This window comes from Vombatus ursinus, unplaced genomic scaffold (assembly GCF_900497805.2).
Source record: "Vombatus ursinus unplaced genomic scaffold, bare-nosed wombat genome assembly UNPS02007284.1, whole genome shotgun sequence".
NCBI classification, from domain to species: Eukaryota; Metazoa; Chordata; class Mammalia; order Diprotodontia; family Vombatidae; genus Vombatus; species Vombatus ursinus.
The window spans coordinates 9,506,892-9,651,070 of NW_020947062.1; the positions used below are offsets into that span (position 1 = coordinate 9,506,892).

The 144,179-nt window shown below is 39.5% G+C and overlaps 1 protein-coding gene across 1 annotated transcript; it reads left to right on the forward strand.

Annotated features, from left to right (window-relative positions):
- The first annotated feature begins 9,624 nt into the window (after positions 1-9,624).
- Positions 9,625-107,793, forward strand: DYNC1H1 (dynein cytoplasmic 1 heavy chain 1). The gene is made up of 78 exons (XM_027849135.1): positions 9,625-9,880; positions 20,709-20,796; positions 25,802-25,975; positions 26,137-26,392; positions 28,217-28,403; positions 29,005-29,276; positions 29,369-29,596; positions 31,020-32,096; positions 33,036-33,215; positions 34,669-34,818; positions 36,175-36,321; positions 39,861-40,001; positions 40,890-41,066; positions 41,191-41,301; positions 41,382-41,501; positions 41,978-42,217; positions 47,256-47,411; positions 47,498-47,611; positions 47,893-48,003; positions 48,085-48,294; positions 48,780-48,926; positions 49,174-49,340; positions 49,457-49,630; positions 53,533-53,698; positions 53,782-53,970; positions 54,068-54,268; positions 55,545-55,827; positions 56,125-56,225; positions 56,848-57,007; positions 57,911-58,154; positions 58,347-58,530; positions 60,394-60,606; positions 61,125-61,363; positions 61,723-61,879; positions 62,913-63,140; positions 63,751-63,981; positions 64,171-64,311; positions 64,755-64,988; positions 65,096-65,302; positions 66,562-66,683; positions 67,350-67,515; positions 67,899-68,062; positions 68,915-69,044; positions 70,100-70,233; positions 70,507-70,621; positions 70,974-71,135; positions 71,214-71,428; positions 71,539-71,743; positions 73,133-73,306; positions 73,423-73,542; positions 73,698-73,818; positions 75,690-75,885; positions 76,585-76,702; positions 76,817-77,032; positions 77,372-77,584; positions 77,727-77,854; positions 80,025-80,178; positions 80,918-81,064; positions 81,156-81,306; positions 83,470-83,723; positions 88,117-88,251; positions 88,384-88,478; positions 88,830-89,004; positions 89,210-89,285; positions 92,632-92,792; positions 93,890-94,001; positions 94,095-94,155; positions 94,258-94,381; positions 94,559-94,672; positions 97,812-97,982; positions 98,217-98,434; positions 98,651-98,754; positions 102,693-102,904; positions 103,918-104,071; positions 105,812-105,954; positions 106,292-106,460; positions 106,750-106,877; positions 107,445-107,793. Exons 1-78 carry the CDS (start codon positions 9,625-9,627, stop codon positions 107,571-107,573), a joined length of 13,947 nt encoding a protein of 4,648 aa, XP_027704936.1. The 3' UTR covers positions 107,574-107,793.
- The last annotated feature ends 36,386 nt before the right edge of the window (positions 107,794-144,179 follow it).

Below are 144,179 nucleotides of genomic sequence, written 5' to 3' on the forward strand. Positions count from 1 at the left end.
CTCATTTGATCTTTCCATCCCTGCCAGCCATAATCCTATATTTCTTCTGCCTTTTGTAGCTAAACACTTCAGCAAAAGCATGTATGATAAATGCCTCCACTTTCTGTCCTCTCACTCTTTTCTTTATGCCCCTTATAATCCAGCTTCTGACATTATTATTCCACCAAAAATATTCGCTTCAAAGTTACCAATGATCTCTTAGTGGCCAAATCTAATTGCCTGTTCTCAGTCCTCACTTTCCTTAACCTCTCTGTAGCCTTCTCCTCCTTCATATTTTCTTCTCTCTAGGTTTTCAGGACACAACTCTCATCTGGTTCTCCTGCCTATCAGACTAATCTTTTTTAGTCTCCTTTATTGGATTCTCATCCAGACCACATCCTATAATTGTAGATGTCCCTCAGGGTTCTGTCCTGGGCCCTCTATTCTTCTCTTCTCTTCTCTTCTCCCTCTATACTACTTCACTTGGGGACCTTGGGGATCAGCTGCCACGGATTTAATTACCACCTCTATGCTGACAGTTGTCATATCTACCTATCTTGCTACCTTGTTGTTTGTGGTTTGTTTTTGAAGAAGACTAGTGACATCATGGTAAGTGATGTCTTGACTTGCCCAGGGAATTGGATTTAAGAGAGACAGAGTTGCACAAAATCCAGCTTCATTCTCTCTTCCAGAGTCATTGAAATCCAGTGGCAGGACAGAAGTCAGGAGGACTGGAGATGGTTCAGAATGCAGTGGATGACCTTGGCATCTTCAATGTCTTACCAAGCTCGAATCACTTCACAGTGCCTGCTTCAGCCGCATTCATGGTTGTTGGAACAATTTGTTCTCATCTCATACTTGGGGTACACATTTTCTAGATCAAGGTTTCGTAAACTTTTTCCACTCAACCCATTTTTCTGTTTTGGCAGCATTCATTGGTATTGCATGGTGTGATGGCACGCACAGCGCAAAGTGTGCATGCTGTGTGTTCAGAGCCAAACTGCTCGGTGCAGCAGGAGGCAAGCACTGCCAAAAACACCTCGGATTCATTAGTTTGATTTTTAACTAATTTTTGGTCGTTGCACGTTCAGAAACCTTTCACTGTTGCCAAATTTTTCATGACCCCCATATTCAGACCCATATGGGGTCATGACCCACAGTTTAAGAAGCACTGCCTTAGATCACCAACAGGTGATTCTTCTGTTGTATTCTCTAGAAAAAAGAAAGCTCCTTGAGGGCAGGGGCTATTTTTTAAGTTAGTTTTTGTATTTTTGTATTTTTGTATTGCTAGTACCCAGAAAAGTATTTTGCACATAAGCAGATGTTTAGTTAATAGGTTGTTGAATTGGATTAAATTGAATTGGATTTAGAGCTTGAAAGGATTTTAGTGGTTGTTTAGTTCAATCCCCTCATTTTTTAGATGAAAATACTCAGGCCCAGAGAAGTCAAATGACTTTCATCCTTCTCCTTCTCTTTCTTTTCCTCCTCCTTGTCATCATAGCTAGCGTATGTATGGTGCTCACTATGTGCCAGGCACTGTGCTAAACACTTTACAAATATTATCTCATTTGATTCTCTCAACAACCCTGGAAGGTGACCACTATTATTAGCCCCATTCTACAGTTGAGGAAACTTGAAGGTAACAGAGGTTAGTTAAGTGACTTGCCCAGGATCACACAACTAGTGATTGTCTGAAGCCAGATTCGAATTCCTATCTGTCTACTGACCTCCAATCTCTTATTTCCAATTGCCTTTCAGATATCTCACACAGCAGACATCTTAAATTCAACATGTCCAAAAAGGAGTTATCCTGGACTCCTCACTGTCTCTTGCCCCCACATCCCATCTGTTGCCAAGGTCTGACAATTTTACTTCTGCAATATCTCTTGAATATGCCCTTCTCTCCTCTTTCTTCATTTTTTTTTTTTTTTGGTGAGGCAATTAGGGTTAAGTGATTGGGGTTAAGTGACTTGCCCAGGGTCACACAGCTAGTAAGTGTCAAGTGTCTAGTCTGAGACGGGATTTGAACTCAGGTCCTCCTGACTCCAGGGTCAGTGCCTAGCTGCCCACCCCACCCCTTCTCTCCTTTGATGCTGCCACCACCACCCCGGTGAGGTCTCTCTTTGCTTATGCATGGACTATTTTTTTTTTTTTTGGTGAGGCAATTGGAGTTAAGTGACTTGCCCAGAATCACACAGCTAGTAAGTGTTATACGTCTGAGAGCAGATTTGAACTCAGGTCCTCCTGACTCTAGGGCTGGTGCTCTAACCACTGCGCCACATAGCTTCCCCCTTGCTTGGATTATTTGTAAGAGCCTACTGGTAGGTTTGCTGGCCTCAAGTGTCCCACTCCAATCCATTCTCGATTCAACCAGCAAAGTGATTTTTCTAAAGAGCAGATCTGACCTTGTCAACCTCCCTAGTCAATAAACTCCAGTATCTTCCTATTACCTTCAGGATTAAAAACAAAATCTTCTGTTTGAGGTTTAAAACCCTCACCCACCTTTCTAGTCTCCTTATACCCACTGTAGTCTCCAACACAGACTCTTCCATCCAGTGACACTGGACTCCTTGCTGTTCCAGGAAAAGACACTCCCATCTCTTGACTCAGGGTGTTTTCTCTGGCTTTCTCTCATGCCAGGAATATTCTCCCTTCTCATTTCTGCTTCCTGGCTCCCCTGGCTTCCTTCAAGTCCCAGCTAAAATCTCATCTTCTATAGGAAGCCTTCCACTTTACTCTTAATTCTAGTGCTTTCCTTCTGTTAATTATTTCCTATTTATCCTGTATAGAGCTTGTTTGTACACATTTATTTGTTTTTTTTTTTTTTTTGCCTCCCTCATTAGATTGTGAGCTCTCTGAGGACAGGGACTGTCTTTTGCCTCTTTCTGTATCCTCAGCATATGGTCCTGGCACATAGTAGGTGCTTAATAAATGTTTGACATACTGATGGAGGTCTGAGGTAAATGTGAAATATCTGTTCAGCAGTCCCACAAAGTTGCCTTTACCTTTTTAGGAGAGTGTAATGAGTATAATGGATTATTGTTTAATGTTTTTCTATATTTGTTAATGTGTGCCTTTGAATCATTTGTGTTTTATACATTTTCTGAGACGGAAGGAATTAATAGCTCACCTATACCTCCTACCTATATTTACACTGAATAGCTTTTCTAGGATGGACCAAATTAACGCCTTTGGGAAGACCTTAAACATGAACCTACATCTCCCACACCTATCCCTTTCTCTCTACTAACATGTCTGCCTTCTTAGTTCAGTCCCTTATCACCACTCACCTAGATTATCGCACTGGCCTCCTAATTGGTCTCCCTGCCCCAAGTTTCTCACCACTCCAGGTAATTTCCCTTAGGGTATACACCATGTTAGCCCTCTGCTTAATAAATTCCAGTGGCTTCCCTTTGCCTCTAGGATAAAATGTAATCTTCAATTTAGCTATTAAAGCCTTTCACAAATTGGCCCTAATCTATCTTTTCAACCTCACTGTATATCACTCTCCTCATACTCTTCCATTCAGCCAAACTAGTCTTTCTATTCCTTACATAGGCCCCTTGATTTTTCTTTGCACTAGCCATTTCCCATTCATGGGATGTAAACCATTCTCACCTAGGCTTCATAGGATGCCTCTCTTCCTTCAAGATAGGGTTCAAGTACTACCTTCTATCCTAACCCTTATGATCCCCTTCAACTGTTAGTACCTGCCCCCTTCCTCCAATAGTTTTGTTGTTGAGTTGTTTCAGTCGTATCCAATTCTTTGTGATCCCATTTGGGGTTTACTTTGGCAAAGATACTGGAGTAGTTTGCCATTTTCTTTTCTAGCTGTTATTATAGGTGAGGAACTGAGGCAAACAGGGTTAAGTGACTTGCTTAGGGTCCCACACAGCTAGTAGGTGTCTGAAGCTGGATTTGAACTCGTGAAGAGGATTTTTCCTGATTCTAAGCCTAGTGCTCAATCCACTGCTCCACCTAGCTGACCCTCTCCAATAGTAATAGGTAGTTATTTGGTATTTACTTATATTTACTGTCTTTCTATGTAGTCTGCCTATACTTAGTCTCCCTTGTTATCTTCCTGTTGTAGGAACAATATTCTAAACCTTCCTCCCCATGCAGGTTAGGCTAGTTTTTCCTTAAAAGGTATTGAGATATTCCTCAGGACTTGGTTGGAAAGAGAAGGGAATAAGCATTTATACAGCACCTACTATAGGCCAGGCACACAAGAGGCAGCTAGGTGGCTCAGTGGATGGTGAGCTAGACCTGGAATCAGGAAGATCTGAGTTCAAATACAACCTCAGACACTAGCTGTGTAACCCTGGAGAAGTCATTTAATCTCTGTTTGCCTCAATCTACTGAAGAAGGAAATGGCAAACCATTCTAGTACCTTTTCTGAGAAGACAGTATGGTACAAGTGGTCACAAAGTAGAACAAGATTGAACAACTGAACATTGTGCCAGGCACTGTGCAAAATGCTTTACAAAGATATTATCTCATTTGATTAGTTGGTCAGAATGTTGGTGTTACTTCATCATATCTCCTGAATACAAAGCAGTCAAGAGGAGCCACTCTGGGGGATGAAGCGGGGGACAGGATCCAAATAAGAACTTCTCATCAGTTAAATCAACTCCAGGGGTTCTTGCTCCTACTATGGTGAAGTAAATTACTTTTTAATAATTGTTGAATGATCTGTAGGTGTTTTATTTTATTCCATTATTAAAGCAGTTAGGCCCAGCTCAGACTACTACTCCATTGGTGAATAGGGATTGTTTTTATTATATTTGTATTTCTAGTGCCTAGCAATGCCTGGCACTTAGTAGGTGCTTAATAAATGCTTGTTGATTGATGAGCCATATCTGAAATTTTGTCTTAAAGATAAAGAGCTGGGGTAATGGGAAGCCAGAGAGTGAGAGAGAGAAAGCCTGACGCCCTCCTTTGGGGTAAGCATCACCCCTGAATTGAATGAAAGTCTCAGTGGACCAGACTGGAGCCTCTTTGTGTGGGTGTGTATGTGTGGGGGAGAGGCCCTTTGGCATGGGTTAAAACAACAACAATAATAATAAGGTTTGTAAAACATTTTGGAATCATTGCTTTATTTGATCCTCAAAACAAGCCTGTGAGGTAACTGCTATAGATTCTATTATGTTCATTTTATACCTATGGAAACTGAGTCCCAGGGAAGTCAGAGTGATCTACACTACAAATGGGGTTCAAACCCAATCTTCCCTGACTCAATTTCAGAAATCTCTCTACTTTACCACAATTTCTATGATAAAAAATCAATAATGTTTTTATTTATGTTTTTTAAATAAAGTATTTTGAAGCTAGGTGTGCATTTCTTCTTGTTGCTGACTCATCTAGAACAGTGTGCAGAATCTCTATAAAACCAGCTTTATAGGAACTGTTTTGTTTTTTTTCCACATGGAACTCCTGCCAGACTGAAGCATTTCCTCAGACACTGGAGAGCCTGCTGGTTAAAATGGTTATTGATGACTCATAAAGGGCCTGCAGACATCTTTCTGTCAAGATATTCCCTTACTGGACTTTGGTACTGAAAATGCTTAGTCACCTACAGAGGCAGCAATGCGACATTTCACTGAGCCTGAAATCAGATTTCTCTCTTCACCACTCCACCAGGCCCTTTCTGCTACATTCCAATCCTTTCCTTCACCTCTGATTAACTCTCTATGAAGCTCCCTGCAAAGGCTGGTCCAAACCTCTCTCCTCAAACCCCTCACCTCCCTATGTTGCCTACATACACATTCCTATTTTACCAAGGAAATGGAAGGCCTAAATCATAAGCTCCTATATCTCCCCTACAACATACCCAAACATATGTATGTACAATATACCTACAACATATTGTCACCCATGCAAAAGAATGGTGCTCCAGTTTATTGTTGTTATTTTTGCTTTGCTCCAGTTTCAGAGGATAATATAACCCTTACCAAGGCTAAACTCTCTCCTGAAGCCCCTAATATCTGTCTCCTCTAGGAACTTGCCCTATCAATCTTTTTCTCTCTGTCTCTTATTTTTAATTTTTTTTTGGGGGGGGGAGGGTGAGGCAATTGGGGTTAAGTGACCTACCCAGGGTCACACAGCTAGTAAGTGTCAAGTGTCTGGTCTGAAGCCAAATTTGAACTCAGGTCCTCTTGACTCTAGGCCCAGTGCCTTATCCACTGTGCCACCTAGCTGCCCTTATTTTTAATCTTTTAAAAAAATCTTTCCCTATCTAGTGGTTCCTTTTGTTTTGCCCACAAACATGTTCAGGCCTCCCCACCCCTAAAAAAAAATCTTCACCTATCAACCTTTACACCTATTGTCCTGTATCTTTCCTCCCCTTCACTGATAAATTCTTATAATGAATATGTCTACATTCAGCTGCTATTTTCTTACCATGCGAGCATTCCTCTACCTCTTGTAATGTGGCTTCTGATTCTATAGTTTCTATTGAAACATCCATCTCAAAGATTACCACTGATCACTAATTTCTCAATTCAATGGCCAATTCCCAAGTCTCATCCTCCTTAACATTGTTGCAGCTTTTGAGACAATTGACTGGGTACCCTCTCCTCCTTTGGTTTCCATGATGATGCATTCTGCTGGTTCTCCAACTACCTCTCTGACCAATTCTCTTTCGGTGTCCTTTGCTGGATCATCATGTATCTCCTTAGAGATCCTTAAACTTTCTAACCTAAGTCTTCCCTTTTTATATCCTTTTCTTTAGTAATCTCATCCATTCCCATGAGTTCAACTTTAGTGAAAGGACTGAGGAGAGACTGGAGTGGTTGTTCAGCAACTTGGGGAAAAGTTGTCAAAGAAGCCTGAGGGAGTGGGGAGTTGGGAGAGGCACCAAAGAGCTCAGGCTAAGAAGTAGCAGCTGCATTAGGAGATGCCTAAGGAAGGACTCATAAAGGGCCTGAAGACAGATATTCCCGTACTGGACTTTGGTACCGAAAATGCTTAGTCACCTACAGAGGCAGCAGTGCCTAACAGTGCCTAGTCAGGAAAGAAGATGTAACTCAAATGGTGGTGAGGGCTCAGGTTCAGAAAAAGCAGAGGGAGGAACAGTTACCTAGACAAAGAGTTGAGGAAGCGGGCAGATGGACTTTCAACCAGCATCAGACACTTATGAGACCCACTGGGATTCTGTAGAAGGGAGCATCTGTTCTCCCATCAAACTCCATCAATCAATCAAGTCTATCCCCTTCTCTTCACTCCCACTGGCACCACCAGAGGTCAAGCCTTGACCTGGAATATTGCTATAGTGTCCATGACTCCTGATCATATTTTGGGGATGTTATAAAGAGGTTCATGCGCAGAGATGGTTGGATCCTTCCTATGTTAAAATTCTGTAATTTTCTGATTCTGTAAAAGGGGAATAATACTTGAATTATCTACTTCACAGGCTTGTTCTTTCAGCAAGTAGCCCAGGGCCTGACATATAGCAGATACTTAGTACATACATATGGATTGATTATTGTAAGAAGAGAGGGAACTTCTATTATTTTAATATACTAGGGGACCTTTTATATTTTTATTAGAGTACAACTTGACTGGGGATATGAATGAATTATTAATGTTTCCTCTATAATATGCCAACTTTCAGAAGGCAGGACCTATTTTCCCACTTCTCAAAACTAAAAACTTCCAGACCAGAAAACAGGCGCTATTTCATCAATGCTTAAGAGTAAAGAGTCTTAGGGGTTATAGCATAGCATGGCAGGGCAAACTATAGCATTTTAGAGCTGCAAGGACCCTTAGATATATCGTTTAGTCCAATCCTCTCATTTGAATGATGAGGAAATTGTGGCCAGAGATTTGTCCAAAGTTACAAAGATCACTAGTAGTAATCAATCAATCAATAAACATTTATTAAGTACCTGCTATATGCCAGGCACTATGCAAAGTGCTGGGGATACAAAAAAGAAGCAATAGACAGTCCCTGCCCTCAAGGAACTCACAGTCTGATAAGGGAGACAATATACAAACAAATGTATATTTTGGAAAGTTTGCAAAGCAAACTATATACAAGATAAATAGGAAATAATTAACATAATTCCAGAAGATCCTGGAATTAGGAGGGGTTGGGGAAGGTATCTTGTAAAAGGTAGGATTTTAATTAGACTTAGAGGAAGACAGGGAAGTCAGTAGTCTGAGCAGAGGAGGGAGGGAGAGCTTTCTAGGCATGGGGGACAGCCAAAGAAAATGCCCAGAGACGGAGGATCCCCATGTTGGGGTATAAGGTATAAGAAGACTGGAAAGGTAGGAGGAGCTAGGTTATGAAGGGCTTTGAATGTCAAAAACAACATTTTGTAGAATGTTCCTGGAGGCATTAGGAAGCCGTTGGAGTTTATTAAGTAGGAGGGTGACATGATTGGGCTTTCGTTTTAAGAAAATCACTTTAATGGCTGAATGAAGGATGGATTGGAGTGAGGAGAGGCTTGAGGCAAGCTGACCTACTAGTAGGCTATTGCAATAGTCTGGGCATGAGGTAATGAAAGCTTGGACCTGAGTGATGGCCGTATCAGAGTTGAGAAGGGGGAATACATAAGAAATGCTGAAAAAGCAAAATTTATAGGCCTTGCAATAGCTTGGATATGAGGGATGAGACAGAGAATGAGGAATCCAGGAGGACCCCTAGCTTTCAAGACTGAGGGACTGGGAGGATGGTGTAGCAGGTATTGTTGAAAAAGAAGGAAAAAAATTGTGTACATAGAGTTGGAGGAATCAGACAGCTAGTAAGTGCCTGAGGTAGGCTTGGAAATATAGTTGTCCCAGACTCTAGTCTAGTGGTATACCACCTAGGCAGGCTGATAATTTCATCTTTTCCCAAAGTTTCATTTTCAAGTCTATGCACATGACTATCAGATCGAGGTATCAATTCAAATTAATTTAGCAATGAAGGCCTACTATGTACAAGATACCATGTTTAGTGCTAGGGATACAAAAAGAAATGCTTCTGCCCTCCAATCATCATCCTCTCCCAAGCTCTATCATCAACTGCCTAAGGAGCATCACTTTCAATATATCTAAAATGAAACTATTGAGTCCCTTTGGATGGTCATATGATCTGAGTTCAAATCTGCCTCTATCTTTTACTCCCTGTGGGACTTTGGGCAAGGCACTCAGCCTCTTTGGGCCTCAGTCCACACTGGTAAAATGGGGATCATAATGTCACTTAAGTCCTAGAGTTGTCATGAGGATCAAATAATTCATGTCAAGTCAAAAAACACTTATTAAGTATACGTTCAAGGCACTGAGCATATGCAAAGCTGTTTGTAAACTTTAAAGGACTATCATGACCAGCGTCTTCTTTAATCCCTCCCTATTCTCTTGCCTCTCTTTCTCTCTAGCCGCGCTGGACTACAAGTCCCAGGAGCCAGTGCGGCGGGGCCGCCGGCGCGCGGGTCTCGTGATGGGCGCTACTTAGGGCGGAGCCTTGCCTCCGCGCCCCATCTATCTGTTTCGCTGTCGGCCGGTGGGGTTGTCCACTGGGTCTGAGTCGCTTGGCCAGACCCGTCCCTCTCTTACGGCTCTCGCCAGTTTCCCCGACACCCCCGCGCTCGTCCCTCGGCCACATACGCAGCCTTCTCGCCTTCGCACACGCCCTCCTCTCGCAGCGGCAGCGGCAGCGGCCCCATGTCGGAGCCCGGGGGCGGCGGCGGCGAGGATGGCTCGGCCGGCCTGGAGGTGTCGGCGGTGCAGAACGTGGCGGACGTGGCCGTGCTGCAGAAACACCTGCGCAAGCTAGTGCCGCTGCTGCTGGAAGATGGCGGCGAGGCCCCGGCCGCGCTGGAGGCGGCCCTGGAGGAGAAGAGCGCCCTCGAGCAGATGCGCAAGTTCCTCTCGGACCCGCAGGTCCACACCGTCCTGGTGGAGAGGTCCACGCTCAAAGGTGCCGCTCCCCGCCCGCCCCGCCCCTAACCGGGGGTCTCCCCGATCCGCGCCGCACTCCGCCGGCGCCGCAGGGGGTGCAGGAGCTGGGGATGGCCGGGCGAAGGCTTCCCCCCTTCTTCCTTTCCTTCCCCAAAGCCCCCAGCCCACCAATTCCACCCACCTGCGATAGGGCGGGGCGCTGGGGGGCAGTGCGCGGGGGGGGGGAGGGCGGAGCCCGCATCCCGGGAGGGAGCACCCTGGCCACGCCGTCCGCATCCCCATCCCCATCCCCATCCCCGGGGAGGAAAGCACTCATCAATTTCTGTATCCCGGGTTACCCCGTCTGTCAGTGAGGGGCATTAGACAGGGCGGTCGCCGAGGTCCTTCCAGCCACACTTTGCACGGGTCCAGGATTCCTAAGCTGTGGGATCCGGGCTGACTGGGTGACCTCAGAAGCCATCTAGACCAAAGCCAGTCATTTGATGGAGGGAGGAGACTGGGGTCATTGTCTTTGCTCTAAGCTCTCAAAATGGCCGTGTTGGGTGGAGCCTCTTCTTGTTAGGTTGGAGTTTGGGTCTCAGCCAGCTTTTAGTTTCCCTTTTCCAGTGGGAGTAGGATTAGGAAGCAATCTGAGGATTTTAGGAATTACATTCAATCAGAAGCCTTGAGAGACGAAGAAGAATACTTTACATCCTATGATCCATGGTATTAATTCAATTCAGACATAGTTCACTTCAACCCCTTTACTTTACAGATGGGCAGACTGAGGCTCAAAGAAGGGATCCGCATTGTCCAACCAAGGTCACACAGTTACTGAATGATTCAGAAAGGATTAGAATCAACACATGTTCTCCCTAGCTGCATGGATAGCTGAAAGAGCATTAGGATTTGATTCAGGAGAGACCTGGGTTCCAGAACATCCCCTTTGCTTACTAGTTATGTGACCTTGGCAAATTACATAAATCTTTGACCCCCAATATCTGCTCTGGCAAAATATGAGCCATTTTCCACACGGAGTTGTTAGGATTAGATGAGATATTTGTAAAGAACTTGACCAGCCTTGAACATGTCACCTATTATTTTGACTGAACCAGTTGGCCTCATTTCCATCACTAACTGTTCAGACTTTTATCCCAAAAAAAAAGCAAGACCAAGTTTTCTCAGAGAGTTTAAAGCTTGTGTGATTTCAAGAATTTCATCTTGATGCTTCAAGACTGATCAGTTCTTATTCCTAATTGTTATCATTAATACAAAACCCAAGTTGCAAGTCATACTATGCACCTCCTTTTTCAACAAAGCAGCATATTGGATATTTAGGATGTTAATAATGCATTATTTCCTTTCCCTAAGTATGGGTGTAGAAATCAGTAGGGCTAGTTTTTTTTTTGTTTGGTTTATCACATTCTCTTTCTTATGCATAGTTTTCATAACTTGTGTAATAATAGTGAATTATTATTTTGAAATCACGGTTTCAGACCCAAAGAAATTACTTTATCTACTTCTAAACCAGCCTTTATATTTAAAAAAATGTCCTGTGATTTGTTAATAAATTGCTCTTTATCAACCTAGTTTTCTAAATTCTAACTGCTGTAACATCACAATTACAGCTCCTCATTTGAATTGTGTCCATTGTTTATGATATAGAAACACTGGTTAGAGAGCATTTTTTTCCCCTAAAAATATTTTCTGCATTATTCCTTCTGATACAAATCTAAAATGATCTCCCTGTTCACTTCATTTTCCCCCACTTTCAGGAAAAATGAGCATCCCAACTCTTGTATCAACTCCATAGTGACTTGCAGTTTTCAAAACTGGCTCAGTGTCTCAAATATTTGAAAATGAAATTTACTTTTTTATCTTTAAAAATGATTAAATTTTTGTTATTAACTCATACAGTAGACATAATTTTTTTTTTCACTTATTGAGATCTAAACAAAGATTGAATTTAAGTTGACATTTAGAAACAAAAATACCTTAGTCTTTGTGGTAAACCTATTAGCTCAAATTTCTTCCACAGGACTACTCAGTATCTCATTATGGTGTAACTGACATGATAACCCAGAGAAACAACTTAGAGTAGAGGGAGACCTTTCTTCAAATCTTACCTCTGTTACTTAAGAGCTCTGGGACCGTGGACATGTTTCTTAACCTCTATTGAATCTGGATTTCCTCATCCATGAAAGGAGGATAGTAGTACCTCTAGTATCTGTACCTCATAGGAGTCTGAGACTTAGGAGAGCCTATCATATATGTAAAGCGCTTTGCTCTTATAGCTATAAGTTGCAGAATAGCTGCTGATTCTCAGCGTTAAGAGGAAATTTTCTCTCTGGGAGTTTGCTACAAAGATGAAATCATAGATCCTACAGGTTGTCAATAATTGTTCAGATTCTAGTAAGTAAGTTGGGAGAGGCTTAATAGATCCTAGGCCATTAGGTGATTTTTTTTTTCTAAAGGGGAGACTTAAGGATGACTGTAGCAACTCTTGAAAATGCCCTCTCAAGTATTAGGAGTTGTAGAGGGAAGGAGTGCTTACTTACAGGGATGAAATAATGAATCTTTTGAAGTACTGAAGTAGGCTTAAAGTTACTTGTAGTGTGAGACAATGTGATATTTCAGTATCACTTAAGAGCTTTATTGTTACATTTCTTTTAAGAATTTGTTTTAAAGTTTTTAAATTAGGTTTGAAGTTACCACAGTTACAAAGACCTAGCTCATTGCAATAAAAATCTGAAAATCTAGGTTTCAGTTAGAATAGAAACAAATCCTACTTGTTCAAACCAACTAAAGACTGCCAACATTAATACACTCATGAATATGTTTAAAATTGCTTTTATTTTGTTGAAATGTGTCATTATCAAGTGACAAAAGATTAATGCAATTTTATTTGTATATCTTTTAAGAAGTTAAAAGATTTAAACTGTTTCTTTTGATGAAACAACTGCTTTGATACTTCGAATCTGGGATTTCACAGACTTTTAAGAGCTGGTAGGAAACTCAAGAGGCCATCTAGTACAAGCTGTATCTGAGAGAAATCTCCCTTGTAGTAAAGCTGACCAAATAGTCCTCTAGCAGGCTTCAGCTTGAGAAACTTCAGTGAGGAGAATCCCTTTGCTTCCTCAGATGGTCTGTTCTCCTTTTGGAGACTGCTCTAGTGGTTAGAGCAGTCATCAAGGCTGAAGCCGCCATGCCACCCATTGTATCTTGTTCTAGCCACTAGGACCAAGCAGAACAAGTCAAATCCTTCCACATGAAAATTTTTTTAAGATATTTGAAAACTGTTATCACATCCCTAAGTCTTCTTTAGGCTTAATGACTCCAGTTTTTCAACCAATCCTTGTATGGTATTGTTTCTAATCCTTTCTCAGTCCTGATTGCCCTCTTCTGAATGAACTCTAGCTTGTCCATATTTCATAAAATTGGACCCAGAATTCAGCACAGTGCTTCTGATGCAGTCTGACCATAGCAGAGTACAGTGGAACTGTTAGCTTTCTGTGAATCCTGTACCTTATTTTAATACAGCTCAAGATGAAATTTTTTATTGCCTGTCATGTCACATCATTAGCTTAGTTTGTAGTCTACTAAAAGTCAAAGATAATTTTCATAGAAGTTGTTGTCTAGGCTATGACTCCTCTGTCCTATGCTTGTGAAGATTTTTTTTCAACCCAAATATAGAACTTTGTTTATTTCTTTTAAATTTCCTTGTATTCAGTTCAGTCAATCATTCTAGTCTTTTGAGATCTTCTTAAAGCCTGTCAACTAACTTGTTAGTCATTTTTTCCTACCTTTGTGCCATTTGCACATGTAATAAGTATACCTTTTATAGCTTCATTCAGGAAGTAAGAATTTTGAACAATACATGGCCAAAGATAGTTCCCTTGAGCACTCGACTAGAAAACTCCCTCCAAGTTGACATTGACCTATTCATTGATGACTACTAAATTTCCCTAAATCTATTATGTGTCTTAATTTTTTCTTAAAGATAGTGTGAGAAGTTTTGTAAAATGCTTTGCTAATATCTAAGTATACTAGATGTATAGCATTTTCTGTCCAGTTATCCTGTTGAAAAAGAAAAAGGTTAGTCTGTTCTTTTATTTTTTTAAAAAAAATTTTCTTTTTTACTAAGGTTCTTTGGATGTGCCAGGTCTGGTGGGAGGAGGCCCAAAGCCCAAGAGTGTTGATCTGGAGCAGAACAGGCAGGAAGGCAGGAGAGAATCCAGGAAGGGTTGAGTAAACAGGGATATCTTGGGGCAAATTTGATTTCAGGAGAGCAGTATCCCCAGTGGAGTCAATGATGCCAGTATCAGTAGTGTGTTTCAGTTAACAGGACACTGGTCTGCAAGTTAGATCATCAGGATTCTTAGTCCTGGGTTTTACCGTTAGTTAAAGATCTGACTTTTGGAAATTTGGAATCATTCTAACCTCCTTCTTAGAGACAGCTTGGCATGGAGGTTGAAGCAAGAGTCACAGGCAGACCTGAGTCTGAAATTACTTTCTCTCACCCTCATTTTCTTCATTACTTGGAAGTCATCAGCACTTCAGATTTCACCCTGAAGGTGTCAGAACAACAACGTGTCTTAGATTTCATGTCTGCCTTGGTCATAGATAGAATCCTAATGAAGCAGCTCCCATCCCCAATATTCTGACTTCCTTATGGGCCCCACTGAACAGCAGACATGTCCTGATTTAACCACATAATGTGACTTTAAACACACTTCAGGCCCCCAGACTCAATACAGCCACTGCCCCTAGCTAGCCACTGTCCTCAGATCCAATTTACATATTTAAATAGGTGTGTTCTTATATTCAGCCACAATCCCATCATCCATTTAGCCCAAGACAGGACCACAATACCTTACTATCCATCTTGACCAGACAGGACCACAGTAGCTAGCCAATCAGAAAGCAGCACGACCAGGCTATTTGACCACCAAACCACAAGAAGGGACCCCCTCCCTATTACCTAATCCCTTAACAAACCCTTCCTGCCTTTTTAACATTCATAATTTCTGTTATGTAATCAGCATCAGTACACTGTACATTTGCCTTTTTTGTCTTACTAAGTTGCTGGTTCCTCTTGGAACCTACCCTGCTTCTGAGGGGAGTCAATCCTCAGTAAATGCCTGTACTTGGATTAGAGGGGTCTGACTGTATTCTTTGAGACAGTGCTGCCACAACACACCATGAAACTGAAAGAAGAGGACTCTAGCTTGCTGAAAGATGTAGCCTTAGGGTTGAGGAATTTGGGCTTGTCCTCAAGCATTTCCAACAACTTTTAATGTGCCATCTGTGTGTCTTAGGATCTCATATCTGTTGTTGACTGTGGCCAACCACTCTCCTGCTCATTGTTGGAGACTCAGATTTGAATTTGAAAGGAAAAGCTAGAGGAGTAGCTAGGGAAAGAAGATAAGGAAAACTTCCAAATATCTTAAATAGATTTAAGACGTTCTGTGATAGAGGAAAGTGAATGTTTTGAATTAGTAGAGTTTTGTGAGTATAGGTGGGAAGGAAACTTGGTTTATGGGTAGGAAAAGGTTGGGGATGTGGGAGAAAATAGGAAATAAGTAGGAAATTGGGTGCATAAGGAAATGGGGAAGCTTCTTGGTATAGAGGAAATAACACTGGATTTGAAGTTAGACTTGAGTTCAAATTCCACTTCTGCTGCTTTAAGGCATTAGCCTCAGGGATCTTGAGTAAGATATATCATTTTGCTGGGCCAGCATGGTTGAAAGGAATGCTGTCTCTGATGCTTATTACCTGTGGAACCTTGGACAAGTCGCTTAACCTCTCCAGGCCTCAGTTTCCCCAGCCCCAAAGTTAAGGGGATGATTTAAAATCCCTCTTAACCCTTTAAGTCCTATGATATAACAAGAGTGGCTAGTAGGCAAGGTAAATATATGGAAATCAGGTAAATAGTTCCAATTTGTAATATACTTATAGGTTATTTATTCCTGTTTTAATACCTGTCCTTGCTGGGTAGTAATATAATCCTTTAGGTTACCCACCTTCTTTCTCTTTGTTTCAGTTACCACTTAATGTAGTGGGGGCAGGAATTTACTCTTTTCACATGATAATCTTAGAAATCATAAAACTTTTGGAGTACTTTAAAACAGTCTAATATAGCCTTAGCCTTAACTGATATTTTGCACAATGTCCCTGGAAACTAAATCTCAAAATTTGATAAAAGGAAATTTATGATCATGAGTCATTGTAATACATGATACCAGCTTGACTTTACTGCCTCTGAAGCAAGTCTATAACAGAGCCTTGGACTTGGGAGTTAGGAGGGCTTGGGTCCAAATCCCACCTCAGACCCTTATTAGCTGTGTGACCCTGAGCAAGTGACTTAACTTCTTTGGGCCTCAGTTTCCTTATCTGTAAAATTAGGGGGTGAGACTTGACCTCTAAGATTCCATTAAGCACTAAATAATAATAATAATAGCTATCATCTAGTACTTTTTGAAGATTTGCAAAGTGCTTTACATATACAGGCTGTCTGAAAAGTATTGGTGTAATTTTTTGATATTAAAGCTTAAAACTGCACTAAGACTTTTGAGACACCCTGTTTTATCATACTTGATCCTCTCAACAAACCTGTGAGGTAGGCACTCTTATTACAGATGAGGAAACTGAGGCTGAGAAAAGTGAAGTGACTTTCTCAAGGTCACACAGCTAGTTAGTATCTGACGCAGGTTTTGAACTTAGGTCTCCCTGATTACAAGTCCAGATTTCTAGTGCCTAAAGCCATCTGTCATCCTATGGTTGGCTTGCCATGGAAAAGTGTTACTACTTGAATTCCAGTAGTTTCTAAATGTATCACCAGTCCGGTGGTTTTGGGATGTTCTGACTAATAGGCAACTAGCTATGCCTCAGATGCATCAGATTCAGGGTGTTTAATGAATTTGATTAAATTTTGTATATTGTATTTCTGGATACAGAGAAAACTGGTTGTTTAGGAGACCTGTTAATAGAATGCTTTAGGAATGTGCTAGTATTGAGGTTAATTGTTCTGTTCTTGGGGCAATATTCACTGCCTCTTTGACCATCCCCACCCTGGGAAACTGATTTCTGGGAAAGTAATAACAATAGCTCACACTAATGTTAAAGTTATAAAATGTTTAACATGCATCATGTTCTTTGATCCTCACAGTTATCTCGTGAGGTAAATAAGGTAAGTCTATCTACCATCATGTGAGGAAACTAAGATTCAGAAAGGTTGAATTTGCCCAGGGTCACATATTTGGGGTAAATGGACCCACCCTAATGGTCTAAGCCTCTCAATGAGCGCTCCTACTGCAGTATATCTGTCTCTCCTCGTCTTCCTGCAGTGTTGTCTAATTTGTAAATGTGCTCATCTTCAAAATGGGGGGGGGGGGGGAACCAAACCCAGTCGGGGCTTAGAGTTTGAGAACATTTTAATGAAAATCTGCCGCTGTAAGAAATGTTTAAAATCCCTAATTTCACAATTCATCAACGTTAAAGAATTACTTCTATCCAATATATGTAAAATAACTTGTTATTTTTAATATAGCAAGCTGGTAAAGGCTTTTATAATCGAATAGGTTTAAGAAGTATAATTTAAATGAATAAGGAAATCAGTTTGTGTTGTCTTGGAAGATTATGTCACTGGGTGTATTTTATGCTGCATTGCAGTAGTTTTATTGCGGAAGTGCAAGTATTCCTGATGCTCCAGTGACTCACCACTTCAGTGGGCCTCAGATGTCCTTCTGCTCTTCTTTAAATGCAATGTAGCCAAAAAATCAGGAATCACAGAAATTGAAAGTCTTAGCTAGAGGCAAAGTTTGGGTTGCATGTTTTCTCCGGGTTTTTGTTTATATAGCTAGTCAAAAGGGTTTTTTTAGTTCATTTGGTTTTTTGTTTGTTTTGTTTTGAGGGCACAGTAGGGAAATGCAAAGATAATAGTACTTGAATAATGCCAAATAAAATTTCCTTTTGTAGATAAATTAAAAAAATTTTAACAGATGTGGAGACTGTGGTTATCTTGGTTAGTGGATCTTTTGACATGTAACAGGATCCTATTCTATTTAAAATAGAAAAGTCAGTTTTCTGATTGATCTTTTCAATGTGTTCAGAAACACTGCACTTAGATAAACATCTATGGGCTTGCTCTCATCCTAAGAAAATACTTATTTTATGCTATCTATTCAGAAAACTTAAAAAAAAAATAGTGGCGTATAATTACTTTTTAAAATCGGTCTTCATAGAGTCTAGTAACATTTAAAGAAAGCATTTTATTGTATTTATTTCTGAGGAGAATGCTTTTGACACCAAAAAAGGTAATATATGTTCAATTCTTTTATGTCATGTAGGCTATATTTTTTTTCGTGTTACAGTAGCAAAAACCACAGAAGCTGAAAGAAATCCTCCTTCTTACATATGTTGGAGAACATATGCTTCATTGGTTAGCCATGTTGCATCAGCTTCTTCCTGCATCGTTTATTTTGAGATGATACTGTTTGGCCTATGATATTTCTAAGAGCACAGTGGGGTCCTATATCTATAATTATATTTTTTAATTAAACCTGTTGATTTCATCAGGTAGAGAACTGGTGAGGAATGTCCCCTAGCAAAGCAATCTGTGTGTGCTCTGTGGGTTGGAGAGTTGGCTGGAACACTGAGATGAAGTGACTGGCTTACACAGCCTTACCCTGTCATTGTGTGTCAGTTCTTACTGATTCCAAAGCCAGCTCTCAATCCCTTGGAATGCACTGCTTCTCTGTTACGAAATATCTTGGCGTCTGCATTGAGGATCTCTTTGCATCGGCACTTCTCATACTGAACTATGGAATGTGTGGCGTGACTAGGGGTTCAATGAAAACATCTCCTCCACATCTCCTCCCTCCATTCATTTATTTATTTATGACATTCATTTAAACATTTTTTTGAGTTTTAAATTCTCTGCCTTCTGCCCACTCTTCCCCTCTCCTTGAAAAGGCAAGAAATATGATATCAGTTATATATATCAAGAATGCAAAACATATTTCCATATCAGACATGTTGCATAAAAATAATATAAAAAACAAGAAGCCTAAAGAAAGTGAAAAAAGTATACTTCAATCTTCATTCAGAGTAATGAAAGCATTTCAGTATTAGGAAGTTGTCTAAAAGGGATTGGCCCTTCTCCGAACACAGCATGAGAACCTTTGATCCCAGGGGCACTGTACTATGTCAGCCTGCAGCTCTGACCTCTGCCTTTTGGATTGAGTACACTCAATTTATTTTCTGTTTTGTGTGATCACTCTTGGTAATGTACCCTTTCCCACCCCTCAAGGTAGCCTTGTTCCTTTACCACGGAGCTCTGTGAAAAAAGGGTTGTATTTTTCAGAGATGTCCTCTGGCCAAATCAGTTAAAAAGCACTGCTTTACATGCTTATTGACTGATCAATAACTTTAAAAAATACATACACAGAACAGTAGGTTACACAAAATAGATGGTGCGCTTCTTATCTTCAAATATTTTGTTGTTCTTGTTCGGTCCTATCCAACTCTTCATGATCCCATTTGTGGTTTTCTTGGCAAAGATACTAGAGTGGTTTGTTATTTCCTTCTCCAGCCTATCTTACAGATGAGGAAACTGAGGCCAACAGGGTTAAATGATTTGAGAAGGATCACATAGCTAGTAAGTGTCTGAGGCCAGATTTGAACTTGGGAAGATGAGTGTTTCTGACTCCAGGCCCAGCACTCTATCTACTGCACCACCTAGCTGCCCTTAAATCAAATGAGATCATATCAAATCAGATCCTATTTGTAAAGCCCTTAGCACAGTGCCTGGCACATGGTAGGTGCTTAATAAATGCTTATTTCTTCCTTTATATTTTGTGTGAACTTTCAAAGGTCCTTCAGTGGAATTGTTTTTATGTTAACAAGTATTATTAAAAAGATTTAAAGTTCTAGTATGTACCTTGCCCTTGTTTTATATTAAGATTAATGAAGAAAGTACCTTTCAGATGACATACTTGTGAATTTTGCATATTACTTTAGTTTCCTCATGTGTTAAATGAGGAGGTAGAGCTAGATTTTTAAGATGTCTTACAGTTCAGAAAGACTGTGATTATATAGGTATAGTATAATTGATGGTGAAACCAAAATTATTCATTTGTATGTAGTCCCCTATTAGAAATCTCTATAGATGATTTTTCTTTATATATAGTCACAAAAATAATTTGTTTGTAACTTTAGTTAGCTATCATATTTAGCCTCCATACTGAATTTAACACTAGCTGTGTGACCCCTGGGCAAGTCACTTAACCCTACTTGCCTCAGTTTCCTCATCTGTAAAATGAGCTGGAAAAGGAAATGGCAAACTACTCCAGTATCTTTGCCAAGAAAATCCCAAATGGTCTCACAAAGAGTCAAATACAACTGAAATGACTCAACAATAACAACTGAATTTAAAATTTCTTAGGGTAAGCATTCTTTATTAAGGTCATAAAACTTAGGTCATTTGTATGAGCATTTCTGGCTAATGACTTTTTTTCTTTTTTTTTTAAATAATTAATTTATTTTGATTTATCAACAATCCTTTTCATATGCTTTTGAGTTTAAAATTTTTCTTCCCCTTCCTTCCCACTACCCTCTCTAAGATGGTGCACAATCTGATATAGGCTATATGTATACATTCTTATTAAACATATTTTCAGATTGGTGATGTTGTAAGTAAAAATTAGAACCAATAGGAGGAACCACCAGTATGACTTTTTTTTTCTTTTAAGTATTCCTGGAAACTTAAACTGTAAGCCCCGAATTAATTGTGTCTATAAGTGCTAACAAAAACTGGGGGGAAAAAATCTGATTAGTCTTTTAAAAAAATTTTTTTTGTTGTTTTGTAGAGGATGTTGGTGATGAAGGTGAAGAAGAAAAAGAATTTATTTCCTATAATATCAACATTGACATTCATTATGGACTTAAATCCAATAGGTGAGTAGTAGAAGTTAAAATGGAATTAAAAAGCATTTATTAAGCCTTTACTATGTTTAAAGCACTGTACTAAGCTCTGAGAATACAATTAGAAAACTGAGATAGTCTGTTTTTAAGTCATTTTAGTCACTAAGCATTATTAAGCAACCACTCACTGTGTGCCAGGCACTGTGATTGGTGCTAAGAGTACAAAGAAAGACAAGAGTCAGTCCTTACTCTCAAGGAGGTGACACTCTAATGGGGAGACAACCATGTGCAGGAGCTAATCTCAGAGGGAAGGTAGTAGTATTAAGGGGAATCAGGACAAGCTTCTTATAGCAGGTGGCATTTCAGCTGGGACTTGAAGGAATGCAGGAGATGATGAGGGAGAGTATTCCATGAATGGGGAACAGGCAGTGAAAATGCCTAGAGTCTGGTGATGCGGTGTCTTGTTCAAGCCACAGCGAAGAAACCAATGTTACTGAATCTCAGAGAGAGAGAGAGAGAGAGAGAGAGAGAGTGTGTCTGTGTGTGTGTGTCTGTGTGTGTGTGTGTGTGTCTGTGTGTGTGTGTGGAGTGGGGAGAATAAGATATAAAAAGCTTGGAAATGCAGGAGATTGTAATGAAAATGCCAGAAAGAGGATTTTCTATTTCAACCTGGAGGTGATGAGGAGCCGTTGGAATTTATTGAATAGGGGGTGATGTCAGGTCTGTGCTTTGGGGAAAATTCAGCAGCTGAGTGGAGGATGTACTGGGGTGGTGAGAGACTTGAGGCAAGGACACCCACCAGCAGGTTATTGAGTAATCCAGGTTTGAGGTGAATGAGGGCCTGCACTAGTAATGTCAAAGAAGAGAGACGATATCCAAGAGATGTAGCAAAGGTAAAATGGACAGGACTTGGCAACAGGTTAGGTACAGGAGGGAGTGGGAATGGGGAGAGACAGTGAGGAGTTGAGCATGATGCTTGGGTAGCCAGCCTGAATGACTGGGAGGATGGTAGTGCTCTCAACAGCAGCAGGGAAGTTATGAAGAGGGGAGTGGTTTGTTTTTTTGAGGGGGTGGGAGCATGATGAGTTCAGTTTTGGACATGTTGAGTTTTAGATGTCTACTGGATCTTCGGTTCATAATGTCCAAAAGGCAGTTGGAAGGTGAGACTGGTGGTTAGGAAACAAGTTAGAACTGAATAGACCTCAGAATCATCTGCATAGTTTATAGTTGAATCTATGGGAGCTGATGTGATCACCAGGTGAAATAATATAGTGGGAGAAGAGGGCCAAGAACAAAGCCCTGGGATGTTATCCACCATTAGCAGATGTGACCTGGCTGAAGGTCCAGCAAAGGAGATTGAGAAGGAACAGTCAGACAGGTACCATGAGAACCAGCAGTGACATAGAAACCTAGGGAAAAGAGAGTAGAGGAGAGGGTAATCGACAGTGCCAGAGGCTGCAGATAGGTCAAGAAGGATGAGGATTGAAAAAAGGCCACTGAGATTTGGCAATTAAGAGATTATTGGTAACTTTGGAGAGAGCAGTTTCAGGTGAATGATGAGCTGGGAAACCACCCTACAGAGTTAGAAAGAGAGTGAGAGAAATGGAAATAGAGGCACTGATTGTCCATGGCTTTCTCAAGGAGTTCAAGCCACAGAAGGGAAGGGAGATAGGGGATGATAGCCTTTGGAGATGGACGGATTGAATAAGGGTCTTTTTTTGGGGGGGGGGGGGATTGGGGGTTAATGGTTTCCCCCGGGGCCACAGGCGGGTGGAGTGTGTAGAGCGTGGTCTGAGGTTGGATTTGTACGTAGGTCCTCCTGACTTCAGGGCTGGTGCTCTATCCACTGTGCCACCTAGCTGCTCCCGAATAAGGGTCTTTTGAGGATAGGAAGTCATAGGTATGTTTGTAGGCAGTGAGCAAGCAGCCAGTTGGCAGGGAGAGACTGAAGATAAGTGAAAGAGTGGGGATGTTAGAGAGGGCAATCTGTGTGTGTTGAAGAAGATGAGATAGAATGGTGTTGCTTATGCAGGCAGAGGGGTTTTCCTTGGCAAGGAGGAGGGAGGACCACCTCATTATGTGAAATGAGTGAAAAAGGAGATAATGGTAGAGGGTATCTCAGTGATGTGAGATGAAGAGGAGGGGAAGAGGGAGCCTTGTGAGTGGGTGCAATTTTTAAGTGAAATATGAGATGGAGGTCTTAGCTGAGAGGGTGAGCCATGGGAAGTTTGAAGAGGGATGAGAAGTTTTAGAAGAGCCACAGAAAGTGAATCTGTTATTGAGATGTGTAAAAGGATTGCCTTGCCACAGTGAAGGCCCAATTGAGATATGTGACATAAATTTGCAGTAGACCCAGGTTCTTTCTAATGGAGGAGATAATACATATAGGCTGGAAAAGCCTGGCAACATGTAGCCTGTAGGGGAAAGGAAGATGGTAAAGCTTGGTGGTCTGGATGGCAAATGATACAGTTTGACTCGATATAAAGGAGAGATGTGACTGATAGCTTTAGTGTCATTTCAGTTGCTAAAACTACATCCAGTTCTAATTGAACAACTTAATAGTACCAAAGAATTTGGAGTGAATAATTTTTTCCAGCTCTTTAGTAGCTGTGGCTGCTGAGAAAGTGGAAACAGCGGTGTTGGTAGAAGCATTTGCTGGGGCCACAACTCCCCTGGAGTTGGTCCTCTGGATGACTGTGGGTGGAGTCAGGCTTGTTAAGTATGGCCAATGGCCTTGGGAGGGTGCTGCCACTCATGGGCCTCTGGGATGTGGGGTCTTGGGCTCCTCTGGAATGAGAAGTCTCAGGTAGTGATATTAGAGATGGGCTCTCCTACTTCACTCATGTTACCTCCTTTCTTTTCCTTGGGGTACCTAGTTTGCTCTGGCTTAACTGACTTTTCCACCTGCTGGTTGGTTATAGATGGGATGGTGCTATTTTTCAGTTTAATGCTAAAGGTTCGCTTCACTTAGGGGAGAGAAGGTAGCTATCGATACTCACATTTACACCTTAAGATGAGTACAACCAAGTAATAAGAAGACGACTTTTTGCTGCAAAACTGATTTTCTGTGACTTATTATATAGGTCCTAGCCTAAATGACTATGCATTGACGTAGTATTGAATCCCTTAGAATGAAATGCTGTGTGGTACATGCTGATGTTGGCCTGGGAGTTAAGAAACTCAAATTTCATTCATAGTATTTTCTGGTTGGTTGTGATCTTCAGTGCCTCACTGAAATCAGTATGCTTAATGAAATTGATTCCTTTTACTATAAATTGATGTTAAAGGTTAAATAAAGTGCTTTAAAAGCTAGCGATGATGATAGTAATTATTATAGCAGCATTTATTAAGCATCTACTGTGTGCCAGGCACCATACTAAGCACTTTACAATTATTATCTCATTTTATCCTCCTAACAACCCTGAGAAGTAGGTGCTATTATTATCCCCATTTTACAAATGAGGAAACTGAGGCAAACAGAGGTTAAATGCACAGCTAGTAAATGTCTGAAACTGGATTTAAATTCATGTCTTCCTGACTTTAGGCCCAACACTCTATCCACTGTGCCACCTAGCTGCCTCTCAGAAATTTCAGTAGTGATAGTTTAAGACTCAGATAGTATCATGGGTTCTCTCCACACATGGCAGAGTTAGCACTGTTCTGTTTCATGGCCACATGATAGACCGGTAATCCTGGCCAGAGAGTGCACAAAATGCTTGCTGTTTGTCAAAGAGGGTGGGAGGGAGGAGTTTAATTAAGGAAATCTATCACCTTTTAGTAGAGGAAACACAAAGTACATGCCCTTCTGATGGGATAGATAGCTCAGATTGATCTTTTAGCTGAGTTACATGTTTAAGGTTCTTTTTAACTTTTTTTTTTTATTATAAACTGATAAACATGTAAAAAAGCATGAAATTTCAAAGAAAAGAAAAAATATTGTATTGACTGTTATGGTTTTCTAAATTATATGTAAAATTTAACACAGTTCTATCAACAGTGCCCTTTTTTTGGTTTACCTTTTGAACTTCTCTCTTCTGTGAATTTTTAAGTATTTTGTTAATATTTGTTTCTTATTTTGTTTTTTTTTTCCTTTTTTTGGGTGATGGAGTGGTAAGGCAGTCAAAGTTAAGTGACTTGCCAAGGGTCATAGAGCTAGTAAGTGTCAAGTATCTGAGGTCACATTTGAACTCAGGTCCTCCTGACTCCAAGGCCAGAGCTCTATCCACTGTGCCACCTAGCTGCTCCTTCTTATTTTATTTTTTTGGTATCATTCAGCCATCCTTTATCCTTATAACTCCCTTCCCCTCTTGGCAACAAAAGCCCTCCCTTGTATAAATAAAAATGGTCAAAGAAAACAAACCCACATTCCACATGTTGGCTCTGTCCAAAAATATATGTCTCATTCTGTATCTCTAGTCTACTATATTCCTGCCAAGATGAGGGAAACATGATTCCTCTTCATTCTTCTGGAGTCATATCTGGTCAATATATTGTTCAGAGTTCTTAAGTCTTTAAAAGTTATTTTTCTTTATGATATTGTTGTCGCTGTATAAATTATTCTCCTGGTTCTTCCCTCTTAACTTTGTATCAGTTAATATTTTTATGTGTATGAGTCCTTTCTGCCATTCTTTGATCTCTTAGATATATGCCATCTTGTGGTGTCACTGAGTCAAAGGGTATGTACAGTTGAGTAACTTTTTGGGCGTAGATTCTAATTGCTTTCTGAAATAGTTGGACTACTTTTCAGCCCTGTGAGCAGTGTGTTACTGTGCCTGTCCTCCTACATCCCCTCCAAAAACTGTCAGTTTTCTTTTTTGTTAGGTTTGCTAATCTGATGGGGGTGTGAGTGTGTGTGGTGGGAACCTAAGAGTTTTAATTTGCATTTCTCTTTATAACCAGTGAGTTAGAGCATTTTTTCATGTGGTTGTTAGTAGCTTGTGTTCTTTATTGTGAGAACTGCTTGTTCATATGTTTTGAGCATTTATTTACTGAGATTGGTTGTTATGTTGAAAGTGTTTTTCTTCTTTTTCCTTTTCAGCCTTGCATTCATTAAACGTACTCCAGTGATTGATGCCGACAAACCAGTATCTTCTCAGCTTCGAGTTTTGACACTGAGTGAAGATTCTCCGTATGAGACATTACATTCTTTCATTAGCAATGCAGTGGCTCCATTTTTTAAGTCCTACATCAGAGAATCTGGCAAGGCAGATAGGTAAAAAAAAAAATCTTTGGTTTTGTTTGAAATGTTAAAAGAGTTTGCTGGGATTATTACATGTGAAGTAGTACTACGTTTTGGAAAGAGGCAGAAAACTATATGAGGTACTGATAGACTTTTGACATGTTTTGATTTTAAGACATTTCCTATCTTTTTAGGGATGGTGACAAAATGGCTCCTTCAGTTGAGAAAAAGATTGCAGAACTTGAGATGGGGCTTCTTCATTTGCAGCAGAATATTGAAATTCCAGAAATCAGCTTACCAATTCATCCAATTATTACAAATGTTGCAAAACAGTGTTATGAACGTGGAGAAAAGCCAAAGGTTACAGACTTTGGGGATAAGGTTGAAGATCCAACTTTTCTAAATCAACTGCAGTCTGGAGTCAACCGTTGGATACGAGAAATTCAGAAAGTAAGAAGTCGGGAATGAATACCTAAAATGTTTTCTCTACAAAATGTAGTTTGAGATCTTCATGGGAGAGCAGGCTCATATTTTTCTCCTACCCCTTTCTCCAAAAGAACATATTAATGCTGTTACTGAGAATCACTTTAGTTCTTGGGTGAATTTGATGGCTTACATTTGAAATATTAAGGTAAAAAATTATTTGTTTAGGGTGTTTAGGGATACAGTTGGAAATCTGAAAAAGCAATAACTTTGTAGGGATACATGGAGTCTCAGCGTTGAGAGGGACCTCAGCAGCCATCTGCTTGAACACATATCCAACAGTATCCTTACTTCAACAGGTCAGTCAAAGTGTCACCTAGCCTCTCTTCGACCATTTGACTAGAATGGGAGCCATTTGAGAGCTCCCAGTGAAGAGGAAGCTGCTGCCTCCTGAGGCAGCCCATTCCACTCTTGAATAGCTTTACACACAGTTGTCAGGAAGCTTTTCCTGAGCATCAAATCCATTTTTGCCTCTTTTCCACTTCTGCTTTTGCTCCTGGTTTTCCCCTTCGGAACCAGTAAACAAATCTAATCTTTTTTTCGCATGACAACCTTTAAAATACTTGATGACAGCTATTATACCTCCTTCAAGGCTTCTCATCTTTAGCCTAACCATCCCTAGTTCCTTCAACTAGTCCTGTGGTATGGACACAAGACTCTTTATAATAATAATAATGATAATAGCTAACACATATATCATCTACAATGTTCCAGGTACTGTACCAAATGCTTTACCATTATTATCAGACAATAACCTTAGGAGGTGGGTGCTACTATTATCCCCATTTTACAGATGAAAAAACCGAGAGAAACAGAGTGACTTGCCCAGAATCACACAGCTAATAAATGCTGAGGCTAAATTTGAACTTGGGCCTTGTGCTCTATCCGCTATACTGTCTGCCTCAGTTGCTCTTCTATAGGTGCTTTCCAGCATATTAATGTTCTTTCTAAACTGATACCCAGAATTGAGCACAATATTCCAGATGCAGTCTATTCGGGGTATAGTACAGCTGAACTATAAATCAGCCTCCTTATTTATAGGAGCTGAGAGGTACAAAGGACCTTATTCTTGGAAGCCTTCCATCTCTCCATGATCCACGGACTAGTTTGGCTTCTGTGTCATACTATTGACTTGCCATCTACTGAAACGCTCAGTTTTTTGTGTGTTTGTTTTTTAAGACATACTGCTGCTTAACAAAGACTTTTTTGTCTCATACTGGTAAAGTTGATTTTTTAAAAATCCTATTGTAAGACATCACACTTTTCCCTATTAAATTTCATCTCATTAGAGTCATCCCAGTGTTCAAGCTTGGCAGTATCTTTTTTGAATCTTGACTTTGTCACACACTATGTTAGCTATCCCTCTTAGCCTTGTGTTCTTTGGAAATTTGAATAGTATCCATCCATGTCTTTAACTAAGTAATTAATAAAAATATTAAACAACACAGGGCCAAGCCACAGATACCTTTCATTTCAGTTTTCTTAATTTTTACTTCCAAGTAAAACAACTTTCACTCCTAGTAAAGGAAACCAACTTGAATTATAAGATTGGGTTTTTAATTAGTAGATTTAGGTTTTGATTGTGATGGTATTTTTAAAAACCTTTGCTGTTATATTTTGTTGATGCTTATTTCTTCATATCATCTTCCCTCATAAAATGAACCTCCTACAGGGCAGGAACTATTTGATTTTTGTCTTTGTATCCCTAGGACCTAGAATAGTGCCTGCTAGATATTTATTACATGCTTGGTAAATTTTTTTAATTAATTAATGTAATATTTGTTTTTAAAGGTGACCAAACTAGACCGAGATCCAGCATCAGGAACTGCCTTACAGGAAATAAGTTTTTGGTTAAACTTGGAACGTGCTTTGTACCGTATTCAGGAAAAGCGCGAAAGCCCGGAGGTTCTTTTAACTCTGGATATTTTGAAGCATGGCAAACGTTTTCATGCAACAGTCAGCTTTGACACGGATACAGGTAAAAAAAAGTGCCAAAATCTAACCTGAAGATTATTGACTTGCTTTTTTTTTTAATGTTTTATACTAATCATTATTAGCAAAGCTAATGATGTGTTGTGCTTCCTTGCACACTTTCCCTTCTTTATGCATCTCTTTGGCCATATAGTCTGCTCTTACCATAGCTGCCAGCCAAACGTTTGACAGTCTAGGAATGATAAAAGAGAGATAATAAGGATAAACTTTAGAAAACTCAAGAGAAAAAGAGGTTTCCCTCCTGTTCTCTCCAGTTCCTTTCCCCTCACTACTTCCTGTTTTCTTTCTTCTACCCCCTAACTCAACATCTAAAAACTCCTGATCTTCCATGTCTACAGAGCTATCAAGATAGGTTTGACTTGATAGTGGGCTGTGGCTACTGGGCACCTTCTGAAATTCCAAGACTGATACTATGTGAGAAAAGGCTGACCAAGAGGCCAAGTAAAAGACTTGGCCTAGGGTCATGTAGCTAGTAAATTCAGAATCAGGACTTAAACCCCAATCTTCCAATTGCTGATATAGTGGTGCACAACAGTTATAAGACTTTACATTATTATTTATATTAACTTTTCTCTGTTATACTCTAGGTCTGAAACAGGCTTTGGAAACTGTAAATGACTATAACCCTCTGATGAAAGATTTCCCTCTGAATGATTTGCTATCTGCTACTGAACTTGACAAAATAAGGCAGGCCCTGGTTGCAATTTTTACCCACTTGAGAAAAATCAGAAATACTAAATACCCTATTCAGAGGGCCTTGCGTCTGGTGGAGGCCATTTCAAGAGATCTGAGTTCTCAGCTACTCAAAGTGCTGGGGACAAGAAAACTCATGCATGTGGCATATGAAGAATTTGAAAAGGTAAGTGTTAATGCAGTGAGAAGCAGTACTTCAGGGAGACAGAAAAGAAGCTTGTTTTGAAAATATTTCCACTCTCGTTTATGCCCTGCTAGGTCATGGTTGCATGCTTTGAAGTTTTCCAGACGTGGGATGATGAGTATGAGAAATTGCAGGTGCTTTTGAGAGACATTGTCAAGAGAAAGAGAGAAGAAAACCTGAAGATGGTCTGGAGGATCAACCCCGCACACAGAAAACTTCAGGCCCGCCTTGACCAAATGAGGAAGTTCAGGCGCCAGCATGAGCAGCTGAGAGCTGTCATCGTCCGCGTGCTCAGGCCACAAGTAAGGTTCTAATCCTTGGAGTCACTGGAAGCATTAGTTTTGTGTTTTATCTGCCTAGTATACTCATGACTTGACTATGCTAAATGTGGTTGCTAGAACACTCTTAAACACAGTTAAGGTTTTTTTTATCGATAGCTTCTTTTCATTATAACATCAGTTCCAAATATATTCCTCCTTCCTCTTCTGAAGAGTCCTCTCTTGTAGCAAGGAATAAAAAAAGAGAAGGCAGTTCAGCAAAACCATCCAACCTGTCAATCAAATCTGACAGCATATGCATTGTTTCATATTCGTTGTCATCCATTCTGCAAAGAGGGGAAGAGGAGGTATATTTTCTTGTCTCTTCTGTGTCTTCTTTCTTGCTTCCTTCCCTCTCTTTCTCTCTCCCTCTGCCAAATCACATTTCTTCCACTCATACCAACCTCATCATTCATTACTTCATGGTACAGATAGATCTGTGACCTGCACATCCTTGCCTCCAGGCCTTCTGCATCTATTATTATTTCCTAAAACTCCTGACTGTTTTCCACCAATCCAAAATCTAGTTTAAAACTCACCTGCTAGGAGCACTCCCTGATTGATTTCACTTTCCACTTGTAAGCAGTCAAATAATGCTTAACTAATTGACGTTCTGTTGTTGTAAGTGCTTGCGATTATAATTAGTATGCTTTTTTAAAATTGCTTTATAATGCTAAATAGTGGGTCACATTTTTCAGGTGTTTAGCTGGATCCTATAGAGCAAGGACCACACTATGCTCTTTTGGCATTTACTATAAGGATTAGTACGTAGCAGGTCAGCAAGAAGTTGTTGACTGACAAATGAAGAAAAGAAAGTTTTTTTCTTGACTTGTAGAAATCTGATTTATGTTTTATCAAATTATTTTCACCTGTCAAATTTATGCAAAAATTTGAAAATATCCTTTGCAATTGTGTTTTATGTATTGTAATCAGTTTAACCTTCCCTTAAACTGGTCCGAGTGCGAGTTTTGGTGATAATTTAGTTTTTGTACTGATATAATTGTTAGGTTAAGAAATTGCTATAAAATTCTAGCATTAAAATACTGGAATACTTTTCCCCTAAAGTAACTAGAACCATTTGGAATTGCTCTTGAGCCACGAGACGTGTCTTCAGTGTGTACCTCATAGCTGAATTTTAAAATTCAGATTTACCTAAAGCATAATGAAAAGCTAAATATTGAAAATATAGGTTTGTGCAGTTATCTGGATTGTAAGCAGAGAAATTTTCTATTCATAGTAACCCTTTTTTGTATCCTTTTGTTGTGCTGTGGTAATGACATGCTTGAATTAAGATGAAATATTTCATTGATGTGGTGGGTAAAGTCTTTCTTTGCACTATGTAACATAGTACTATACCCAGTGAAATTCAAACTTTTTAGATGGTTTTTGCTGCATGTTTCCTCTTTAGGTCACTGCTGTTGCCCAGCAGAGTCAAGGAGATGTGCCCGAACCCCCAGATATGAAAGTAGCTGAAGTACTTTTTGATGCTGCTGATGCCAATGCTATTGAAGAAGTGAACCTCGCGTATGAGAATGTCAAGGAAGTGGATGGGTTAGATGTTTCTAAGGAAGGTACAGAAGCTTGGGAGGCAGCAATGAAGAGATATGATGAGAGAATTGACAGGGTAGAAACCCGAATCACTGCTCGCCTTCGGGATCAACTTGGTACAGCCAAGAATGCGAATGAAATGTTCAGAATCTTCTCCAGGTTCAATGCCCTGTTTGTCAGGCCTCACATTCGTGGTGCCATTCGTGAATATCAAACACAGCTAATCCAGCGTGTGAAAGATGACATTGAATCTCTTCATGACAAATTCAAGGTTCAGTACCCTCAAAGTCAAGCCTGCAAGATGAGTCATGTTCGTGATTTGCCTCCCGTGTCTGGGTCCATTATCTGGGCTAAACAGATCGATAGACAGCTTACTGCCTACATGAAACGGGTTGAAGATGTCCTGGGCAAAGGTTGGGAGAACCATGTTGAAGGTCAGAAGCTCAAGCAGGATGGAGACAGTTTCCGCATGAAGCTCAACACTCAGGAAATATTTGATGATTGGGCAAGGAAGGTGCAACAGCGTAACCTTGGCGTTTCTGGTCGTATTTTCACCATTGAAAGCACTCGGGTTAGAGGCCGGAGTGGAAATGTTCTTAAACTCAAAGTTAACTTCCTTCCTGAGATCATTACACTTTCAAAAGAAGTTCGGAATCTCAAGTGGCTTGGTTTCCGAGTTCCATTGGCAATTGTGAACAAGGCTCATCAGGCAAACCAGCTTTATCCATTTGCTATCTCTCTGATCGAAAGTGTCCGAACATATGAGCGGACATGTGAAAAAGTGGAAGAACGCAATACCATCTCCCTTTTGGTGGCTGGTCTAAAGAAAGAGGTGCAAGCACTGATTGGAGAAGGCATCGCCCTTGTGTGGGAATCGTACAAACTTGACCCATATGTTCAGCGGCTGGCAGAGACCGTCTTCAACTTTCAAGAAAAGGTTTATTTTATCTTAAAAATAATTTGGCAAGTGTTTTAAAAATGGACACCAATTGCCATTCCATGAAATCCATAAGATTTCATACATGTTTGTCAGGGGTAGAAGCAGGCAATGTGGCAGTGGGTAGACAGCCACCCTTAGAGCCAGGAAGAGCTGGGTTCAGGTTCAGCCTTTGTCATATACTGGGATGACCCTGGGCAAGTCACTTAACTTCTCCATGCTCTGGGCAACTCGCTAAGACTATAAGTTTCAGAGAAGTTATTGATCTACATTGGTAAGGGAAATTTCCTTACCAAGGAGTCCCAGTACTAATGAGAACACAGTGCATCACTCTTCTTGTTCCTTTATCAAGTATTCTAGGAATGTGTTTGATATTTTTTTTATTTTTGTTTTTTGTTTTTTTGTTTTTGCTAGGCAATGGGGGTAAGTGACTTGCCCAGAGTCACACAGCTAATAAGTGTCAGATGTCTTGTCTGAGACCGAATTTGAACTCATGTCCTTCTGAGTCCAAGGCCAGTGCTCTATCCACTGCACCACCTAGTTGTCTCTAGATATTTTAATAGACAAAATAGTTACAGTGTTTTATAGCTTTGGTACTTAATTTCTGCTGAAGATAAATCCAGAATGTTTTAGGGCTGGTTTTAACCAATACTTAATGCTGAAAGTTGAGCAATGGAAGAAAAATTCTCTTCATTCAGACTGTTTGAGGATACTGTCTTGGTGATAAGAGTTAGAAAGGAATGTGCCTTTACACATGTAGCATTGAAATTGAATGTGTATCATCAGAAATTGAAATTAACCTCCTTTGAGTATTTGGTTCTTTTCTACTCCTATTATAAACCCACCAGTAAAATTAATCGGGTAACCAGGGGATAAGTGAGTAAATTGAGATTGTTGCAGCAAACTAATGGCTTAAATATCATATTTATTGCCCTGTAGGTGGATGATCTGCTTATTATTGAGGAAAAAATTGACCTTGAAGTTCGTTCCTTAGAAACTTGTATGTATGATCACAAGACTTTCTCTGAGATCTTGAATAGAGTCCAGAAAGCTGTGGATGACTTGAATCTTCATTCCTATTCCAATTTACCCATTTGGGTCAACAAACTTGATATGGAGGTAAGAGATGGATGGGAGTCCTTATAAATTGGTCTTTTCACTGAGAAAGGTAGCAGTAATTTTCTGAGGCTAGCATAAGCAGTGCCCAGCTTAGTATTGAGTTATAGTCTAAAATGTAATTTTATCAATTGGAAATTTGGAGCATTGCTTGAAATTGAATACAGACCATCTTTTCCAGTATCTTATAAAGGCAGAAGAAAATGGTAAATTCCAAGGCTAGCTTCAAAATTCTCATTTAACTTGTAACAAAATTAACTAATACTATTTTTGAGTTGCAAGGGCTCATCTTGTACAAGAAGGAAGAGGGTGGGAAAAGCATTTCACCTTTCTTGGGTTTGGGTCAGAACTTCAAAATTAAGGCATTTTATCTGTAGTCCTCTTCTCCTTGCATTTCTATGCCCATTATCGTCCTTAGGGCTCCCGGTCTGTCTGCACCCCAGAGTGGCGCTGCTGCCTAAAGGAATCAATGGTTGGTTATTAGGAAGGAACCTATTTGATGAGCTAATTAATGCAGGGAATGTGAATTAACTCAAAGTCTCATGCAGTGTGTGTGTGTCTGTCTGTCTGTCTGTCTCCGTCCAAGTAGCTCAGTTGGTAGGGCCTAATGGGCAAGGCTGACAACTTCATTCAACAAACATTTATATAGGCACTTCTGGGAGAGTGGAAGAATAGCTTTGCCCCTGACAAAAGTGGGAAATTAAAAAGAAGCTTGGGATTTGGAAGATGAATGATGAATTGTGTTTTAGGCATGTTGTAGTCAAGATGCCTATGGGACACTAAGTTTGAAAGGGTGAATAGGTAGTTGGTAATGTAGGACTAAAGCTCAGGAGAGAGACAAAGGCTGGATATATGGAGCTTGGAGTCTCCACTGACTGACTAACTGATCTGCCTAGAAGATAATTGGTCCCTTGAGAACTGATGTAATTACCAAGGGACAACAAGTATAGAAGAGAGAAGACACAGGACAGAAGCTTAGGGTACCCCCACAGATAGTGGGTCAGGATATAGATGATAACCAGTGGTGGTACAAGTAGGAGGTGAACCAGGAGATAGCTCTGCCATGAAAACTCAGAGAAGACAGAGCATCCAAGATGAGGGGGGGGGGGGGGAGAGGAACAGGGACAGCAGTGTCATATGTTGTGCAGAGAGTTGAAGAAGGATGAAGATTGAAAAAAGGCCTGTGGATATAAAAACTAAGAGATCTTAAGGTACCTTTATGAACAGCCATTTTGGTTGAATGATGAGATGAGAAATCAGTTAAATTGAAGACTGAGGTAGGGAAGAGGAAGTAGAAGCAACTAGTAAAACCAATATAGGCATCCCCTTTCCACACTTTCACAGCTAAAATGCCTAGGTTGTTTTTTGTTTTGTTTTGTTTGGGAAGGTGAGGTGGTGGAAAGGAGGACGTGGGATAAAAAATTGTTCTTGTTTAATAGTATTTCCTTCTCTTTAGATTGAAAGAATACTAGGTGTTCGTTTGCAAGCTGGTCTCAGGGCTTGGACCCAAGTTCTTCTTGGACAGGCTGATGATAAAGCTGAAGTTGACATGGATACAGATGCTCCTCAAGTTAGTCACAAACCGGGTGGCGAGCCAAAGATTAAAGTGAGTATCTCTGGATCAGAGCGGCCTTCTGAGCCCCTTATTGATAAGGCTCATTCAATCTCTTTCTTCATGCATGGCTTCTGACTTGGCAAATAAGCAAATGTTCTTCAAAAATTAACATAAAGGTCTACAAGTAGATGACTCGCCTAGCATTTTTCCAGAGGAATTTTGTCACTGGTTTCGCATTTTTTAAGCCAAAATGATAAATTAAGGATAGAATAGTAGAGGTACCAGAGTTATCTTCTGTCCTTTCTTATCCTACACACCTTCTGCTTCTGGGTAAATATGAATAATTAATGGGGATCACAGCAAAGTATATTGCAAACCTTAGCTTAGTAGGCTTTACCTAGAAAAATAATTCTGCTTAGCTCATCAGAAATGTTCAGCAAGGACTTTGGTCAATGAATCCGCTTCCTTTTTTCCTTACCTGCTAGATTTTTCTGTTTCCAACAGTGTGGGTAGAGGAATGAGAGCTAGATTTGGTCAGGAATGCTAGGTTCAGATCTGGGCTCCAACACTTACTAGTTGTGTTGTCAACATTAACGAGTAATTTAACATTTCTGAACCTTGGTGTTCTCATCTGTATGTTGAGAGTAATAACTTGCATAATCCATTTGGAGTTGTTGTGAAGAAAGTACTTTACAAACATTAAAAGTGAGATATAAATATGAATAGTAGTTAGTCATAATGCTTTCAACATACTTTTTTGAATATCACAGGCATAGTTCAATTTTATCCTTGTTAGGCTGATTAAAAACTTAGAGATCCTACATTTTAGAGATCATAAATAAAGGTCTTTGGAGATCATATTTAGTTAGAGACTGAATTGAAATTAAATCTTAGTTATTGAAATAGTCTTCAGTCAATTTAAAAATCACAGATTTCGAAAGTTGATTTATTAGACTGTCACCAGTACTTTTTGTATGCTGCATGCTTAGTGCTGACCTGCATTACATGCATGTCCAAACTAATTTAATTAGTTCAGTGAAATCCTGTGATTCTTTGCTCTTTCTGTCAGTCAGTATTTACTAAGAGTTATTTATGTACACTCAGTATATACTTATTAAGTATCTTTTATGCAGCCGGCATTGTGCAAGGTATATGCAAGTATATATGGATACATAAGACGGGTGAGTGTCTTTGGCCTTAGGTTATTTTTAATCCTTTCTAGATAAGGGGAAAAAACAAACAACCCAACAGCATGAAAAACTTGGAAAAAAGTAAAATTCTATCTAATAGAGAACAAGTTTTGTTGTTCTGACTCCAAGTGTTATAAAATTTCAGAGAAAGGAGTGATTTATGTATGGATATATAACTTCTTCAAGTTACTTAATTGGCAATTTATTTTTTCTTCAGAATGTTGTTCATGAATTAAGAATAACCAATCAAGTGATTTATTTGAATCCACCAATTGAAGAATGCAGATATAAGCTCTATCAAGAAATGTTTTCCTGGAAGACAATAATACTTTCACTTCCTAGAATTCAGAGTCAGAGGTATCAGGTAAGCATTAAAATAACAATAGTTCCTAAACATTTCATCCTATAACTAACCTTATATGAAATTAAAGGATTCCTGTGATATTTTTCCCTCTCAAAAAAAGGCTCTGCTAGTCAATTCATTCTGTAGATCTGCCCAGATTGTTCAGAACCAGAGCTCTATCCAGTCTTACTCAGCATCCCAGAAGTTTGTTTTTTTTTTTTTTTTTTTTTTTGATGAAGCAGTTGGGGTTAAGTGACTTGCCCAGGGTCACACAGCTAGTAAGTGTCAAGCGTCTGGTCTGAGGCCATATTTGAACTCAGGTCCTCCTGACTCCAGGGCCAGTGTTCTATCCACTGCACCACCTAGCTGCCCAGGGAAAATTTTTTAATTAAAATTTTTGTTTTCCTGAAATTAACAAACATCTATAAGCATGCACATTTCCATATACAAAGAACAAAAAAGGGGATTGCATATGAAACTGGACTCTTTATTGTATTTATCCTGGTTTAAGAAAAAAAAAAGTACACAAGAAATTTTAACACATTAGTTCCAAAGCTGTCCTGCTTCTCTGTGTCTGCCTCTGAACCTCCTTCTGTTCTCTTATGTGCCTTAAAAAAATTGCTCCACTGATGCTCTTGTCTTTCTTTGCTTCTGTTGTTTTGATATTCTATCACTAGCCTTCTTCCCTCCAAATATAAAAATAAAAAATTTAAAAAAAACCTCCCCTTTGTAACACCTAAGCATAGTCAAGCAAAACATCCATGCATTGGCCATGCTTTGAAAACAGGTCTTAATACCTCTAGTTGATCATTTCTCCGTCAAGAGGTAGGAAACATGACCCATTTTTCTGTTTTCTTGATTGGTCATTACATTTATCAGAGTTCTTAAGTCTTTCAAAGTTTGTTTTTTGTTTTTTTTCAGTGTTAAAGTCATTGTATAAATAGTTCTTCTACTTCAACTCACTTCATAAAAGTCTTCCTGGGCTTCTCTGAATCTGTCCTTTTAACGTTTTTGTTTTAAATATGATGAACACCCCAAAAAAGAACATTTCCATATCCAAAGTAAAATAGAAAAATAGGACTACGTGTGAAATTGCAAATGTTATGTACAGAGTACTTTTTTAAGAGCCTATAATAAATGCATTATGTTACTTCCAAACCTTTCCTGCTTGTCTGTTTCCTCCTGAACTTCTTTTTATGTATTCTGTTCTTTTCCGTGTATTTTTCAGGTCTTCAATGACCCTCTTTTCTTTCATTACTGCTTTTTTTCCTGCAGGAATATCAGTAGCTTCTCACCCCCTAAATCCTCTCCTTCAAAAAGAAAGACACAATCATTCTAGCAAATAAGCACATTCAAACAAAACAAATCCGTGTATTTGCCATGTTCAAAAACTTATTTCTCATTTCATACCTTGAATCTATTACTCATCTGCCACAAGGTAGCTAGTATATTTCAAAATTTTTATTTACAATGTTTTTACTATATAAATTGTTATCCTGGTTCTGCTCGCTTCACATTGCATCACTTTATATAAGTTTTCCCAGTTTTCTTCGCAACCTTCCCTTTCTTTATGTCTTATAGCACAGCAATGTTCCATTACTTTCTTATTTTAACATTTTTTCAGCTATTTCACAATTGATGAGTACCCTCTTAATTTCCAGCTCCTTGCTATAATAAAAAGGGCTGCTATGAATATTTTGTGTGTGTGTAGGTCCTTTCTTTATTTGATATCTTTGGACTATAAACTCAATAGTGGCATCACTGTTTCAGAGTATGTACCGTTCAGGGACTTTTTTTTTTTTTTGGTTGGGCAGTGGGGTTAAGTGGCTTGCCTAGGGTCACACAGCTAGTAAGTATTATGTGTCTGAGGCTGGATTTGAACTCAGGTCCTCCTGAATCCAGGGCCGGTGCTCTATCCACTGTACCACTTAGCTGCCCCAAGTTTAGGGACTTTTGAGGCACAATTCTGCATTGCTTTCTAGAATGGCTGGACCAGTTCCTAGTTCTACTGGCAGAGCATTAGCATGCCTTTCTTACTGTAGCCCCTCCAAACAATTACCATTTTCCTTTTTTGTCATCTTTGCCAATATAATGGATGTGAGGTGGAACTTCACAATTTTAATTTGCATTTTTCTTAGTGTTTTGGAGCATGTTTTCATATAGTTGTTGATAGCATGCTTTTTGTCTTTTGAGATGCCTTTATATCTTTTGACCATTTATCAATTGAGGAATAGTTCTTGTTCTTATATATTTGATTCGGTTCCCTATGTAACTTGGGTATACCTTTATCAGAGATATCTGCAAAGATTTTTTCCCTAGTCTTCCTTCCAATTTTAAGTGTTGATTTTGTTTTGCAAAAGCTTTTCAATTCTTATTAATAAAAATTGTCAAATCAACAAACATTAAACTCTTACTATGTGCCAAGCAGTCGATATCCCATGATCTTCTCTCACTTTTATTTGGTGAAGAACTGTTTCCCTGTCTACAGTTGTAAAAGGAATCTCATTCTCTCTGCTCTAATTTATTGGTGATGTGACCATATATATCTATGTCATATATTCATTTGAAGCTTATTGTGATTTATGGTGAGTTGGTCTAAACCTAAATGTTGCTAGTCTGTTTTTGAGTTTTCTCAACAGTTTTTGTTGAATAGTGAGGCATTACCTTTGTAGTTGTCATTATCCCAGCAAATCTTTTAAGACGAGAGGAAAGACTAGAGGAGGAAAGTTAATCCTGCTGGTATACCTTGACATTGTCAAACGCCATCACCAGACAAAGACAAGCATTTCGAGTTGACAGCTTAGCCCTCCCTAGTCTCTTTGGAACTCTGCTACTAATTAGATCCCTGATTTTAATAAACTCAACAGATTATCTCATCCAGTCCCCTGCCCCTGGGCAAAGGATTGTCTCCAGATTTAACTGACAAATTAAGTTTTAAAGATCTCTTTAAAAAAAAAAACCAAACCTAAATTTAGGAGCTCTAAGGCCTATATTTACATATTCTCTTTCTAGTTTAATACATAATAGAGAGCTGAAAAAGTAATTGATAACCAATCTACTTTCAAATGTGGCAATTTTTCAACTAATTATTGCACTATTGATATCTGTCAAGGCACCATGGTAAATATTGGGGATTCAAACACTGTCTGTTGCACCCATGGAACTTAGAGTTTAGGTAGGCAGTCCTACCAGATTCTTTTTTCTTAACTAACGATTGCCCTAATTTGCCAGTCACTTTGTATCATTTTGCCTGAAGTGTTAGCAGAGTTTAACTTGTTTCAACTGTGTGTTCCTAGATAGACAGAAAGTCATTTGTTTTGAATCAGACTTTGAGCGGATCCGTTGTATGCTCGTGTAATACAGTGGACCATGCCGTATTTTCTGAGTTGGTGTTAATCTTGTTAACAAGAGTTAAGTATTATATGGTGATTTGTAGTACTTAAATTTTATCTTCCATTAGTTATTTTCCCAGTTAGTGTGACTTGGATGTATTGTGACTTTGAGGAGATTAACATGGTTTTATACAGACGGCTTGTGTTTAGAGGCTCCTTTTTTATTAGGTGGGCGTACATTATGAACTGTCTGAAGAAGAAAAGTTCTACAGGAATGCTTTAACACGGATGCCTGATGGCCCTGTCGCCCTCGAAGAGGCTTATTCTGCAGTTGTGGGCATTGTGACTGAAGTTGAGCAGTATGTCAAGGTAATAGCCTTCATGTAAAACTCTGGGTTCAATTTACTTGAGCTTTTATAGTATACCCTAAAAACGCATAGGTACGTGGTGGGAATTGGTTCAAAAGTATTTTCATTTTTTAAAAATTCACCCCCACCTACCCTAGGTGGTTGTCTTATAAATATGAAGGTGAACATTTTCAACATGTATAATGATGTATGGTTTATTTAGAAATATTTATATTTAAATTCATAGCCTTAGTAATAGGACCATTTCCTTAGGTTAACTATAAATAATTTAAACTTTGCTTCCCCAAATCTGAACATTCTAAGACTCTGAAGAGTGAAGTCTCCATGTTGTATGTTAAAGATTGATAGATTCATGTGGAATATGGATGGATAGGATCAAGACAGACTTTAACTTGGTTTAAGCTGTGCAGTTACTGCATTTTAAGTATCTGTTGTGTCCCAGAAATCATCTGTATTATAAGAAGTAATTTTCATTCTTGAAAAGCAGAGGTTCTAGTTTCCTTTGTTTTGGTTACACATCACCAATATTGAAGGACAGGATAGCATTCACTGATATCATGCATTGGAAGCACTCTCTATGGAAAGAGAGAATAGAGTTTGGATATTTTTCTCCAAATAGGAATAGGGTCTGGACCTGGTGTAGGGCATTATACCTGGTGAGGACACTGTACCACTGCAGGTTGGCACCATCTTTGCAACTTAGAGTCTTAGAATGTTGTCCTTAGCACTGAGAGATTAAGTGACCAGGGCCATTTAGCTAGAGTCAGTGGGGGAACTTGAACTCGGGTCTTTGTGGTTCCAAGGCCCTCTGGCCCCTATGCTATGCTGCTTCCCTCCAGGTTCTGAACATTTTTAAACAGTATTACTTGGTTATTTTCTGTATTTCCAGGTTTGGCTTCAGTATCAGTGTTTATGGGATATGCAGGCTGAGAACATCTACAATAGACTTGGAGAAGATCTGAATAAATGGCAAGCTCTCTTGGTTCAAATCAGGAAAGCCAGAGGAACTTTTGACAATGCTGAAACTAAGAAAGAGTTTGGACCAGTAGTTATAGATTATGGCAAAGTAAGTTGTATTATTGAAAAACAGGGGACAGGCCACAAAAGATCAAATTTATTTTGGGGTAAAATATAACTCAAGCATAAGCTTCTAAGATATAACTAAATGTTGTGATATTTTTCTCTTACAGGTACAATCTAAGGTGAATTTGAAGTATGATTCTTGGCACAAAGAGGTCCTCAGTAAGTTTGGACAAATGCTGGGGACTAACATGTCAGAATTCCATTCACAGATCTCAAAGGTAAGTGTAATTTTTGTAGTATTGACTAATCTACAAATGTGACTTGTTTTCATACTAAAGTACTGTACTCTCTTTAACAGTCTCGACAAGAATTAGAACAGCATTCTGTGGATACAGCTAGCACATCTGACGCTGTGACGTTTATAACATATGTACAGTCTTTAAAACGGAAGATCAAGCAGTTTGAGAAACAAGTTGAGGTAAGATGGTTCATGGCTACGTGTGAATAGGTTAAATTTTTGTAGGGCAGACCAACATTTACCCTTATTGAAAATGATTTCTGTAACTTATCTCAGCTCAACTTTGAGGATGTGAGTTCTATTTATGCCTTTTCTTAGAATTGGCCATTTTTATTGTAGTTGTTCAAATACAGATATCCTTGAGGCTTAAAATAAGGGGGAGGCCAACGTACAGTTTTCAAATGCCCTCTGACACAGTCCAGGCCATGGAAATGTGTCATCATTTGATCGGGGCCATTAACAGTGGTTGGATGAACTATGGGAATTTGGGCTTTGTCTCCTTAATTTTAGAATGTCAGCTACTAGGACGTAGGATTAACATAGCCTTTGTCATGGTTTAAGCTGTGCAGTTGAATGCATTATAAGTATCTGTTGTGTTCCACAAATCATCTGTACTGCAAGAAGTAATTTTCGTGGTGATTTTTGTTTCTTAAAAGCTTTACCGTAATGGCCAGCGCTTGCTTGAGAAGCAGAGGTTCCAGTTTCCTCCATCTTGGTTATACATTGATAATATCGAAGGAGAGTGGGGAGCATTCAATGATATCATGCGTCGCAAAGACTCTGCCATTCAGCAGCAAGTAGCGAACCTCCAGATGAAGATTGTCCAAGAGGACAGGGCAGTGGAGAGCCGAACAACAGATTTATTGACAGATTGGGAGAAAACGAAACCTGTTACTGTGAGTCTTGTGTGTGTGTGTGTGTGTGTGTGTGTCTCTCTCTCTCTCTCTCTCTCTCTCTCTCTCTCTCTCTCTCTCTCTCTCTCTCTCTCTCTCTGTCTGCTTGTCTTCTGGAGCATTTATTGGCCCACTTATCTCCAGCAGCCATGGTGGGAGGTAGGCTTGCAGTGCATAGCACTAGCTAAAATGCCAAATTTCCCCAGAAATATGTGACTTTATATTTGATAAGGCATACATTCTTTCCTTTTCCAGTCTCCATGACCCCCAAAGTCTCTCCTCCTCTTTCAGTCCCACTCAGTTGTCAAAGACATCTCCTCTCTGTTAAGATTAATCCTCAGTGTATTGTTGGCATAGCCCCGTACATGTCTAATCCACGTGCCCTTATTTTTTCTTCTTCTTTAGCCCTTGCTTCTTCTTCAAGTTAACCACTAGGCTACTAGAACAGAAAATGGTTTGGCGTTTTAACTTCTGCTATTTAAAGTAAACCCACTGAAATTAGTAGTTCAGGTGTTTTCTAAATTTCTGATAAGCATGGGGTAAAATTTCACATTATGATTTGCTAGACCACAGCTGTTCTGTGAAGTTTAGATTTAGTAAAAAGGCTACACTTGAGGACCTAGAGGGCTGCATGTGGCCTCAAGGCCACAGGTTCCCCGTCTCTGCTCTAGACAGTATGGAAAACTTGCTTATCTGAAAGCTACTTTGGGTTCTTAATCTAATTCTACCCCTGGGAAAAACCTGGGGAAATAGGGTGGTCAGTAGACTGTCTGGTTTAGCCCCATTAAGGAATTTGAAAATCAGCTCTTGGATATGCCCTTTACCTCAAATGAAAAGTGTGAGCCCAGCTGGGAAAAGACATAAGAGAAAAGATCACAGGCCTTAGTCTGGCCCTGCTTTTTTGGGTGTGAGAGGATTTCCTTTGTAGCGTCACTAACACACACCCTAACACGTTATTCGCAGGTTCTGTGGTGGCAGCAAAGGAGAGTGAGCCAGAGAGTGTGTTTATGAGTGTGGTATTTTCTCTTGCTGTTGATTCTTGCTTGCTTTAGAACCTCTGGTCCTTATTTCCAGGGGACAGATGGGATCAAGGGGAGTGGAGAAAGTGAGTCCCCTTTTATTGAAGCTTAGAAAAATGATAGCACTGTAGTAGAGCATTAGAGCTGAAAGGAACCTTAGAGGTTGTCCAGTTCAGACTTCACTTTTGATGGCTCTAGCAGTAGGGCTTTACTTGATATTTTCCTAGTCATTACAGTTCAAGTAGTCCAGCAACCAGCATTTCATTCAGTTCAACCTACATTTATTAAGCACCTATTATGTGCAATTTTGTTCAGTTGTTTCAGTCATATCTGACTCCATTTGGGGTTTTCTTGGCAAAGATAATGGAGTATTTGCCATTTCCTCCTCCAGCTCATTTTATAGATGAGCAGACTGAGGCAAACAGGGTTAAGTGATTTGCTCAGGGTAACACAGCTTGTAAGTGTCTGAGGCCAGATTTGAATTTGAGTCTTCCTGATTCCAGGCCTGACACTCTATCCACTGTGCCACCTAGCTGCCTGATTATGTGCAAAGCACTGTGCTAGGCCCTAGTCTGTTGGCAACGAGTCAACAAGCATATATTAAGTGCTTAATAGAGCAAAGACAAAAGTGACAAACAGTCCTCGCCCTCTCAGTCTATGGGGAGAAATGACATGTACATCTACAAATATATGCAAAGTAAATAGAAGATTGGGGGGTGGGTAGAGTGCACTGTCAGTCAAAGGGATCAGGAAAACTTCCTGGAGGAGGAGATGATGCTCGAGATGAGTTTTAAAAGAAAATAAGGGTTTTAAGAGGTTTAATATTAAAGATTTATTATTAATTAATTAAAGATTCTAATAACTCTGGTTGAGGAGAAGATATTTTCCAGGGGGAAAGTGAAAGCACAGTCTACGCAAAGGTGTATTGAGTTGGGAGTTGGAATGGTAAGTGTGAAGCACAGCAAGGCCAGTTTGCCTGGACCAAGAGTACATGGCAAGGAGTAATATACATAGCAAAGTAAGAAAGGTTGGCCAAGACCAGGTTGTTATGAAGGGCTTTCTATGCCAAACTGGAGTTTGGTTTTGGTCCTAGAGGTAATAGGGAACCACTAGAGTTTGAATAAGTTACATGGTCAGGCCTATATTTTAGGAAGATCACGTTGGCAACTATGAAGGATGAATTGGAGAGAGCAGAGATTTGAGGAATGGACACCAATTAAGATCAGTGAATGAATGAAAAACCATTTGTTTAGTGTTTATTATGTGAAATTATTACTATAATAATGAACTATCTAATTTGTCTTAAGTAAGAGGTAAAGAGGACCTGGGCTTGGGGTGATGACTGTGATTGAGGAAAGAAGAGATATAAGAGGGGCAGCTAGGTGGTACAGTGGATAGAGCACCGGCCCTGGAGTCAGGAGGACCTGAGTTCAAATCTGGCCTCAGACAGTTGATACTAGCCGTGTGACCCTAGCCTAGTTACTTAAACCCCAATTGCCTCAACAAAAAAAAAAAGAGAGAGAGAGATAAAAGATGTAGATGTAGAAATGACAAATCTGTGGGGCATGGAGTGTAAGGGAGTATTTTTTAAGGAAAGGGAGTAGGTAGTGAGTATGCTGGTGGACAGTGAAGAAAGAGCCAGTAGTGGAAGAGACATACTTGATATGGGGCAAGTTTGAGGAGAAGAGAAAGGTCTGTGATCAAGGATATATGTGGAATGATTAACCTTGGCAAAGAGAAAAGGCATTTCATCCTCTGAGCCTATAGCAAAGGAGGAAAAATTAGATAATGATGTGGTAGAAATGTTTTCAGACATAGAATTATGGAGATCAAAAATGCCGTAAGAAATGACTTTCATTATTCTAGGAGGTGAAGTCATTTGCTGGTGGGGGTTTGGGAGACGTGTTAAAGGACTGAGGAGAAAGGAGAATATTTATAGTAATTACTTCAAGTACTATGATAATCAACTGGAGAAGAATGAAAAAGCTGTGTTGCAGCACTGAGAACCCAGATGAGATTAGGAAGCAAAGCCAGTCGGTACGGCTTTGTGACTGTTTCTTTCAGGAGCTTGGATGCAGTGCATCCACGTATACCAAGCAAGTGACCAAGAGCTGAAGAGGATTGGCCAAGGCATTAATGAGGCAGAAGGAAAGGCAGTTCAGTGTTAAACTTGCTAGCTTTGGAGTGTCCGCAGGAAAATGTCAGGCAAGAAGAGGAATGATGAATTGGGAGAAAAAGGAAGGATGGACAGGACAAAGTATTCTGTGAAGAGTGAAGGAGAGAAAACATGAGTTTACGATCAGAGAAAGGAATTTCAGACTTCAAAATCATAGAGGTTAGGTAGCTTAAAGTTTAGATGATAAAGTCTAAGATATGACTATCCATGTTGGTGCCTGAGATCAAAGATCAAAGGGGTTTGATGAACTGGAAGTCCAGAGTGTTTGAAAGGATGCCAACCCAAATACTGAAATCCCTAAGATAAATGCAAAAAATGAAGAGGATTGTGCACCTGGTACAAACTCCTTCAGAAAGGCATGATCAGAAGATGGTAGCAAGGATCTAGATAGAGTGATATAACTGGGTAGATTGAACCTGAAAGGAGAAGGATGTTGCATGGTAAGTGGCAGAGGGAAGTGGTGTTGGGCAGTGGAGAGTGGCCAGCCCTAGAGAAGGTGGCAAAGGATGAGGCATCCAAGGATAACCAAGTTGCCATGAGGGCCAGCAGGCACAGAGACCAGTATGAAGGGGAGTTGTTGACAATGGAATTGGTATTTCAGAGGGCACACTGGAATGAAAAGGCAGGGGGAAATAGAGACCCAGAAAGGGTAAGGGTGAGAGTACCTAGAAACCTACTACGGAAAGGAGATTTTTAGTTTCAGCAGGTAGCCATTCAACCACAGGAAGTTAAAGAGGAGGTGGTAGACATTTACTACTCATAGGACTGGGGAAGTACTGTGTATTTGAGTACCAGCTGATCAGAGGCTTGATAGCAGTAGTATCAGGATCTAGTGGTAAAAGAAGCCTCCCAGGCTGGGTAATGTGACGTTATAGTGGATGAGAGACTGAAGTAAGAACTACAGTTTCCATATGACTCGGTGGGGTGGTGGTGGAGAGAGTTAGCAGAAGGTGTGGTCATGGATGTCTATAATTCTGTGCCATCCTGGACATGAGTTTAAAAATATTTTACCTTGCTGTTTGGGGATTTTTAAGATTTACATTTTGAATTAAAAGTTTTGACTTGCTTCATTGGGAAAAATGGGAATGTTTTTATTAATCTTACACAGTCATTTCAAAAAGATGGAAGGGAAGTGTATAGAGTAGATATAGTCATTACAATCTAAAAATGTTATTTCAGGCAAGAAAAATTATTCTTCATCTCATTCCCTCTAATACTTTACTTAATAATCCTTGTGTACAGCGGACTTTGTCATAAGTCCCCCAAATTTAAAAATTTAAAAGGACATTTGAAATAGCCCATCATTCCTGGATAATCTTTTATTTAAATTTTTGTAATTTGATTTATTCTACCTTATCCAGAAAACACGTCATCTGAGTGCTCAAGGTCAGTCTCCTAACTTTTTCCTGCTTCTGTGCGCTGCCTCAAAGGAAGGCCAGTTTAAATGCCACTTAACTCCAGGGAAACTTGCCTGATTTTTTTTTTCCCCTCTACATCCCCTGGACTTCACATGGCACTTTGTTGAACCCACTCATATATTTTGTATTCTTACTATTTGTAAATATATGTGTGTGTGCCATATCCCTCCCACTTGAATGATAAGCTTCATGATGTCAGGTATTGTGTTTTAAATAAGTTTTTTATCTTGCACAAGTAGGCTCTTACAAATAGATGTTTGTTAAGAGTAAAGTAAAGTCTATCTGGACTTTTTCTCACCTGCAGGAGCACGATTTAAAATGATTGGTTGTATTTGCAGCTACTCAAACTTCTAAGCAACAAATATTAACTTTTTCCACGCTGAGCCTCAGCATTACGCTTATTTTCACTTTGGCATGGCTTGTTTTAGGGCAACCTTCGTCCAGAGGAGGCTCTCCAGGCACTTACGATCTACGAAGGGAAGTTTGGGAGGCTGAAGGATGACCGTGAGAAATGCGCCAAGGCCAAAGAAGCTTTGGAGCTCACAGACACAGGCCTGCTCAGTGGCAGCGAAGAACGTGTACAGGTATGAACTTATGTAATTTATCAGCATAAACTGTGGAGAGATTTTTATTTTCTGTCCCTTAAACAGAATTGCTTTCTTCTTAATAGGTAGCTTTGGAAGAGTTACAGGACCTCAAAGGTGTTTGGTCTGAACTTTCTAAAGTCTGGGAGCAAATTGACCAAATGAAGGAGCAACCGTGGGTTTCAGTACAACCTCGAAAGGTGTGTTTCTTTTAACTGTGTATTCCTGTGGAATTTTGTGCAGCAGATTCAACCTAAGACTTTAAGGACTTTGTAAAGATGGATATTTAATGTTAACAAAAAATAATTTACTTTCCATAGACCAGATTTGGTCATGTGGATACTTATTAAATCTAATTTAAAACTGAGAATTCAGTTATAACTACTGTGTAAAAGTTCTAGGGAGAATCACTTCACCTTTACTACATAAAGGAGCCTGTTGATTGGCTAACTAAATAGCAACTTGACTTTTTTTCTTTCAGCTTCGACAAAATTTAGATGCTCTTCTGAACCAGCTCAAAAATTTCCCTGCCCGTTTACGTCAGTATGCTTCCTATGAATTTGTCCAGAGGCTTCTGAAGGGCTACATGAAGGTAGGTAACACCTTAATTTTCTCAGTTACAGTAAATTGTGTTAGAAGCTTATGTTCATGGGTAAATTTATTGTCACCATAGATCAACATGTTGGTGATTGAACTGAAATCAGAGGCACTTAAAGATCGGCATTGGAAGCAATTGATGAAGAGACTTCATGTTAATTGGGTTGTTTCTGAGTTAACCCTTGGCCAGATCTGGGATGTTGACCTGCAGAAAAATGAAGCAGTTGTCAAAGATGTCCTCCTTGTAGCACAAGGGGAAATGGCTTTGGAAGAATTTTTGAAACAGGTAAATATTAAAATTGGAGGGTTTCTGTTCAGTATGATGACAATGTGGGGCTGCGGACGTGGAGCCAGAAGTCCTGGCTTAAAATTTGGTCTCCCACATAGTGGATACGGACCCTAGGCAAATTGCAATCTCTTGGGGCTTGTTTCCTCATCTGTAAGATGGGGGAACATTTGTACTAACCGTCTTACGGAATAGCTAGAATTATGAGGTAATGTATATACAATACTTTGTAAAAAGACACAAAACGCTATTAAATGTAACATTAAGCCTCTGGCAACTGAGTGACATGGTGAATTATAAGTGAGGTTAGAAATATTCAATATATCCTGAATATATCCTCTGTTGGGGATAGTGGAGGGAGGCGTGATTTCAACATTTTCTAACAAATGTCACCAGACAATTATATCTTCTTAAATCTTCCTAACTCTTAATACTCATGATACTGAATGCCCAAATAATGATATACCTTTCTCCCCTAAATTCAGATTAGAGAAGTATGGAATACCTATGAATTAGATTTGGTCAACTACCAGAACAAGTGTCGCCTGATTCGTGGGTGGGATGACCTCTTCAATAAGGTCAAAGAACACATCAACAGTGTCTCTGCCATGAAGTTATCTCCGTATTACAAGGTATATTATCATTGTGACCCAATTATATTATTTCACTGGCCACGTTTTCACATACCCATTGATCTTCATTTGTTTTGAATTGATTAGAGGCTTATTAGATTTGAGTCTGGAATAATGAGTGAGTGGAACTTTGACACTTTAAAATGAATTCTAAATTACCGTGTAACTATCAGAGACACCACTAGATGTGAAAGTAGATAGGATTCTAAAGGTTAGCCATTAATTTTTGCTACTTTTTTACAATCAGGTTTTTGAAGAGGATGCTTTGAGCTGGGAAGACAAGCTCAATCGGATTATGGCTCTCTTTGATGTGTGGATTGATGTTCAGAGACGATGGGTTTACCTTGAAGGCATCTTTACAGGCAGTGCTGATATTAAGCACCTTCTGCCAGTGGAAACCCAAAGGTTCCAAAGGTGTGTCTTGAAATTATAAACCCCCAAAGTGAGAATAAATAGAAATAGTTATCCTTGACTACACTTTAAGCTTTTGTTATTAAAAAACCTAATTCACAATTTCATTGCATTTTTAGCATCAGTACAGAGTTTTTGGCGCTAATGAAAAAGGTATCAAAATCCCCCCTTGTTATGGATGTTCTGAATATCCAGGGTGTGCAAAGGTCTTTGGAGAGGCTGGCAGACTTGCTTGGAAAGATCCAGAAAGCATTAGGAGAATACCTGGAAAGAGAGAGATCATCCTTCCCAAGGTATTTAATTTTGACAAGTGTTGAAATATTGTTTAATTTCAGCTTTGTATCACCTTTTATTGATAGTCATCTAGTGAGTTTGTTTGCCATTTTCTGTACCACATGTTGTTTGATTTAATTTGCTAATTGAATGCTACTAACTGCTGATTAATTCTCAATTACAGCCAGTAATATTAACTAATAACTTCAGATTTTCCTGTTAACTTCATTAAACTCTTGAGCAGTTGCTTAATAGAAGATAATAGGAAACAATCTGGTGAAATGCAGAGTCAGGAAACCTAGGCCTGACTTTGGGCTCTACTTTGACCGTAATCAGCCATTTAATCTCTCTGAGCCCGTTTTTCCATTTACAAAATAAGGTTAATGCTGCTATACTGTCTGCCTGAAGTCTGTGAGCAGAGAGAAACATTATAGAAGTCTGAGCAGGAGAGTGATGGGGAAGAAGCAGACCTGTGAGGTCTTTGGACGGGAAACTTCCACTAGTGTAGTTTGGCATTTTCTCTTAGTTGCCTTCGTCTTAGTTGCCTAGAGCAGGGGTGTCAAACTTGGCACTAGCAAAAAGTCAGAACTAGACTAAAATATATTTGGGAAATGTTTAACAAAACAAATAAAAATACAGTAAAATGTAGGTGGTCAGTATGCAGGGAGCAAGTTTGACTCCACTGGCCTGGAGCACTGAGAGGTTAAAGTGATTACAACCCAAGTCTCCCTGGCTCTGAGACCAGCTCTCCATACATTATGCATCTGAATTCAAGTTGTAATAATAAGAAATGCAAAAGGATTGGGTGGGCCACAACTCAGTGTTCTAGATTATGGGGAGGCTAGTTCTCCAATAAGAGGCAGCCTTTGACCCCTGGGCTAAATCAGTTATCTTTTTATCAAGCAGTCTGGGCATGTGGCTAGCTCCATGGGATATCCCTTTCCAAGAAATAACCACACCCTCTTATCAAGTTGCTTTGCTTTGGCTGAGGGACTCAGACTGATCAGGTGTTCTGGTCATCCCTACCCTACTCTTTACCCAGTTAAATACTTGTTGTCCCAGCAGATCAGACTAGGGTGCTTTTCGTCATGTTGGTCCATATCCCTAATTCTTGTTGGTTCTGTGGGGATCTGGAAAGGACAAAGCACTATCCTCTTAATTGCCTTGCACTAAATCTCAGTAAGATCCACATGCCATAGTTTTTATTAGTCTCTCTCATGCCATGTCCTGAGTCCCAACAAAATCTATGCAGAACAGTTCTTAGGCACTCCCCAAATTGTCAGTCTTTTGTGAGAGCATAGCCCTACTATGCTGGTGGGCCTAGAGATTACATTCATCTCCGAATATTTCATTACATAAATTTAACAGATATTTTACAAAGTTCTCATAGGTTACTTTCACATGTCTTGGTTCTTATAAGGGCCTGTTCTAACCTTCCCCAAAATAGAAAGGAATAAAATTTAAAATAAAACTGACATCTAACAACACCAAGAAATAGATAAAGGGCAAAGGGAAAAAACAAAATCTTTCCCCTCGAAGGAAAAGCCTAGACCAGTTATGCTCCCAAGGCACATGGGGCTCTCTCAACAGGGATCTGGGATGTGGGCTCCATTGGAAGTTACCCTCAAGTAAGAACCTAAACTCTCTTGTAGGGAAATTCCTCCATTGGGTCCTTAAAACACATAGGACAACCTATAAAGTTCCTCAGTGAATCCTTGCAACACATAGGGCAACCATGCGAAGATCCAGTTTTACCTTAAGCTAGAGAAAGTAGGCTACCTCAAAAAAAAAAAACAAACCCACAAACTGAGATGGGCCCCAAAGATATGTAGGGCTCCTGACCAAGAATTAAGCATTTGGGGTAAATGCTTAATTGTAAATCAACCCCTGACATCCTGAATAAATCCACAAGATATCACCCCTGACCCAGGCATCCTAATCCCAAAGGACTTTGGGCTCACACAGACCAATTTGATCCTGGGGAAGTGACACCTCCCCACCAAAGGATTAATTTCCCTCTGATTCTGTACCTATTTCAGGATAAACTTCAGGGAAATCTTTCAAACAAAGCCTAGTACGGTTCAAGGCAAGGACTACCCCATGAGTGGATAGTAGAGACTCCTTCCTCAAAGGAGCTTAACTGTGTACAACATGGGCATTGGGTAGTGGGATAGCTTTTTATTCTATGCCAAAATTATAAGTCTTGATAGAGTAATAGAGGAAAGATATATGTTTACTTTTATGGGTGGCAGTTACACATTTCTTTTTTCATTAAAGGTATTAGCACAAGAGGGATAACTGAGCAGCATATATAAATTTTCTAGAATGGAAAAATGTTTTAACTGCAATTAAAATTAAGAAATTAGGTTTGAGTTTTTCATTTTAATGTCTGCAAAAGACCAGCCAAGAAGAAATCTACCTAAAATAGGACAGGTTGAACATAAACAACATTTTTTTGATTTGATAAAATATCAGCATTCTATTGAAGAACGTTAATGTTATATTGATATCATAATGTGGCCAGATATACTTTAGGTATATCTCAGTCTTTCTGAAAATACTTAAGAAAAGGAAGATTCGTCTGTGTCTCTCCTGAGTAGTTTAGTTATTTACCTGCCTGAGGCAGTGGGGGGAGGGCGAGCAGTGGATCAGACAGTCTGTAGAAGCCTCTTTCTGTTTTGAGTGTCAGTTGGTGCATACCCAGGGTGGGGACTTAATTTACATTTTAAACTGTCTTATTAATATCTTTTGGCTTTATATCTGTCATTTCTGTACACGTGTGCACATTCTCTCTTCCTTCCCTTACCCCTCTACATTCCTAGAATGGAACCCTTCCTTGTAGCAAGGAAAGTAACGGTTAAACTAAAGCAACTGATAGAGTGACTGCGTCTGACAAGCATTCTGTTATTGTGGACTGATTTTAATGGGACTCTTGATCCACAGAAAAATGCAGTCAGCGGGAAAGCATAAGTAAAAAGCTGCAACGCAACTTAGAGCGAACTTTGATCTTTAAAGCTAATTTTTAAAAACTTAAACATTGCTTAATTTTCCCGCTTTTAAAATTAAGTAAAGGAGAAAGTGGTGGGGTGGGGGATGGGGATGAGGTGAGCAGAGGAGAGGTCAGCATTTTTAGCTTCAGGTTCTTCTAGTTCCTACTGAAGAGGTACTGGCTTTTTTTGAGAAACGATGAGTGCTCTGTGACTATCTATTTCTAGCCCAGGAGTGGGGACCCTGCAGCCTTGAGGTCACAAGTGGCCTTCTAGGTCCTCAAGTGTAGCCCTTTGACTGATTCTAAACTTCACAGTTTAATAAAAGCATTAGTTCTGTGAAGTTTGGATTCAGTCAAAGGGCCACACTTGAGGACCTAAAGGTCCACATGTGGTCTCGAGGCCTCAGGTTCCCCACTCCTGTTCTAGCCCTTAATACACTCACCAATCCTGCCAACTTGCTACCTATCACCAGCTCCAGGCAACTTAGGCCTATCTCTGGTAATTTCTAAAAGAGTTCTGAAGTTAAGTGGATGGCCTAACATTCTGTAATCTAAATTCTTCTTACTCGGGGAACCTTCTATATATGTGTATTTGTTACTATTAATACCAGGATTAGGGTTAGTCAATAACTGCATTTTACTTAATTTTAATTTTGTTTTTACATCACCTTTGCTCATTTCTTAATGTCATCTCTTGTATTGAAAAAGAAAAGGGAAAAAGAAAAAAAGAGATACAGATGCTAATTTTAGAAAACTTGCTAGCGGTTAAAAGAAATTAGGCCTAGACTGACTCCAGTTCTGGCTTGAGATTCACTACTCTTGGTCTAGTCTGTCAGGATAATATGCTTAAAATTTAACCATAAATTGAGTCTCTGTGTATTTATACTATAATGTGACTTGAGCAGCTTAAAATAAGTACTTTGTCTTTACTAGGTTTTACTTTGTTGGGGATGAAGATTTGCTTGAGATAATTGGAAACAGCAAGAATGTGGCAAAATTGCAGAAACACTTCAAAAAAATGTTTGCTGGGGTTTCCAGCATCATTTTAAATGAAGATAACTCCATCGTCTTGGGAATTTCGTCACGTGAAGGAGAAGAGGTAGCCAGAAGTTCAGTTTTGTGGTATGGGAAATAATATTTCAAATTTCTGCAGGTCTGAGTTTTTAAATTTAATTATTTCAGGTCATGTTCAAAACTCCTGTGTCAATCACAGAACATCCCAAAATCAATGAATGGCTCACACTGGTGGAAAAAGAAATGAGAGTCACCCTAGCTAAACTTCTTGCGGAGTCTGTTACAGAAGTAGAAATCTTTGGCAAGGCAACTTCAATTGATCCTAACACCTATATCACTTGGATTGACAAGTACCAGGTAACTCGAATTGCAAATTTGTTTAAATATGTATCTCTAAGGAGAGCTGTATTTACTGGTTTTGAAAACTTATCCTTTACAACTAATTGTTTTTCAGGCCCAGCTTGTTGTTTTGTCAGCCCAGATAGCCTGGTCTGAAAATGTAGAATCTGCACTGACCACCATTGGAGGCGAGGGCGGTGAGTCAACAGCTCCTTTGCAGTCGGTGCTGAGCAATGTTGAGGTCACCTTGAATGTTCTAGCAGACTCAGTGCTAATGGAACAGCCCCCATTACGCAGAAGGAAATTGGAACATTTGGTGAGTGTTGTGCCCTGATTGTACATTTGAAGTCATGACTGTAAAGAAAACAAACCTGAAAAGCGTTCGTAATTGTAATTTTAAAAGGTGGGGGACCCAAGAAGGAAAGTTTGTAGGCCATCCACAGTAAAAATTGAGGTCTGAGCCAAGTGAAAGGTAGATGCTGTGTTGGAGGAGTATATGAGTTCTGGGAAGTGCTCTTGGTGAAGTCCTTCCCATCCTTTAAAGTTCAGCTTAAATATCACCTTCATCAATCCTTATCTCATTTTCCTGGTCAATAGTAACTCTCCTTTAGGCCTCTCACAACACTTTGTTTAGCAAGTCTAATCCACATGTCATGTCACGTTTATTATACTATCTCTGTCTATTTCCTCAGTCACTAAGCTCTTTGAAGGGAGGGACCTTGTCTTATTTAAATTTACTGTTTTTTCTGTGCTGTAGCACAGTGCTTATGCACATTGTAGGAGTTTAATAAATGTTTACTGAATGAAGGAATTTTAGGCTACTTGTTCTGCAGTGGTATTTAGAGGGACTGAGAGTTGTTGGGAAGGATTTCTTTAGTCAGAAGAAAGCAAAGGGGGTGTGCATACTTAGAGAATAACTTGCTAGGACTTAACCCGGGGGTGGGGAACCTTTGACCTCAAGGCCCTCTAGGTCCTCAAGTTTGGCCTTTTGACTGAATCCAAACTTCACAGAACAAAGGGGATTTGTGTTCTGTGAAGTTTGGATTCAGTCAAAGGGACCCACCCCTGGCTTAGCTTATCTCGGATATGGGACATAATTGTGGGATATTTACCAGAACTAAAAGTTAACAGGTAGGTTGATAGCCCTTTTATAGAAATTACTGTTTTGCATCTTTAATAGAAAATTCTTAATAATAATAATAACTAGCATTTATATAGCACTTCAGGGTTTGCAAAGTGCTTTACAAATATTACCTCTTTATATCCTCACAACAACCCTAGAGGTAGGTACTATTATTACCATTTTACAGATGAGGAAACGGAGGCAAATAGAAATTAAGTGACTTGCCCAGCTAATTAAATGTCTGAGGTCAAATTTGAACTCCTCTTCCAGACTCCAGGCCCAAAGCTCTGTCCAATGTGCCACCCTGTCATAAAATTTAGTAGTAAGTAGCCCTTCCTGTTGAAATAATCTACATGTCTTTGCAATAGTACTTAAATTAAGACTAACTCATCCCCCCCAAATGTAAATAACACATTGTATTGTTTTAGTTACTGATAAATTGTTTTCTTAATCTACTCTCTTCCTATAGATTACAGAGTTAGTTCATCAGAGAGATGTTACAAGATCCCTACTTAAAAGCAAGATTGACAACTCTAAATCCTTTGAATGGCTTAGCCAGATGAGATTCTACTTTGATCCTAAGCAGACTGATGTGTTGCAACAGCTGTCTATTCAAATGGCTAATGCCAAGTTTAACTATGGTTTTGAGTACCTTGGTGTTCAAGATAAATTGGTCCAAACTCCACTTACTGACCGCTGCTATTTGACAATGACACAAGCCTTGGAGGCAAGACTTGGAGGATCTCCATTTGGTGAGTTGTTATAATTGTGTATCAGTGTTATAGTGATGAGTATATCTTCATGTATAGGTGGTATTTTAAGGTTCACAAAGCACATTCCTCATAGCTCTCTGCTGCCTACTTGTACAAAGGAGGAAATAGACTTAGGAAAGGGAAGCGACTTGCTCTCAGTCACTTAGCTGTTGAAGCTGAGACTCACTCACACACACTCCAGTGCAGAAATATTTCAGCATTTCATGAAAATTGGTGAAGGATGTTGTGGCAGCAATCTGTGTCGGGTCCCTAACCATGTCTCTCTTCAAATGTTAGGTCCTGCTGGCACTGGCAAAACGGAATCTGTCAAAGCTCTTGGACACCAGCTCGGGCGATTTGTTCTTGTTTTTAACTGTGATGAAACATTTGATTTCCAGGTAAAAGACATTTTTTTGTATGATGTAACTACAGTTTGATGCCTGTAGCATTTCATTTGGGAGATTTAATGTTATTAGATTATGCTAAGACCTGATTTCATGAGAAAGATAGAGTGTGTCTGCTGCATGTTGCACCTTGATAGTCATTAGGCATAATTTTAGAAATTATCAACGGATGTGACATACATACTTGGAATTGGCCCCAGGCTCTGAGATTTTCTTGCCTCTTTCGACTTAATAAATGCCCTATTATAAATGCCCGGTCAGCATAACTTTAGAATGGAAGCTCCCTGAAGTTAGAGAGGTGACTCCTTTTGTCTGTATCCTCAGCACCCAGGACTTTGCCTAGAGCAGGTGCTAAATAAATGCTTTGAGTATTGGACAATTGTAGAGCTTGGAGGTTTCAAAAAAATCACGTTTCAGAAAGGCTAAGCAACTATAGCTTAAGGATATCAAGGGTTTGGAATAATGTTTTTAGCTGATTCAGTTTTAGAAGACATTTTCAAAATTAAGCGAAAAAATACTTGCATGGTAGTCGGTGAAGTTTTACAAAGGTGCAAAGAAAGGGAATCCGGGAACATGCACTTTTTTGCTACTCCAATGATTCTTTCCCTTTTTTTAGGCAATGGGGCGTATCTTTGTGGGACTTTGCCAAGTGGGTGCTTGGGGCTGCTTTGATGAGTTCAACAGACTAGAGGAGCGCATGCTCTCGGCTGTGTCCCAGCAGGTTCAGTGCATTCAGGAGGCCCTGCGAGAACATTCGAATCCAAACTATGATAAGAGTAAGAATTTGTTATGGTCCGATTCCTTTTTCCCTTAAATAAATAACGTAAATATAAAATAAATACATATGTATCTATATATGTATGCATACTCACGTGTCTATATATAAGGAGAGGTTTGTTTGTGATAATTTAGCCTTTCAGTGATGATTTATGGCCATCGTTTATATATCAGTGATGCAGGCAGCATCTATTGAAGAAACTAAGAATATTTGCCTCCCAATACTAAAGGGCCCCAGACCATGCTGCTCTCTGGGTTCTTGTGTCTGTTTTTTGGTCTCTTACCACTCTCGGTGTGTTTGACTTCAAGTAGGCCAAGCCCATCTTTTCTATTTTTTAATCTTTCAAAAATGGGCATATCTTGTTCTTAATGTCACATTTGCTTTTTTCATCTATCCTTCTCCCACTCCTCTACTCACTGTGTAGTGAACCATCTCTTATAATAGCAAAGATTTAAAGGTGAAAAAATGTTTAGCAATGTGAATCAACATGTCAGCTGCATACAGTGTGTGCAGTATACTGAGAAATTCATAAGCAAAATACAGTGTGTTAAGTAAGGTTAGAGGAAGGGAGGGAAAGATCATTTCTGACTGGGGAGGTCAAGGAAGGATTTGTGGAAAAGGTGATATTTGAACTGGAAGTTTGGGTGGGGTTTTACCATACAGATGTGGCAGCAGTAAGGGCATGAGGATGCCATCACAGCGTAGGGAATGAGAAGTGAAGGCACAGATACAGGAGAGCATTGGGAGGGAAGGGGCCCCGTCAGAATTATCCCATTCCTGTTACTGTTTGAAGTTTAACTTTTCTTTGGGGATTTCATGCTTTGGATTTAAGAAACTACTGAAGAGGGGTCTTTTTTCTAGGAATCTACTGAAAAAATTAAGTTTTAATGTTAAATTTTAGCTTCTGCACCCATTACTTGTGAATTGTTGAACAAACAAGTCAAAGTGAGCCCTGATATGGCTATCTTCATCACCATGAATCCTGGCTACGCGGGCAGATCAAATCTTCCAGACAATTTAAAGAAGTTATTCCGAAGCTTGGCAATGACGAAGCCAGATCGCCAATTGATCGCCCAGGTCATGTTGTATTCCCAAGGCTTTCGCACTGCTGAAGTACTTGCCAACAAGATTGTACCATTCTTTAAGTGAGTAACAGTCATTCACAATCACTCTGTCAGACAAAAGTGTTTGTTTTTTGTGTTGTGTTTTTTTTTTTTTTTTTACATTTTCAACTTAAAATTTTTTTATTTGTAATTATCATGGCTGGCATTTTTTTTTAACTCAGTGCTTAAAATAATCTGTTTAGTTAAAAGAGAAATTTTTTCCCCACTTTTTAGACTATGTGATGAACAGCTTTCCTCTCAAAGTCATTATGATTTTGGTCTTCGAGCTTTAAAGAGTGTTTTGGTAAGTGCAGGTAATGTGAAGAGGGAGAGAATTCAGAAGATCAAAAGAGAAAAGGAAGAACGTGGTGAAGTAGTTGATGAAGGGGAAATTGCTGAAAATCTACCAGAGCAAGAGGTATGTACAAATATTTATTCAGTTCTTATAGAGATACTGACAATATCATTTAAGCATTTGTCTTGACTTATGTGATGTGTTACTCAGGGTTATTTTCTCAGTCTTCATCTCTTTTTTTGTTTTTCTATATTGTCTCCTTTCATGATTTCATGCACTCTCATAGTACTTTTCTGTAGCTCAGCCTCTCTTATTAAACCCCAGACTCTACTCCAGTTGCCTGTTATACATCTCTTTCTGAATGTTCTGTAGCCCCAGCACCTCCAAAATGAAATTCTTTTGTTTTTGTCCCTAAAATAAAAGCTCTTTATTCATCCTGACCTCACTCTTTCTGTTAGTGATACCGCCATCTTTACCATCATCCATTCAGAACAGTTGAGCTCAAAAACTCACTGTTACATTGAACTCTTTGCTTTGTCACTTCTAATCAGCATAGTCTTTATGTCCCATCAGTCATTTTTCTTTTCTCCATTCTTAATGCTTCCACCCTGGTTCGTGCCCTCATAATCAGAACAGCAATAATAATTGACAAAGTGCTATCCAACACTCTAAGGTTTGCAGAGCCCTTTGTAGCCATTGGCTCATTTGATCCTCAAAACCCCTTGTTAGATGTTATTATTGTCCTTATTTTAAAAAATTTATCTCATTACATCTTGCTTTTACTCTTGTAGTTTCTTGCCTAATGTTTCTGCTCGTCTCTTGCTCTCATTCCATCCTCCCTGGTTTTCTTCCAGGTTGCTTTTCCCCAGTCATAGCTTTGATTGTCTTCAGACTAATACAACATCAGAAGTAGCTCCTAATTTCCTGCAGGTGAAAGTCCAGTCTATGTTACCTGGTATTCAACACCCTCAATGCTTTGGTCCCAGCCCAAGAAGGAATCCCAGCCTTCTCTTGTACCACTCACCTTTATTTCCAAACTAGACTGGGGTCAATATAGGTATCTTTTACCCTCATTCTAATCCAGATCTCCCTTTCTATTTTCTACCCATAAATTAAAGTCTAAGTCAAATGCTATCCCTTCCATCAAGCCTTCATGTACTGGCCCCAGTTTAAACTTGATAACTGTTGAATTGACTGTGAGGAGCCTATGTTTTACAATTTATTCTCCCATTTGTCTGTATTATTACAGTAGGCTTGTATGTAGATTTCCCTACCTCTGTTGTCTTTTCCCTTATCTATCCTCTCTTCAACATTTATGAAGGGTTGATTTTTCTAAAGCACAGTGCCAATCCTGTACTCAGTTTAAAAAAACACCGAATCTCCAACAGTCTAGCCTTTCACGGCTCCCCATTCAGATGACTGAATAAAGTGCAGACTCTTAGAGTAGAGTTTAGCATTGTAGTCAAATTTGTTTGTTCAGTGTTTCCTGAACATGGTATATGCACTCCTTTCATTTTCATTGACTTTTTTTTTTTTTTTTTTTTTTTGGTTAGCGCTGGTCCTTTTGCTTGAAGGGCTTTCCATCTTTAATGTCACTAGCCTTCTGCCTTCTGTGTATATTCTTCCACCTGAATTCTTTAGCCACTCCACTTTCTACTCCATTTCACTTATTATAGCTTACCTTTATTATTGTATACATGTCTAGATTCCCCTGCTAGATTAATTTTATTTAGAGCAGGCATTATTTTTTGTTTCTCTGGTAAATGCTTTAGGGCATATATTGCCTTTAGTAGGTACTTTAAGTTAAATTGAATTGATGAAATTGAGTTAAGTGTCTTCACCTAACTCTTAAACCAGACAAACTAGAGAAGCTGTGGAATTCAAGGTAATCTGAATTTTTAGCTGGTAGATATGGAGGATTATGGTAGATGAGGATTGTTTTTTTTTCCCTCCTTCTGAAACTTGTCATCTGTTATTTTTACTTAGATTCTAATTCAGAGTGTCTGTGAAACAATGGTACCAAAGCTTGTAGCAGAAGATATTCCTTTGCTCTTCAGTCTTCTCTCTGACGTATTTCCTGGGGTCCAGTATCATCGTGGTGAGATGACAGCACTACGAGAAGAGCTCAAGAAAGTTTGTCAGGAAATGTACTTGACCTATGGTGATGGAGAAGAAGTTGGTGGAATGTGGGTTGAAAAGGTATCTCAAAAGTTATATTTATATAGTATGTACACACACACACACACACACACACACACACACACACACACACTACCCACGCTGTTATTTTTTATTTTATTTTCATTTTATCCCATGCTGGGCATTTTTGTATAGATTTAGAAAAGCTTCACTATTTGCATCATCACCATGTAAATGTGTAAGAAATGCAATACAAAGGTAACCTTGTGGTCCGTCTAGTTCACTATTCTGCCTTGGACACTAGCACTGAGTGATATTTTGTGGAAAAGATTAATAATTATTCTCTGTTACAAGAAGAACCACGTACTATAAATATTCCTAATTTCCCTTAACTCTTACGGAACAGTCTTCCATGGATTATGTTAAACCTTTCTTGAATGTATTTCTGTAAATTTATTTGTAAAGCTCACAGGGCCAAATTTTTAGCACACAATGGCCATACAAAAGGGATGAATCCCAGTAGATTTCTTTTGAATATCCCAAATATTAAAGTGTGTGGTTTTGTATTTGTTTTGTAGGTTCTTCAGCTCTATCAGATTACCCAAATAAATCATGGTTTGATGATGGTAGGGCCTTCAGGAAGTGGAAAGAGTATGGCGTGGAGGGTTCTCCTGAAAGCACTGGAAAGATTAGAAGGTGTGGAAGGGGTAGCACACATCATTGATCCCAAAGCAATTAGCAAGGATCATCTTTATGGTACCCTGGATCCAAATACTCGAGAATGGACAGACGGGTTGTTCACACATGTTCTCAGAAAGTAAGTTGTTTTAACCTATGTTTTCGTAGATAGAGTCTGTATTCAAGGTTAATGAACTTAACCTTGTTTCTTGCACTAAAGTGTGGTCATGCATTAAAATAGTAGCGGTAACAGCAGCAACAACAGATGCTCACGGTTTGTATAATTACCTTGTTAGATATAATCACCCAGGTAGAACATTATCCCCATTTTACAGCTAAGGAAATAAGCTCAGAAAAGTGAAGCAACTTACTGTTAAATGTTATAGACCTTTTATGACTACAATTTCACTAATACCTTACTCCTGGGGGAGAGTAGGAAAAACCTTTTTGCAATTCTTTCTTCATCAGATTTTTATTTAAATTTTTCTTTGAATTCAGAATCATCGATAATGTAAGAGGTGAGCTGCAGAAACGCCAGTGGATCATCTTTGACGGAGATGTTGATCCTGAGTGGGTTGAGAACTTGAACTCTGTACTAGATGACAATAAACTACTGACTTTGCCAAATGGAGAGCGCCTCAGTCTTCCACCCAATGTAAATTGCGCTCTTTCACATTTTTATTATTAAATATTCTTCCTTTATTAGCTAGCTGAAATTCATTCTGACACTATTAGAAAAAGTTAAAAAGGTAACTTTTTCAGTAGCCATTTATGTGAGTAGGACTCTGAACTGTTTCTTCCTTTGGGTAATGAATGCCATTTTGAAGAGAAGGGAGTAATAAGACATAACGGAAAATGTACTGGTATTCTGCTGTTCATAATCTGATATGCTAATACCCAGTTTTGAAAATAGGTATTTATCATAGGCCTGTAAAAATAATGACCTGCTGGGTGGGCATGACTGTGTAGAACTGGGCGGTGTTGAGAGGTGGGAGGAATACTGTATAGGTCTTAAATATCTAGAGCTAAATGTTGCAACTCTAAAAACTAACCTATAGGATCCGTCTAAGAAACAGAAGGTCCTCTTGACCATTTGTTAATCTTGCCATCAGTTAGCAAGTTCTGGGTTTTTATCCAAGTAGATGGTAGCTCTTGTAATTATGACCTAGTTACCTGGGTCCTGTGGTAATGATTTTGTGACCACGCTCTGTCAAGAGAGGCAGCTTGGCATAGTGGATAGGAAGCTGGCCTTGAAGGTAGAAACACCTGGATTCAAAATCCTGCCTCTGACATAGACAGGCTATGTGACCCAGGGCAAGTCATTTCATCTTTTTGCCAGTCACCTCTCTAAGAATAAAAGTCTTGCCCTGCATTATGGGAAGTCCCTAAAGGTCCCTATGCTAGGGAAATCACAGTCCAGCCTTTATCTTTATACAGAGTCTACTATCAAGAATTTCCTTGGCTAAGGGTGCAAATATTAAAACCTTTCTGCCCCCAGTTTGCATTTTTATAATTAATTCTTTACCTGTCTTCTAGGAGGGAAATGTAGGTGAATATTCTAATTGTGGGAACTAGCTTATGTTGAACCCTTTGTTTCTATGACACAATACTTTTTCTGTGTATAAATAGATGAAAGAATTTGATTTTTAACTACACAGCATCAAATCTACTGCTTGTGTTTTTTCTAGGTTAGAATTATGTTTGAAGTACAAGATTTGAAATATGCAACACTGGCCACAGTATCAAGATGCGGAATGGTCTGGTTTAGTGAAGATGTTCTGAGTACTGACATGATATTCAATAACTTTCTGGCCAGACTGCGAAGCATCCCCTTGGATGAAGGTGAAGATGAAGCCCAGCGTAGACGGAAGGGAAAAGAGGATGAAGGTGAAGAAGCTGCTTCACCAATGTTGCAGGTAGGTTTCAAAGCATCTTGCAGTAACTGGAGCAGATGTTTCAAAAATAAAGAATGTAACAGCAGACATTTGAGAATATTCCTAGGATCTGAAGAACTGCTTCCAGGATGAAGGTTCTTGACCTTTCTTGTACCTTGGATGCCTTTTGGCAGTCTGGCGAAGCCTATGGACTTCACAGAACAATATTTTTAAACATCCAAAATACATAGGATTACAAAAGAAACCAATTACATTGAAATACATTTATTAAAAAAGAAGGTCATGGGGGCAGCTAAGTGGTGCAGTGGATACAGCACCGGCCCTGAAGTCAGGAGGACCTGAGTTCAAATCCAGCCTCAGACCAAACACTTCACACTGGCTGTATGACCCTAGGCAAGTCATTTAACCCCAGTTGCCTTAAAAAAAAAAAAGAAGAAGAAGAAGGTCATGGACGCCAGGTTAAGAACCTCTGTTTTAGGAGGTGACTGAGAACTCAAGTGTTAACTCTGTAAAAATTTTTACACCAAATTTTTTTATTGTGGCCATGTGATCCACTCATCTTGTGGTTGGTGATTAAAAAAAAAATTCTAGGCTATTGCTAATAACCATTAATTTATTACTTATTTTATAGATCCAGAGAGATGCAGCAACAATCATGCAGCCATACTTCACATCTAATGGATTGGTCACTAAGGCACTTGAGCATGCTTTCAAGTTGGAACACATCATGGACCTCACTCGGTTACGATGTCTTGGCTCCCTTTTCTCCATGTTGCATCAGGCTTGCCGAAATGTTGCCCAGTACAATGCAAACCATCCTGACTTTCCCATGCAAATAGATCAACTAGAACGTTATATTCAGGTAATTTAAACTATTGAAGTTGAAGTAACCCCCAAACTTGGAGGCCAATCTGCTGTTTTAAGATAGAATATTTTTTTATTAAATTTTAAGATAGAATTTAAGATAGATAAACCTTTACTTTTGACTAGATGGCTTCATCTCTTACTTTGTAATTTGTAAAAAATTAAATTATAATTGCTCTTCCAACAGAGATACTTGGTTTATGCCATATTATGGTCTTTATCTGGAGATAGTCGTCTGAAAATGAGAGCTGAGCTGGGTGAATATATCAGAAGAATTACTACCGTGCCATTGCCCACTGCACCTAATATACCCATAATTGATTATGAAGTAAGTGCCTGTAGGTTCTGTTTAGTATTTGTTGGCCGAAAGGTTTGATTCATCTCAAAATGTACTTGCAGTGAGCTTAAACTTTATTTTGTTCAGAATGGTGAGAACTTTGGTTTTCATTTGTTGACTTTGAGGCATAGCAAGAAATGCAAGTACTCTAGGAGTGAAACCACAGCCCCTGCCTGGTGTAGTGGAGAGATTTGGGGTCGGAAGAATAGGGTTCGTGCTCTAATGACTCTGCCGCTTATTAGCTGGGCAGACGTAGGCAGGTCTCTTCCCTTGGTTTCCTCATCTGTAAATTATGGGGTTGGCATTACATTATCTTCAATGTCACTTCTAGTTCTAGATGCTGTGATTTCTTATTGAAAGTTTTAGTGTACATGGATGTAAACAAAGGCTGTGTTTCAAGGAGCTAGCCTAACCTAGTATTCCTTGTTTTATAGGTTTCTATTACTGGCGAATGGGCACCATGGCAGTCCAAGGTTCCTCAGATTGAAGTAGAGACACACAAAGTTGCTGCTCCTGATGTTGTTGTACCAACCTTAGACACAGTCCGTCACGAAGCACTCTTGTATACCTGGCTAGCAGAGCATAAGCCTTTAGTCCTGTGTGGGCCACCAGGTTCTGGAAAGACTATGACTCTTTTTAGTGCTCTCAGGGCTTTGCCTGATATGGAGGTAAAAGAAAAAGCAACCTGCCAACTGAGATGCCATATAGACTTAAACTTTAGTACTCGCATTAAAACACTTTCTCCCCCCATCCCTTTTTCTTTGACTTTCCTTAGGTTGTTGGGCTTAACTTCTCAAGTGCTACTACTCCAGAGCTCCTTCTAAAGACCTTTGATCACTACTGTGAGTACAGGCGTACACCAAACGGAGTGGTGTTGGCCCCAGTTCAGCTTGGAAAGTGGTTGGTTTTGTTTTGTGATGAAATCAACTTGCCAGATATGGATAAATATGGAACACAGAGGGTCATATCATTTATCAGACAGGTGTGTATACTTTAAAACAACCATAAGTTAATTGTGTCTGTCATCTCTGACAAAGTTCCCCATGTTATCCTTGTAAACAGGGGATCTGGGCTTGATGGTCATATAATTAAGTTGCTATGGAACTAGTTTAATGACAGACAACAAAGAATAGTCATGGACTAAGGTCAGCTTGGAGGGCAGTCTCCAGCAGAACCACCCTAAGGTTCTGTCCTTAGAGACTACTCTCAGAAGTTTAGATGGAAACAAAGCTGGCACTCTTCTCAGATTTGCATTTGACTTGAAGAAGCACAGAGGGATGTTTAACCCATTTTAGATAACTGAGTCCAGATTGAAAAAGTTGATGACAGGTTAGCGTGGTAGGCCAAATAAAATGAAATTTAATAAGGATTAATCTGAAGTTACAATGCTGGAGTTCAGAAAGTCAACTTCATTGATGTGTTGGAATAGATATGACTAGCTATAGATAACAGTTCTCTGAGAGAAATCTGGGGATTTTATTGAACCACAAGCTTCATGTGAGTCAACAGAGTGATGGGGCAACAATAACAACAACAAAAAAAAAAAGAAAAGAAAAGAAAAACCCAACAACAATAACAAAAAGCTAATGCTGTCCTAGATTGCATTAAGAAGTGTGAGGGTGGTATAGTAGAGTTCCCCTATACGTTGCCTTTCCATGCCATACCCAGAGTTCATCTGTTGGGAGCCATAGTTTAGGAAGGACATAGACTGCATTGTGCTTTGAATAAGGCAACCAAAATTGTAAAGGGTTTTGACATAATGTTAGATGAAGAGCAATTGAAAGAACTGGAAATATTTATTCTGAGGAAGAGAAAACTTATGGAGAACATCATAGGTCTCAAGTAAGAGGAGGTGTTAGATTTGTTTTTGGTACAGACGGCAGAACTAGGAGCAATATGTGGAAGTCATAAAGAGGCAGATTTTGGCTTTGTTGTAAGGAAAAATGACTTTCAAATTAGAGCTATCCATAAGTGGAGTGAAGGTATTCTTTGGAAGTAATGATTTCTGCTTCATTGGTGTTCTTCAAGAAGAGTCTGGACAATCTGTTTTTTGGGATGTTGACAAGAGATTCCTTTTCAGGTATGAATTGGATCTCCCATCATCCTTCAATTCTCCATTAAGGAATTGGGGGAAAAGATTATTTTATTTTGTATGGGAGTGTTTGTGATTTTTTAATTATATCTTTCCAATTCTTAGATTCTTTGATTGTAATCTTTCATATTCCCATTTTTGTCCTTCAGATGGTAGAACATGGAGGATTCTACCGAACATCTGATCAAACATGGGTGAAACTGGAGAGAATTCAGTTTGTTGGAGCTTGTAATCCACCTACTGATCCTGGAAGAAAGCCTCTTTCACACAGGTAATAGCTTTGCACATTTTACAATTTTAGCACAAACCCAACATTACTTGTAATTTGATTTACACAAATAAAATCCAAATTTAAGTATAAAAGGTAGTTTAAAAAAAAGAGGTAGCATAGAGTAGTGCAAATCTACTAATAGCTAGTACCAACACTTTAGTTAGAGAATCTCAGTTTTTAGTCATTCTCTACCAAGTGACCTTGGACAAATGATTCCCCCTTTGGGGGCCTTAGTTTCCCTACATATAAAAACAGGAGCCCTGTACCTTTTCAGTTCTTAGGTTTTATGACTTACTCTAGTTCTTTACAAGCATTCTCTCTGGCTTTCTTGCCCTTTTTGTTGTTCTAGAAAAATAATTTTTTTCTTAAATTAACACACCTTACCTTCCTAGTCGTCTGTATTGATTTGATACCATTTGATTTTGCCCTTTGAGTACTTACAAAGCCAAATCAACAATTTCATGGAATTTGAAATCTAGGTGACTATAGAGGCCTAGTGAGTTCCTTCCCAGATCTAACAAATGAAACTTTCAAGTAAAGATTAAGCAGCAATGATTTGGATCAAAATGGGAAAGGGAATAGTAAATGCTTATTGGATTTGATTAAATGGTTAACTTGATTTTCAGATGAAATTTCCTATTTAAAATGATTTGTTGTTTTCACCAGATTTTTACGCCATGTACCAGTAGTGTATGTGGATTATCCAGGACCTGCATCACTAACTCAGATATATGGCACATTTAACCGAGCAATGCTGAGACTCATTCCATCTCTTCGAACATATGCAGAACCTCTTACAGCTGCAATGGTTGAGTTCTATACAATGTCTCAGGTACTTTTAATCTAAATTTGCCACCAAGTTTTTGTCTAATTATTGGGCAGATTATTTTTTTTAGTCATCTTTCTATTCGATGCCTTTTTTAGACTAGGGGATTTTTTTTTTCTGAGACCTTTTGCGTACCTATGTATCTATGTGTCTGTCTGTGTAATGTATATATAAATATTTGCGTAAAATAATTACATGTTACTTGTATGTGATGCACTTTTAACTTTTGATTCAACAAACGTTTGTTAAATATCTCCAACATCCAAAGCACACTACACAAGATACTGGGAGTATAGGATAAACGATGATCAAGGAGCTTATGTTCTCTACCCTTGTTATCTTGTAGTAAAATATTCTTACTTAACTTTTAAACTTTTGTAACTTTGCAGGAGAGATTTACTCAGGACACTCAGCCTCATTACATCTATTCACCCCGTGAAATGACCCGATGGGTAAGGGGTATCTTTGAAGCCTTAAGACCTTTGGAGACTTTACCTGTGGAAGGACTTATTCGAATTTGGGCACATGAAGCTCTCCGTCTCTTCCAAGACAGGTAAGGAAAATGAAGTGTTTGAAAACAGAACTTATTTGGAATTTTTGTCCTCTGAAATGACAAGCAGTTAACCACACTGTATTCAGCTTTCAGTATTGATTACTCACATTCCTTAACCTAAGTAGCTTTCACCCTTGTAGACCCAGGAGGAGGAGCTCATGATGAATTAAATGAGAAAGGAGACTTTTTCTCATGTGAGCTGTCTTGATATTCTGTCCTCCCAGTGCTTACTGCAGTACCTGGCACATAGTACGCATTTAATAAATACTTGTTGACTCCTGTGGTAACCTTAGTCATCATTCCACCTGGCCCATTCGATGTCAGGGATGGCCTTGGGTTCAGTTAAAGTTCAGTTTAGCAGTGCATGGCACCCAGGTACTGGGTCTTATTGATTCCAAGCCCAGGCTCTATCCCCTGCACCATCTAGCTGCCACTTTCTTCTCATAGGACAGTCATATTCTGTTACATTCATATACTATAGTTTGTTCAGCTATTCTCCCATTGATGGGCACCCTTTTAGATTGCATTTTTTGCCTCCACAAAAAGAACTGCTATAAATACTATAAATACTTTTTCCTCTTTTTTTGATCCCTTTAGAGTGTAGGCTTAATAGTTTTACTGCTGGGTCAAAGAGTAGGCACAATTTAGTGACTTCTCGAACATAGTTCCAAATTGCTCTCCAGAATGGCTGGACTGAGTCACAGCTCTATCAGCAGTAGAATAATGTGCCTATTTTCCCATAGTTCCTCCAGATTTATCCCAAGAGCGTATAAAACACTGTGTGTAGGAACAGCATTTGTATCTAGACCTTTTTCCTTCTAAGTCACTGTTTATTCTTTTCCTTAAAAACAGACTCGTGGAAGATGAGGAGAGACGTTGGACTGATGAGAATATTGATATGGTAGCTCTAAAGCACTTCCCTAACATTGACAAAGAAAAAGCCATGAGCAGGCCCATCTTATATAGCAACTGGTTGTCAAAGGTAACTTGAACCTAAATAACTTCATTAATAACATCACTTTTTCTGTTGTCCTTTTATGACCTCTAAATTTGACAAAGTTCTTAAATGGAGCTTCTTTTGTAGTAGGTATTTACAGTCAAGAGTAATCTCAAGTTGAGAATGAGAACTTGTAAAGTAGAAGGCAAGCTTCTTGAAGGGAGGCACTGTGTAGTTTTGTCTTTGTATCCACAATGCCTTGCACAGAGTAGGTGCCTAATAAATGTTAGTAGAATTGGTCCTTTTTTTTTCTCACTTATCTAAGATGGTCTGTCCAATGACAGAGAATCCAAGCATAGTGATAGAATGTAATGCTTCCCTTTTCTACCGTGTTAAGAATTTCTGACGTTATTTCCAGAATCACACAGAGTTTTTGTCCTTATCTATAGGCAGCACTTTTCCCCCCAAGTTTGACTTGTATAAAACCTGCAGCTTATAGTCAGTGCTGAACATATTTTCTTACTAAGGGATTTTGTTTTGTGGGTACATCTTATCTACATTTGTACCAGCACATCAATGGAACAGCCTGGATTTTGTCAGTTTAGTACACCTGGGATAGGGTTGTTGTCTAAATTGGTAGAACTTCCTAAATCATCTTGATCTTCATCTTTTCATTACCTATTAAGATACTTTACTAATAGTGTGAGTATATCTTAAATTTGTGTATCGTGACGATTTCAAAAATACTTTTACAAATGTTATCTCATTTAGTTTTCACCACAACCCTATGAAATTAGGCCAAAAATTATAAAATAATGTCTTTTTATAGTTGCCTATCATAGTTATTTTTAAACATTTAAAAATTTTTAAGGACAGAAAAGTTACTCTTGACCCTATGTATGTTTGTCTTCACTTAACTTCAAGTATATATGGAACTCTTAAAACTTAAATATTTAATTCTTTAAATCTCAATTAAGTTCTACTTCTGAAATCTTGGCTTACCACTCTTGTTGATATGATTTTCCTTACTTGAGTTAAATGTAACTGTGGAGGTATATACATACATGTGTGGTATTTTTTTGTTTGTTTGTTTTTGGTAGGATTACATCCCAGTGGATCAAGAAGAGTTGAGAGATTATGTCAAAGCTCGGCTGAAAGTATTCTATGAAGAAGAACTTGATGTGCCTCTGGTGCTGTTTAATGAAGTTTTAGATCACGTCCTGAGGATTGACCGGTAGGTGTAATGCTGTCATTCCTGGTGTGAGAATGGATGTTACAATTTACTAAAAAGCAAAACAAAGCAAACCCTTCTTTCCAGCTTGTAAATCAGCTTACGCCAGCACTGAAGGAAAATTTCTGAATATAAATCCTAACCTGTGCGAGATGTAAGACTCTATCTTCCATAATGCTGCTAGATCTCAGAACCTTTTGTGTTGTTTCATTTTCACAGTGATACAAAAATCTTATGAACTTTGCATTGAGTTGTCATTTTTTAAATATTTTTCAGAATTTTCCGTCAGCCTCAAGGTCATTTGCTGCTTATTGGAGTTAGTGGAGCAGGAAAGACTACTCTTTCCAGATTTGTTGCTTGGATGAATGGTTTAAGCGTCTATCAGATTAAGGTAGGTACAACCTGGTGTCCATTTATAACACCAAAAGCCTGTGCATTTAATATTATTTTAGTTACTAACATACAATATTTCCCTAGAACAGGGGTGAGGAACCTGTGGCCTCAAGGCCATATGTGGCCCTCTAGGTCTTCAAGTGCAGCCCTTTGACTAAATCCAAACTTCACAGAACAAATCCCCTTAATAAAAGAATTTGTTCTGTAAAATCTGGACTTGGGTCAAAAGGACACACCCAAGGACCTAGAAGGTCACATGTGACCTTAAGGTCGAAAGTTCCCCACCCCTGCCCTAGAAGAATAAGATTCTATGTCATAAATTAATTTTATCCTCTGAATTATCTTTATAGGTCCACAGAAAGTATACTGGTGAAGATTTTGATGAAGATCTCAGGACTGTGTTGAGACGTTCTGGCTGTAAAAATGAGAAGATAGCATTCATCATGGATGAGTCCAATGTACTGGATTCTGGGTTCCTGGAGCGAATGAACACCCTCCTTGCCAACGGAGAGGTAATTGAATAACACATTGAATCGACCTATCTGGTAATTACCGAATTTTTGAAAATGTGGTTCATTTTTCCCTGTTAGGTTCCTGGTCTCTTTGAAGGAGATGAGTATGCTACCCTTATGACCCAATGTAAAGAGGGCGCACAGAAAGAAGGTTTAATGCTGGATTCACATGAAGAATTGTATAAATGGTTCACTAGCCAAGTTATCCGCAATCTCCATGTTGTGTTTACCATGAATCCATCTTCTGAGGGACTGAAGGACAGAGCAGCTACTTCACCTGCTCTTTTCAATAGGTAACCTGATGCACTGTCACTTTCTGTTTCAGACACAGTCCCTTAGGTTCCTGATCTACCACAGAGGAAATGCTGTTGTGTAGAAAGACATGAGACTCTGTCTTTTTTAGGTGTGTGCTCAACTGGTTTGGGGACTGGTCCACTGAAGCCCTCTATCAAGTCGGCAAAGAATTCACTAGTAAAATGGACCTTGAGAAGCCAAATTATGTCGTGCCAGATTATATGCCAGTTGTTTATGACAAGCTACCGCAGCCGCCGTCCCATCGGGAAGCCATCGTGAATAGCTGTGTGTTTGTTCATCAGACTCTTCACCAGGTAGAGTCTATCACTAGGCTAATTTGCAAAAATCAAATTTAACCCACATATACAAGAGTAATTTTTTTCTATCAGACTTTTGACAAATTTAATCAATTAGGATTAAATTAGGATCCTAATTGACATCACCATTTTACGATGCAAGAATATGTCGTAGAAAATCTTTAGTGTGAAGCTTATTCTTACTAAGGTGAACAGAATGAAAATTATTTTTTTTAATATTTATATTCTTTATAATCAATTATCATATAATTAAATCATAATGAAATGCTTTTCAGTAATAAAAAAGCAGTGCCTTAATTGCAGGGAATTGCAGTCACACTGTTTGACCTCCAAGAATATTAGGGAATTAAATATTGAAATGCTATTTAATCTTAATTCACGGAGTTGCTTCATTCCTTGCTTTTGTATAAGTCGAGGGACTTTGGCTATCGTACATAGAATTTTAACCATCAGGTTTATCTCCTTCCCACTCCACCCCTTTTCATCACAGGTAAAAGTAATACAAAAAAATTAAGGTCTTCTCTATTAAGTAATATATGCATATGATATTTATTAATATTTCCAGCTGAAAAATTGGCTTAAAAGTTCAACTTTATCATCCTTATCTAAAAGTATCTTAATTTCGTTTTGAAAGTAAAAGGCTTAATGCAATTGGAACTTGAACATTAAAAATACAGAAAGCATCTTCACAAATACAGATCCATCTAATTTGCATCATTCTTTAAATCAGGACTGGACTGTTAGACAAGATATTTCACAGTTATTCATGATCAGAGATTCTAGCTGGTAAAATCAATTTAATCATCGGGTAGAGTTATGATGAATGAATAAGCACGTATTAAGTGCTTATCCTGTCCTAAGCTCTGTGCTAAGTGTATGTGATCCAAGTAGGAGAGTGAGGCAGTCTTTGAGCCCAGGGGCTAATAGGAAATAACACGTGTGGAAGGTTTCAGCTCATGACACATTTTAAATTTCTAAAGTTTTTTTTTCATGAGTACGCTAAATAAGACAGCAGATTTCTTTCTCATTGGAAGCTTTTTTGAGAAATGGCATCAAACCCACCAATTCTCACTTAAAGCCAGCAAATAAATTTCCTTTCTGGGACATGCTGCTTTCAAGTACTCTCTTAACTGTGTCCTCTGCCTGGGCGATGCCATCTCTTCTGTAGGCATCTATGTAAGAGAATCCTGTGCCCTGACCAGTCTCTCATTCACAAAATCCACTCCAGTTAAGTCTGCTTCATATCCCTGTCTCCATTTTTAGCCATGTGGCACCTGTATACTTTTGAACAAAAATATTCTTGACCTATTCAGTATTTCCCTTTTGGAATTTGATTCTGCTTACTAGATGTCCTATGTATACATTTTTATATCTTTCATTTTAAAGGCTAATGCTCGTTTAGCAAAACGAGGAGGCAGAACTATGGCAATCACACCTCGTCATTATTTAGACTTCATCAACCATTATGCTAATCTGTTCAATGAAAAACGCAGTGAATTGGAAGAACAGCAAATGCACTTGAATGTTGGCCTTAGAAAAATCAAAGAAACAGTTGACCAGGTATGGCTTTTTTCGATTTGAAGCAAAAGGAGGGTGAGAAAGGAGGAGGGAAGGAGCAGAGCGGGGTGGTGGAAGTGGTGGGCCCCACACTACACACCTGTGCACTGTCACCTCAGGTGGAGGAGCTGCGTCGGGACTTGAGGATAAAAAGCCAGGAGCTGGAAGTCAAGAATGCTGCTGCTAATGACAAGCTAAAGAAGATGGTGAAAGATCAGCAGGAGGCAGAAAAGAAAAAGGTTGCTATGTTGTTTCATTTCCCTGTGAAACGTAGGGAGTTTCATAGGAATCATAGGAAGCTAGTTTTTTATTCCTTCCCCCCCCCCCCCCCCAGAATATTGAATAAATTAAGCAGAAGCCAGTATGTGACTCCCAAACCACTGTATCTTTATAGGTTATGAGCCAAGAAATTCAGGAACAGCTGCACAAGCAGCAGGAAGTGATCGCTGACAAGCAGATGAGCGTAAAGGAAGACCTTGATAAAGTGGAGCCTGCCGTCATTGAAGCACAGAACGGTATGTGAGCACAACTAAGGGCTGAGCTTCCTAGGAAAAGAGCCTTCAAGTTCAGGGCTGTCAAACTTGGCTTTCTCTGAGGTGATGCCCAGCAGGGTGACACATACTCTAAGGGAGATTGTCTTTCTGCACCTAAGAGTAAAGTGGGTAAATCCTTAAAAAAGAAAGACCTTCAAAGGGAAATTGTCCTTATCTCATAGAATACAGTCAATATGTAGCCTGTTTCATAAGGAACCCACAGTTAGAATGTCAAGGGAAGGAGCAGAGGACTGACAGTCATGAGACCTGGAATCTACTCCTGGCTCTGCCCCTAAGTCAGTGTGGGGATCTGGGCGAGTCACTCACGTTTATGGGTGAGCTGACAGAGGCCCAGAGAGGTTAAAGTAGTTGAATTAAAAATCTGTCTCTTCCAGGTCCCAAATTGAAATTGAAAAACACTAGTATATATACTTTAGTCTCATTTTTAATTTAGAGATTGGAGTTTATTTGTTTTAGGTGATTGGGTCATTCTTTGCATGGTGTCCCTGTGTTAATGCATTATATTAAAACATACAATTCCGCTTCAGAAGCCAATAGGAAAACATTCTGGTTCTAAGTCAGTACTTTAAATTGAAGTAGAGACAGCAGTCATTTCTTCTCACTTTCTTCCCCTCCCTAACTCTGCCAAAATTCATCTTTCCAGCTGCAAAATAATTATGTTGACAGAATATCTCTCCCTGACACCTCTGTAATTCATTTTCAATCTTAGAATTTTCTGTTTCATTCTTTTCCTGCCATCAGGTTTTATTGTTTCTAATAATAAAACCTTGAGGTTTTTATAGTTTTCTCATTCTTTAAGGTAAAGGACTCAGGTTCTAGGGCCTTCCATTTAAAACTAATGCATTATGTAATGCTAATAACTTCCTTATGGATTCTTTGGAGGCAGTGGCTCCTCAACCTTTGGAAATGTGGTAAACTGATTTAAATTTTTATTGCTCGTTTTATTATTTTATTCGGGATAAGATCTAATTCTATCCTTAATACAATTTTTAATAGAATTTAAGGATAGGAGGTTACATAGGTCAGTTGATGTAAGATTTGGCTGTCATTTTAGACATAAATTTCAGCTCTTGGAAATTTTGCTTGGAAAATTATAAGTTTTCTTGCTTGGAAATTATAAATCGTGTTGGGCTCTCTCTTTTTCTAATTTGCATTTTCCCTTTCATTGTTTAAAATTCTCTTAATTTTTTGTTTTTTTTTTTAAAGAAATTATTTTATAAGCATGAATAAATTACTATTAAATTAGTAGTAAAAGTTTCCCCTGCCAGAAGTAATTTTTTATCCCTTGGTGGTGGTGTCTTGCATAGTGAAACTCTCTTCATTATTATTTTTCACGGAATCAGTTACTAAAAAAGAATGGGAAAACTGGGCTGGAAAGTGCAAAATAAAACATGTAGGTAATGTAGATATTGTGTACAGTTTACCTGTGTGAATAAGAGGGTTTTACTATGTTATTAGTCTTTTCAAATGTCATTAGGGTTGTCATTGTAAGTAACCTGTTCTGTCCATCTGGTGTGTACAGTAAATTTTGCAGAAATACTGTGCTTCGTGTTGGTAACTTAATCTAGTTAGTTGGCATTCTATATGACAAAATTCCATTTCTAGTGATGGGAATTCAGAAGAGCTAAATACCTGGGATATCTGCCAAATCTTACGTTAGTCTAGCAGATCTTCTTAGCCATAGCATGAATTTTCAGAAGAGGCTCAAAGATTCAGGTTGTGATTGTTATTTCTGTCTTACTATGTTTGTACTCGATCTTCCTTTTCCCCTCTCCCCAATCAATACTTTCTCTACTCCTTCTGCTCCAACTGGTTTGACTGCTGTCTTTTAGCTGTAAAATCAATAAAGAAGCAACACCTGGTAGAGGTCCGCTCTATGGCAAACCCCCCTGCAGCGGTGAAGCTGGCCCTAGAGTCCATCTGTCTGCTGTTGGGTGAAAGCACCACTGACTGGAAACAGATACGTTCCATCATTATGAGGGAAAACTTCATACCAACTATTGTAAACTTTTCTGCTGAGGAGATCAGGTGATTAAATGAACGTACAGTGCTATTGCTGGGAATTGAAAGAAATTGTTCATAACATATTTGGAGATAGTTGTCTTTATCTGGAAGGAGGAATTTAAATTTGGCAATGGAATTTCTTATATTTAGTAGAAATCCTCATTGACTTTGTGATAGTCATCTGCTTTGTATATCCTCTTTGGTGGTGTTCCCTAAAAGACACCATGTTTTATCAGACGGATGTCTTTTTAGGCAAATTTTTTGTAAGTGAAGAACTGAAATTTCTTTCAGACGTTCCCAGCAGTAGTGTTATAATTCCTTAACCTCTTGCATGCTGAATGCTGTTTTCATCCCCCACAAATAGCTGTGAGCTCTATAAGGAAGCAGCATCTTATTGAAGTAAGAGCAATGGCCAACCCTCCTGCTGCAGTAAAACTGGCTTTAGAGTCAATCTGTCTTCTGTTGGGTGAGGAAACTAATGATTGGAAAAAGATCAGACCAGTTATTCTCAGAGATAATTTCATCAGCAGCATTGTCAACTTTAATATTGAAGAACTAAGGTATTGGTTTTAGTTTTGTCTTTAGTGGTCATTTGGGGTAATGTATAGAAACACTGTAGAGACTTTGAAGTTGAACTTTTTGCACCTTGAAGAACTGAATCCCAAAGAGATGCTGACCTACTCTTCTCTTATATTTATTCTAAAGAGCATAATTCTTTTGCAGCGATGCCATAAGGGAAAAGATGAAGAAGAATTACATGTCAAATCCAAGTTACAATTACGAAATTGTAAACAGAGCATCCTTGGCTTGTGGTCCCATGGTTAAATGGGCAATTGCACAGGTAATTCTTGCCACATGGAATAACCATACATAGAAGCATTTACTCGTGAAATTTAGTGACTGGAAGATTCCTTAAACTGCCTGTAATAGTGATCAACTTTTGTATATCTGACAGCTTAACTATGCAGACATGCTAAAGCGAGTAGAGCCCTTGCGGAATGAGTTGCAGAAACTAGAAGATGATGCCAAAGACAACCAGCAGAAAGCTAACGAGGTGGAACAGATGATACGGGACCTGGAAGCTAGCATTGCTCGGTACAAGGAGGAGTATGCTGTGCTGATCTCAGAGGCCCAGGCAATTAAAGCGGACCTCGCTGCTGTGGAAGCAAAAGTAAGATTTTACTGCTGACCCTTAAGTTGGTTCTTGTTCCATTTTTCCAAATGCCAAATTTACTAAAAAAATGCTAGAAGATGGTATTTGAGAGTAATGTATAAGACTTTCATTTTGGTGGAAAAGGGGATGATATCACTTGATATATGCTGCTTTAAAACCAATTTGAGGCTGCATGGTGCAGGTTCTGTGTCAACAGGATTTTCTAAATGCCTTCATTAGCGTTTTGTGAGAGTAGAAATGTTAGGCACCAAGACTGTTTTCTAACCATTCTTGGATAATCAACTTAACTTTAAATGATGCGTATGGTTTTAATTAAATTGCATGCTTTAACTTTAGGTCAACCGAAGTACGGCTCTCCTCAAGAGCTTGTCTGCTGAGCGTGAACGCTGGGAGAAAACGAGTGAAACCTTCAAGAACCAGATGTCTACAATCGCAGGAGACTGTCTGTTGTCCGCTGCCTTCATTGCATATGCTGGCTATTTTGACCAACAGATGCGCCAAAACTTATTTACTACTTGGTCCCATCACTTACAGCAAGCGAATATACAGGTAAAAATCCACCAAGGCTTATATTCTGGTGTTAAAAGTATAAGACCAAACAATATTGGGTTGGCTTTTGCAAAGACAGCTAGTTTTGTGCAGAAGCAGGGCATTTTGATGAAGGAAAAATAACAAAGACTTAATATTTCAGTTCCGTACAGATATTGCAAGGACAGAATATCTTTCAAATGCTGATGAGCGGCTTCGCTGGCAAGCAAGTTCATTACCTGCAGATGATTTGTGCACTGAAAATGCAATCATGCTTAAACGGTTTAATAGGTATGTTTATAAGCAACTCAAACCTAATTCCTTCAAAAGACAACTAAAGTGTTTTTGTTTTGATAATTTTTAATCTCACCGTTGGTAAATTTTCAAACTTCCTTCTCTTCTCTGAAAATAAGCATTGGGGATGTTATAAGAACTGGAATTGGTTCACCTGGAGAGAAGAATAGAGTGACCATTGTTGTTCTTTTTCAGTGAGATAGGGATGAGGAAAAACAATTTAACTGCAGTGATGAAAGAAGGTGATTAGATACCAAAATATGATTTGTGTTTAAGCTCTCCTCTTTATAGTGACACATATGGAATAATTGTAAAATAAAATGTAGTTAGGGATGCAGCTGAGGAGATCAGGAATGGCTTCATGAAAAAGGTGGTACTTGAAGAAAATAAGTGATTCTGAGAGGCAGAGGGAAGGAAGGATCTTGGCATGGGGAATGACCATTGCGGAGGTAGACAGGAGATGAAGTACCAAGTATGAGCAATAATGCTAGTTTGTCAGAACCATGGAGAATCGGGAGGGAGAATAACGTGTAGCAAAGCTGGAAAGGTGGGTTGAGGCAGTTGCAAACGGCTTTAAAGGTCAAACTGAAGAGTTTATATCTGACTCTAGAGGCAATAGGGAGCTGATGGCATTTATTGAGTAAGGGAGCACCGTGACCAGATTGGGACTTTGGCAACAGTGTAGGGGATGGATTCAAAAGGGGAAGGACTCGAGATGAGGAAACTTGTTAGGTGGCAATAATCAGGGTGAGAGGTGATGAGGGCCTGAATTGGGGAATATCCATGTGAGTTGAGAAGGGGAGGAATGCAAAAGATGATGTGGATTTCAAAGGATAGGACAGACTTGGGCATGTTCAAAGGCAGTGGGAAAGGACCAGGAGATAGGGAAAGATTGAAGAGGAGAAAGGGAATGGGAATTATTGTGAGGGTGACATGCAGGAGGAGATGGGATCAAGGGAACTCACAGAAGGGTTGGCCCTTAGCAAAGGGAAGGGCTGCCTCATTCAAGATTGGAGGAGAGGAGGAGACGGTAGGGACTGATATCAAGGGGCTTTGAGACGGAGAAAAAGGGAGAAGAGTGAGCCCGTAAGAAGATGGTAAGGTTAGCCGAGAGGGTAGAGAACCTTGTGGGGAGGGATGTGGGAGGAGGCTTGGGCCTAGAGAGAAGAGATGGTTTGGAAAAGCTTCTGTTGGTAATGAAATGGAAGATTAATTAAGGAGAAATAAAGGGATTGCCTTGTTGCAGTGAGGGCTAATAATATAAGCTTGTAATGTACCCAGGCAGCACAGTTTTGTGACTGGATGCCCGATTAATACTATAATGCTTTGTATCATTGTAACATTTCAAATTAATTTTTATCTGGTGTAAGATTTGTTTTAAAATTAATATCAATTCCATAAATCTATATGCAAATCAAGGACATGCTCAATGAGGGTATTAGTAGAAAACAACCACCTCTTCACAAGTGATATTTACGCCAGTCTGCATATGTAGAACATAAAAGATGCCATGGTGCTTATTTTTTACTGATTATGAAAAAGCATTTGATTTGGTAGACAGAACAAGGTGCTGCCTTGTGATCTCTTTTGTAATAAAGCATCTCCCATTCCTATATCAAGATAAGTTCCAATTCCTCAGAAGATGTTTACAATTCTGATCACTAGGGTCTGATAACCAACAGATGGATGGTCAGACTACTCAGGGGCTGCCTGGTGCGTGGCATGTTGGCACAATTAGTGGGCCCCTTGTTGTGACTTTAGGGAGGACATCAATGAAAATGGCACAGAATGGGCAGGCATGGATGGATCACAGTCTGCGACATTGGAGAGAATTCCTGATTGATAAGATCAGAGGTCCATGTTAGTACTTAATCAGTACTTTTAGTATTTGGTCTTTGCAAATCTGGCATTGCTTGTAACAAAAGCTATAGAGTTGCACTGTTGTGAAGCATTTTTTTTCCTGTTGTCTAAACAGTGGTAATATGGATGTTCACACAATTCATCAAAAACTTAGCATTAGTTTGTGCACATCATTTTATAATATTTACTACATTCTTGTTTTCCCAATTTGCAATGGGTTTGTTTTTTTGGGTGTGTGTGTGTGTGTGTGTGTGTGTGTGTGTGTGTGTGTGTGTAATAAAGCTGACACTTTATTATGTGATTATAGATATCCATTGATCATTGATCCTTCTGGACAAGCCACAGAATTCATTATGAATGAATATAAAGATCGGAAAATTACTCGAACAAGCTTTTTGGATGATGCTTTCAGAAAGAATTTAGAAAGTGCACTGAGATTTGGTAACCCCCTTCTTGTCCAGGTACGTAGTTAAATTCCACAAAACTTATTTGTTCTCCCAAGTGTGTTCCTTTAGGCCAGAGTTTTTGTGTGTGTCATGAACTCTTTGGAAGTCTAGTGAAACCTATTATTCTTCAGAATGATATTTTTAAAAGCTTAAAATAAAATACGTAGGATTACAAAAGAAGCCAATTATTTTGAAATGCAGTTATCAAAATATATTTTTTTAAGTTCATGGATCCTAGGTTAAGAACCCCTGCTTCAGGCCCATATTTGATTTTTAGAAATTGTGAGCTAAGACAGAAGAAAACTATATATGAATAAAGACATTCTGATGATTTGAGAACCCTGAAGCTTTATTTAGTAGTAGAATAGAGGGGATAGAACTTAGAAATTATAACTTTACAAAAAATAGTATAAGAATAAACCTCATTATAAGTTCAGTGGGAAAACCTAACTTGAAACCTGTTTGGAAAGCTCTCAGCTAGTAAGTGGTTACAGATATTTATCCTGATTATTAAGAGTGTCGGGGCAGCTGGATGGCGCAGTGGATAGAGCACCGGCCCTGGATTCAGAAGGACCTGAATTCAAATCCAACCTCAGACACATAATACTTACTAGCTGTGTGACCCTGGGCAAGTCACTTAACCCCATTGCCTAGCCAAAAAAAAAAAGTGTCCATATCCATTAAGGTCATTATTTAGTTGATGCTAGTTGTGGAAGGTGTTTTATTCAGTATTTAAATTTATATTCCTATTTAGGATGTGGAGAGCTATGACCCAGTTTTGAATCCGGTGCTGAATCGTGAAGTCCGGAGAACAGGTGGAAGAGTACTGATTACCCTTGGCGATCAGGATATAGACTTGTCTCCATCATTTGTCATCTTCCTGTCTACCAGAGACCCAACAGTAAGGCAAACCATGTTTTAAAATGTTACGAAGTTTCCGGGTATTGTCAGTGAATACAAGACAGAATGCATTACGTTATCTCTTTTGATAGGTTGAATTCCCGCCAGATCTCTGTTCTCGTGTGACATTTGTGAACTTCACAGTAACCCGAAGCAGTTTACAAAGCCAGTGTCTGAATGAGGTTCTTAAAGCAGAGAGACCTGATGTGGATGAAAAACGTTCTGATCTCCTTAAACTTCAAGGTATGTGTCTAAATCTAACAGTAAGCTAAAATGAAGTCTGAGAAAAATATTTTTTATTAATTTATTTTGATTTATCACCAATCACTTCCATAAACTTTTGAGTTTAAAATTTTTCTCCCCCTCCCTCCCCAAGACAGCAAGCAATCTGATATAGGCTTTATATACATTCCTATTAAACATATTTTCACATTAGTCATGTTGTAAGGAAGAATTGGAACCAATAGGAGGAACCACCAGAAAGAGGAAACAAAACACAACAGAAGAAAAAAAATAGCAAATAGTATGCTTTGATCTACATTCAAATTCCGTAGTTCTTTCTTTGGATGTGGAAGCATTTTCCATCATGAGGCCTTTGGAGATGTCTTAGATCCTTGCATTGCTGAGAAGGGCTCAGTCTATCAACGTTAGTCAACACACAACGTGGCTGTTACTGTGCACAACATTCAGTCTGAGAAAATTTTATAGAAGTTTATTTGGCGAAAGTTAGAAGATTGAGGAGGGGCAGCTAGATGGTACTGTGGGTAGAGTGCTGACCCTGGAGTCAAGAAGACCCATTTTCCTGAGTTCAAATCTGACCTCAGACACTTAGTAGCTGGGTGACCCTCATTTAACCCTATTTGCTTCAGTTCCTCACCTATAAAATGAGCTGGAGAAGGAAATGGCAAACCACTCTAGTATCGTTGCCAAGAAAACCTCAGATGGAGTCCTGAAAAGTCAGACGCAATTGAAACAACTGAACAACCACAAGAACAGAAGGTTGAGGAAGTTCAGCATTCGAGGCTTTGTCTCACATATCGAGGGGACTTTGACAAAAGAAATGATGGATGTCATATTCTGCAGGACCAAGGAATAAACCTCCTCCTCTTCCTCGTCATCATCATCATAAACCCACATAGCAGGCCATGTAGTTCCTCCACCTGCCTCTCCCTTGGCAGGGCCTGACTTTCATAGTGAGCTATAACCTGGATATTAACAGTTATCCTCCTCTAAGAATTCCCCAGTTGAGGACCCCATGGAGACAGGCATGGCAGACTCTCGAGCATGAGTCACCTGGCCTTTCAGCACGGCTCTTTGCTTTCTGCTTGGGTCTATATAGCTTCTTGATGCCTCAAAGCAGCAGTTAGATGCTGTGTAAGAATCCTCTGGAACATGTCACGGAAAATTAACAGATGCTTCAGTTCATTCTTATTTGCTGTCTCTCTGAGAGAGGGAGTAGACCCCAAGGAAGGTTTGTATTTCCCTTTAAGCAGCTGCAAACCTCTTTACCACGTTGTCATTGTAGACTGAAATCAGTGCAAATACGGCATTTTAGATTGCTTTCCTTTTAGCAGTAGGTGTTAGCCATATATTTAGTGCTAGAAATTGTGCTGATCATTGCTCTTTTGCCAGTGGCCACCAGTGCCTTTGACCTTTCCCTTGATCTGTCTGCTGAGCTGACGACTAAGATATGGGGATGTTATCTTTACCTCTGCCCTTGTCCCATATCATTTTATGTCATCTTAGTCTTCAGGTCACTTGAGCTCTCTTATTACTTTTTCTCACTGCTTCCTCAGTTCTGTTGTTGATGCTTATGCCTCTCCCTATCCCTACCGTGCTTAGCCAGTTGGATATCCTAATGTTGTATACTGAAAAGATATTACAACTTGGCACCTCAAAACTTCATGTCTCAAACTGAAAAGCTATCCGTTTTCCTAACGTCTGTTGTTTCTGTTGACATCTTTAATTCTTCTCATCCCCTACGACCACTCATTTGTCAAATTCTGTCAATTCCACTTCCATGATTTTGCCACATTTGTCCCCTTTATTCTTCCACTGTGCCACCCTAATTCAAATCTTCATCTTTTCTTACTTAGACTATTGTTATAATTTTCTTACCTGCAGGTAACCTCTTCTCTAATCTTTAATAGCATTGCCCAAGTCTCTGGTTGTGTTGAATCCTCTGCTTAGAAAAACAGACCAAAAAAACAAAACAAACAAACAAACAAAAAAAACCCTTCATTGACTTATATTAACTATCAGAGTATAAATTCTTGAACTTGGTTTTCTTCAGATAGCATCTCTGTGAAGCTTTCCCTGACCCTCTTCTACAGAGTAGGCAAATGTTTGCTGAATGACTGAATTTCAATATTGAAGCTAAAGTTGTTTGTTTGTTCATTTTTAAAGGTGAATTCCAGTTGCGTCTACGCCAGTTAGAAAAGTCTCTGCTACAAGCTCTTAATGAGGTTAAGGGACGTATTTTAGACGATGACACCATCATTACTACCTTGGAGAATCTGAAAAAGGAAGCAGCAGAGGTCACTCGAAAAGTAGAAGAAACTGACATCGTCATGCAGGAAGTTGAAACTGTTTCCCAGCAATATCTACCACTTTCTACTGCCTGTAGCAGTATTTACTTTACCATGGAGTCATTGAAACAGGTAAAAAATACTGAGGCTCTTCCCTTGGTCTTAAACAGATTTTGGCTTTTTAATGTTTTCAGAGTTTATTTAATTTAGACTATCACTTTGGAGCTTAAATCTTAAAATTTGTTGCTTTTCCAAGCTTGGTTTGACTGGCTATATGTTTAACCTTATGTGCCAAATGACTCGTCATTTAAAAATCAAGTGTTTTTAAGCTCCTAATGTGCGCCAGGCACTGTGCTTGGAGTTGGAGATACAAAGACAACAAAAATAAGCCACTTCCCACTCTCGGGGATATGATATGTACAGTTATATATAGGGATATGCAACAGGAATAGAAAAGAAATCTAAGGTAGATGAGGATGAGATAGAGAGGAAGAGCACTGGCAGTTTGGGGGTTTAGGAAGGGCATTGTGGAGAAGGTATGGTACTTGAGCCGTGTCTTGAAGGAAATGAGGGTTTCTCTGAAGCAGAGGTGAGGAGAGCTTGCGTTCCAGACTTGGGGGATGGCCAGAAGAAGAGAGAGGCCAGTTTGGCTGAAGCATCTAAATTATGGGAAGGGGAGTGGTATATGATGGGACTAGGGGCTAGTTGTGAAGGGTTTAAAAGTCAAACGAGTTTATATTTGATCCTAGAGATTGTCCACTTTAGCAGCTCTGTGGAGGATGGATTGGACTGGGGAGGGACTTGAGGCAGGGAGGCCAATTAGGAAGCTTTTTATAATAGGCTGGAGCAGGGAGGTGGGGGGCTTTGAAGGATTGAACTAACATGGTGTCCATGTGGCCAAGGGCTATGGGATGGATACAAGTGATGCTGGAGAGAAAGTGACAGCAAAGTCTGTCAACTGCTCTATGGAGCGAGGGAGAGTGGGGAGTGGTGCATGCTTTTGAAGTTACTAACCTGTGAGACTGGAAGAATGGTGATCCCTTCAACAGAAATAAGCAAGTTTAGAAGAAGGGAGTATAAAGGGTAGAGTGCTGACCCTGGAGTCAAGGAGACCCATTTTCCTGAGTTCAAATCTGACTTCAGACACTTAGTAGCTGGGTGACCCTGGGCAAGTCATTTAACCCTATTTGCTTCAGTTCCTCACCTATAAAATGAGCTGGAGAAGGAAATGGCAAACCACTCTAGTATCGTTGCCAAGAAAACCTCAGATGGAGTCATGAAAAGTCAGATGCAATTGAAACAACTGAACAACCACAAGAACAGAAGGTTGAGGAAGTTCAGCATTCGAGGCTTTGTCTCACATATCGAGGGGACTTTGACAAAAGAAATGATGGATGTCATATTCTGCAGGACCAAGGAATAAACCTCCTCCTCCACTTGAGTTCCACTTGAGTAGTGATGTTGGAAACCACATTGCAGAAGGTTGAGGAGTAGGTGAGAGAAGGGAATGTAGAGGCAACAAGCATAGAGAGATTTTTTTCCAGGGATTTGGCTGAGAAACGCAGGAATGATACAGGAAGGTAACCTAGAGAGATGATAGGGCCTAATGAAGGTTTTTTAAGGATGAATGAGACTTAAGATAATATTCAAGTTAGATTTATAGTTCACATTAGTCACTAGCATTATTGTAGGTCTGAAGCATCATCAGATAGAGAATTAGAAATAAAATTATCCTACCTTTACAGAATTCAGGAAGAAATAGAAAACTTAGCATTCTTTAGTCTAGAAAGCCAATACTCCAGGAGGGGAGAGAATGTAATTGAAGGGTATGGATAGAATAAACATGAACTTAACCAGATCTTAGAATATTATAATTTATGGCTCCCCAGTCCTTCTTGGAGAGATAGTATTAGTTCAGATCAAAAGAATTTACATCCTATGTTACCTTAAGCAAATCGCTCAACCTCTTGGACCTCATTTTCCTCATCTGTTAACTAAGTGGTTTGGATTAGATGGCCTCAGAGTCCCTTCCATTTCTAGATTGGTAATCTTATGATCCTAAGTACAGTTTTACATGCTAAGAGTGCTATCAACTGAACATATGAAGAGTAAGGATTTAATGTACTGATGGGTGATCTATGACTGGTTATTAAGGGCAGCTGGGCTTATACATCGCTGAACTTTTGGAGCTGAGAGCAAGCAGGTTTTTCCCAAATCTGTCCATGCTTGTTGCCTCCATCTACTTTGCCCTCCCTCACTCCCTTTGTACCATCATTCTCAGAATGCTAAAATTGAGTAACCCATTAGGGTGAAACAGTGTCCATGTTCATGCTTGTGAGAGGGAAGTGGAGATTCAGAAACTTAGATTAAAAAATTTTAGCCAAATCAGTTGCAGTGTAAAAGGAAATTTATTTTTATGACAATGAAGTTTTTTTAAAATTGCTTTCTAAAAATTACTTAAAGTTTTATTACTGTCTTTCATTTGTTTATAACAATAATAATAATGATGATAATATTAATAATAATAATTAGCAGTAGTAGTAGTAGTATTCATTTATGTGAGGAACTCCACTGGTATAGATCAACACCTCCTATATAACTTAGAGTCTTAAAGTCTGTCTGCATTGAGAAGTAGAGTGATTTGGTCATGGTCACACAGCTAATATGAGTCAGAGACAGGACTTGAAACTCAGGTCTTCCTGATTTTGAGGCCCATCTTTTATTTACTCTGCCATGCTGCGCCTCTGATATTCTATTACTGTGATGACATTTCTTTTCTTTTTTTGTTCATTTTTTTCCATTTCCATTGTAGTTATTGTTTATATATTGTCCTCCTAGTTCTGCTTTCTTTAATTTATATCAGTTCATATAAGTCTTCCCATGCTTGTTCGTATGTTTCATGTTATTCATTTCTTGCGATATGATAATAATTCCATTACATTCCTATTTGTTTAGACATTTCCCAATTGCTAAGCATCTACTTTGTTTTCAGCTTTTTGCTATCATAAAAAAAGAAAGTGTTAACTATAAATATTTTGGTGTATTTGAGGCATTTTCTTTCTTCAGCCTACTGAGGGATGCCTAGTAGTGATCTTTTGATCCAGTGACATTGGCCTCCTGGCCATTCCTAGAACAGAACACCCCATCTCTAGGTTCTGGGCATTTTCTGTGGCTCTCTCCCATGCCTGGAATGTTCTCTCTTCTCCACTCCCAACCACTGACCTCCCTGGCTTCCTGTAAGTTCCAGCTAAAATCCTACCTTCCACAGGAAGCCTTCCCCAACTCTTCCTAATTTCAGGGCTTTTCCTTGTTTAATTATTTCCTTTTTTTTCTGTATAGTTTGCTTTGTATGTGTAAGTTCCCTGAGGATAGGGACTATGTTTTGCCTCTTTTTATATTCCCATTGCTTGGCACAGTGCCTGGCACACAATAGGTGCTTAATAAATGTTTATCTATTATATGGACATTTTGTTCACTTCATTAGCATAACTCCAAATTGTTTTCCATGATGGTTGGACCAATTCATAGATCTACCAACATTATAGTATGTTTATCTTTACACAGCCCATCAAATGTTACTTGACCAGTCTTTACCAATTGCTTGACCATTTCATCTTTACCAATTTACTAGGTGTGAAGTGAAACCTCAGAATTGTTTTGCTTTGTATTCCTGTTATTATTAGTGATTTGGTGCAGTCTTTCATGTGGACAATACTTTGTAGTTCTTTTGATTCTTATTAATTTATTTATTATTTGTGAGGCAATTGGGGTTAAGTGACTTACCCAAAGTCACACAGCTAGGAAGTACTATGTGTCTGAGGCTGGATTTGAACTCAGGTCCTCCTGACTCCAAGGTTGGTGCTCTATCCACTGCGCCACCTAGCCACCCCTGTAGTTCTTTTGAGACTGGGTTATTTATGTGCTTTGACCACTTACCTGTTATAAAATGGCTTGGCATTGTACACACATGTGCACACATACACCTTTGTATTTTGAATATGAGAGATACGTAATGCAAAAAGTTTTCTCCATTAAGCAGCTTCCCTTCTTATCCTGGTTGTGTTGATTTTCTGAATGATTTATCTTTTATGAACACCTCTATCCTTTGTTTATAAACTATCTCCTTAGCTATGTCTATTAAAGATTTTCTTCTGTTTCTCTTCTAATTTTTTAAAATGTGACTTTGAATACTTGGGTTGTATATCCATTTTAAGCTTATTATGATATTTGTTATAAGTACTGCAGCAAAATTTCTGAGGCCTGTGGTTAGAGACGAATCATAAGGTTACCAGTTATTATCTTCATGGATTAATTTGCTGGTGACCAGCTCCAGTGTCAGGAAGGGTTGTATTTGTTTCTGCTGTGTTTTCACTCTTATTTGGAAAGTGGAAGAAAGAAACAGCCATTTGAGAGAAATTCTAGTTCAAGTTAGGTGGATTTTTTTAAACTTTCTAGTTACTTGTTTTACTTTTGTGTGTAGATTTGAACTACAAAGTCTAACTTTGGCTAAATTATTTCTTTTCAGATACACTTCTTGTATCAATATTCCCTTCAGTTTTTCCTGGATATTTATCACAATGTCTTATATGAGAATCCAAACTTAAAGAGCATTACTGATCACACCCAGCGACTCTCAATCATTACCAAGGATCTCTTCCAGGTAGAAGACAAATTGCCTATTTTTCATGAAAAATATTTGCAAGTTTCTTGTAAAATTTGTTTACTCCAGTGTAAATAACTGATTCAATGATTTGTCTTTGAGAACATCAGCATCTGTGCCTTCTGTCAACAGGTGGCTTTTAACAGAGTGGCCAGAGGCATGCTACATCAAGACCACATCACCTTTGCAATGCTTTTAGCAAGAATTAAACTGAAGGGCACTATTGGGTAAAATTATTTTTGTTCTTTATTCAAATTCACCATAGGGCAAAGAACTAGTCATCATGTTTTCATTTACTTAACAAGTGCTTACTGAACCTAACCCTCATGCTGGGTACCAAGTAGACAATGTGGCTGAAAGCTCAAAGCCTTCATGAAGAAGGCTAATTAGAATATGTGTTCTCTTACAAATGATTACAGAGATAGAAACAAAGGGAAATAACTTTGTATTTTTCTTATGTTGTTGTTGAATTTCTGCTATAATTTTTTTTTATTCCATGACCAAGCATTATTTTGTTACTTTTAATGAAGTGAATGTGAAAATAAGAAACCTAAGTTAAAGAGATGTTTCATGTACAGGGAGCCTACCTATGATGCTGAATTCCAGCACTTCTTGAGAGGGAAAGAAATCGTACTTAGCACTGGTGTTGTTCCCAAAATTAATGGATTGACTGTAGAACAGACAGAAGCAATGATGAGACTGAGCTACCTTCCTGCATTTAAAGATCTAGTTGCAAAAGTTCAAGCCGATGAGGTAAGTGTTTTAATTAACAGTTATTATGAAGAAGCCTGGCCTTGTCCCAGAAAACTGGACGTAAGGAATTGTGCCTGTAAAACGGCATAAATTGTACTCTTGAAATCTTGACTCAGGCTTTCAATATGTGAGCCTCAAAAGAGCTTACTACTTTTTAGTGTGCTTTCTTTGCGTAATGGTAATGTGTTAAATGTTTCTGTTACAGCAATTCTGCATTTGGTTAGACAGCAGCTCCCCAGAGCAGACTGTGCCCTACCTCTGGAGTGAAGAAAAGCCTGCAAGTGAGTTTAGGTCCAAGTTTTTTTCCTCTTGTAATCATAACTCATTGAGGATTGATCCCTAGACTGCAGTTGTCTTGATTTTTCCGTCAAGTTTAATCTTGTTTCTTGAAGAGACCTCTCAAGTAATTGAAGTTAGGTAATGAGTAACAGTTGTATAAATTTCCCAGGCAAGAACAATTAACAGTGCCAAGTTCTTTGCTGCATAAGCTTCGAAGAATCAGCAGTGTGGGAACTTTAATTTAACAGATTATACCTGTTAATGTGCTCTCAGGATAAAAGGACCGTCAACTCCATGGAGTTTAGCTCTAGCAGTTTTGCAGGGGAGCAGTGGTTGACCTCAAGAGCTGCTAGCAAGTAATACAGAGGTCTGGGGATTTCATTTCCAGTATACTTAAAGACAGGTGGAAGTTTGCCATAACCCTTCAGCGGGCATGAGATGTTTCTTTTCTGCCAGGGCCTAGTAACCATCATCTGGTTTCAAATTACAGGCTCATCTACCTCCTAAAAAAAAAAGTAAAGAGGCTTTTCTCATGTTGTTGGGAGATGGGAGTGTCCTTAAAAGAACAGTAGGAAGGATTCATTATGAAAACAAATGGATTTAAAAAAGGATTCAGGGAAGCAGTGAGAAATCTTGACCTTATATGATGCACAGGAGAGAGAAAAGGACTAGTGAGTGCTTAGATGGAGTAGAAATTAGGATCTTCTTGAAGAAGGAGGGAGTTGGACCATGTCAGGAGGAAGCTGTTACTTGTCCTCTCAAGAATGGTGGATTGACAGCTACCATGAGATAGTTGAGTAAAGGCCAGAAGAAGAAGCAGGGGTTAGCATGCAAGTTGGCTCCCTAATGATGGTAGCTCTTTGTTAACCTCATAGTAATGGTAGGAAGTCCCAAAACTTGTATCTAGAATGCAACAGAGAACTTCCTAATGCATGTTTGTCAAGGCATTTTTTAAAGCATTTTTTATGTACTAGACACTGAAAATACAAGTGCAAAGAAAGAAATCAGCTCTGCTCTCAAGGAGCTTACATTCTGATGGGGGGGGAAATAAGTACATGTTCATAAGGCGTAAATACAGTTTATAAATACAGTAGCTTGGAAGGAAGAGCGAATCAAGTTGAGAAAAATTCCCACATTGGCCATGTTCAAAAAATATTTGGCTCAAACTGCACCCTGAGTCTGTCTGTCAGATAGGTAGCATGTTTCATTGTGGATTCTCTGGAATAGTGGTTAATCATTGCATTTATCAGAGTGCTTATTAAGTCTTTTAAATTGTTTATTTTTACAATTTAGTTGTCATGTAAATTGTTCTCCTGTTTCTGCTTCACTCTGCACCAGTTTGTACAAATTTTTCCAGGTGTTTCTGAAACCATGCCCTTCATCATTTCTTACAGTAGAATAGTATTAACATTCCCACACCATCATTTATTCAGCCATTCTCCAATTTGACAGTCACCTTCCAAGTTGTAAGTTTTTTGCCACCACAAAAAGAACTGCTATAAATATCTGCATAGATGTAGGTCAAGGTTGGGGAACCTTCAGCCTCAAGGCCACAAGTGGCTCTCTAGGTCCTCAAGTATGGCCCTTTGACTTGGATTCAATCAAAGAGCTGCACTTGAGGACCTAGATAGAGGGCCGCATGTGGCCTTGAGGCCTCAGGTTCCCCACCCCTGCTCTAGGTTCTTTTCCTCTTTCTTTAATCTCTTTGGAGTATATCAACCTAGAAGCAGTATCCCAGCATCAAAGATTGTGCATAGTTCAAGCAGTTCCAAATTGTTATCCAGAATGGCTGGACCCATTCAAGGCTCCACCATTAATGTACATTAACGTGCCTATTTTCTCAAGAGCCCCTGCAGTATTTATCATTTTCTGTCTTTTATCACTTGAACTTATTTCTCTTAATAGCAAAATTGTAGACTGTATTATGAATGATTAGTAAACTTCAAGAACAGGAAGTTCTGATCCCAGAGAGCTGACCACGCTTCATTAAAAACAAGTCCTACCACCAGACTAACTCATTTCCCTTTTGTGGCAGTGTCACTAGAAAGGTAGATTGGGATATAGGAATGTTATAAAAGTTAGGCTAGATTTTAGGAAATCATCAGTCTTTCATTCACATAGATAATCTACTGTCTAATGATCCAGTGGGAAGAATGGAGTCTGTGGGCTGGATAGTAGTGCTGTTATCTGGAAGCAGAAAAGATGTATGGCTGTACCCAGAGTAGTTGTTAGTGGTTCACATCATTTTGGAGGGAAGTCTCTAGCAGACTACCCCAGAGACCTATCCATGTTACAAAATGTAAATAACACAAGGCCAGTGACTTGGATGAAGACAGACTTTCAGATTTGCAGCTGACACAAGACAAGGAGACAGAACTAACACAGTTCATTAGGACATAATAATTATACTATATATAATATAAATATAGTATATATAATAGAAAATTATACTGATAAAATTTAAGAAGATGAAATATAATAGGGACAAGTGTAAAGTCTTAAACTTGCATTTAAGGAAATCAACTTTGCAAGGATAAAGTGGGGCGGGCGTCCATTGATAGCTTTTGTCTGAAAAGATCAGGAGTCTTTGAGTCAGGTACGTGATATGAAATCCAGAAAAGCTGATGCAACCTTAGGCTACCCCAAGAAAGGAGCAGTATCCAAAATGAGGGAGGCGAGAGTGCCACTTTACTCCTCTTGAGTCAAAATACACCTAGGTTGTTTGTTTTTTGTGTTTTTTTTTTTAAATCTTGGGTGCCACATTTTAAGAAGAACATTAATATACTGGAGGTGTATTAAGAAGAGGCAGCCTAGAAGGTGAAGGACCCATTCTGGGTGATCATACCACATAAGCATCAGTCGAAGAAACTTAGAGTGTGTATCTTGGAGCAGAGAACACACTGGGAGGAAAAAAGGGGTGCTGGTCTGGAGGAATCAGTCGTCTTCAAGCATTTGAAAGATTTTTGTAGAAGAGGAATGAATTTGTTCTGAATGGCAAGCTAAGATCAGTTTCTGGAAGTTGTAGAGATGGATTTAGCAGAGGTGGGATGGGCCACCTCATACCTGAAGTCTGCCAGCACCTGCTTGGGGTGTTACAGCTGGGATTCTTGGTAAAGTTTTGATTGGACTCTACTGCCTCTTAGGGCTCTTCTAATTCTGAGACTCTATGATGTTTTACCAGCAGTGGAAGAAAACAAATTCACACTTCTGTTCTGAGTCGAGTGGGCTCTGTCATCAAATGTGAAAAACAGAAGGGAAACCTGTAGGCAGACAGATTCCTTTAATATATTGAATGAAATTGAATTATTGGTGCTTTTGCACTTTCATAATGACCCTTCTTCATTCCAGCCCCCATTGGTCAGGCCATTCACCGCCTGCTGCTGATCCAGGCTTTCCGCCCTGATCGACTTCTAGCCATGGCTCATATGTTTGTTTCCACAAATCTCGGTGAATCTTTCATGTCCATTATGGAGCAGCCATTAGATCTGACACACATTGTGGATACTGAGGTAATACAAACCAGGTTAATAAAATTCAAAGCAGTTGAGGGAAACATTAGAAAGCAGAACTTTTATCCTACTCTCAATTCAGACAGTAGTTTTCTTTCATTTGGACGTCAGTGAACCTGCAAAATACATTAGAATTGGTATATGGAATGGGGCAGCTAGGTGGCGCCATAGTGTATAGAGTGCCGGGCCTAGAGTCAGGAAGACTCATTTTCCTGAATTCAAATCTGACTTCCGACACTTACTAGCTGTGTGACCATGGACAAGTCACTTTACCCTCTTTGCCTTGGTTTCCTCATCTGTGAAATGAGCTGCAGGGGGAAATGGCAAACCATTCTAGTGTCTTTGCCAAGAAAACCCCAAATGGGGTCATGATGAATTGGACATGACTGAACAACAAAAACAGAATGATTGGGGTTATGGTCCCTGTCAGCTCTGCCTTCACCCACATCTACTACCTTTTATTCAGCTCTCGGCATGTGAGGGACATGGAAAGCCTAGCATACATCCAGAGCAGAGAGACTAGGATTGTGAGGAAACTTAAACCTGTAGAAGAAAGCTCCATTGAAGGAGCTGGAGATGCTTCGGTCAGAGAAGAGAAGACTTGGGTGGGAGTGCAGGCTGTAATAAGTTGTCACCTATATAAAGGACTTTGCTCTGGGGTGGAACTTGCAGGGAGGCACATTTCAGTCACCGTTAGCTCTTTCCAGCACTGGCAGAGACTACCCCAAGGCACAGAGAGGGAGGCTCTAAGCAGAGACCTGAGGGAAGAGGGGAAACGGGTGCTTCCAGGTCAGACTAAGTGGCATCCTGACGTTCCCTTCCTGCCCCCATTCAGTGCTTCTTTGGCTTTGTGTATTTGGCCTCTTGTGCCTTCTGAGTAAGTCTGGCAGCTGAGGTGATCCCCAGAGGCCTTTTGTGAAACCTGTCTGGGGCTCATTCTGACAGCACTTTAATTTCCAATGAAGAAAGAAGTATATATTGTTCACAGTATTCCCTTTCTTCTCCCATTCCCATATGTTTGAGGATATATGGAAAGATAGGTGCAGTTTCTGATTTTACCTGGATTTTTATCATATTGAATACGTCTTTCGTTATAGGTGAAGCCAAACACTCCTGTCCTGATGTGTTCTGTGCCTGGTTATGATGCCAGTGGACACGTGGAAGATCTTGCAGCCGAACAGAACACACAGATTACATCCATTGCAATCGGTGAGGACGCTTGGCTCTCTTTTCAAGAAGTCCTAGCATCACTTACTGGGGACTGACAGCCGAGTGTAACCTTCCACTTTTTTCTGTGTGTAGGCTCTGCTGAAGGCTTTAATCAAGCAGATAAAGCAATCAACACAGCAGTCAAGTCTGGCAGGTAGATGTTGTTTTATTTTTTTCCCCAGTGACAATCTTAGGGGTCAAACGCTGTGGGTCATGGTGTGAAATGTGATGGAGTGCCTCCGCTTGCTTTCTCCAGGTGGGTGATGCTGAAAAATGTCCATCTGGCCCCAGGATGGCTGATGCAGCTGGAGAAGAAGCTTCATTCTCTGCAGCCCCATGCCTGTTTCAGACTCTTCCTCACAATGGAGATCAATCCTAAGGTAAAGCGTGAAAATCCTGTCTCGGTGTGATCTTCTTAAATGCTGGCTTAGTACAGGCTTTAATACAAACACGCAGGTTTGGGGCTTCTTGGGTGTGTGCGTTGGACTGTCACTGCCATCAGTTAGTTATACATGAGGAAACGTGAGAGTTGATACAGGGGCCGCATTTTTCCTCAGGTGCCTGTGAACTTGCTTCGTGCTGGACGCATCTTTGTGTTTGAGCCTCCTCCCGGTGTAAAAGCCAACATGCTGAGGACCTTCAGCAGTATTCCTGTGTCAAGAATATGCAAGGTAAATGCAATGCACACTACTCTTTTCTGTGCAGATTCCAAAGTTAAGTGTTTATTGACATAACCTATCTCCCTGTCTCCCCCCATGAGCCATTAAACTACGGGCCATCCCCAACTTGGGAGCAAGTGGTGTTCCCAAAGTTCCTTTCTTAAGCCAGTTATTCTCCATAGAAATAGTGCTATAGTTGATGATGAGCTCCTTATTACAGTCTGCTTCTGACCACAGTATAGCTGAACTGTAGAATTAGTGGTATCAGCCTGACTTGTCAGTCCCAGGAGGAGAGGATCTTGTAGTCTAAGGAGGATGAAGAGTTTCTATCCCCTTTCTTGAATAAAGCACCAGCCTTAGTTAACAGGTAAATTTCTTAAGCACCCACTGCCTCTCCCACTTCATAGTACCCAGCTGCTAAAATCAAATGTCCCACAGTCCCCTCCCCTCCCCACCCAAATCAAATGGCTAGACAGATTCTTCACTAGTTCAGATGAAGTAATCTTAGTGACCTAATTCACACTAATGTGTGACAGGACTGATAATTCCAGGAGTATCTAATTTGTAAAATTATAAGCAGTATAACAGAGCAAAGGAAGTTGATTCAGGGAATGTGGTGAAAATATCTTTGTGGCAGAAAACTAGTATCTGACTGGTAGGAATCCGCTGACACACTTTTTTTTTTCCTTGCTTTTTGGTGAAGCAATTGGGGTTCAGTGACTTGCCCAGAGTCACACAGCTAATGAGTGTTGTGTGTCTGAGGCCGGATTTGAACTCAGGTCCTCCTGACTCCAGGGCTGGCGCTCTATCCATTGCGCCACCTCGCTGCCCCCAGTTCTCCCACTTTCACAGCTTTTATCTCCTTCTGAGTCCACAAAAGTAACCATGGCAGCAGCAGAGATTGGCACTGCAATGTTATATGGATGAGGTATTTGAAGGCTAAGAGAAGGTCAGGACAAGTCAATACTCTCATTGGAAAAGATATTAGAAGTCATATGGCCATATATCATTGATTTAATTAATGCCTCAGAAATGGACCTCTTTTATAAAACTAGCCATGCATGCATTCATGTATGTATGTGTACGCACACATGTCTGTATGTATGTGTGCACATACACATGTGCTGTGTGTATATTTTGCTCATACTTTACAGAGACAAGAAATTCAGGGTGGAAGAGGCATTTTGTTGAGTGTCAACATCACCTACTTAATAGGGGATGCGCTGAATGGGAAGCTGAATCATGACATAAGAATTCATGAATGTCAGGGAGCCTTCTTCAGGTGTTTAGGAAGCCATGGTCCTTCTCACCTTGACAAAATAGAAAGAGGTTGCTAGCCGTGTCAGCATTCCCCTTCTCTGGATGAGAGATAGTCCTTTTAAGGATTCCATGGGACATTGGTAGCATACTTCCTGGAAAAGTAAATGCCCATGTTTATTTTGGTCATTGGCATATTATTAAACATTCTCCTTTTTTGGAGCTTTTTACCAGATGAATGGTAAAATTATTGTGTTAATAAATCAATAATTGATCATTAAATAAGATTTTGAAGGGACAGAGATGGTGGCCTCAGTGATCAGTTTCTTAGTTGATTTATAAGTATTGTTTTCCTTCCATAGGGTATGAATATAGTGACTGGGCCTGAGATTTCATTATAATAGGTATCTCCCAGATAAGGTGGACTCCCCCCACCCTCAGGTACTAGGGCAAGTAGGCACTAACTCTGTAAGTTATAGTCTTAGAGAGTTTCCTAGAACACTGAAAGATTAAGTGATTTGCCGAGGGTCATTTAGCCAGTATGTGTCAGAGAGGGGACTGGAACCCAGGTCTTCCCAGCCCTAAGGCTTGTCCTCTGTCCGTAAATCCTCCTTTCCAATAACTTCAAACACATCATTATGCCTTCTATGTACTTCTATACTGTCCTACCATTAGTAACCAGGTTCCCACCTATCATTAGACCTGATCCTATTTTTTTAGAAATAATATGCACACGTATGCTCACGCATACACTGCAGTGGAATGATTAGATAATACTATAATCCTGTTGTACTCTGCCCTGGTATCCTATGGGCACCACATTTTAGGTGGGACATTGCAGAATTTGAGCAGATCCAAAGGAGGGTAATTAGGATGACTAAAGGACTGGAAACTGCCCTATAGCAATAGTATTAGCATTCACATGGGACTTTACAGTTTGCCGAGTGCTTTATAAATATCATTTTATCTTTGCAACAACCTTGGGTGGTAATCCTCATTTTACGGATGAGAGAACCGAGGCAGATGGGGGTTAAGTGACTTACCCAGAAATACCCAGCCACTTAGTGTCTGCAGCTGGATTTGAACCTAAGCCTTGATTCTTGATTCCAGGTCTAGCACTCTATTTACTGCCGTCTAAGCTGTTTTACAAGTACTAGTTAAAGGAGCTGGAAAGTGTTTAGCCTAGAGAAGAGAAAACTTGGCGAAACACGTGCTCATTTTCTTCACAGTAACTGAAGGATTTTTATGGGATAGAATTGTTAGAATTAATATGTGTTACAAGAAAGGAGGTAATTAGTAGAAATTACAGGAAAGCACATTTTGGCTTCACATAAGGAAGAGCTGCCCCAAAAGGTAGGAAATTGGCTCATCATTAGAGTTGAAGCCAGAAGCAGGGATGACTTGATTTTAGGGATCATTATAAAGGAGAGACATTCATTAGCCAGGGGTTTGCAATAGATCAGAGGTGTCAAACTTGCTGCCCAAGCTAATTAAAATTGGGGAAATGCCTAGCAAAATAAATTTAAAAAATTTTAAAATACAGCATGGATAAGGCCAGTTTGTGGTTTTCTGAGTCAGTACATATGGTCTGTAAGGAACCAAATGTATTTGAGTTTGACACCACTGTAATTGGTGACTTCTGATGCCCTTAACTAGGCTTCAGTAATTCTATACAAATTACTGCTCATTAGTAAACTGTTATTTTTTGGTTTTGTCTTTATGTGCACATTGCAGGGGCTTAATCACTCTTTGAAGGCATGGGGGAGGGGAGTGGGGTGGATTGTTGTTGTAAACTTATTATTTATTGCACTGATTCTGATTTAGTTGTATATGCTAACTGTTCAGAAGTTGGAGCCACCTTATGTGTTTTTTCTCCTCTTGGCGATTTCTCTAGTCTCCCAATGAGCGTGCCCGCTTGTATTTCCTTCTGGCCTGGTTCCATGCAATCATCCAAGAGCGCTTGAGATACGCACCCCTGGGCTGGTCAAAGAAGTATGAGTTTGGAGAATCTGATTTACGCTCTGCCTGTGATACAGTAGACACGTGGCTTGATGATACGGCAAAGGCAAGTCAGTTCAATGCTTCCTCTTAATCATCTCTTTCCTTGGGAAACATTTAGATTAGTAAGAAATTATGATGGAAATGGGCTGTATTCTGTGTGCTGGAAATGAGCTGCCACTTAGTAATAGCCCAAACACAGCAAAGGCCATTTTCTGAGGTTCTTTAGAATTGAAATCCAGATTTTTCCCATCCATCCTTCATTCTTGAATTGTTGACACCGGTCATTCTCTCTTCCTAGGGACGACAGAACATTTCTCCTGATAAGATCCCCTGGTCAGCTCTGAAGACACTGATGGCCCAGTCCATTTATGGAGGACGTGTTGATAATGAATTTGACCAACGTTTGCTGAATACTTTCCTGGAGCGTTTATTTACAACTAAAAGCTTTGACAGTGAATTTAAACTGGCCTGCAAGGTTGATGGGCACAAAGACATTCAAATGCCAGACGGCATCAGGTATTCAGATGCTTTCATTTGCACTTAATTTGTAGCAGGGATTACTTGCCTTCTGACTCAATGTAGAGCTTTTTTTTTTTTCTTCTATCTACCTTGACCTTTCACCATGCAAGGTCTAGCTCAGTTACATAAAATACTTGGAATCACATACATAGTCCATGATGGCACTTCTGAATTGGTCTGTATATGTTTTGTTGTTGTTGCTTTTTTTCCCAGACGAGAAGAATTCGTGCAGTGGGTTGAACTGCTTCCGGATACCCAGACACCTTCGTGGCTTGGCTTACCAAATAATGCCGAGAAAGTCCTTCTCACCACCCAGGGTACCTTGTTACTTCTGTATCTCGTACAGTTCAAGCTTGTGTCTTGTGCTTGAGCTGGTGGCCTGGTTTAAGGATTTTTCTCTTTGTTGCTACTTTTCTTCTTCTGGTAGCCTTTTGAGCTTGCTCCCTAGCACCTCAGTTAGCAAGTAAACAGAAGGAAGAAAACAGTTGAAATAGTAGACATTAGCATCATGTTCACAGCTGCATAAAAGGTTTGTTAGGAGGATAAGTTGAAGTTATTGGTAATATTCTTGCAGAGGTTCTAGAGCTTGGAAAAGATCTTCAAAATCATGGAGTCCAAATTTTTCATTGCATGGATGGAGAAACAGAAACCTAAAAAGGTGGTGACTTTCCCAGGATCACACACAAAGTAAATAGCAGAGCAGAGATTTGAACCTGGGTTTTCTTAATGCTAATATTCTTCCCACTATACCACTGAATCCCATTTATGTAGTATTTAGTGGACAGGAAAGTGTTTTATGAACTGATGCCATTAGTTGATCATCACCTTTAAAGGATAGGTTAAGGTAGATGAGGAAAAGATTCCCCGAGGTTTTCGTTTGTAAGCTCAATAGCTTCTCTGGAATTAGGACCTATGTAAACTTATTCTTTGTATATTACAACATGCTGTTCTAAAATGAGATTTAAATGAAGAGAAACCTTTTCTTTTTATTGAAAACATAATTTTGGAATAAACACAACATTTTTATACAAAGCAGAAATAGCATAACACTACTTTTTCTACATTAGAATACACATAATTATGTTTTTTCATCATCCTTTTCCACTTATGAGAATAAAGATTAAAGGAATTACTCAGGGAACAGGGAAACTTAATTCAGTCAATCTCAGTGATGTTTCAGGGTGTGAAGTGCTGTAGAAGTGACTTTCTTTTGATTGAGGAGAAAGCTAATTGGCCTGATAAGATCAGATTTCCAGTTGGGTATAGGTAGTCTTTTAAAATGTTTTTGAGTTTGTCCATATCTCAGAGGTGTGGTGGTCACACATTTATAGTGATTAGACTTTCAAATGAAACCTGTTTTAGTGGGGTGGCTGTTGTTACTGCTCTGTGGGTTCAGTTGTTCTTCCTTTTCTGAATCCACATAACAGTACTGCCATATAGCCCGCATTTCTCCATGTTACACCCTGGAATACGTTGAGAAGTTACCAAATAACTTGCTAATAAATTTTAGGTTCATTTTCGTAACCACATCATTCCTCCGTCTGCATGCACTGTTTGTGATGAAGCCCTGCAGACTTTCTGTGATCAGCACTTCCTGTTCTGATGCTTATTAACATCCCTTTAATAACATGTTCTAGAATCTTGCCAAACTCACCAGCCCATGCTCACCAGACCACTTTTCCCCTTTTGAAAGTAAGGCCAATGTTTATCCTTCTCCAGGGCAATTCTCCACAGACTTTCAAAGCAGCTGCACTGACCAGTTTTCTCAAGATTTGGGAGAGTTCATGTGGGCCTGGTGATTTGAACTAACAGGGACAATTCAGAGCTCTCTTAATATCTCTCTACTTATGTTGACTGTCAGCTCCCTATCGGCCACTTTTATTCTATCTTTTTCAGTTTAACAAAGATTTTTTAAGTACCTGCTATGTGCTGGGCCCTTGAGACACAAGGACAAAAAGGAACAACCCCAGTCCTTAAGGAACTGACATTCGTCTTGGGGGATACATCCTGAGCGTCAACCTCAGGGGAAGAGGAAGGCCTTCACAAAGGGGGCATCTTGAACTGAATCTGGAAGGAAGCAAGAAAATTATTTGCAAATTATTTTTAGCATTGGAATCAGAAGCAAAGAGTTCAGTAGTTCTGTCATCTTTGTATCATCTTTTATCATCCAAAGCACAGGTTCTTTCCCTTCTTTGAGTCTTCTTTTTTCCCCCAGTGTAACTTTTTAAAAAGCAACATTTTTTTGTTTTATTTAACTTTCCTTGCTCTTTTCCTTAAGCTTATTGGAAGTTACAGTGCTCCCAGCACTATTATTACTGGATTATACTGCCCTTTTGTGGTTCTGTTGCATTATCTGCCATGGTTTCCATCTTACCTTTATTCCTTTTTTTTTTCTTTATTAAGTAGGTTTCTGTTTATTATATATCCACTTTGGTCTCTTTAGATCCATAGTGTCAAATTCAGAGACCACTAAACCAACTGAACATATTAACTTTATGTTCTGTTAACTCCCCCACCACCCACCACCCCATTCCCCCATTTCTTTTTCATTAGAATTGTTTCTCTTGATCACTTCAGAGATTCACTGTGGAAAGCTTCGCAGTTTTCTGGCCTATCTTTCAAGCGTTGCCTTTCCTTTCTGTAAATGAAATTGCTTTCCAGAAATCAAAAGGGTATTTAGACTATGTCCTCACTTTCCTTATCACAAATTCCAAAATGGAATTTGTCACTTCTTTCCACCTTTCCTGCCCTTACTGGTGAAAATGATCCAGAAGATGGAGATCAGTTTCCTTCTTGAGAGGCAGTATAGAGAGGGCTGGGGGTATCTACAGTCAGAAGACCCTTGTTTGAATCCACCTCTGCCATTGACTGTCTAGGAGACTTTTAGCTTCTGTAAATGAGGGGGTTGGGTGAGATGGCCTCTTAAGGTCCCTTCCAGATCTCAATCTCAGATCCTGTTTTCCTGTCACCTTTTGAAGGGTGAAATTATCAACTATTATGCTTTCAGCAGATGTCCAGATAAATCACGTTCCCCATCACTCCAGTATCATGCTTCTGTGCTAGCTTTGTCAACTGATTTCTAATACATTTATTTCTTTATGTTAATATGGTCTGTGGCATATTGTGTTTCTTTGATCTTTACCTAAAAATGTTCTCCACATGCTTCCCGTATTCTGGTTCCTAGATTTCTTCCCAAAATCACATCATCTTAATATTTGATGCTATTCTACTCCCTTTTCTTTGTACCTATCTTCCTTTGAATTCTGGTCATGAGTCCAGGCTTGTCAAGTGTCAGTACTGCTTCATGGGGTGAAATGTACCTCCTTGTTTTAGAATCTCTACTTCATTTTTTTTTGTTGTTGTTTAACCATGTATTGTACATTTCTCCATGGAAATCTGCAGACCAGTGGGATTTTTTACTGGCTTCTTTGTTAGGTTTCTGCTTCTTATGAATTTCTGGGTAGTTCTTCTGTGATTTTTCTTAATGTTGTCCCTACTTTCTGTGGTTCCCAGCTAGAGAAAGATACATAGGCAGTTTTCCCCCTTCCCCTTCCTTTTCAGTTTAAAACTGTTTTGGTAAGCTTTGTAGGATCCAAAGCAAATACGTTCTTACTAGTCATTGTTAGTACTCTGACTTAATGAGCCTGTCATTCCTACATTTAATCCATGGTCCAGAAATAGATTCCTTTCCCTTGAACTAGCTCTTAACTTGACAAGTCTACTATTTTTCCTGATTGACCACAGTGATGAAAACACCAACTCTGTGCCAGAGTTCTTCAGCTTCTTGTCTCAGACTTTGTGCACGTTAGTCATTCTTTCTGGATTCCTTTCGACTCACCGAAAGTGGTCAGTTGTCATCACGTCTGACAGATCTGAGAAGTTCTCTGTCCTGGTTTGGATGCATGCCTCTGGAAGGCAGCAGTCCTTGCATTCAAGTAGTCTATGATCTAATATGGGAGAAAGATGCATGGTAAATAAATAATTGATACAAAAGAGATTGTGATAAAAGCAAGAGAGAGGTTATTTGCTAGTGAGAACTACATCTTTTCAAGTGATGAGATCAGATATAAAGTTCAGTCATTCCTATTAAATAAAAGTGACTCTTTCTTACCAAAACTATTCCATTTAGGTTTAGAGTTAACCTAGCTTCAGATTTCTTTTTTAAAGTAAACAAATTTTAGACAGTTCACATTCAATTTTTTTTTTGTTTTTTCAAACTCCTTGCTACCTTTAAATGTATGTGTGTTTGGCTTAGGCATTGACATGATCAGTAAAATGCTGAAGATGCAGATGTTGGAGGATGAAGATGACCTAGCTTATGCAGAAACAGAGAAGAAGACTCGCACAGATTCCACCTCTGATGGCCGCCCAGCTTGGATGAGAACTCTCCATACCACTGCGTCCAACTGGCTGCATCTCATACCGTTGACTCTGAATCACCTGAAACGAACTGTAGAAAACATTAAGGCATGTTCCTTCTTTTTTTTATGATTTAATGTTTTATTTTTTTCACCAATTACCAGTAAAAACAGTTTTTAAGTATTTTGAGTCCCCGCCCTCATTGAGAAGGCAAGCAGTTTGATATAAGTTACACATGTGCAGTCAAGGCATATTCTTTAATTCATTTTTCCAAGTGTCTTTAGGAAGGAAACTAGAATAGCTTTTCTTGGTGAGAGCTGAGGCCATGCTGTACAAGAAACAGGTGTCTTTTTTAATAGTCCGCCATTCAGAGAATGGCTCACGGGACAGATGATTTGATTCCTTTGTGGCACATTTATATACATATATTCTAGGAAGAGCAATGAGAGTATCCCATATATCTCTAAGTATGGTAAAGGCATCTGATAACAGAAACCTTTATAAACTCTTGTCCAGCGTATGCTCATTCTAGTTTTAGAAACTCACTTTTCAAGGTTCTATGTGGACACGTGTGTAGTTTTTTCATTGAACAAGTAGAAGATGCAGCAGATTATCCTTTGTGCAGCAGAACAGCAGACCTTTCCCCTCTGTACGTTTGTACTTGCTTGTTCATCAAACTTAGCTAGGAGCCGTTCCAGCCTCTACCCAGCTTTGCAAAACAGATCTCCCATAACAGATGCCATCCTCCAAGCTCTGGTTTGGCAATTTCCACCTGCCTCGGGGGCATCAGCTCTCACTGGCCCAGCCACACTGAGGAGGGTGCTCCAAAATCCAAGGGAAGCCCTGGGATGCTTCTTCAGGAATCAATGGGCATGTTGTGTCCCAGTTATGTGGCAGGGACCAGATGAGGTACTGAGTGTGCAAGAGAAAAAACAGCATCCCTGCCCCCAAAGAAACAACACACAAACACATAAATAAATATGACATATATGCAAGGAAAATGCAAAGTAATTCCAGGGAGCCATGTAATCTTGTGGGGCTCTGAATACTGATTTTGCTTGAGTTTTGGAAGAAAGCTGCTCTTTTCCCTTCAATTTATCTGTAATTCACTTTAAATGTAGGACCCTCTATTCAGATTCTTTGAGAGAGAAGTGAAAATGGGAGCCAAGTTACTCCAAGATGTCCGCCAGGATCTTGCTGATGTGGTTCAGGTGTGTGAAGGAAAAAAGAAGCAAACCAACTATCTCCGGACACTTATAAATGAACTGGTGAAAGGTACTGTGCTTTCTGCTTCCTTGTTGTAGAATGTTCTCACTAGCCAGGGTCTGTCATAGAGTCGTGAAGGCTGATCTTCAGGCTCCTGAAGTGCTCTGTAAATGAGTGATGGCTAAGCATAAGATGTTTGAAATAAGCTTCATCTTCTAAAAGATACATTTGACTACGTGAAGTGGTCATTCCTTCTGGGGGCAGACCATTGTGGACCTTGGGTTGGACATGCTGTCTGAGGGAGTCTCAGGTTCTTTTTTTCTGTAACAGCAATTCATTGCCCGTGATGACAGCAAATCCACTCTAATGTTATAAAAGCTAAATGTTAAAAAGATTTGGGTCAATTTATGTTCACTTTTCTTAAATACTGCCTTGAGAAACCAAAGTGGCACAGTAGATAGAGCAGTGTACTTGGAGTCAGGAAGACTGAGTTCAAATCCCATCTTAGACCTTACTAGCTTTATGACCCTGGGCAAGTCATTTAACTTCTCTCAGCCTCAGTTTACTCATCTGTAAAATGGGAATAATAATAGCACTTCATGGAGTTCCTGTGAGATACATAAAGCACTTTGCAAACTTTTAAAGTTCTGTATAATGTTAGCTATTATTACTGTGTGCAGAGCGCTAGTCTAAGCTCTGGGAATACAAAGACAAAATGAGAAGAGTCTTTTGGGGAGATACAACATTGATTTCTCTTTCCTTCATTGCCCTGTTTCCTTCTGTAGCCCCAAAGCTCGTTAGTCTGCCTGCTCCCCTTTCTGCCGTGCCAGATTAAAAGGTTCCTTATCAGGGCTGGGATCCTCCCAACCCTCAGCCAGGTTGCTAAAGAATGTTGGTCATAAGTACTGAGGGAGGTCTTTGTGTGCAAAGGATGGATCGTGTCCATTTCAGAGGAAAGGTGGACTAAGGCTAGATTTTCCAACATGTCTTACCTTTATGTGTTCTTCCACCCAAGTCTGTCACCGCTGGAGGTGACTCTTGTGCCAGGTAACACAAAGCTGGGAAGGCTTCAGGTAAAGGCCCAGTGACAGACCGTGTGCGTGGAGCTATTCTCTGAGAACCAGGCTAGCTAAATCAGAGAATCTTCTCGCCAGATGGTGAAGGTTCCAGATGAACCCGCAAAGACTCAGGTAGAGAGGGATTAATGGATTCTCTATTAGTGAAGGAAGTGTGTCAGTGAACTCACTGGACCTGGAAGTGTCTCCATCAGCTGCTGCCAGTGTCCTTTTACATGGTGTAGAATGAAAGAGGTTGGGTTGGGCTGGGATGGGGGAGGGGCAGGGAAGGTAAGAAAAGATTAGATGAAAATACTGGTACATTTTTTAAACGTCTAAATTGATCCTTTCATTTTTTTGGAATATACTATCACTGAACTTCCAGCCAACCAATGATCACAGGTTTCAGATGCTTTGGGAACAGGATTCCTTAAAGGGAAATAATATAGGATAATTAAAACTATTCATTTGTCTCTATGCCTGGTGTTTAAAAAAACGTGTCCTGGAAACACTGGATTTGGTTCCTGGACTTGAATATGTTCTGGTTGCAGGCATCCTTCCCAGGAACTTTTGGATAAATCTGTTCATATTATGTGTAAAAGGTTAGGGGTCTGGTGACTTCAAAAATGCTAGATATGGTGATTAGAATGGAACCTACCCAAGTGAGCAGAGAAGATTTTTACAAAATGTATGTAGTTTTTGAGCTGGCATGGTGTTAGGCGCTGTCCTGAATATCCTCATTGTCCTTTTGCAGGTATCTTGCCCCGGAGCTGGTCCCACTACACGGTGCCTGCCGGCATGACGGTTATTCAGTGGGTTTCAGATTTCAGTGAACGAATTAAACAGCTTCAGAATATTTCCCTGGCAGCGGCCTCTGGTGGGGCAAAAGAACTGAAGGTACTTCCTCTACCTAACTGAAGTTATAATTTCCATTGGAAATCCAGTTGTCAGCGGCTGCTGTGGGCTGACATTAAGGAAGGAGTCAGATATTGGGAACCTAGTTTGGCAGGTTTATAGCATGTCATTTGAATTAGCTGAGACTGCCAAGTAGATGTTAAATGTAATCTCTTGGGATCAAGAGGTTGGCTTGGTTTTTAATTTCGAGGCAAACTCAAGATGTGCTTGTAGAAAGTCCGTTATCACCCCAGCATGCTGAGAGACCTTAGGTTTGAGAAGAGAAAGATTCCCATTATCACATACATGACCTAAAAGCTGCTTTTTCTTTTGGAAACAGAATATCCACGTGTGCCTTGGTGGCCTGTTTGTTCCAGAGGCTTATATTACAGCCACCAGACAATATGTGGCCCAAGCAAATAGCTGGTCCCTGGAGGAGCTTTGCCTGGAAGTCAATGTCACCACTGCCCAGAATGCTGTGTTGGATGCCTGCAGCTTTGGAGTCACAGGTAAGCCAAGGGAAAGACCTCTCCTCCTGCCTGTTCTTGGTCTGGATTAAAGGCTTGGTGTGGGCACAGTTATAATTGAGATGGTGATCTGAGAGCCACAAAGACTGCTAAATGTTGAGGTGTATATTTATCTAACTTTCATGCTAAACAAATAGACTTGATATGACCTCTTTCTAGGCAGTTTTCCCTTTTCATGTTTAAGTCTCTGGGGAGGGTGGGTATTAACGCTATCAGACTTCCTATTCACTTTGATTTTATTTTTTAAATTTGTTTAACATGTTTCTTGTAGGTTTGAAGCTTCAGGGAGCCACATGCAACAATAACAAATTGTCTCTCTCCAATGCAATTTCAACCATACTACCTATAACCCAGCTTCGTTGGATCAAACAGACAAATGCAGAGAAAAAAGCTAATGTGGTGAGTTAACCTTGGCCGGAATGGGGGAGGGGGGGTGGGCTGCTGTGCTGCCAGGGCTTTATCATCTCAGTGGTTGATGCTTGTGCTCCTTTCTTTAGTTTGCAGGGGTTTTTCCACAGAGGTTCACACCCCTGTTGTCCTATAAACATATGGTACTTTCCAACCTCCATAGGCCTTCCCCTCCCCATGGGCGCCTAAGTCCACGTAGTTACTTTTTGGTGGAAATGCAATACATCAGTGCCAAGGGCCAGGGCAGGTAATAGTGCTTTGGGATCGTGATGGCTGGACAGAACCTGCCTGTTGACTCGGAAGAAGAATTGGAGTATCTGGTGACTGAGGGCCTCAGCTGCTGGCTTGAGTCTTGCAGTTCACCTACTCCTCAGTGGAGAAGTTTTCTGCTTTCTTGTGTAAGGCCTTTACTACTAGAGTGTTTATTTTCAGCTTTGTTGCTTTAACTGATTTTGTGATGAACCATGCATTTTCCCATTGCTCAGTTCTGCTGATTTGGTTGTAACATTTTGCCTTGAGCACTGAGCTCTTTTTGTATGTTTGCTCTCTCTTCTCCAGGTCACCTTACCTGTCTATCTGAACTTCACCCGGGCAGATCTCATCTTTACTGTAGACTTTGAAATTGCTACCAAGGAAGACCCTCGGAGCTTCTATGAGCGCGGTGTGGCAGTCCTATGCACGGAGTGATCTCCTGCCGGTCTTCACTCTCGATTCGTGCCCTCATGGCACCTAAAATACTGTTTTTCATGCTTAAGTTGTGTTCAGAGGGTTATGGATTGTATGAAAAGGGATTTGTGTAAGTGGGTAAATGGGAGATTGGAGGCATAGAAGTGACAGTGAGAAGGCACAAGGAAACAGTGGTTTGAGATACAGTTTTTATATTGTGAAATAAAATTTTCAAGCATGACTGTGAGTCAGTCTTCTTCCTTGACATCATGTGCCAGCTTCTGCACCTGTTGGGAGCAGATGAAAATGCTACAAGTTGTGGGCAGAAGGAACAGTCAGTGGGCATTGTGAGTGACCCCCGTTCTGCACTGACCTTAGGGTCAGGGCCATTACACTTTTAAATACACAGTTGAGCTTTTAACATATGAGGTGCCCGTATTCCAGGTGTGAATGGGAGCTGGAAAGTACCTGGTGTCACAGGGTAGAAAAGAGCATTGACTTTGGAGTCAGGAGAGCTGAGTTCAGATCCTGTTGCTGTCATCTGTACTACGAGGAAGGGAGATTAGATGGTCTTTCAAGATTCCTTCCAATTCTAATTTTAACCCATTATGTCTAGTCCAATCATCTATTGCAGTGCTTTTGATAAAGTTGCAATTATTTTAATATGCCAACACTGTTGCAAAGAATCAAGTCGAGAAATTGTATGAAGAATTCAATCACAGCTTCCTAATTAAACAAGTATATATTTTAATGCTCAGTAACTTCGATACAAAAGTGTACACAAGAAGATGGGGAAAATGTCTGTGTTAAGACATGGAAGCCAAAAGGCTTGTAGAGGACATAAAAGCATCCTGTCGAAAGTGGGGAAGTGCTAGACATGACAAGCACCTCATCGCAAAAAGGGAAACATCTCCACAGATAGCAAACAACCATTTATCACTGTAGGAATGTCTGGGTACAGTCAGACAGCTGTCTCATTAGAGCTAAGATCTGAATCAGCACCAAATTAGGAGAGATTTTTAAAAGGTTATGGTGTGAATTAACTCCAAGCTGACTTATTTAAGCAAGTTATCAACATCCAAAAATGGGGAAGTGGATAAAAGAAGAGACATCGACACAAACCATTGCTTTTTTTTTTTTAAAGGAAGTTCAACAATGTACATCAACTGCTAAAAAGCGTAGTAACTGCCCTTACCCCAGCAAACACTTCCTCTCCTTACCAAATAGAGATGGCAGCCAGCATAAACTCATTTGTAAAAAAATATTTTGGAGAGCGATAGTACAAGATTGCTCAAGATCATCTCATAAAACAGTATCCGAGGGGGCAGCTAGGTAGGTGGCACAGTGGATAGAGCACCAGCCCTGAAGTCAGGAGGACCTGAGTTCAAATCCGGCCTCAGACCAAACACTTGACACTTACTAGCTGTGTGACCCTAGGCAAGTCACTTAACCCCAATTGCCTAAAAAGCAAAAAAAAAACAAAAACCAGTATCCAAAAAAACAAGCTTCCAAAAAGCAGAGATCCAATTAAGCCACTTCAGTACTTCCCTATCTGCTATCTTTTATCCTCAACCTATTTCCCAACCTTCAAATTCTCACCCTTGGAGTAGCTCCTGCCATCTCTGGTTCCGGGCCAGGGCTTCGGAGAAATCCACATAGGAGGTTAAGAAATCTGGAAGATTGCACCAACTAGAAATTTATGGTGCGTAGTTACACCTGGACCCTCACTCTACAACTATTGACTCCTTATCTGATTCCCCTGGTATCTGATCCACCTCTATTTCTTGTCTCCAACCCTACTTCTGCCCCCTATACTTAAGATAGATAATCCTAGCCTTTACTGAGAAGACTGAGGCCCTCTACTTGAGCTTCGTACTTCCTCAATTCCTCAAATCTGACATTTATGACTTTCTTCCTGTCAGGTTTAAGGAGTAGGCTTTTACCTGTTTGTTTAATCCCTAGCTTCTCCAGGACTCTGCCCCAGTAGTCATGCTCTTCCTTAATGCATCTTTTTAAATTCCTTTTTTATTATGAATATCAACAAGTGAGCATCTCCCTGTACCAGAAAGTAGGACTATATATGAAATCACAAATCACTACATAGAGCTTGCTTTTTAAAGTATATTTCAAACTGAACATGGTAATTGCAAAACTGCCCTATTTATATCCTTTTCTGAACTTCCTTTTGCTCCCTTCTGAGTATTTTTTAATGGTTCATTGGCAGTCATTTCTTTTTTGGTATCACCATTATTCTATTATTTATCTCCATAATTAGAACCCCCCACCACCACCACCACCACCAAAGTCTTCCCTTGTAACAACTAGGAATAGTTGAGCAAAACATTCACCCATTGGCCATGTCTGAAAATACATGCCTCATTCTGTACCCCTTGTCCATCACCTGTGTGCCCAGAGGTGGGAAGCCTGATCATCAGTCTTCTGGAGTCATGGGTGGTCACCAAATTGATCATGGTTCTTAAGTCCTTTGTTGTTTCTTTACAATGTTGTATAAATTGTACTTCTGCTCACTTAGCATCAATTCATACAATTCTCCCCAGGTTTCTCTTACTCACTAGTAACTCAGCACCCGTGCTAAGGGGGAAAAGGTCTATACACTACAAGGCAACAAATTTAGGGGGGGGAAAAAGGATTAGCAGTCAACTGAGGCCTTAGGAGTTTTGGTGATGGAAGCAGGATACCTTGGTTCTCCAAATCTGCCCAGAGTGTGGTGGTTTGACAGCTACAAAGATGGCTTCCCAGCTTTCCCTTTTTGTACACAAAAGATCCCATTGGTGATTGTGTGTTAGAGATGCTCCCTACTTTTCAAGGGCTCTGGGAGAGTAATATGTAGGGAGCAAGATGCTGTTACCTCTACTTTCAGGTCCATGCTTTGGGATCTTTGAGCACAGTAATTGGCTGAGGGAAATGAGAGTGAAATGTTTCCTGACTTACTCAAGAAAGTTGCCTAACAAGGATAGTGAGGGTCTCATCTAAGGTGCCAAGTGCTATGAGACTGTGTCCAGATGGACACTTTATGGCATTATTATTGGGCAAAATAATAATCAGCCAGTTTGGGGCTAAAAGTAAAAAAGGAAGCAGCTGCAGTACTTAGAGGGTACATGTCGAATGTTATGTGACTCAAAACCTCAGGGAAGAGTTCAGTCTCTTAAATTATCTGGCAAATGTCAGAAGAATGACTTTGGGTGAGGAATCAAAGTCTCCTGAAGGTGCTTATGGGATTTTCCCCCTTTAGGATTCACGTATGAAATGCCAATTCAGAATCCATAAAGGAAGAAGAATAAATTATTGATATAGCTATGTATGAATCTCTATGTATGTATGCATATATGTACACACACATAGTTGATTCTCATCATGGCTGGTAGTTATGATCTATAAAGTCTCAATAAATACAGAATTAGCAGATTCCAAACCACTGCTCCTAGGGGAAATACAGGATGAGGTTCCTGCGAGCCTCTGGTCACATTTACTTTAGCACTTTCCAAAGCAGTTTCGTGTACAGATCAACAAGTTTCCTCTTCCTTTTTCTGAATATACAACATTGAACTCACAGCCAACAGCATTATAATTCATCCCTGAACGAAAATTATTTAAATGTATTTTTGCTGTAAGGCACATCACAGCCTACTAGTATGCTTAGGAACACAAGATATTTGGGGGACCATTTTTAACATTGAAATCAACAAGAAAAAACATAAAAACAAGAAAAACATGGCATTAGACTGTGAAAAGGATACTTGTTTACTGTATGAAAATTGAAACATAGGACATTGACTTATTTGACCTCAGCCAGAAACGTGTATGTCAGATGACTCTGCTGTGTGCATGAATGACTGCAAAAGTGTAGCATGACTGATTTTGGGGTTACAAATAAATTTTAGCGAGTAGGTGAATTCATAAATGTGGAATCGAATAACAAAGATCAACTCTATGTGTGTGTGTATATATATGTATATAGAACACACGTATACATCTATATATGCTATTGTAAGCAATATTGATTGATTTAAATTTCTCATAGTGAAAAGTGAATTACAAAATTCTATAAAGCAAAATTATAACCTTAGCTGCATCAGTCACAGAAACCACATGTTACACCCTATGAAACGAATTGCAGCAGTCAGAATGCAACAGGTCCTACAATGTGGCCAAATGCCCAGGAATAGCAGTCTAGTTAAACGGAGGACGGTGTGGGGAGATGCTGCTGGATATAGCTATCATACTAGGCGACCCCCAAAAGATCCATAGGAGCACCCCATAGCATATGGGTCCCTGGGGATAGTGGCCTCAACCTTAACTTTTACAAAGCATTTATCACATCAAGTTCACGCCCAAATTCAGCATAGCCAATGGACAGAGTCACTCCCTTGCTTTTGGATCTGACATCTTGGCTGTGGGGACATACATATTTGCAAGCCAATGTAATTATGGACCAATCACAGTCCTAGTTTAGTTGCTACCAATAAATCTTATGTAATGAACTTGTGCAACCAAACTGCATAAAAGGCTGCTCTGATTGTAAGGTGGGGGGGGCACTTTGGTCACTGAGGGGCCACTGGCCTCTATCATTGATAACTGCTAAATCTATTTAAGTCATGCTCAAGCTTTTGTGACTCAGTTTCTCTTCATTGCAAATTTTTATCATGACGCAGGCAAGACCCTAACAAGGGTAGAAGCGATGGGTTCCTAGTTGTGGAGAGGTATGCCAGAGATGCTGTGAAAGTAGAAGCTCCGGGGCAGGTAGGTGGTACAGTAGATAGAGCTGTGGCTTTGGAATCAAGAGGACTTGAGTTCAAATCTGGCCTCAGACACTTGACACTTACTAGCTGTGTGACCCCGGGCAAGTCACTTAACCCGATTGCCTCGCCAAAAGAAGAGCAAAAGAAAAAAAGTAGAAATTCAAAACTTTAGACTTGGAAGGACTTAAGTCAATCAATTCCTTAAATCCTTTACAACATCCCTAAGCAGATATCCAGTTGCCCCTTCTTTTAGCTTTCTGTGAGGAATAATCTATTATTTCTTAAGGCAGCCTACTGTACTTCTGAACAAACACAACACAAACTCCTCTGTTCTTTAAGACCCTTCATAACATAGCTCTGACCTACCTTTCCAGACTTATTACATATTATTCCATTTACAAATTATTTGCTCTAACCAACCTGACCTTCCTGCTGTTCCTCACACATGACATTCTATCTTCCACATCAAACTGAATTCTAAGTGAAAGAACCAACAAAAAAATCAGAGTGAGTCATTTTTCCAGGGCAGGACAACTTAGAAAGGTCTGTGGAGACTAGGTTGGGGGCTGGCTGGCAGCAGGGTAAGGCAAAAGAGGCACCAGCCATGGGCCTTAAAGTAGAAGCAGTAACAGTGGTGGCAGCAGCACTAGGAGCTATCAGCCCCCAGGGATAGTAAGAGGTCTGAACTGAGCTAACAGTTGGCACAGGACTAGGTGTCATTTGTCAACAGTATCACCTAGTACCCAATTTAGTGTCACAGTTCCAGGACAGAGAGGGGCAGTTGTAATTGTGATTAGGAAGGAGTAGGGGGTCTACCTTGGTAAGGAACAGAGTGAAGACCAGGAAAGCAGTGACCAGACCACACCCTGGATCATACCATTCTGGGAGCATTAAAAAAGGCCTTCCCCTACCTAGCTGTGAAAATAGCAGAACAGGGGGCAGCTAGGTGGCAGGGTGGATAGACCACTGGCCCTGAAGTCAGGAGGACCTGAGTTCAAATCCAAACTCAGACCAAACACTTGACACTTACTAGCTGTGTGACCCTGGGCAAGTCACTTAACCCCAATTGCCTAATGAAAAAAAAAAAAGAAAATAGCAGAACATAAAAGCCTGAATCCCAGGCCAATCACCACCACCACCCTCCTCAGAAGTGGGCAGAGCGCAACTTTAACAAAGTTGAAAGTCAAGAAATAGTCTGGAAAAATAGTAGACAATAACAACAACCAAAAAAGAACCTGACCATAAAAAGCTACTACGTGACAGTGAAGCTCAAGGTACAAATTCAGAAGAAGGCAATCATTTGAAAACATCTACAAGTAAAGCCTCAAAGGAAAATGTAAATTGGACATAAACACAACAAAAGTTCCCAGATGAGATAAAGAGAGAGCAAAAAAAAAAATTTTTTTAATCAGATAAGAGGGATAGAGGAAAAACTAGGGAAAGGAATGAGAGCTATGCATGCAAATTATAAAAAGAGAATTAGTAGCTTGGTAAAAGAGGCACAAAAATTATTGAAGAAAACAACTCCTTAAAAATCAGAATTGCCCAAATGATAAAAGAGAAACAAAAACTCACTGAAGAAAATAATTCCTTAAAAATTAGAACTGGTTTAGTGGAAAGTAACAACTCATGAGCCATCAAGAAACAATGAAACAATGTCAAAAGATTGAAAAAAAAATAGAAGAAAATATGAAAGATCTCATAGGAAAAACAAATGACTACAAAATAGATTAAAGGGAGGTCATTTAAGAATTATTAGAGTATCTGAAAGCCATGATCTTAAAGAGAGCCTACATATCATATTTCAAGAAATTATAAAGGAAGACTGCCAAGATAGCTTAGAACCAGAGGGCAAAGTAGAAACTGAAAGAAATCACTGATCACCTCCTGAAAGAGATCCTGAAATGAAAACTCCCAGGAGTATTATAGCTAAATTCCAAAACTCCCAGGTCAAGGAGAAACTACTGCAACTAGCTAGAAAGAAATAAATCAAATAGTATTGAGCCATAGTTAGGATCACACAAGATTTGGGTAGCTATCATGACAAAGAAGTTGAGTTCTAATTTTTATTCCAATGACTTGGAATAACGATATTCTAGAAGGCAAAGGGGCTAGGATTACAACTAAGAATAACCTACCCATCAAGACTGAGTATAATCCTACAGGGGGAAAATGGATATTTAATGAAACAGAGGACTTCAGGCATTCCTGATGAAAAGACCAGAGATAAGTAGAAAATTTGACATTCAAACACAAGACTCAAGAGAAGCAAAAAAAGGTAAATCTGAAAGAGTAATCATAAGGGATTCAATAAGGTCAAACTGTTTACATTCCTATATGGGAAAATGATACATGTAAGAATGAAGAACTTTATCATTATTATGACAGAAGGACTCTACACAGATGGAATGGGTGTGAATCAAGTATGTTGGGATCATCTCCAAAAAAATGGAAAGGTGAGAAAGAGGGGTGCACTGGGTGAGGAGAGAAGAGAGAGGAAGAAAGGGATAATTATCTCACATAAAAGAGGAGTCCAAGGAGAAATTTTTACAATGGAGGGGAAAGTAGGGGCAGAAAATGGGCACTGCATGGACTTCTCTCTCATCTGATCTGATTCAAAGAGGAAGAATATGTATAGATACACAGTTAGGTATAGAAATTCATCTTACCCAATAAAAAAGTAGGAGGGGAAGGTGCTAAGAAGTGAAACGAGGGAGGATAGATTAAAGAAGACAGTGGTCAGAAGCAAAACAGACTTTTGAGGAGGAGACAAGGTAAAAAAAAGAGAAGGATAAACGGAAGAGAATAGGATGGAGGGAAATACACAGTTAGCAATCATAACTCTGGAGGTGAAAGGATTCACCCATAAAATGAAAGAGAAGAGCAGAATGATTTAAAAACCAGAACCCAACAATATGCCGTTTAAAGAGACACATTTAGGGGCAGCTAGGTAGCACTGTGGATAGAGCACCGACCCTGATGTCAGGAGGACCTGAGCTCAAATCCAGCCGCAGACCAAACACTTGACACTCACTAGCTGTGTGACCTTGGGCAAGTCACTTAACCCCAACTGCCTTTAAAAAAAATAAATAAATAAAAGAGACATATTTGAAACAGAAAAATGTAGATTTAAAATAAAGGACTAGAGTAGAATCTATTAGGCTTCAGTTGAAGTAAAAAAGACAGGGGTAACAATTATGATCTCAGACAAAACAAAAGCAAAAATGGACCTAATTCAAAGAGATAAAGCAGGGAAACTACATTTTACTAAAAGGTACCGTAGATAATGAATTAATATCAGTACTGAAGATATAGGCACCAAATAGCCTGGTGTCCAAATTCTTGAAGAAAAAGTTAAATGAATTATGGGAGGAAATAGTAAAACTATGCTAGTGGGGTCCTCAATTCACCTCTCATACCTAGATAAATCCAACCATCAAAAAAAAAAATAAGAAAGAAATTAAGAAGATGGATAGAATTTTAGAAAAGTTAGATATGATAGACTTCAGGGGAATATTGAATGGAAATAGAAAAGAATATACTTCTCTGCTGTACATGACATCTCTACAAAAATTAACCATGTATTAAAGCATGAAAAATTCACAAACAAATGCAGAAAAGTCAAAATATCAAATATACCTATTTTGAACTATAATGCAAAAAAAAAAATTACATTCAATAAAGGGCCTGGGAGGCAAAGATTAAAAATTAATTGAAAACTAAATAATCTAATCCTAAATAATGAGTGTGTCAACGAACAAACCATAAAAACAATCAATAATTTCATTAAAGATGACAAGATAACATACCAAAATTTGTAGGACGTAGTTGAAGCAGTACTTAGGGAAAATTTATATATCTAAAAACTTGTATCAGTAAGAGAGAAAGAATGAATCAATGAATTGGACATCAAACTAAAAGAAAAAAAAAAACAAAAACAGAAGAATAAGTTTAAAATCCCCAACTAAACAACAAAATAAAACTCCCCAAAAAAGAAGAGATTAATAAAATTGAAAGTAAAAAAATGAATAAATAAAACTAGGAACTGGTTTTATGAAAAAACAAATAAATTAGATAAGCTGCTGGTTAATTTGGTTTTAAAAAAGAAAAACTAAATTACCAGTATCAAAAATGAAAAGGGTGAATGCACAACAAATGAAGATGAAATTAAAGCCACTGTTAGGAGCTATTTTGTCCAATTATATGACAATAAAACTGACAATCTAAATTAAATAGTTGAATATTTACAAAAATATAAATTGCCCACAATAACAGAAGAGGAAATAGAATTTCTATTCTATTCTATCCTAAATAATTCTATTCTAGAAAAAGAAATTGAGTAAGTCATAAATGAGCTCCCTAAAAAACCTGAGACCAGATGGATTTGCAAGTGAATTCTGCCAAACATTTAAAACAATCCCAATACTATATAAACTCTTTGAAAAAATAGGTAATGAAGGAGTCCTACCAGATTCTTTCTATGACACAAATATGGTTCTGATACCTGAACCAAAGGAGAACAAAAACAGAGAAAGATAACTATACGTCAATTTCTCTAAGGAATATTGATGCAAAATTTTTAAATGAATTACTAACAAGACCATAAGCAATATATCATAAAGATTGTACACTGTGACCAGGTTAGATTTATATCAGGAATACAAAGCTGGTTCAATATTAGGAAAACTATAAGCATAATCGACCATATCAATAATGAAAACAACAAAAATTATACGACTATATCAATAGATAAGTTTTGACCAAATATAACACCCATTCCTATCAAAAACACCAGAAAGCATAGGAATAAATGGTTTTTTTCTTAAAATGATAAGTAGTATCTATAAAAAACCAAGAGCAAGCATTATCTGTAGTGGTGATAAACTAATAAGTTTAACCTTTCCAATATGATCAGAGGTGAAGCAAGGATGACCGTTATCACCATTATTATTCGATACTGTGCTAGAAACACTAGCTATAGCAATAAAACAAGAAAAAGAAATTAGAGCAATAAGCATAGGCAACAAGGAAACAAAACGTTCACTTTTTGAAGAAGCGGTACATCAGCACACTATCAACCCTTCCCTAACCTCTGGCCCTGTGATGTGCAAAGCTCTTCTCTCCTCTTGTCTCCATCGTGAAGGAGGCAGCATGGTAGCAAGGAGAGAATGCTGGACTGAGTCAGTTCTAAGACTAGCTCCATCACTTTAACTATGTGATAGAGAGAGGCCGTGTGCTGTGGTGGAAGGAGAAGTGAATTAGGAGTCAGCAGATCTAGAACCAAATCTCAATTCTGCCATTTAGTACCTGGGTGAGCTCAGGTTAGTTACTTAAACGTGGTAAAGGAAAAAGCATTTATTAAGTGCCTACTATGTGCCAGGCATTGTGCTAAATACCTTACAAATATTGTCTTGTTTGATCCTCGCAACAACCCTGGAAGATAGGTGCTGTTATTATCCTCATTTTGCAGCAGAGGAAACTAAGGCGGACAGAGGTTAAGTGACATTTCCAGGATCACACAGCTAGTAGGTGTCTAAGGCTAGATTTGTATACAGGTCTTTCTGACTCAGGCCCAGTGTCCTAACCTCTCTGGCCCTCAGATTCCTCAGCTCTAATGTCTCTTCTAACTCAGTCTCCCATACTGCCAGTATTAATCCTGGAACCTCAGGCAAAGTACTTAATCTCTTTGATCGTCAATTTCTTAATCTAGTAACTGGAAACTGTTTCTCTTGGAGTCTTAGAGCAAAGATCAAATTAGATGCCAATCTCAGTTACCCTGTCTTATCATTTTGGTAATTCATGAATAAAAGCATCAGAATTCCCAAATGAGACCATGCCCTTGCATCTGTCAGTACCTCCACTCTACCCGGCTCCTTAAGAAATTCACACAGGACTCATTTTCATTGGCTTCATTTTATTGGCACTTCTCAAGAAGTTGTTTGTTCTTGAAACCAGTAAAAGGCTGAAGCACCTGAACTCAATGATGAAAACTTGAGTCGCAGCTGCAGCTGTGGAAGGAGACAAAACACTCACCTTACTGCCCAGGCCACCACAAACTTGGGGAGAAAAATGTTACATACACTTTCAGGTGGGGAGGGAAATGGAAGGGGGGGAAGATGAGAAAAGCATATTATTTCAGATTTTACTAATTAGCAACATGTGATAACCCAGACCAGTTGGGCTGAAAGTTTATTTTTTGTCTAACCAATACCCACTTCATAAAGTAGCATAAGTTAAATTATTGGAGAACTTAAAAAAAAAATAAGCACAAGGTGCTTTCTCATTGAAAGCTAATCACATAACAGAGACTGATACTAACTTTATTAACTTTGTTATTGAATGTACTAAAATAATAAAATTTTATTCTTTAAAAATATTGTATTACTTGAACTTGTCACTGGACTAGTTCACACAGTCTGTATGTCATCTGAATTGGTCAGGTTTTACTGTACCTAGAGAGGTAGAATGGGCTGTAGCTTTCTGTAATACTTTGTGGTTCCACTGAGTCAAGAAATCTATTGCTTCAATACTTAAAAAAAAAATCCATTATTTCTTTAACATGAGTATTCCCTTGACCAATACAGATTATAATCCCTCTACATTGTAGGGCAAGGGTTCCTAATCTGGGCTCCACAGACCCCCAAAGGGTCCATGAAGAGAGTTTGAGGGGGATGTCTGTGAACTTGGTAATACTTGGCTAGCCATATTTCCTTTGTTAACCATAATTCCTTTGTTATCATACGTATTTTATTTTGTACATTTAAAAAGGTTATTCTGAAAAGAGAAGGGGTCTATATACTTCACTGGACTATCAAAGGTTCAAAGAAGGTCTCAAGACGCCCTGCTTCAGTGAACGGTTTCAATAAGTTGATGGGGCCAAAAAATTCTTCATCTAGTGGCTCACCTAATGACAAAGCTCTTTACTTTGCACTCAGCTGGGCGGGTCCTCAGACCATCACCAGACCCAAGCTCAAAGCCTTCTCAGCTTTGTACAATCTAGCTAAGCTTTCCAGAGCCTGGAGTCATCTCTGCACAACCATAAAGTGCCAAAGGAGGATTTCAGTGAAGACTGATGTATTGCAAATCATTCATATAGAGACAGAAGGCAATATACATTTAGAGCCAAAAAGGACTTTAGAGATTATTTCGTCCAGTTTTTCAGTTTTGCAGAGGAGGAAACTGAGGCCCAGGGAAGGCTGTCCAGTCACACAAAATCAAGATTCTAGCTCAAGTCCTCTGACTTCAAATCCAGTACTCTTTCTACTGAACACACCCACATATATTCGTATGTAACATGTGCCATCTCGTATTTACACATAGGGACAGAGACAAGGCCTGTTATAGCATTATGTAAGGAACTCTAGGATAAAGAATTCCTCCACCAATGCAGGACTGCCCCTTCTCTGCAACATCTTAGTCTCAAAGAGGTGTCTACCACCCACTGAGAGGTTAAGCGATTTGCCCAGGGTCCCACAGCCTGTATATATCAGAGGCAAGACTAAAACTCAGGTCTTTCTGGCTCTGAGGCCGACTCTCTCTATCTTTACTCTACTATGCTGCCTCAAAAATACATGCATATATGTTCAGATATGTGTGTCCATGTGTGTTGTGCATATGGCACACGTGTGTGTATGTTATATGTGTTACATACACATTATGCAAGCTTATATAATATACATGTATGTGTTTATATGTATGTGTGTATAAAATCTCCTCCCCACCCCTAACCAGGCTCATGTATGCATATTTATGTACATATAATATGCTTGTGTTTGTATATATCTACATAGGTATATAACTATATTGTATATATACACACAATAAACTTATTGTGTATTTATTTGTATTTGTATGTATATCTCCGCATATGCAAAAACACATGTGAAACTGTTCATGTATAGGTAGCATCAATAGACTATCTGATTCAGAGCAAGCCAAATGAAAATGCATCCATAGGGAATTACGACAACATGACTTTAAAAGTCACGCTAAAGACTCAAGTAAAGCATGTTAAGTCCATCATGGAACAATTGCTTCGGTGACTTTCTGAAAGAATCAATGTGAATCACGTAATCTTATTTCCCTAAACTTCTTTAGAATTCACTGAATGAGAGAAAGCAACTTACCTTAGCTTATGCCATATGCTGTTTCTTTCTTTTAATTTTTTCACACTCCGAATGTGGTAGTTCCAGTTTTCTCTTGAACAGTGGTGGTTTATACAACTTAATGTCCTTATCATACATGAGCCAGGCAGGCTGCAAGGGCACTCTTGCTATGTTTTCCAAGTGTCTTACAGGTTTAGGAGGATCAATATTCATGAACCAAGAATGTTCTAACCTTGGCCCCTGCACCTCGGGAATCATTCTAGAATCCACAGACAATTCAGATGGCTCTGAACGTCTTGCTGAACAATCTCTCACCTCCTGACTGATGATCTCTACTGGCGATTTCACTTCACTCATTGGCTGCATGTACACGTCATTTGTTTCTAATGTTGGAGAGGTCCAGCTGGTAGATTTGGCGAGTTCTGGACTTTTCAAAAAGGTGGAGTCTTCGATAGCAACCTCTTCTGGGATATGTGAGTTCAGTGAATTTGAAATTCTGCTGCAGCTCATGTCCCCAAGGGAACAATTATTCAAATTGTAGTCCGAAAGATTAGGTGTATCTTCAGAGTCACCATCATAAGGATCTAAAAACTATGACAACAAAATTACTTTTAAAAGTCAGTTGCTTCTATCCATGTCAAAATTTTTATGAAACTACCCATACGTACAAATAGTTTCTTCCACCACTATTGACTTAGTCAACCTTTTGCGTCAGTCTTGCCTATACAGTTAAAAATTGCATTAAATCAAAACTGAACATCACCAGGGAAGCCTAAATGATCTGACTATAGTTGGCACAGTTTAACCTGTGCCAGGGCCAAGTGCCAACCATGCAACTGTCTCCCACTTCATCAGTTCAAAACAGGTCATACGTCACATCTAAGTGTCCACCATCTTTTTGTGGAGATAGGACACTTAGGATTTCTTATAACTTGTTTCCTTCACAGATCTAGGAGGAAGCATTCATAAGAAGAGCCACTTTAATGTTATATTGTAGAAGGAAAATAAATCAAGGAAACACCAAGAGTTTAAAAAGTTGAAATAGTAACGAAAGCTCAACTAATAAACATCCGACACTTATCGTCAGTTTGGCAGATTGTGCCTGCAATCTACTCTCAAGTTTAATGATTTCTGCTCTCAAGTTTAATGATTTGCTTTATGGCCTTTGCTTGAATTCAGGAGCTGTTTGGCTGGAGAAGTAAAGGTACATGAATGAGGCCCATATTTAGGATTTTTTTTTTTTAAATCTCCTCAAACATTGTACACAGTAACAGCAATGTTGTACAATGATCAACTTTAATAGACTTAACCCTTCTCAGCAATACAAGGATCTAAGACAACTCCAAAAGACTCATGATGGAAAATGCTATCCACATCCAGGGAAAAAAAAGCTAGAGTCTGATGACTGTTTTCTCTTTTTGTTTTCTTTTTCATGGTTTTTTCTCTTGTTCTGATTCTTCTTTCACAACATGACTAATGTGGAAATATGTTTAATGTGATTGTACAAGTATAGCCTATATCAGATTACTTGCCATCTTGGGGAGGGGGTAGGGGAGGGCGGGAGGAAGAAAAAAAAATGGAACTCAAAATCTTATAATACTGAATGGAAAAAATAAATTGGAATTGGAAAAAATAAAATACTATGAAATAGGGGGAGAAAAAAACTCCTCCCCACTCGTAACCAGGAGATGGCAGTATAACATGGCCTCATGGGCCGATGGAGAAGATGGATGACTTGCTAGTTGTCTTCTCCCTTTTCCTTTACTTTCACATAAGTACTGTAATTTTCTATTTATTCTTCCTTACCTTTCCTCTGGCTGAGTCATACTGTGCTGTATTATTACACAGTTTGGTGGACTCAAAAGAAACACTACATCCCATGTGATTGGCTGATTGGTTAATTTTGCTAACAGAGGGCACAAAAATGGCCTTTTATTGAGCCTGCAAGCATTATATTATACTGACATATGCTCTCAAGGCTGGTTGTTGGAATTTTTAAGAATATCGTTTGATATGAGCCCCCCAGTGAAGAAAGAGAAATAAACCAACAGGATTAGCATCACAGCATCAACACAGACACTATAGCTTATATGTAAATCATTATGTTCCATCTCTCAATCTACACATAGACCTACCTATGGATAGATGAATTCGTAGAGCTTCGATAATGTGTTACATTCAAAACAAGACAAAGCGGAAATGTCTTTAAGTGTAATTAAACCACTGACAATTGACAAGTTCAAAACCTAGGATTGGTAGAATTGATCTAAGGGGCCTCATTTGTGCTGTGAAGTTTGGATTCAGTCGAACAGCTGCATTTGAGGGCCTAGAGGGGCCACATATGGCCTCGAGGCCACAGGTTCCCCAACCCTGATCTAAGTTGATGTAGAATGGTGCCTAAAGTCATCTTCCTACAAAACAAATCTAGACCATCAATAAATAACCTACAGGTCCAGTTAAGTCTAGAAACTGGTCACATGGGAATAGCACTGTTTTTAACTCAAAATGGAAGAGGAAGGGATTTTTAATACAAAGAGATATGTGGAAAAATAAATTCAGTCCTTGGGTTTTGATAATATCAACAAATACTTATACTCAATCTTTAGTTCAAAATTTCCTATTTCCTCACATTATAGTATCTGATATTTTATTTTTCCAGAGTAGCTGAACTAATTGTCTGTACTGTGGATTCTGTACATTCTGAACCACAATATACCATATTAGCTATGTTTCTTTTTTTATTTAAAAAAATACCATCAGGTTGATTATTTCCCAAAATGAGATTTCTTCAAAATATATCAACAATGCTAGGATCATCAGAGCGTCAATCTGATGCCCTAAAAGCAGTTTCCATAGCAATCATATATCGAGATAGATGGAAAAAAGTTCTGTTCCCCCTCTAATTGCCAAAGTACATAAAATACAGAAACTATTTGTCATACCCTTGACTGTATCCCCCCCAAATACCTGCAGAAAGTAAACATTATGGGACCTCTCAGAGACAAGCAAAGGTAGACTTTTCTGAAAGGTACAGCCAGAGAACAGAAGGCTTAGCAATTCTCTTCCATTTAGGGGAAAGAGGCTGCTGGAAAGTCATGTAAGGACACCTTAGAATGAGGAGGGAAGAAAAGACAAGACCAGGAGCCAGGATGCTGTGTAAAATGCCGTGAGTGGCAGAGGCAGCTCGTCTTCATGAGATCCTGACTGACTCCAGCTTGTTGTCATGCACAGTTCTCCTTGTAGGTGGAAGAGGTCTGGAGGCAAGGATGCAGTGATTCTGATGTACCATGCATGAAACTCTATTGTTCTATTTTTGACTCCTAACACCTCCAGGTTCTCCTACCATTGCTTTGCTCTTCTAACTATGAGTCTCATAGCACTGAGACATTTGGAAAGTGTTTCATCCAAATGGAGACAGAGGACATAGCTAAAAGGGTACATTCTGGGAGACAAGATACTCAGAAAAGGGAGAGGGAAACAGATGATGGGGGCATAAATCTTGAGCTAGAAAAGTCGTCATAAAATTTTACAATGGAGAGAGTTCTTCTAATCCAAGACCCTCATTTTATAGATGAATAAACTCAGCCTCAGAGAAGGCCTTTGGCATCCCATGATCAGCCTTGCCCTATCTTTACCTACAGCTTCCAAATTTATATTCCAACTACCAGATTAAGTTCTTCCAAAATTTGCCTAGGATGACAAGAAGAGGGAACCATTAAAGAAAGCAAAATAATCTGTTCCATTAATATTGTCATTTCTTTCTTTTTTTTTTTTTTGGTGAGGCAATCGGGGTTAAGTGACTTGCCCAAGGTCACACAGCTAGTACGTGTCAAGTGTTTGGTCTGAGGCTGGATTTGAACTCAGGTCTTCCTGACTTCAGGGCCGGTGCTCTATCCGCAGCACCACCTAGCTGCCCCAATATTGTCATTTCTTATCCAGTTATGTGTCTAATTATCTCAAATTAACATCGGCTAAAACTATACTATTTAACTAGTACTTAAATAAAGTAAATACCATAAGATGCTGTCAGCTTTTTAGAACTAAGTCAACCTACCTCCCTTATGATACCTTCTGCAAATTCCATGCGATTCTTTTTGTGATCGCCCTAGAAAAAAAGAGGCTTGAACACTCTTTACTATCAGATAAAAAAGACATCCAGCACCTTAACACTCAAAACTACTTTTGCACAAGACAGGGCCCATGAAAGAAGAGGGGGAATCAGGTAGTGGCTACTTCCCACACAATTGCCTGTGGTGCTTAGGGACCCACGAAAGATGGGGCAACCCTACGGTAATTAGAGAAAAGTATCTTAGGAACTTGTGAGTCCTAGGGGAAGGAGGGAAACCTTTGACAAAGCATTTCCTAGAGATCCAGAAACTTAAACCAAAGTACCATATATCAAGAAAACAAAGTTTTAAGTGGGAGCATTACTGAACACTTTGACAGATTTAAAAATAAATATTTGACACTCTGAAGAGATTTAAAAATAAGTATCTATTCTGTACTGAAGCTGAACAGGATTCCAAGAAGGACACTGTGGTCTGATCTCATCCTCAACGTCAGAGAATTTTAGAATTGTATGAATCATAGAATTTCAGAGCCAGAAGTGACCTTAGAGATAGCTTGGTTCAACCTCCTTACAAGTAAGGAATGAGAGGTTCAAAGGCAGTGTGTGATTTGGTCAAGGTCATTCAGCAGGGTCTCTTAACTATAACCCAGTGTTCTTTCCACTAAATCACACTGTCAAGAAATCTAGATTTTTTTCTTTTTCTTTTTTAATGAAAGAAGTAAGAAAGTAAGGGAATTACAAGTTACAAGGAAGTAATTCCTTGGTACAATCATAAGCACTTGGGACTGGAAATCCTCAAGATTTTGAAAGAGAAAATAAGACTTATGAGGAAGAAACCAAAAACTACCTAACGCAATGCTTCCAGAAGACTCATCTTCAGAATTTAGGGGTTTCTAGTTCCAGTTGCACATCTCCATTCTCATATACCACTGCCCCCCACCCCCCACAATTCCAACCCTAGCCATACAGGGACCCACTTTTACCAAGAGAGAAAAGGATTTTAAGCAGTAGGAGCAGCACCTTAAAACGATGGAGCATTTTTCTTTGCTTCTTCTTGATGCCAACCCTGGTGTTGATAATACTGAATGCTTCTCGGATGCAGCTACGCCTGTCCTGCCTTTGATCAGCCATGGTTCAGGAAGGTGGATTTTTATTTTTTTTTTTTACTTCATTAAAAATATTGTCAAAAAGAAAACACCACAAGGGAGCTTTTAATAAAGCATGAGAAAAGTGGCTTAATTGAGATCTCCTAAGAGTTAAGTCCTCTGGGTAGAGACACTTCCCCCTTGTCAATATTTTGGGACTCCATATTTAAAATCAAAGAACCTCAGAGTTCTTTATTTTTGGAGGAGGAGGAGGAAGAGAAGCAGGAGGAGCAGGAGGAGGTTGTCTAATCCAAACCCTTATCTGAAACAGGAAAAGTCTCACCTATGTCACCTCTAGAAAGTAGTCATCTAGCCTTCACTTAGACATTACCAGTGATAGGGAGTTCACTGCCTTAGAAGGCTGCCTTTACTGTTGTTGGACAATTCTAATTGTTAGGAAGTTACTCTTCAAGTTGAAATCTTAGCAACGTCCGTCCATGGTTTCTAGGTCTGTCCCCTGAGGTCAAGTAGGATAGACTCTTCTTTTGCATGGCAGCCTTTCAGTTATTTGAAGACAGCCAACACGTCCCCCTTCTACCCCTACCCCCCAAAGTCTTCTCTACTCCAATCTAATATTCCTAGATCTTTCAACTGATCCTTTATATGACAATTTCTAGTTCTCACCGTCGTGGTTGCCTCCTCCAGACATTCTCCTTCATGTCAATGACTTTCCCATGATATGGTGTCACACATTACCGGGATCTACCCAGGACAGAGTAGCGTAGCATGACCATAGCTTCCTTTGTTCTGGGAACCATGGTTCCATTAATGTAGCCTATGATCTCATTAGCTTTACTGGCTGCCATGCCACCCTCTGGATTTCCACTCATACCAAGAAAAAACTCAGGTCTTTTTTCACCTGAACAGTTGTCTACCCAAAACTTTCTCACGTTGCCACCAGGGTAGATGGCTTCATAAACCCATGTATAGGACTGTACATTGATCCCTATTAAATGTTGTCTTCTTAGATTCATTCCACTGTTCCAGACTATCAGGTTCTTTCTGGATACCCATTCTGTCAATCCACATATTGCCCATCTTTGCTAGTGTTGTATCACCTGAAAATATCATGGGGGTTTTATTTTCCAAGAACAAAATAGAGGTAAGGACATATGCCGGGAATTCTCTGCTCCAGACCTCAAGATTAACAGACATTCACTAATGACCACTGTTTGGGTCCATTTGACCAAGGGGACCCACAATAGGCATACCATTCCTACTGAGACACATAGATGCAAGAACACAAACACATACATAGAAGAAGAGGAATGGGAACTGATAGGAATGAAACTTTATCACCCAACACAAACCTACTTGAAGTTTCATGTCACTTGCTTTTTTAAAGAATCCTCGTGTGAAGGTGGCCTGTAGGAAAAAGCTCCAATTACAAACATACTCCATGGTTTATTTCCTTTTTAAACATGTTTTCCATGGATACAGTTCATTCTAAGCACTCTTATCATCTAACTTGGCAAATTTCTAGACAGGAAGAAAATGTATTTTTATTTATCTTAAATGCTCTAAAATTAGCTCCCAGACTTATACCAAAGAAAAGGTCATCAAATACTTTTAGAATTACAGTTATCCCTTCCACATCATGACTTTCCCCATTGCAGCTTCACTGTATCATGAGTTGCCATAAAAAATTAAATGAAAATTTGGGGGGATAGATACGTGAAGGCCAGCAGATGACACAGAACAAGTTTAGAAACTCAGAAACGCATAAAATATATATATAATATTGTATAATATCAACATATTTCATCTTTTAATACTGTGAAGGCCCCATAAGGGAAAAAGAAAAAATTCAGACTTCTTCTCTGGTACAAATGGAAGGCCAAAAAATTTATGCAGATTTTCCAGATCACGGGGGTGCTTGTACCCCTAACCCCCAGGATGTGGAAGGGATAACTGTATAGCTATTTGTGAACCAGAACAAGAAAGTATACAGAGTCGGGGAAACTCATTATTCACTCAAATCATTTTTGTTTCTCTTGCATGGTACCACTTCTGATGATGTCCACAGGACATGGATCTTGCCACATTGTTTTCTCTGGTAATAAAGAAAGAGACTGGACCTGGGGTTTTATTAATAGTAGGAACTCCTAGGTGAGGAAATTCTCTCTACTAGTGTAGGTTGGTAACTTTGCAGCAACCTATAGTCTTATAAAGTTGCCTAGAGAAGAAAGAAGTTAAGTGATTTGCCCAGAGTTGCACAGCCAGCATGAACAAAACACAGGATTTGAACCCTGATCTTTCCGGCTTTGGAGACTGTGGAGTTTTCCTTGGTAATAAAATAATTATGCAATATTAGTGAATCCTGTGATAGAATAGTAGAAAGAACACCATATTTAGAGTCAGGGCATCTAGGACTTACCTATGTGCTATATAGAATGTTTTGTGTTATACTCCTGAAACAAAAAGACAAAGTTCTTTTATCATAGGACTTATTGATGAAAATGCCAGCAGTTCTCTCTGTAGAATGAATGCTCTTCTTTTAAATTAAAAAAAAAACCTTATTTCCATTTTATTATCAAAAAGAAATGCATATTTCAATGTTTCCTATTGCATATTTCTGATATGCAAAGAAATATTTTAACTACCTAATGAAATCATTTGTTGGTTTATTAAATGTTTACCACATTTTTTGCTAAGTACTGAAAGTGTAAAGTTAATTTAATTAATTTATTTTAGGTACAAAGAAATTCAATTACTCTCAGTTTAACCTAAAGCAATGTTCTGAGACTTACCTCAGAGGGCCTTTATAACTACAGTGATAGTAATTATAACTGACATTTTATCCTAGAGGCAATCAGGAGCCATCCAAGATTTTTAAGGAAGAGTAGAGGAGTCAGACCTGTTCCTTAGGAAGATGATTTTGGCAATTGTGCAAAAAAAAAAAAAAAAGTACTGAAAAGCAGAGAATCTGGAGGCAAGGAAACTGGAAGCTATTAGAAGAGTCCAGGGAGGTGGTAATAATGCCCAAGTGGAGAGAAAGAAACATGCTTATGAGGTACAGCGTGGAGACAGGACAGGATGTGGCACCTGATTGGTTATGGAGAAGGTGAAGGAGGAGGAAGAATTCAAGATGACTGCGGCTAAAAACAAAACACTTTAGTGTTTAGGAAGATGGTGGTACCCTTGGCAGGGAGGATGGGAAAAGAAAAAAGGTGGGTGGCGTAGAGGGGGAGGAATATGAATGAACACGTTCAGTTTGAGACATGCTCAGTTTGAAGTGCAAACAGGATTACACAGATAGAAATGTCCCATAAGCAGGTGGTGATGTGGGACTGGAGATCAGGAGAGAAATTAAGGCTCAGATCTGAAGTTCATCTGCATAAAGGAGATAACTAAACACTTAGAAGCAGATGAGAGAATGGAGACGGAAAGAAAGAGAAAGAAGGAGAGAGGTAGGGTAAGAGAGAGGAAGAGAGGGAGAAAGGGAAGGAGAGAGGGGGAGAGAAGGAGAGAGGGAGGAAGAGAAAGAAGGGGAGAGAGAGAAGGAGGAGAGAGAGAAGAGAGGGAGGGAAGGAAAGAGAGAGAGGAGAAAGAGAGGGAGGAAGAAAGGAAGGGGAGGAAGGAAGGTGAAGGAGAGAGAGGGAAAGAAGGAGGGAGGGAAAGAGAGGGAGAGAGGGAAAAAGAGGAGGCAGGGAAGTAGAGAAGAAGAGACTGGGGAAGGGGGGAGAAGGGGAAAAGGGCAGAGGGGCAGAGGGGGGAGAGAGAGCCCAGGAAAGAACCCTCAGGCATACCTAGAGGCAGCTATGTGGCACAGTGATAAATCACTAGACCTGGAGTAAATAAGACCCAAGTTCAAACCCGGCCTCAGACACCAGACTCTGAGTAAATCATTTAACTTCTAGATCAGTTTTCTTATCTATAAAATGGAGGTAATAATACCACCTACCTCTCAGGGTTGTTGTGAGGATAAAATGAGATCACATTTGTAAAGCACTTTGCAAACCTTAAAGCGCTATATAAATGCTATCATTCATCATCATCATTATCATTATTACTACCAGGCTGACGGGTGGGAGGTTGAGAATAAACCAGTAAAAGAGACGGAGACGTTGCAGTTAAGCAGGAAAAGAGCCAAGAGACAGGAGAGAGTACTTGGGAAGAGGGGATGGTCAATGGATCAAAAGTTATAGAAAAGCCAAGCAGGATGAATACTAAGACCAGACCATTGGATTAAGCAGCAGAGGTTGTTTGACAGACAAGCTTCCGGAGAGTCATGGGGTCAGATTCAAGGAGTTAAGAAGTGAGTAGATGGTAAGGAAGTGGGGACAGCTGAATTTTTTTTTTAGTAGTAAAATAGAGATATATGAAAGGAAAGCTTGGGGAGATGGATAGAAGTTTTTTAATGATGACTGAGCCCTTACCACATGTGTAGCTATTAGGAAAGGAGCTACTACATAGGGAGAGGTTGAGAGTAAGAGGAATAGAAATGATTGATGGAACAAACTGCCCCAAGAGACAGAAGGGAATATGATAAAAGGCACAAAGAGGACCCTGGCAGGAAGAAGGGCCAGGTTATCCTCTGACCCTAGAAAAAAAATGAGAAGATGAAATATACCAGGTTTTGAAATGCCTAGTATGGAAAACGGACAGCTACATGGGACAGTGGATAGAGAACCGGCCCTGAAGTCAGGAGGACCCGAGTTCAAATCCGGCCTCAGACCAAACACTTGACACTTAACTAGCTGCGTGACCCTGGGCAAGTCACTTAACCCCAATTGCCTAAAAAGAAAAAAAAAAGATTAAAAAAAAAAGGGTAACAGAATTGGGAGATAGGGTGTAGCCACAAAGAAAGGCCTGTTGATGGGATTATAGTCTCTCAAAGGCCAGAGTTTTGGCCTTTTTGGGGTCTAGATCCCACCTTCATCATTTGGAGGCAGTGACAGTGGAGGATTCCCTCAAGGAAGACCCACAGTGGTCAGAAACCCACAGTAGAGGCCTTGAAATTTATCAGGCATGACAGCAACCAGCCTGGGCATGACAGTGCTCAGATCAGGCACAGGGGCTCTAAGCCTTCTGTCCTGAAAGGCTATAGCAGGGCCCTTATGATCCAGCACTCTGACCCACAAAGATTCAGGGGAGGCCTAACTCTGGGTGGTGGCAGTTAGTGCAGGAATCCAGGTAAGACAAAGCAAGAACAAAGAAGGGCCAGTTGTCTCACCTCAAAACACAGTATTAGATAAAGCCTGGCCCAGGCAAATAAGACTGGAGAGATGAATAATAGGAGATAAAGACCACAATTAGGAATTATAGATAAGTGGTCAACATATAAGTGGGCAAAGAGTACTTAGAGATAAGTGGACAAAGGAAAGAATCAAAATGATTCTCAAAGGAAGAATTGCAAACTAGTACCAACTACATGAAAGAATGCTAAAATTGCTGATGAGAGGAAATGCAAATCACACCCTACAAATTGACAAAGATGAGAAAAGATCTAATGTTGGACTACGGGAAGATAGATACACAAGTGCATTGTTGGTACAGCTGTAAATCAGAACAGCCATTTTGGAAAGCACAAATAAAGTGACCAAAATGTCCACACCCTTTGACCAGGAGACTCCACTGCTAGATTTATACCACAAAGAGGCCACTGATATGAAAAAAAACCGCTATATAAAATAGCAGTATTTTTTGTGACAGCAAAGAATTGGAAACAAAGTATATACCCATCAATTGAGGAATGGTTTAAATAAATTATGGTACATGAATGTAATAGAACATTACTGAGCTTTTTAAAAAAAAAATGTGTGTGATGAATACAGAGAAGCATGGAAAGATCTATATGGGTTGATGCAGAGTGAAATAAGCAGATACAAGAAAATACATAGTAATTGCAAGAATATAACCAAAAAATAAAACCACATACACTATGCTTATTTGTTACAAGTGGTTTGTCTTTTTATTTTTGTTTTTAAAGATGGAATGGTTAGAAGTGAGGGGAAAAAGACAATAGCACTAATGATGCCAAAAGAAAGAAGAAGAGAAAAAAGAGAAGGACCATTGAAACATTTTTATCATATTTCTTTTTTTTTTTCTTTTGGTGAGGCAATTGGGGTTAAGTGACTTGCCCAGAGTTACACAGCTAGTGAGTGTTATATGTCTAAGACCAGATTTGAACTCAGGTCCTCCTGACTCTAGGACCGGTGCTTTATCCACTGCACCACCTAGCTGTCCCTGAAACATTTTTAAAAGTACAGAGGAATGAAGAAGGAAGTTCTGAAGTAATCACAGGCAAGCAGGGTATTTTGGAAAGTAAGGGATTGAATTTATCAGAATTTTTTTTTGCTTGTTTAGAATGAAATAGAGATTCATGGTTTCGTATACAATATTTTTGTGTTCCTTTTTGTCGTGGAAATGAGCTTTTGCAGGGGTATTTGTTAAGTTCATAATTTTTAAAAAGATAAAAAAGTTAACTGATTCTATTGGCTGAATGTTAATGAAAAACACACCAGTGTGGTCTCAGAAGCTACAATGTGAAGAGTACTTAGGAAGCAGCCACATCTTTAGGGGACCTCAACCTTAAAGTGCAAGTTTGAGTAGGAAAGGTGTATATGAGCCCAGAAGGGGTGCTATATAAATAAGAATAGCAACAAAATCTAGATAAATACTCAGAAGAAAAAAAAATATTTCAGAAAGACACAAATATATTTGTTAATGGAAGGTTAATCATTTTTTACAAATCGTATATATTTCATGCAAACAGTTATCTTTGACTGAAGATTCAAAGCATTTAGAGACCAGGTGTCAGCAGAGCAAACCTAGACTAGGCCCTCTTCCAAGAACTAAATTGAAACCATTTCTTTTCTTTGTCTGGTAGATAATCCAAGCAATAGAAGATTAACAGCCTTCAGAGAACTAAAAGGAGAACTGCAAGAGCAGAAGTGGTTATGGAAAGGATTATTTTACAACAATATGGTCGTGTATTATATAACAAATGTCAAAAGGTTAGCATATTAGTGTTTACACGTGACCAACTAGGTGAGTTATTAAATATCTCAATCAAAAAGTAGAAACTAAAAAACATTTAATGTTTGTGCAAAAAAGTAACTCATTTGTATAACATGTAAATGTTTTCAAAGCAATTGCAAAGAATAATGCACATTTTCCTTTATTTCTAAGTAAAATTCTGGACAATATCTAGTACTTCTATTTTTAAATGCTATCCAGCAGAAGGAAGTGAGGGGATAACAGAGGACATGTTAGATATCTGCTAACACAACAAATGACTGAAGTTCAGAACACCTTCATTTAGCTTACACATCCCTCAGCCATCCCCAAACCTGAGTCCCTATGCAATTACACCTTAACAATAGGAATTATATATGCTAAACCTGCATGCATGAGTAGACTTGTTCTAACTTTGCCTTCCTCTCACCTCCAACCTACAAGAAAATAGGTTTATTGGAGCTCTGAAAGCTTGACTCAGCCGTGTGTAACAAATTTCCTTTTCCATAGCAGCTCTTTATTTATGCACATGAAGAATCAACCCCAGCCTACACATGAATGGTCCATGGTCTGTCCATGAAAATATTGCTATGTGAATTAGTTTCTAAAGTGAGATTTGGGGACCCTCTAGGGATTTACCATGTGGATCATCCTCATTCATGGAACCATAAATCAAAGGTAATGTCATTAAGAACACAAACTTTCTAGGAGAAAATGGAAGAAGTCACTTAGCCTGTCATTGCCCCAGGTAACTAAGACTAGGAGTTTCAGAACATTTGCAAAACTACAATGGTGAGTAGTAATTTGCAGAATTACAAGAGTGAGTAGCTAGCTGTGTGGATGAAACAAATATCCAGACCAAAAGCCAAAACAAAAATAAGATAGGGGGAGAAAAAAAGTTGCTGGATGCCTATGAAGAGAAAGGGAAATACATAGTAGATTATAAGAAAAGCTATGAAGGAGGAAGAGATGGGAATTAACATTTATTTGCAAAGGTGGAAAAAAATAAAAAGATTTATGACATTGAGCTTAAATATCAGTACTAGAAACAAATAAATTGAGAGCCATTCTGCTCTTCCATATGATGAGAAAGAGAAGGAATTAGGGAGTAAGAGAAAAGTCTCCCGGCCAGCATAACACAAAAAGAGGAAAACAGCCCTGGACGACGAGACAGTCAAGACAAGGACATTACCTCTGTTTTGCTCTCAGATTCAGAATCAGTACTTGACTCGATTTTGCATTTTTGCTTTAAAAGAAAAAGAGAAGTTTATAAAATTCAAACTAAAACTTAAACACTTGATTGATCATTCTGGCCGAGATAGACTACATCAGGGGTTCTTCACCTTGTTGGTGTCATAGCCCTCTCTGGCAGTCTGGTGAACTCTATGGACCCCTTCTCAGAACAATATTTTTAAATGTATAAAAGGAAATAAAAAGGAAATCAATTATATTGAAATCACATTACCCTCCCTCACCAAAAAAAAAAAAAAAATTTACGGACCCTAGGTTAAGATCCCTTGGACTGGACACATTTTTCCTTCTAATAAATTCTTTAGGTGTTCTAATAATCATGGAAATAAGAATTTTGCTTTTCTTTAAAATGGTTTCCAAAGTATTGACTTGGTTGAAACGCTGTAATGCTATAGTTACTTCTTTGTGGTTCCAATAGTGGGGATTAAAAATGATCTTTTTCCAAAGTTAGCTACGTCTTTATATCTTCTCATTTTAAAATAGAGTCCAGTGAACACCATTTAATTTTTCCTGGGCAAAACCAAAAGCACGCATGAGACCTCACACTTTAAATGGGGCAGGGCTACATAATGGAGAAATTTATAACAAGACTAGAAATCAGTATGTCTAAATTGGGTCAGGCGATGAGTTCTCCAAATAGAACTATACAAAGTTTCAAAATAATCTGGGGGGACACAATTCACATTTGCTGCAAAGTTGGCTCCCATTTTAAAGACCAGCAGAGGAAAGAAAGATTTCCAAGATCACAATTCAAATCCCACCTCCAATTTTTAAAAATTGTGTGATCCTGGGCAAGTCACTTAACCCCTCTAGGCCTGTTTCCTCATCTGTAAAGGGAAGGGTTGCATTTGATCACCTCGGATGTCCCTCTCAGCTCTACACCTGTGATCCTACAATTATATAAAGACTGGCATTGATACCAAAGAACCTCCCACCGCCTCAGAAAAGGATGTTTTTACCTTGTACTTGTGAGCCAATTTCTCCGCAAAATCTGAGCTTTTATCTGAATCCATCAGATCGCATGCGTCTGCCAATGGGAAAAAGCAAAAACATAGCAAAGCACACGGGCACCTCCCAGACATAACAGCTGATAAAGGGACGTGTGGAAAACTGTCCAGAATGGACAAACAGGATATTTGTTCTTGACTTTATTTTGGTGGCCAATATTAGATTCAAAATTTCCCAAAATTGAAAGGAATGATCCTTTTGACAGCTGTGAAGCAATCTTACACAATGTTTAATTAGAGAGTGGGTGATGGAAGGCAGCTACTGGTTCACCTGGTTTGTTGGAGGAAGGAGGGAGGGGAAGATTACATACAGCTCCTCAGTTATTTTCGGGAGGAAAGCAAAGTTTGCCTCTGTTCAGTCGGGCAAACACATGCGTATACATACATTCATAGGTGACCTAGAGATGGAAGGGGGCCTCAAAGAACATCCAGTCAGTGTCTAAGGGGGATTTTCTTTCTCATTTAAGCAGAGCATCTTCTTGGACTGGAAAGCCAAGTTCAAGCCTCCTCCCAAATAGGGAGGGATGAGATAAGAGGAAGTTTCAATTTGCATCTAGCCCTAGGGCCAGGGGATTTGGATGTGAGGGAGTGAAAATGTCTTTGCCCAGGCAGACACCCCACCTCTCCAAACTCAGATACCTGGGCCTGGTGGCCTCCGACCCCTCCTGTAGCATCCTGATCTCCTCTTCTTTCTCCTGCCCTCAGCTGTCCCCTCCATCATCGGGCCAGGATCCTGAGGGGTGTTGTCCTGCAACCTACCCCTCCTTCTCTTTCTTTTCCTCTCCCTCTTCTAGACTCTCCTCCTTTTCTCCCTCTCTCCTCTCCCCTTTCTTCTGCTCCTTCTCCCTTACTCCTTCCCCTCCCCAGAAGAGAACAGGTGGGACTCGAGTAGAGATAATAGGAAAATAAGCAGGACCAGGTGTGAGAGCTCAGCCCGGCTTGGCAATTAAGGACTGACTAAGCCAGTCCCATCCATCAGGCATTTATTAAGCCCTGCTGTGAGCCAGGCACTAGGGTTACAAAGGCTAAGAAAGGACCAGTCCCTGCACCCCAGGAGTGCACCTTCTACTGGGGTGGGCAGAATAACATAAAAATAAATATATGAAGCCTTTCCTGATTCCTCCCATTGTTTGCCCCCTTCTTCCTCCCAAAATACCTTGTTTTTAACCACTTGGTATTAATTTTAAAAATATTGCTTCTGTATATACTCATCTGCCCCTTTAGAATGTAAGATTCTTGAGAGTAGGGATTGTTACATTCATTGAATTTATATCTCCAGGGTCTAGCACGGTGATTGGTATATTTTATGAGCTCAATAGATACTTACTGATCAACTGAAGATCATTTAAGGTGGGAATTGGGAGGCAACATGATACAGTGGAAGGAGTGAACCTGGGTTCAAGTTCTGAAACCTCTCTGGGTCTCAGTTTTCTCCTCTGTAAAATGAGAGGTTTATCCAAGTGTCTCCCCAGGTCTCTCCCTGCTTTAGATCTGTGATGCTATGAAAAGCTTCCAGTAGAAGGTAGTTTATGAGTTAAGCCTTAATATATTATGCATGCACATGCATAATATTTATTAAAATTGCTTGTCTTCTCAAGGGGGAAGGGGGAATGAGGAAGGGTGGGATAATTTGGAATTCAAAATTGTAAAAGATGAAAGTTAAAAATTGTTTCTTAGATGTAATTGGAAAAAAAATATTAACGAGTTAAGTCTTGACGAGTGAGTTAAGGATTCTCAATATATATTTCAATATACATTGATTTTTTTTAAATATCAGCTGAATCAGTTATGCATTACTTTAACAATATGGCAATATTTTCAATATGTATTGATATTATATGTATAATTGACATTGCCTTTTCAGCAAATGCGGGAATAGTTGGAGGGAGGGAGAGAATTTGGAACTCAAAATTTTAAAAAAGGGAGAATGTTTAAAATAATACATTTGAAAAAAAAATCTCATTAGAAAGAAAAATTTCCTAACATTCAGACCTCCCCAAAGTAGAAAGTGCTGCCTTGGAAAGTAGCTGAACTCTACATCTACTTTAAGTACCTAAAATCAGAGAGCTTTTACAGCTGGAGGAACCTTAAAGATCATTTAGTCCAGCCCTCTCCTTTTACAGGGGAGGAAACTGAGGCATAGAGAGAAAAGCCCTCAGAATTTGTACTTAGGTCCTCATGCTCCAAATCCAGCACTTTTCCCACCACTTCACTCTATATCTCCCTTCAGGTTAATGAGAAAGATGCTCCTAACATTCCCCACACCCACCCCTTAGACTGTAAGCTCCCAGAAGGCAGGAACTTTTTCTCTTTCATCTTTACATTTGCAGCAGAACCTAGTACTTTGTATACAGTAGGCACTTAATATTTATTTGATTGAATTTCCAGTTAGAGCTGTCCCAAAATGGAATGAGATTCGTCAAGAAATAGTGAGTGAAGGTCTTCAAGTTTAGGCTAGGTGGTGCCGTAGTCAAGAGCCTTCTACTCGTTAGATGCTCTTTGAGCTGACTTGCACTTCTGAGATTCAGGGAGGGGTAGAAATTTGTCTAAGGTCACATAGGTCATGTCAGAAGAGTCACAAGTTTAACTCAGTCTCTCCCCTCTAGGAAGTTACCATCTAATAGAGGCCGAGATAAGGCATTTTTGCCCAGAGGGAAGGAGAGTATCTTAATTGTTATGGAATCCTATAAATCTTTGAGGTTTTTTGTTTCTTTTTTGCATTGTTTACAGGCTCCCGTGAGTTGTTTGTGCGTTTCCACCTCCAGGCAATTCTTTCTGGGTGTTGAAATAAAGGCTGTCTTGTATCAAAAAATAAAAATGATACACATATGGGTAAATTTTCTTTTTTTTAATTTGGGTAAACTTTCCTGGGGAGAAACGAGGCACAGAATAATACAGAGCTGAGATGACACCACTGGGTGAGTAACCTTTCTTTTTTAAAATAAAATTTTATTGATTTTTTTTATAAATAGGTAGGTTTTCTCTTTTTTTAATTTTTATATGACATTTTTATTTATGTCTTTCTTCTTTTCATATCTAGGTAAACTTTCCAGGGTAGAAATGAGGCACAGAATAGTATTCACATTGTTTCATCAAACTTTACCACAGTGGGTGGAATGAAAAACGCACAACTCCAATACTGTAGTCGGTCGGAGCTGGAAGACACTTGGGCAATCATCTGGTCCATATTCGAGATGGGGAAATATAGAAGTGACAGTCCTCAACAGTGAAGTGGTCGAAAGGATATGAACAAATACTTTTCACAAGAAAAAATTAAGATGATTCAAGAATGTTCCAAATCATTAGTAATAAGAGAAATGCACATTAAAACTAATGGGATTAGGGGAAGGGGTATTCAAAATTTGGTGCCGTCTTGGGGTGGGGGAAGGGACGAGATGGGGAGAAAATTTGGAACTCAAAATCTTATGGAAGTGAATGTTAAAAACTAAAAATAAATTAATTAATATAAAAAAACTAATGCGGTTGGAATCTGGACTCCTAAAAGGAAAAGACCATGTCTTTGGGATCCGGACCCAAAAAGGAAAAGCCGTAAACCTTTCCCAGGTGGCTGAGGTCCCTGGCCTTCACTTGGGGCAATTGGCCCTTCCCAATTAATTAACTGCCCTTTCATTGTCTGCACCTGGCCCTCATCCTAGACCTCCACTCCTTGATCCTATCTAGACCCCAGTCTCCCTGGGCCACGAGGTCGAGGTCCAGGTCCCAGTTGTTCTACCTCCCTGTCACCCCAGCTTACTGGCCACTCCCATCCAGAGCCTCCCTAGACCCTTTTTCTCAGTCACCCCAAACTACTTGACCATTGCTAGAACCCTCCCACAGTCTTTCCCATCTTGCTGTCATTAAGGCCCTCAGAGTCTTAAAATCTAGCCAATAACACCGACTCACTAGGAATCTCACTCACCCCAATCAGTGTTCTAATAATAAACCTTGTCTTTGGCTGAAAGAAGGCTTGGGTTGAATTCATTCAGACAGGACCTGCATGTCACTTTTGGGGTCCCAGCACCCTTAAACCTCAACAAAGCAACTCTGAGGTTGTTTGCCAGCACAGTGGAAAAGATGATTTAAAAATCCGTCATGTTATCAAGGCATTGAACAGGTAACCAAGCAAACTTTGACAGGGCTGTGATTTGTACCAACTATTCCAGTGGGGGAAAAAATTGGAATTATGAGAGAAAAGTCATTACACTGTTCATATCCTTTGACCCAGCAGTCCTCCTGCTGGGCATGTACTACAAGGAGGTGAAGGAAAGTTCCCAGAGATAGCAAAAATGTTATAGTAGCTATTTTTGTAGTAGCAAAAAAAAAAAAAATCCCAAAAAACTGGGGAGAAAGTGATTGCTCACTAACTGGGGAATGGCCAAATTGTGGCATGCTAATGGAATGGAATATCATTACACCAAAAGAAATGAGAAATATGAGGAATCTGGATAAACTTTAGAAAACATGTAAAAAGTGATGCACACGAAGACAGCATTAACAAGGAGAGATTTTTGATAATGGCTGCAATAGGTGAAAACATGACTACAAGGTAGTCAAACTCTGATTACTCTGAATAGTCTTGGCTCCAGAGAACAGGAGGTGCAAATATCCCTTCTCTGGCTAGAGAGATGAGGTAATAGGAGTACACAATGTCACATTTGGTTGCTTTGTGGTTTTTTGTTGTTGTTTGTTTGTTTGTTTTCGTTATATGGGAGGAAGTTCAAAAGCTGAGGAGAGTCCTATCAGGAAATAACTGTCGTGTAAAAAAAAAACCACAAAAGGAATTCATTTTTTAAACAGGAAAAAATGAAGATGGCTGGAGAAGAGAGCATTTTTCTCCATTTTAGACCCTTTCCCTCAATAATTATTCAAATTGGTCATGACATTTTTTTTTTTTTTTGCAGGGAGGATCTAATGCATTTGGGGATCTAAAGCCCTTGGGGTTGCTTCTTCTTTTTTCCCAAAGACTAGAAAACCCTTTTGGGCTAGCCTTGTGGGTGATAAACAAATTATTTCTTTTTCAAAGAATGTTCCTAGTCACAGGACTCTTCCCCCCCTCCCCCAATTACAGGAGCCACACGTCCATTTTGTAGAGAAAGAATCAGATCACAATTTATCCATAAATCAGAACAAATTGTAAAAAAGGCTGAGAATAAAATCTTGATTCCCAGAAACTCTGTTCTAATGACCAGCCAGCTCTAGTATATAATGGCTCTAGGCTTACCTTCTGAATATGACCTCCATTTTATTTCCCAGACCTGGTTCAATGTATTAATGAGGACATGTTATTTTTACAATGTACTCAGAAGTCTAGTTTGCTGGCCTGATGTCATATTATTACTATGACAACAGATTATGATGCTACAAATTATCCTGTAACATCTTGTTTGGAGTAAGAAAATGCCTTGATCTTGAAAGGAACTGGTTTTACATCAGCTTCAAGTCATGTTTAAGGGAGCTAGAGGGTGTCTGCCTGGCCCCTACTGATGTTTTGGGTTTTTTTTGTTTTTTGAAGAAGGTTGACAGTATATAACTGACCTGTGGCTCATTACTATTGCAAAAAAAGCAACCCTGAGTTTACATGGACCAGGTCCAGGCATGGAGGCTTGTCAAACAATCTCTGGCTCATGCTCCCACACACAGCTCCTCCTGGGAACAGTAAAACTTAGTTCTTGTCTAGCTCTCCAGAAAACACACACACTCACAGAGAGAAAAAGTCCCTTAGCTCCCACGCTCAAGCTCCCCAAAATATTGCATATATGATCGATTTTATTTCAGTCAACAGAAAGGGCATTGAGGATAATCCAAACAACTCGCCTTTTCTTGAGAGTGGTCATCCATCCTCAGGGACCTTCCAGAGAACTCTGTAATACCACCCTGGGTGGCAACTCCCTCTCCCCCTACTCTCACTACTCCCAGAAAAAGAAGTTTGGGGTTTCTAGGAAGTCAAGTATCTCACCTCTAGGGTGAAACTTACCTCTCCCAAAGGTCTTTGCACTTCAGATTTCTAGCCACCACTCTAGGGTTTAGGTCAGGGGTGGGGAACCTTTGGCCTTGAGGTCAAATGGCCACACTTGAGGACCTAGAGGTCTTTGTGGCCTCGAGGCTGCAGGTCCCCCACCCCTGGTTGAGGTTCTCCCTTCCCAAAGCAGGAAAAGAACTTGGAAGGGAATTAATTACTTGAAAGTCGGCTCCCCCTCCCCCTCACAAAGCCCCAGGTGTGTTGTACAGTTGCTACCACTACACCTATGCTCTAGGCAGGCTCTCTCATTGCGTTTTCTATTCTGAATCTGTTGTCTACAAATTTCTCCTTCCTTTAGCTCACCAAAGTACTCAGTTTTATTTGTTTGGGAAGAATTTTTAATTGGGGGGGGAGTAAAATAACATGGGAAAAGATGTAACCAGAGTGCCTCTTGGACACAGGGATGTTGAGGGGAGTTGAAGTTGTTAAGTTTAAAGGTCGAATCAGGGCCTCCAGGATTGTGAATTGGAGAATGAGGAAGGGGGTAGAGTGGGGAGGAAGGACCCTGAGGTCAGGCAGTGGGGCACAGGATTTAGAGGAAGAAGGAGCCACAGTTGCATAGTGGCAGATTAGGAATAACTTTTGGGGAAGAGAGAGAAATATGGTACAGAAGGCTTTTTGAATGGCAGTATCAATGTGACTGGGGTTGTCCCCACTCTCCACTAGGCTTATTCAAACCCACAGAGAAAAGATTTGTCTGAAACAACTGGAACTGACATCAGCTAAAGGACAGAGAAGGTTTAATTCCCACCCTTCCCCATTCCCAGCCCTCTGCCTGCAGGTGGCCAGCATTTCCTACAATTTCTCTCTTTCTTTGAGATGTTCATAATTTCTGATTTTCATAGTAAATTATGACCTGTCATAACTGGTTGGTGATTTGAGTGGGTCTTTTTATTTGTGATCAGAAGGGCTTTGAATGCCAGTGGGGGTGGGGGAGAGCAGCGAATGACTTGTGGCACAGAGAGATAAACAGAACAGAGTTTCTAAATCTTGGTCTGAGATCACACTAGGGTTTTGTCCCTAGCTGGGGGCTCAGCCAAAGAGAAAAGAATTACAATGATTCTTGATTCATAATTTTGGTATAAAAGATTCAAAACAGGGTAAATGGGATATGGGGTTTTCCTTCTGCTACTCAGGCTAAAAATAGCTGATGAGTTGACCAGGGAGAGATGGGAGGGACATTGGGAGCTAGGAAGCAAAGATCTCCAATATAGTCACATGCTCTAGAATTATTCTCCCAACTCCCTCTGGACTGGATCCCCAGAGAATGGCTACTACATCTTTCCTGAGGATTTTAGAGGTGTCTTTCTAATGTTGTAGCTTGAGAATCTCCAGCAATGTTCTTCCCCCTCCTCCACAAACCCCCACAAACCTCCCTACCCTTACATCAGCATGCTCAGTGGACTAAGGGTAGGGACTGAAGAATATCTCTACACAATGGGAAGAGAAAGCTATTGATTGGGATGAGTTTACATGCCTAGCAGGTGGGAGTTGAGTAGTGTAGTCAGAACATATTTCTTTTTGAAGTAGCTGTAGGCAGAGTACTAGTCCTTAGCTTTCTTCAGATTTTCTCTTTTCTTGGTCTGAGACCTAGCTCACTTATCCAACCTGTGCCTTTGTTAGAATGTCTGGGTGATTCCCCAGAGACAGGTGACTCTACTCCATCTGAAGAAAATGCATATGTATACATTCACTGCTAAAGCTCCTGAGTCCCCAGGGGTGCTCTCCATTTACACAAATTGGTCACAATGACTCCATTAACTCTTAAACATGAAATATTTCCTAAACAAGGTGGCAAAAACTATAACACAATATTTACTACATGGAAAGTGTTAGAAATAAGGCCTTAGAGAAATAAAGCCTTCTAGTTAAAAACAAAACTAAGCTCGGAGTGAGTGAAGAATCATGTATTTATGGTTCTTGAGAGAGAACCAGGCACATCTCTCGGAAGAGATTGCGCCAATTACAGAAGCGAGAAAAAGGTTTATACTGTTGGAATGCCTCTATTCCTCCCTTCCAGGCCGGGATTGGTCCGTTACTTTCCAGGTTACTATCTTACACATCCACGCATCCCATGTCCCCTTGACATGTCCCCGCCATCCCTCCTCATCCAAAAGCCCGTGTTCTTTGTCCTACTTAGGGGTAGTTAAAACCAGGTCTGTCCTCTAGAACTTTGGGGTCTATTAAAAGATTAGAGCCCTTCTCATTGGCTTGCCCTTTCAAGGTTTTGCAAGTTTGTTAAAACAATGTAACTTCTTTGCTGATGTTGTAAGATGCCAAAGGTTGGGGCAGCTAGGTGGCGCAGTAGATAAAGCACTGGCCCTGGAGTCAGGAAGACCTAAGTTCAAATCTGGCCTCAGACACATGACATTCACTAGCTGTGTGACTCTGGGCAAGTCACTTAGCCCCAATTGCCTCACCCAAAAAAAAAAAAAAAGATATCAAAGGTTCTCTTAAATTGTGGGAGCATGATACCTTGTCCCTTATAGAAAGTTAAAGCAGAAATAATAAAAAACACAAGTCCAAATAAGTCTTGTAAGAAATTACAAACATTATACTCTGGGACCCTCTTCATTTAGCAAGAATACTTTAGCGTTGGAATCCACACTTTGTCAGTACCCTCTGTCCCTGCGGTCTCTCCCTCCCTTATCAGAGCCAAGATGGCAGAGTAAAGGCAGAAACTTGCCTGAGCTTTCCCAAATTCCCCTCCAAACATTAAAATAAAACCTCAACAGAGCCAACAAAAGGATGAGGTGAAACAATTTTCCAGCCCAAGACAATTTAGAAGGTCAGTAGGAAAGGTCTGTCTCATTGGGGTGAGAATGGAGCACAATCTAGAACAGGCTGAACCTTGACAAGCCAGCAGTAGACCTTGGAGGTGACTACATCGGCAGAAGCGGCTTCTAGAGCTCTTAGCCCACGGACAGTAAGGGGGTTGGACAACTGATCAGAAGGAGATTATGCAGGAACCTTTGCTGGCATGGGAGCGGGACTGTATTGCATTTCCTATACTAGGTTCTGGGTTGCAATCCCAGGGCTAGGAGGAGCACTAGCAGGAAGAGGGAGCCTAGACACAGTTCCAAGGAGGAAAAGAGTACTTGCAGTTGCTCACATACCAGAGCACAGGCCAGGAGAGCAGTGACCACACCTCTCCTTAGATCATACCACCCTAGAAGAACTGAAAACTTACGAACTCCCAGAACCAGCTTTGAAAACAGTGGTGCGAAAAACCTGAAGTTTGGGACAGTGCCCCCTGTGCCCCGGGAGTAGAGCCCAATTTTAACATAAAGTTTAAAATCAAGAAATAGGCT

Excerpts from the sequence above, each read along its gene's own strand:
- DYNC1H1 (XM_027849135.1), top strand. The coding sequence starts at position 9,625 with ATGTCGGAGCCCGGGGGCGGCGGCGGCGAGGATGGCTCGGCCGGCCTG. Across the intron at positions 48,295-48,779 it reads TGGAAGAATTTTTGAAACAG|ATTAGAGAAGTATGGAATAC; the intron begins GTAAATATTAAA and ends CCCTAAATTCAG. Across the intron at positions 89,286-92,631 it reads GAGTGAAGAAAAGCCTGCAA|CCCCCATTGGTCAGGCCATT; the intron begins GTGAGTTTAGGT and ends TCTTCATTCCAG.